This window comes from Sparus aurata, chromosome 14 (genome assembly GCF_900880675.1).
Source record: "Sparus aurata chromosome 14, fSpaAur1.1, whole genome shotgun sequence".
NCBI lineage: Eukaryota > Metazoa > Chordata > Actinopteri > Spariformes > Sparidae > Sparus > Sparus aurata.
The window spans coordinates 23688818-23822775 of NC_044200.1; the positions used below are offsets into that span (position 1 = coordinate 23688818).

The following is a 133958-nucleotide window of genomic DNA, read 5'->3' on the forward strand; positions in this document are numbered from 1 at the left end:
CTTTTTCTGCCGTTTATCCGCAGTTTTGCACAAACGCCTCACTACAGTCGCTCAGTTTCTCTGGCCGCTCTGTATCTGCGCTCGCTGCAGCTGCCTCCTCTCCCCCTCCCTCTCCTGTTGCTGCTTCAAACAAACATGACACCGGCTTTGGGACTGACCGGCTGATGATTGGCTGTTCTGCCTTTAGTCCCGCCTTTCTTGCTGGGTTAGATTTATTGTTCAGCTCGTGCTGAGGATGCGGGAACAAACGTAAAATACCAAATAATAGCCCGTTTATTTGTTTCAATCACTTAACAGACCAGGCGTTTATTTGGGACAGGCGTTTAATTCCCTCCTCACAAAACTCCTTGTTGAAAATGTCACAAACTTGGCCAGCTTCTCTGTGAATTCTCTGGCATCCTTCTGGGCACAACACGTGAAAAAGGCGAAGAAGAAAAGCGTGCAGTGTCAGTGGTCACGTCTTCTTCCTTGATGTTTTTTCAAAATAAATTGGGCTCTGCATTGGCGGTTATTTACCCAAATATACACCTCCACCCAGCGTTTAAAGGGGACCACATGATGTGTTTTCTAATGTTTTTATTCTTTACAGCTGCTAATGTACGTAACGCTGTTACTGTGATGATACATGACAGTTAAATATTGAATATGTCTATAATAACCACATCCTGACATGTAACTGTGATTTTTGATGGGTACTAATAATAACAATCATGACAAAAAATGAACAAAGACTGCAGATCACGATAAGAAGCTGTAACTGGCAGTGACCTGCTTTCTTTTCTGTTAGCAGTGAAGTGATGTACTCCATGACAGAACATTATAAAAAATGATAATGTATAAAATAATGTTAAACGGTGAAAAAAAACGTACAGTTGCAGTAGGCTTCTATTATAAATATGCAGCATATATAGTTTATTATTATTATTATGACTACTACTACTATTTTTCTGCATATTCTTGACTTTGAATGGGAGCTGCTGTAAATCATTTCTGTTTCTGATTCATATATTATGCAGTCAGTTGTCCATATTTTAAGTTAAATTAAATGAATCAAGACAGATGTCACATTTACATGTCAGGGTGTGGTTATTATAGACACAGATTCAATATTCAAGTCATTTATCATCACAGTAACAGTGTTACATACCAGCCTTAAACTGGTAAACTGGTGAGTTAAACTGTGGTCACTGTATGTTACTGCGTTGACGATTCAGGACCCTTTTTAAAATTAAGAAACTGTTCTGTGAAACTTTCTTCTGCCCATGCCCACAATATGTTGACAGAAGTTCATTAAAAATCTTTGTGGTTATCACGTATAATCACATAATTGTATTATTTAGTCAACTTTATTAACGTATTACCATGTTAAACTGTAAGTGGATTTTACTTATTATTGAATACAAATCAAACCAAGAGTGAGATCAATTAAACCTATATGCAGTGTTGGGGAGACTTAAACTACATGTAGTTGAACTACACAGCTTAACTACAATTTGCTGTAACTTGCTGGTAGTTAAACTACATTCATATTTTGTGCTGCGTCAAGTAATTCAACTACTTTTTTGTAGTTTAACCACTCAATGTACTAACTACAATTTTGGCAAATAAGACGAGTTTTTTATATATATATATATATATATATATGAATATGAGAGAGAGAGAGAGAGAGAAAGAGAGAGAGAGAGAGAGAAATAAAAGATCTATATAATATACATTTTATTTTATTTTTCTTTGAAGAAGTTCAACACTGGTGATCCAGCCAGTGCAGCATGTGAGCGGCTTTTTAGTGTTGGTAAAGATGTTTATAGTGCCAAATGGATCCGGCTGTCTGATAAAAACTTTGAGAGACTGCTCATGTGACATCTAGTTCTAGTGCCGAAGTGTTAGTGCCTCTGAAGTTCCTGTGATGTTGACCAAAAATGTCAGCTTTTGTTCTTTAAAAAATAAAAGTTGAGTTGAGAGGCATATTTGTATGTGAATTTTTTGGTAGGCTATTATATTTTGTTTCATATACATCATTTGTTGATTTATTTAACGCTAATTTAAATGAGTATAATGAGTGTAAGTAGTTGCTAAAGCTACTTTTTTTAGCAGTAGTTTTACAAACCACATTTCTCCAGAAGTAGAAATGCAGTTTGTTAAAACTGCAGCCAGGCTGAACTACATGTAGTTTTACATGCTACGCTTGCAAACTAGCTTCCCCACTGCATATACAGTGTTAATATTTAATGGGCCGTGGGCCACTCTGCACTGAAAAAATTGGGCCTTAAGGTCGAAAAGGTTAAGAACCCCTGATCTAGACAATCTAGTAATTTGTCCTGGTGTTTGGTCTGAATGCCTCCGAAGTCTTTAAATAAATGTAATGACATGTAGAAGCTGAGATGTTTAAAGCAACATGATGTAACTTTTTGAGGTTAAAGCAGCAGCTTCAGAGTCGTGTTGATGGTCAGGTGTGTTGTAACAGGTGAACGGTGTCTCTGTCACTTGTAGGATCACAGCCTCACATACGTGTTCACTTCAACACGTAACATTGTGATGATGTCATGAGTTGTGTTTGTAGTCAGCACCTATATTACGTCTGACAAACTGTTACACACCTGAGATTTGTTTTTACTACAGTGGTGTTGCACTCAGAAAGTGTGGGGGGCGCCAAATCACACAACATGAGAATTTCTCCATAATGTGGCTTTAACATGTTGAGATGTTCAGTGTGACTTGGTACAGTTTGTCTCTGACTGTCTGTCCACAGTCCAGCTGTTGTTCTGGGTCTTACCTCCACACTGGGGACAGGAGGAGTCTCCTGGTGAAGCAGACTGGTCCCAGTATGAGGTGATGCAGCGTCTGCAGAACCAGTGTCCACAGCTGGTAGAGACCGGATCCTTCAGGACGTCCTGACACCAAACACAGCAGGTGGGCTGCTTCTTCACAGAGACATGACTCCTCTTCCTCTCTCTGTGAACACATTTCTTTAGAACTACAATGATTTGATGATTGTTGTTAAAAACATCCAGATTTGGTCGACACTGTTGAGAAGCTCAGACGTTCACAGAGAAAAGTCAAAGTGTCGATACTTTTCATCTTGAATTCAGCATTTAGTGTGTCATGAAAATGATGTGTGAAGATTATCTCTCAGAACAAAACGTGTCAGTATCAGAAACTCGTGTTTGTCACAGAGATTATTTTCTGCAATAATCCAAAATCCAAGTCAAAAATCTGACAGGCTGTTTGTGGAGGGAGCCAGAGCGATGCTAACTTCAGGGTTAGCCTACAAACATACGTCATGGTTCCACCATCTATTTCATCCTGCTGAGATTTGTTAGTGTCCTCCAGGATCTGACTGAGTTCAGACATGTTAGTGTTCAGGAGACTTTCAAAGACTTTATGTTAGTGTTTCTTCAGTCCTGGAGCCTGATGTTACTCTACAGCAAAACATTACCAGCAAACACTGAATGAGTCGTGTCAGTGCTCTTACTTTGTGTCTGATGGTCCAGGTTCACTACTGAAGTCTGGATTTTCACTTTTGGACCAGTCACTCTTCATAGACGGACAGATGGATCCTGGAGGTTCTGCTCTCTGTCTGCTGGACTGAACACCCATCTTCAGATCTGAGAGGTGAAACATGAACTGTGAGCTCAGAACACAAGAGTCAGTCATGGTCATGGTCCAATGGGACATCTTAACCATAACTTCTATTTCTACAATTCCATTTTATCCAGTTATCTTCCTTCCCTCATTTGCCATCATTCATGTATGCAGCTGAACATGTTTAGGCTGAACACCATCATGAGTCACTGCATATTTGTCAGTTAGATAACGCAGATAAACCTACAAGACCGGATTTAATCTCATCTCATCTCAGAGAGAAAACTGCAGGGCCTCTCTCTGGTCTGATGTAAATTTTCCATCAACTGGTTTGTAGATTGTGATTACGGATTATTAACAACTTTAACAGGATTTTTATCCATTTAACGATGCTAACGCTACAGCACAGCGAGCTAGGAACACCAGTCACGCTTTCATAACAGAGAAACAGACGTTTGAGTTCAATTGACGTGACTGAGTCTAGTTGGAGGGGTAAACCATTAATTCTCTGATGTCTACATGCTAACACCGATTTATTTGTAGGCCAATTTTATATTGATATCAGTGTATATATTGTCAGATATGAACACCTTATATTTAAAAACTACAAATACAGAATGGAGAAAGTCTCTCCAGCAGGGTGCGTTTCAATGGGGAATAAACCAGCTGGTGTCAGGAAATGTAACAGCTTCCTCACTAATGGTTAAACTATAAACCAGCACAAAAATGAAAATGACCAACATAACATCAGCCACCATGTTCTGAACAGACACACTAAAGACACTCACAAAAAGTAACATTTAGTTTTAGAACATTAATAACAAATTTACTATAAATATTAAACTGTCAGAAAAAACTCCTCTCTGAAAAAACTTAAATATTACTGAAAATAAACATGTTGCGTCTGCTACAGGTTTTATTCCTCCACACAGCATCAAACCATGAATGTATAAAGAGAACAAGATTCATGGTGGGAACATTTCAGAAGCCTTTAGCCCTCCCGACTTTGTTGATCTGGTCATTTTTAATTTTTATACAATCTGGAATCTTCACAGGGTGTTTTATTTTGAAAACTGACTGGATGCTCGATGCCGCTACTAGTGCATGGAGAGTGATGGCAGGTTAACAATGGGAATGCTTTTTGGTCATTTTGCTGACAAGGGGGACGGCATCGCACATCATATCGCCTACTTTTTATAGAACTCTTATTTACACACACACACACACAAACACACACACACACACACCCCTCTGGGCTCCTGGTCTTTAGTTCCAGTAGTTTGAATGTGTATTATTCAGCCTATCAGGACTTTGTGTCCACAGAAGAATCAAAGTGTTGACTTTATTCTAACATGTGTTTCCTCTACAGTCCACAGAGACTAAACTGACTCACACTCTCACAGTAACATCACAAACACCTTGTTTTAACACTCACCTGCCTCACACTTTAGTCTTCCTCCTCCGTCTTCTTCTGTCTGTTCTGCTCTCAACATGGAGTCTGACGGACTGAACACTTTCACTTCCAGCCTCTCAGGTGACACTGAGCTCCTCCCCTCTCAGTTTACCTGTGTGTGTGTGTGTGTGTGTGTGTGTGTGTGTGTGTGTGAGAGAGAGAGAGAGAGAGAGTGAGAGAGTGCTGGGACACACATACACACAGTTTGCTTTGATTAAAATAATTGATTGGTTTACAGGTCCGAGATGATCAGAGAGCTGTGATTTCCTACTACAAGTGAATGCATCAGTGAGGACCCTACAAGCTGCTGTTAACTGCTGTCTGCAGTTCATTCAGGAGCAGGTTTGTGGAGTAATGGAGTACATGTAACAGATTACATCATTAGGATACAGATAAAACAGGGGAAACAGATACTGTAATCTGTAATCTGTATGAAGAAGCAGCTGCAGGAGGATGAAAAAAATAAAACATCTAACCGTTAATTAGCCTCATTAATTACTTCATATTATGCATGTAAGTAGTCTAGGAAGTGCTAAATTCAGCAGTAAATGAATCTTTGACAATTTATGGAAACAATTTTGTTTTCTTTCTTTTTTTCTCAGAACCTCGACCTGCTGCAGACCCAGGACCTCCTGCAGGACCTCAACCTGCTGCAGACCCAGGACCTCCAGCGGGACCTCAACCTGCTGCAGACTCAGGACCTCCTGCAGGACCTCAACCTGCTGAAGACCCAGGACCTCCAGCGGGACTTCGACCTGCTGCAGACCCAGGACCTCCTGCAGGACCTCAACCTGCTGCAGACCCAGGACCTCCAGCGGGACCTCAACCTGCTGCAGACTCAGGACCTCCAGCAGGACCTCGACCTGCTGCAGACCCAGGACCTCCAGCAGGACCTCGACCTGCTGCAGACCCAGGACCTCCTGCAGGCCCTCGACCTGCTGCAGACCCAGGACCTCCTGCAGGCCCTCGACCTGCTGCAGACCCAGGACCTCCAGCGGGACCTCGACCTGCTGCAGACCCAGGACCTCCAGTGGGACCTCGACCTGCTGCAGACCCAGGACCTCCTGCGGGACCTCGACCTGCTGCAGACGCAGGACCTCCTGCGGGACCTCGACCTGCTGCAGACCCAGGACCTCCTGCGGGACCTCGACCTGCTGCAGACCCAGGACCTCCTGCGGGACCTCGACCTGCTGCAGACCCAGGACCTCCTGCGGGACCTCGACCTGCTGAAGACCCAGGACCTCCAGCGGGACTTCGACCTGCTGCAGACTCAGGACCTCCTGCAGGACCTCAACCTGCTGCAGACTCAGGACCTCCAGCAGGACCTCTACCTGCTGAAGACCCAGGACCTCCAGCGGGACTTCGACCTGCTGCAGACCCAGGACCTCCTGCAGGACCTCAACCTGCTGCAGACCCAGGACCTCCAGCGGGACCTCAACCTGCTGCAGACTCAGGACCTCCTGCAGGACCTCAACCTGCTGAAGACCCAGGACCTCCAGCGGGACTTCAACCTGCTGCAGACCCAGGACCTCCTGCAGGACCTCAACCTGCTGCAGACCCAGGACCTCCTGCAGGACCTCAACCTGCTGCAGACCCAGGACCTCCAGCAGAACCAGGAGGACCAGGACTTTGTTTTGTCTCGGGGGTCTCACACCACTTGTTCCTCTGTCTCCTCAGTGAAGCCCCACCCCTCCAACCCTGAAAGCCAACCACAGCTAAGCCGACCTGTGACAGCAGCACCTGATGGACAGCAGCCCTCAGCCAATCAGGTGAGCCGAAATATAGTTATAAATCAAGTTAGTACCTCCACCACAGGTGTGTCTCTCTGTAAAATATACATTGATTAAATATTTCAGCTGAAGAACAAAACCTGCCAGATCTTATACATGTAGATCAAAACGGGTTTATCAGAAGCAGGCAGGCATTTCATAATCTGAGTTAGCTAAACATTTTACATTTTGAAGAGGGGCGTCCAATGCGGCCATTCTATCCCTGCATGCCGAGAAGGCTTTTGACAGGGTGGAGTGGCCGTATCTGTTTGAATTACTCCCAAGATTTGTCCTTGGAGAAATTAGAATTAAATGGATAAAACTGTTATACAGTAGCCGCAGCGCAGAGATTCTGACTAATACCATTACTTCAGAACCCTTTAGCCTATCCAGGGGAACACATCAGAGGAGCCTGCTATCACCCCTCCTGTTGACAATCAGATCCCACCCCCTAACTGTCACTGCTGTTCTTCTTCGTCTGTCTGCGACTCTTCAGCTGTTGGAACGTGAGTTTCCCTGTTGAGGGAAAAATAAAGTGTTATCTTCTCTTTTCTGATGTTACTGTGAGAGTGTGAGTCAGTTTAGTCTCTGTGGACTGTAGAGGAAACACATGTTACACAGCAAATTTGTGTTAATTGAACTCCCAGGGAGTTCAATTCAACACTTTGAAAGTGTCTATATTGGTCGACTCTAGATCGAGTTAAAAAAACCTTTTTGAAAGTGTAAACAGTTAACACTGTGATGAATTTACCTAATACTAGTGTGTAGTGTCAAAAGTTAACACTATCATTGTGTTGTTTTAACACTGAATATGGTTCAGATTTCATTTTAAAAATACTACTGGGAGTCAATCAATAATCCCCAATTTCACTTTGAAAAACAAAACATGCCACTTGAATTTACAAAGAAAAACACACCAAGTTCCAGTTTGAATCAACCTGTATTTCAAACAATCACACCACATAACAAACAGCACTGGCTTTGCAAAAACCACAACACAGGTCACACAATATGACAACGTGTGTGTTTTTTCACACATCTCATTAGAAAAGTGTTTGTCATACGGTCTGTAATAAATCAACTCCTTAATTGGAAAAACAGAAAATGAATCCGCTCTCTCATCGACACAGTATGCACTGAAACGATCATCAAAATAAATAGCGTCCACTCTACAATTTCCTGTTTTTCCTCAAAGAACTTCTGTCGTTTCACTCTTGTGTTCAAGGTTGAGAAAGAATTTTCTAGTTGATCAAAACACTTTTCCACCTTCTTTTCTAAATCTGTGCGTTGACTCTCTGAAGTACAGCTGAGAACTGCCTCTCTCACTTTGACCTATGAATGTGATTTACAAGCTCCTCCATGGAGCCCACCATTGCTTGGACTGTGTGTACAACAGCAGCACATGTTTAACACATGATTGTTGTCAACAGAGAGCTGGTAGTTATTGGAGAGTCTGTACTGACTGCCTGTAAAGTTGAGTGTCCACATTGTCAGCAGTATTAGTCAAAGCATCGTCTCTATGGAAATGAACAAGATGCTTCTTGAAACCTGAATAAGTGCAAAATGATAAACAACATCCCGGCTGTCCACATTTCAAACGTAATGTCTTTCCAGGATTTAGACCGTGGTGGAGTCTGAAATGCTGACAAAGCAATACAGAACTTTTGTGGTGTGCCTTCAGACATAACAAAGAAACCTATTTGCATCCAAGGATATTTATCACCTCAAGCGTTGTGCAAAAATCTTGCGCTCAGCTCCTTGACTCTGGGACTTCCCACATCAGTGTTAAAAACTGTGGTTTGGATGAACGTATAGAAGTTGTAGAGGGATTCATGGTAGCTGACACTGAAGACGAAGTGTGCTTTGAAGAGCTCATCAAAAGCTGCCGAGGATGTCTGTGCCTTACAAGGGATGGCCTTGTGATCAGTGATGACATCGTATCTTTGGATGCTGTTCTTCTTCTCACCAACACACAGGAGGAAGGGCTGTCCCGGCTCCACACCAGCAAGGAAGGTTTCAACACTGACTCCCATCTTTAACAAAATGTAAAGAAGAATCATGAGAAGATCAGGAAATCATTCAAATGACTAACTAAGACAATAAACAAATGTGCTTCAACACAAGAAGTAGGATCATGAGAATAACTGTATAGGTACATTACTATTTGCACACCTGTATATATCTCACAACATGGTCAGCAGCTTGACAGGAGCTGATTTTAGCACTCTTCTTGTGTCCTTTGGAGGTTACGGAGGAAGCAGGTGAACCAACAGTAGAATGCTCGACAGGTCAGTGTCCCAGCCTCGGGGAAAAACAGGAGACATATCAGACGCATTCACATCATAAGTTATTGAGATATTTTAAAGAGAAGAATGAGCCAACTAACCAGACCCACCTGAGTCGTGCTGCACAGACAGGAGGTCTTCAATGTGCTCGTTAGAAGTCCGTGTTTTGCAGTCTGTCAGGATCCTAGGCTTGAAAAAAGTCGGCCATTTTACCAAAAATCTGCCCGACACTTCCTCTCCAAACATCATGGTGAAGTCTTGCTCAATCTACAGAAGAACACACATTTTTATATTTATGCAACTTAAACGTGTATAACTGGAGTGACAGTTCACTTAATAAAAAGAAGTTTCCTTTCTTACCAAGCCAGTGATGTCGAGGAATCGTGGGAAGACGTCAAAGACTGTCGAGGAGCTCTGCTGATCCTGAACCAGTGTTTGGCGGTACTGAAATGTGGCCCTCATCTTCTCTTTGACTGCAGATTCATCAGCTGAATGTTTCAGTAAGGATACTGCTTCATGACAGTGCTCACCAAGCAGCTGCTCATCACTGCAGAGAACCTCCCTCTTTCTCTTTGGACTGTCTTGATAGGTTGTGCTGCTGGAGGATCTCCGGGACTGAACAGTCTTTATCCTCCAGGCCAAGTAGCCAGATCCACTCTGTGGGTCATAGAAGTGTCCCTGTAATATTAAAAACAACACATTTTAGTGTGAGTTCAAAACATATTACTACTCCATAAACTGACATACAAGCTTTTCATTTACAGACGTACATATCCATTGTCTGAGTCTGGATCTCTGAGGCTGGAAATAGAGAGATGATGCCCAAAGCATCTTTACTTCCCACAGAGACGGTGGGCTCGTCCTGAAAGATACACATGACATTACTGCTACAATTCCTTCACTGTTTAAAAGATACACATGTTACTGATGTTAGCTTCAGTCAGTTTTAGTCTCTCTCAAATTGAAGCTTAATTGGCGAAGTTTCAGGAGCAGGACCACACCTCAACAGCGCCAACTTCCGCATTTCTATAAATAACCACCTGACCCTCTCATCTGCTTCGCTCTCGTATTCTGCGCTCTCGCACCCAGAAACGAGATCACGCGACATCGCCTCGCCCGAGCACATCCAAACTTTTGTTCGAGCAACATCAGGCTCTACTCACCTCATCATGGACTTCGTATCACTATTCCCGTCGGACAATCTTTCAGACGAGATGAGGATCACCATTCATCTGAAGCCGACTACTCTCCCGTCACCTCCGTACCCGAGGACCCGATTCCAGTGGCCCAACAGCCGGCTAGGACACGAGCGGGTCCGAAGAGCACCAACTTCGTCTCATCCATGGTTCGTCTCCCGCCTGGTTCATCTCTCCTCAACATCCAAGATTATCATAGTTCGCCCGACGACTCTCCCGTGTCTCCCAGCCCACCTCCTTCCGCAGCAAAGAGAGGACGAGGAATTTCCGGAACAGAAAGTCACCGTCGCTGCAGTTCGCCACAGTTCGCCGACTCCTTCACCTCCAAGAAGCGAAGCCTCCCGCCATCGTTCCGCCAACACCGGCCGAACAACTCGCCGGTCACAACGTCTCCACGCTCCGGTGAGTTCCCCCGACCGGCTTTCATCTTCTACAGTCACCGATTGGACAGTAGCCGCTCCCCAGAAAACTTTAAACGACAAATGAATTCTGTTTAACCGAATGGACTATAAAGCCATACTTTCTCCACACGCATGTGCTTCTTCCGTCAACACCAGCTCTCTTCCGGGTGACGTCATCACGCGCACGCAACACACCGCGACGTCGACGCTCCTGTTAAAAGGGACAGTACAATTAAATACTACAGCCCAAAGACAGCAGAAAGCTCATAGACAACAGAAAGTGCAGCAGCAAAAGTGGGGACAGAGATCCTCAGCCAGATCAAATGACTCTAGAGTTTCTGCTACCACCTCTCGTCATCACTCCACTCCAAAGGGAGTGCCCAGATGGATTTCAGGACCCTCCAATCCCCATCAGGATTTTCATCATCGACACTAGCAACCTACAACATCTAGGGCAACGTCATGGTGCCCACTGCCATCCAGTTCTAGCCACCACAACAGCCAATCTTCGAAAAATAAATAAATAAACTCATGGCTGTTCGTTCCGTTAACACCAGATCGCTTCCAGGCGACGTCATCACGCACAGCCCTACAGGCAGTGACGTCTACGCTCTTGTTAAAGGGACAGTACAATCAAATGACAAAGCCCAAAGAAAACAAAGAGCAGCAGCAAAAGCAGAGACAGAGATCCTCTGCCAGATCAAACAACTCCAGAGTTTCCGCCACCACTTCTCGCATCACTACACTCCAGAGGGAGCACCCAGATAGATTCCAGGACCCTCCAACTTCTATCAGGATTATCATCATTAGCTACAGCAACCTACAACCTCAAGGGCAAACGCCACAGTGCCCACCGCCATCCAGTTCCGGCCATCACCGCAGCTAAACTTTGCGGAGGCTCCTGGCACAGGGATGCCAGTGCCCCCTACAGCCCACTGCTAACAACCACAGCAGCCTGTTTCAGCGGAGGCTCTTGGCACCGGGATGCCAGCTCCCTCTGCTTCCTGTGTCCAGCAACCACAGCAGCTCGCTTCAACCGGGGCTCCTGGCACCGAGATGCCAGCGCCCCCTGCTTCCTGTTTCCAGCAACCACAGCAGCTCGCTTCAACCAGGGCTCCTGGCACCGAGATGCCAGCGCCCTCTGCTTCCTGTGTCCAGCAACCACAGCAGCTCGCTTCAACTGGGGCCCCTGGCACTGAGACGCCAGTGCCCTCTGCTTCCTGTTTCCAGCAACCACAGCAGCTCGCTTCAACTGGGGCTCCGGTCTGTATATAAAAATTACTGTCAATTCTTGCACTACATCATGTAAATATGTACTTCGATGCTATTTTCTCCCCCTTTTTAATTATAGTGTCTACTCTATTGTCTATTCTGCTATTGCGCTGTTCTCGTAATATTCTGCCGCGACAACAAATTTCCCCGTCTGCGGGACATTAAAGGATTCTGATTCAGATTTTGACCCTGGCACCGAGATGCCAGCGCCCTCTGCTCCTGTTTCGAGCAATCACAGCAGCTCGCTTCAACCGGGGCTCCTGGCACCGAGATGCCAGCGCCGTCTGCTTCCTGTTTCCAGCAACCACAGCAGCTCGCTTCAACCGCTCCGGTCTGTATATTAAAAATTACTGTCCATTCTTGCACTACATCATGTAAATATGTATATACGTCGATTCGATTCCATTTTCTTCCCCTTTTTAATTATAGTGTCTATTCTATTATCTATTTTGCTATTGCTCTATTCTCGTAATATTCTGCTGCTGCGAGAAACAAATTCCCCCGTCTGCGGGACATTAAAGGATTCTGATTCTGATTCTGATCCTGGCACCGAGATGCCAGAGCCCTCTGCTTCCTGTTTCCAGCAACCACAGCAGCTCGCTTCAACCGGGGCTCCTGGCACCGAGATGCCAGCGCCCCCCTGCTTCCCGTTTCAAGCAACCACAGCAGCTTGATCAACCGGGGCTCCCAGCACCGAGATCACAGCACCCTCTGCTTCCCATTTCAAGCAACCACAGCAGCTTGATCAACCGGGGCTCCCGGCACCGAGATGTCAGCACCCCCTGCTTCCCGTTTCAAGCAACCACAGCAGCTCGCTTCAACTGGGGCTCCTGGCACCGAGATGCCAGCACCCCCTGCTTCCCGTTTCAAGCAACCACAGCTGCTCGCTTCAACCGGGGCTCCTGGCACCGAGATGCCAGCGCCCTCTGGCGCCTATTTCCAGCAACCACAGCAGATTGCTTCAACCAGGGCTCCTGGCACCGGGATGCCAGCGCCCTCTGCTTCCTGTTTCCATCAACAACAGCACCTCGCTTCAACCAAGTCTCCTGGCACCAAGATGCCAGTGCCCTCTGCCGCCTAATTCCAGCAACCACAGCACCTCGCTTCAACCGGGGCTCCTGGCACCGGGTGCCAGCACCCTATGCCGGGATGCAGGGAGCTTCCATCTCCCAGCTCCATCAGTCCCAGCAGCTCATGTCGGCTGGGGTCGTCAGCACCGGGATGCCGGCACCCGTTCTTCCCCCTCAACAGGCAACCACTAATTTCACTTTATACACAGCTACCCACACTGGGCCGCACAAAAACCAAACGAGAGCTTCAGCCTTCTCTCGCCTGTTGTCGGCAGCTCCACCAGCACCCATACCTCCAGAACAGATGTCATCTACCCCTTCTGTCATCTTCCCGTAATCAACGGCGTATATAAGAAAGGCAGGCCGTCATGCACCAAGGAGGTTGTTCGATTTGCAACGGCTTCAACAGTACCGGATGCACCGTGTCCCAGTGCCGCTTCCTCCACGTTTACTCCTTCTGCAGCGGGGGCCACGCCCACCCCGAATGCCCGTACAACCTACCTCGCCAAAGCTAGTTTCTCATAAAGGACTTGAAGAAGGTCTTCACCCCGGACTCCACACAATCATCTATCTCTTTTGAAATCAAAAATCTTCAGTCGACCATAACCGAGCCAGATTCAGTTGACCGCACGCTCGCTAAGGAAGTTAAGGAAGGTCCAGGAACAGACCAGTGCTCTTAAAGTCCTCCCTATTCATCCCGACTTCTGCGTTTCTTCAGCATCCATTGGCGTGGTATATATTACTTCACTGTTAGGCTCACCTTTGGTCGCAAAGCAGCCTAAACTCTTCGACACCCCACCTGAAGCCCTCAGCTGGATCCAGTCTAACAATTTCCCCCCACCACATCGGCACCCGCTTCCGGCCTGATTACCCTGACTTCAGTCTTCTCCAACCTCGGGGTCCCATCGTCGCAGAGAAAACAGAGGGCCCCTCCACATCCCTTGAGTTTCTCGGAATCATTCTTGACACTCACAAGTTTTAGACTTTATTCCCGGTCGGAAAGCTCAGCCGAACCTTCTTCTGCGCCCAGCGCCGCACCAAACGTCAACTTTTGTCCCTTCCGTCCCATCACTCTTGACCTCCATCTCCCTGGATAGCTCGAGCCTTGCTGAAATCTGTCCGTGACTCAACCCTATCACCAATTGGAACGGAATCACTTTCTTTTACGATGACCAACCAACTAACCCACATGACATCCATCTGTACAGCGATGCTGCTCCTTAGGCCGGTTTTGGGGGTTTCTACAAAGGAAGATGGCTTGCGGCAGAATCGCCCCCAAGGCTCGCTAATGAATGCCAGAAGTTCAGAAGCTTGGCACCTCACGCAGATACCTTCTCTACGCCAGTTGGGCGTCGACATTCAACTCGTAAATCCTGCGCTTATACCCCTGATAAGCGACTACCAGAGCTCCACCATCAACAGCCTATCACCCTCGACCCTCTCTTCCTACTGGACAGCTTGGAAAGCTTCCATTACTTTCATGACCAATACAACACAACCTTTCCGTCATTCGATCTCATCACCACGACTTCTTTCAGTACTTACGCCCATTCTTCATGACAAATCACGCACCACCAAGCTTACCTTAGCGGTATCAGCTTCTTTCCAAGACAATAACCGGCTGTTCGTTAACAGTTCGTTAAGCCCTCGCCGTCTTCCTCTTAATGCCAACTTGCCGTTAAACTGCCTCCACACAATCCGTTCCGGGTACGGCACTCCTCAAGTCGCCCAAACCCTGGAAGCCATGTTCTTGCTTGCCTTTTGGCTTCCTCAGATGCTCCGAATTCACCTCCTCAACCATTCACTTCGACTCAAGCCGTCATGCTTGCATTTCTGACTTGTCTCACTTTTCAGACGACACTATGGTGTTCCACTTAAAGCAAACCAAAACCAATCAATTTGGTCCGCCTACACCCGTCTTCTTCTTCAAGGTCCAATCACCACTGAATTCCTTCGAAACCCTCGCAAATTTCTTGCAATTCCGTAAATCTCACAACAACGACAGATCCTCTCTTCATCTCCGAATCCAGCCAAGTGGCTACTCGATTCTGGTTCCACCATCACTTTCGCCGGGTGCTCTCATTGTCTGGTATTTTGCCCGACAACTACTCTGGGCACTCCTTCAGAATCGGAGCTGCCACTTCAGCCTCGCGTAATGGCTTCCCAGAACACTTCATACATCTCATAGGCCGCTGGTCCTCCCAAACGTACCACCGTTACATCTGTTCAGATCTCAAAGATCTCAGATCCGCTCAATCTCTTCTCAAGTAATTGGAGGTTTTTGGGGGTCCGTCGCTGCCCGGGAGCGGCGGCGGATTCTCTTCAAGAATCCCCACAACGCACTCGAAGAACTCAAAAGAACCAAGATCTTCGACACTTCGTTTTCCTTTGTCACTAATAAATCCTTAAACGCATCTCGTTGATGGTGTGGTCCTTGCTAGTGAATTGAAGCTTAATTGGCGAAGTTTCAGGAGCAGGACCACACCTCAACAGCGCCAACTTCCGCATTTCTATAAATAACCACCTGACCCTCTCATCTGCTTCGCTCTCGTATTCTGCACCCCTCCCCCCCACCCCATTTCTCTCTGTCTGTTTCTTCTTTCTCTCCTCTCCTTCGTAGGTCCATGAGGGGGTCCGTCGCTGCCCGGGAGCGGCGGCGGATTCTCTACAAGAATCCCCACAACGCACTCGAAGAACTCAAAAGAACCAAGATCTTCGACACTTCGTTTTCCTTTGTCACTAATAAATCCTTAAACGCATCTCGTTGATGGTGTGGTCCTTGCTAGTGAATTGTTAGTTTTTGTGAAATGTTTTAGTCATTTAATATTTATTTCTGCCATAAGAGAAATTAAATAATAAATTGCTGTACTAATATGTAATGACCTAAAATGAGTGTGCCCTTTAAAAATAAAATCTATATGAAGTAAAGTACAAATATGAACATTGAAGTCTTACCCATGAATTTCAACCATGTCGGCCACAAGAAGGTTTACCAACTGTCTCCTTGTGCTTTCTGTCAATGTTGTCATTTTATCATATTCATCCAAAATAATCTGTCCACCCAGTTTAACCTGGAGAGCATCTCTCACCATCTAAAAGATAAAGAATCAGAGAGTTAGCATTGATATCATCATCATCATCATCATCATCATCATCACCATGTCCAACAACAAAACCACACTTTAACTGCATAATATCTTTGTGTGTGATATTTGATAACTTACTTCATTCGTTACAAAAAGCTGCACACCTCTTTTGCAGCTTCCCGTTCAGCGTGGGTTCTCTTCCCTCCGTTTGTCTGAACAATCACTGTTGCATCTGATGAATCCGAGGATACGAGCAGCTGACACAGATGATTGTCTGAAATGGGCGACTCCAACGAAGTCTATGATACATCATGTTGAAGCACGTTTTAAAAAATATATACACAAAGTGAGAAAATAATGAGTTCTCCACACAACTCATTACTGACGATCCACTCCTTCCCTAACAAGGCTGAGTCTCACCTGTTCTTCTCAGTTGTCACTCTAACTGTTCGGTTCCCTGCTTGCAAAAGCTCCTCAAACATCTGCATCCACTTCTGTCCCTGATTCATCTGTCAGGTGCAGCTCAGTCTCAACTGGAAGATCGAGCTTTTAATGACTGATACAAATATTAGATTTAGATAAATGTAAAAATTACAATAAGAACATCACCAGAAATGTGCTAAGATTGTTTTTCAACATTTTAGGTCAACTTCTAAAAGTACTTTTTGATTTCTTCACAGGACACAAACACAACTCCATAATATAAGACATTTAAACATCACATACATTTACACAAACATTCTGGGCTGTACGAAAAGTGATGCCAACCTTTCTGAAGAAATGTGATGAAGTCATCAAAGCATCTTCAGTCTCAGCCACTTTGACATACTTCTGTGTTTTTACATACATTGAACATTTATTACACAAGTTCACATTCAGATTTGCACATATTCACATTGTGTCGACAACTTCACATTGTCTGATGCAGGTACACAAATATGTTTTGCACCAAATATACAACAACAATAGGAGCAAAAACGTGAGTGTGTCAGTTTTTTAATCTGTGACTCGTAAAATAGGATTTGTGCACCTGTGATTAAGAATGTGTGAGTGTTGTGTTGTATTTGTGGAGAGAAAAAAAATCTACAAGTACACAACTCATAGAGTCTGTGACCACACATTTACTGATACACATACACAATCACTGTACACAACTACACATTCCACTGTTCCAGGTGCTCAAACTTTTGCACCAATAATAACTTCATAGATTACCGTAAATGTTAGTAGAATCGCGCACTGGAAAAAAAGGTGCGTCTGATTTGACCAAGCTAACATGAACCACGGCTGTCTGGACCGCAGTACAGAGATGTAGGTGTATTTTTGCAGAGGTTCGTCACATGTCGCGTCGCCAGGTGTGAAATAACCTGCTCGGCTGTTGTGACTCCACCTCTGTCCTCCGCTGACGTCAACCAGGACAGGTACTTAAACACACCATGAGAACCGTGGAGACTCAACCCAGCCTGCCGCTCACCTGAGGAGCAGGAAGCTACGTCACTTGTGTTTTCTCTCTAGAATAAAAGCATGAAACACACCTGGAGGAGGTTATAAAGTGTTAGATGGACTCGTAGTGAGAGCTGAGCAGTGTCTCTTCATGTGTCAGTCAAATAAAGCTTCTGAGCTTTTTGTGTTTTGGCTGCGAAGCCTTTAAAGCTCCTCCATCTCCCGCTGTGTGAGGCGCTGCTGCGGGAATTTTCCTTCTGTTTTCTCTCCTAAATCCTTTAAAACACATCAGAAGCCACTTAAAAGAGTTCAACAGTGAGACGAGATGTTCCTTCAGACACACCATGTAAAAACTCTCCTCTCATGTGAATATTTCCTCATGAATCATTTGGATTTCTGCAAACACACTCGGGTTGGTACAACCGCCACTGGCCCAGTCACTTCCCCAAACTTCCTGACACAGGCTGTGTCCTTTATACCACCGTTGTTTCCTGTTCATATATATTATAATCAGACTTTGATCAGAGTTATTATAATGAGAAATGTGTCAGAGAGAGATTCATCACTGCAGCTCCTCCACAGACTGACACACACAGCTCATTAAACTCATCTTGTCCGTGGACTTTTCTACAACACCAAGAAACTCTAATTCAAACAGGGTTTATAAAACACACCCAGCTGGGCCGAGGCTCAGGAAGCACCAATGAGCTTCATCCACTCAAATAACATGTGAACTGCACATGGAGGCTTTCTGCTGATATAAAGACACTCTGTAGTTTTAAAGAAGACACAAGAAGAGTTTTTCTGCCTGAACAAACTAAAGAATCAAACTCTCTTTGTGTTCATGACTGAACAAACTGAATCAACAAACTGACCTTAAAGGACCACACAGTTTATACTGCTTCACTGTGTTTACATGTGGCGGACCCTGCCACCTTTCTAGCTTCACACGGTGTTCTGGGATCTTATTTTCCTCTGAGAGCAGCTCGTTTATTCACTGATGGAGAAAATATGTATTTCTGAGTTTGTGTTATTAACTCATTAATAATCAGTGAGTTTGTGTTTCTTCTCTAAAACTACATATTGCCCCTTTAAAGTACTTTAAGTCACATTTTCACATACAAACTGGCCCAACGTATGTAGATGTGTCCCTGAAACAATGAGTCAGTTAATCACAGTCACTTTATAGACGATGAACCAGCAACTATATTAATCTTTATTATAAAAACATTTCATGGTTTTCAGCTCCACAGATGTGAAGATTTGCTGCTTCACCTTTTAGTCACAGGACACATTTTTTCTGCTCCGAGTTCTTTTATTTTGTAGACTTTAAGAACATTTCCTGATGAAACTGACAGACTTTCACTGAGGCAACATTTTCAGTGCCGGACTTTAACTTTGAAGAGGATCCTTTTTTCTCTTACAGAGCTGTATCAGTACTTTTACTGGAGTAAAGGATCTGAATACTTCCTCCATCACTGACAGCCGGCATATCTGTGATGCTGTTAACACACTCAGTTATGAGATACAACTAAATTAATGCAGTTTAACTTATAAATAAAGTTGTTAATGGAGCGGTGTAGTAACGAGTCCTAAAACCTGGAAGTCAGTTTGTGTTTTTGCACATCTGCTTCCCTCGTCTCAAAGTTGATGAGTTGTTGAGTTGGTTTTCAGTTTAAAGCCTGAAATAAGGTGTGTGGTTACCACAGGCTGAAGATATCTACACGTTCTGCTCTACCACATAAAATACATCAGTAAATGTCCCACAGTTTAACTATAAAGCGCTCACATGTCTTAAAAACACACCATCACCTCCAGTAAACTTGTGGATTTCTCTGGTTTGAACATTGTTGTGATGTAAGAACACAACTCAACAACATACAGAACAAAGGTCGAGTCGTTTTTACACATTTTAATGCAGAAATGTTACATATTACATCTTTAAATCAAGTTGAACTCATTCATGATTCCATTTAATTTGATAGCAAATGCAGTCAGAGAGAAATCCTTCACATCATGGTTCAGTTAAACCTCAGTGAGGCGACACAATGGAAACGGTGACATCTGCTGGCAGAAAGCAGCTCCAGAACATGAACGCTGGTGATAAGAACGGCTTCAACACTGACCTCAGAGGTAAAAAGCTCCACAGGTTGACTTCATGTGTGTGTTGATCACGTGATGTGTAAACCAGCAGGGTCGCACGTTAAACTGGAGTTCACTGATGTTGCAGGAAATATGATGATCAAACTGGTGTCACGTCTAAAACGTTCCCCTCAAGTTCAACGTCAGGCTGCACAAGTGACACACAGATACTGAGCTGTAACTTAATGTGTGAAAATAGTTCATTACAAATATATTTAAAGTATAAACATGTTGTAGTTGTAAATGTGTGTTTGGACTGGATGGATTTGTTTGTGTTGGTGTTAAATCCAGGGGGCAGTAGGGAGGGCAGTTAGTGGCCCCAACACATGGAGCTGGATGGTGGACTTGGTGACAGTGGAGCTGATCTCAGAGCAGTTCAGACTGCAGCACTGACAGTCATCTCCACTTGTTGTGATTGGTCCGTCAGTCACTGCTGGATGAAGCTCTCCTCTCCACTCCACCTCCCAGTAACACGGCCCAGTCAGAGCCTCTCCACCCACCAGCTGATGGTGCTGCTTCAACCTCTCTGGATCATCAGGACACAGCTGATCCTCTCAACACCTCCACCTTTCATCATCACTGATAATCCTTCCACCTGATGAGAGAATGAGAGAGAGCAGAAGTGATACATGAGTGTTTCCAGAGACTCCCTCCATCAGCTGTCAGTCAGTGATATAAAGACCAGCAGGACTTCAGTCCTGTTCAGACCACAAGTGGAGCGGCTGTGTAGCGTAGCCAGCTTCCTTTCAGCTTCATGTTAACATGTTGGAGTGAAGCTCACAGGTTTACTCTGCAGGTTTCACTCAAGTACACAGTGAAATAAACTGCAGAGAGTCCCTGAACGCATCATGGCTGCAGAAACACTTTAATGATGATTGACAGCTGTTAAAAACCAGAGTCTCAGTCACACCTGAATATTTCATCTGCTTTGAAACATTACAAATATGTAAATATGGAGTCTGTTGTAAAACATGTGGAGCAAACAAAAGACAGATGGACAGATGAATATATGATGTTAAAGCTCCTACATGTTCATACACAGACTGACAGTCAAACATCAGCTGTGGTTACTGGACTTCAGCACAGCTTCTGCTCTGTACAAACACCACATGGTTACTAAATGTAATGATGCTTCTCTGAAATCAGAGCAGTGATTTGCAGGCTTCAGTCAGACTGATCTGTACGGTGGCCCTGAAGGTCAAAACACATCAACATCTCAGATTACAGAAAAGGTGGGACAGCGTTCTTGTTTGTAATTGGACAGAACCCGAGTCCCTGTCCACAGTTTGATGTTTTGTGAAATGTTGTTGTGTTTTGACCTTCAGGGCCACCGTAGACCTGAGAGCTGTGACACAGATCAGCTGATCAGTTCTTTAGTGTTTTAGAGAGATCACATGTGATGAATGAGGACGACTGTCTCTACACATCCTGTGATGCTGTCAGCTGTAATCCAGCTTTACTTCCTGTAGACATGAACACAACAACAACAGTCGTCTTCACATCAACTCAACACCAGATCACAACAAGCTTCTGGCTCGTCTGATTGGCTGACTGTTCTCTCTCTGTCTTTCTGTCCAATCATGAAGCCTGTCACCGTTCTCCTCTCACAGCTTCACTGAGGAAAACAGGAAATACTGGATCTTCACTTTGATACTGACTGTGTTCAGAACAATACTGCTGAAACCAGCGTGGACTGACTCCAACCCTCTACTGACCTCAGAGTCTCCAGTCTACAGTGTGGACTGTCCTTCAGATCAGACAGCAGCTTCACGTCTGAATCCTGCAGGTTGTTGTAGCTCAGGTCCAGCTCTCTCAGATGGGAGGGGTTGGACTTCAGAGCTGAGGCCAGAGAATCACAGCTGATCTTTGACAAACTGCAGCGCCACAATCTGAATAAAGAATAAATGATGAAGATAAAAATCAATTAATAATCCAATCAGATGTGTTCAGGTTTAAATGTGCAGCTCAACATCACTGTGTCCTAATTAAGGTGCTCCGATTGTTATCAGACGATATTGGTTCTGAATAGTTTGATGGGTGGTCTCTAAAAGGGCCAATCAGAAGAGCCGATCAGATAAACACAGGAGACAGTTTCTCTTTAATACATGCAGCATGGAGAGAAGAGCCACAGTGTTCTCTGCAGTCTTCCACATTGTCTTGACTTGTATACAGCAGAACAGTGGTTACATACTTTATGACAGGTGTTACCCATGCCTTCCCCAAGGCAGTGACCCTCTGATGTTTGACTGGACAATAAGTGTCATCCTAGCTGCCTTCTGTTATCATCCTCATATGAACTCCTCACCTGTTCTATCCCTGACACCTCCCCACACCTCAGGTGAAGGGGAATCTCCCCTCCTCTCACATCCTGACATCTTCTCTACCATACATTGATATTTGAATCCACAACTGTTTAATTCCCACCAGTTAGAATAGTGTGTAACTAAAGTGGGCCTGTAAAGACGGACTAGTGAGTAGATGAGTCTCCGTGTTCGCTGTGAGGACGTTTAATGTCCCCGACAACCTCTGTAGTCTCATTCAGACACTTGTTAGCAACCGCTAACTGTTTTTAACACATGAAGAGCTTCAGAATTAAACTGTGGGACATTTAATGATGATTTCATGTTGGAGAACAAAACGTGTAAATATGTTCAGCCTGTGGTAACCACACACCTTATTTCACACATTTAACTGAAAACACATTCAACACACTCACAGACTTTGAGACGAGGGAACAGGATGTGCTAACATGCTAACATGCTAACAGATTTCTGGTGTTAGGACTACAGACTACACCTCTCTATAGGGAGGGGAAGCCCCGCCCCTTCAGGTGGACCTCATGGGACCTGATTTCAGTCAAGAAAGTGTCTGTTTGTGGTAAATAAAGTAAAATCTCATGTAGTTTTGTGTTAAACCGCTCAGTGAAAGACTTCGTCTCACTCAACATACGTCACCAACACCAACATGGCCGCCGCCTCCACACAGAAGAAGGTGTGGTCATACTGACAGCTGCAGTTATGTGAAAGGAGAGTTGGTCAGTTCTGTGAGCTGCTGATATTCAGGACGACTCTACAAGGTTTCAGTCAGCGTTAAACCAGACGTCACTTAATGACTGTTGGCTGTGTCGTCTTTATAATCACATATTTTCACAGTCTTACATTTTATTACTTTCATGACAAACTGAGACTTTCTTGAGAAAATATTTCTTTTAAACTGTCAAACATCATATGTGAGATTCATGACACAATTCAAACCAGAGCAGAAAATTATTTGTCTAATTTTGTCTGAAATAAGGTCCCAGGTGGTCGAGCAGAGGGGGCGTGGCTTCACTTCTATATTGTGATTTAAAATCATCAAGTGAACTTGATGATTTTAAATTACATATGAGTTCAGAGGATCTTCTGTTTACAGATGAGACCATTTACAACAAAATATAAAGATTCATTTACATTTTCTACAGTTTCTTTAAGAAACACAAGTCTTTAGTGACTGCACAATAAATTACATCAAGAAACATGAAAATATGAACAAAAGGACGTTTACAAAGTTATGTTTGAACATAAATTAGCTTCAATTGTTAATTAAACATGTAAGATGTCCAACAGTAACAGAGAGTCAGTGAACTCACCTCAGAGTCTCCAGTCGACAGTTTGGACTCTGCAGAAAATCACAAAGCAGCTTCACTCCTGAATCCTGCAGGTTGTTCCAACTCAGGTCCAGCTCTCTCAGATGGGTGTAGTTGGACTTCAGAGCTGAGATCAGAGAATCACAGCTGATCTTTGACAAACTGCAGTTCCACAAACTGAATAAAGAATAAATAAAGTGAGTTTAGAAGACAATGTTCCTGCTTGAAATCATTCAGTGTTTAAACTTCTGTTCAGAGCTGAACAAGTTCAGAATATGAAGCTCCAAACACCTGAACCCAACAGGCTGCAGGTCCAAAACTGTCAGATACACAAAGTGAAACAGAGCTCTCATTAATATTAATGACAACGTGCTGCTGCTTCAATAAAGACGTAGTGACTCCACCTCTTAAACTCTGCAGCTCCACCAGAGGCTCCATCTATACAAACTCATGTTGTGCAGCCAAACAGAAACCAACAGAAACTGACTGAAGATTTGATTCTACTGTTTCAGATCAAAATCATCCTGAGTTTAAATATTTCAGTCAGTATAAACGTCACATGTCATCATAAAGGTTCTGAACAAACATGTTTGTTATCGTCTGACAGAGAAGAAAACACTGGTTTCTGTTTTTATTCACAGAAGCACGAAGGAATCAAATGATTAAGAGGTTCAGAGAGAATCAACCAGTGATGAATGTTTAATGTTATATTAGATCTGTTTTAAATATGAAGCTGAACAAGACGCTCAGAGTCAATCAGCATCAAATCTATGAGGTCAGATCCCCTTCAGACCTGATGACATGAACACTAAGATTCACAGAGTTTGAATAATGTTGTGAAAGTGTGAACAAAGGTTTCAAATACATATTAAAATGTGATTTAAACATGTGAAAACAACATGTGTGAAATAATGGTGTCACATTTATAACTGACATCAGCAGTGTAATATCTTCAATGTTGTAAAGTTTGTCTTCAGAGTTTCAGACAGTCAACACGTGCAGTGTGTTCAATCAGAGATGACATTAAATTACATCCATGTGTCTTTTGTCCAGCGTGACTTTAACATCATCAAAGCTCCTTTTTCAAAGATTCAACACTTTCTATTGACAGATTTAAATGTGAGTGGGGCCACACCTTTCTGATGTCACATTAGGACGGTCTGTGTCCAACAGTGTCTGTCACTTTAAAACCAACAATCCAACATTAACACACACCTCACTGTGTGATTGGTCACCTGAGTGGAGGTGAGAAAGGAGGCGGGGTTTGAACTTCTCTCTCAGCTCTTTGTTCATTTGTTACACAACTATTTCTGTCACTGTTCATATGAACAGCTGAGTGAAACACTATGAACGTCTTCAGCAGAGACTGTCTGAACATGTGACACGTCTTCTCCATATTTAAACCATTGTTGTGTCTCCAGCAGCTCTTCACTCCACCTTTGGCTGTTTGGAACAGCTGTGAACACTTTGAGCTCCAGATGTGTTCAGACAACACGTCGTACCACTGAGCTTCTTTCTACAAATATCCCAGCCAACAGCTCTTAAAGAAAACCAGTTGAGTGGATTTGCAAACAGAAGTGAATCCAACATCCTGCTTCTGTACGCTGCAGGCACAGTGAGCATAAGAGCCAGGTGAACTCTGTACCTGCCTCTGGTGCACAACTGACCACAGTTACTCTAAAGAATTATTTCACAGTTCCAGCACCGATCCATCTCATTCCTACTGGCTGAGGAAATGACCTGAAGGAAACTGCAGAGGAATTATGGGATTGTTCCCAAGGAATTGTGGGAATTGTAGTTGGATGTACGGACTCTAAGCAGCCTGGGACGTCATTTTAATCACACGACAGACTTCAACCAGCAAACAGAAAAGTTCTCCACCATCGATTCACCTTCAACACAAACGAGCAGCTCTGTCTCACACACATAGAAAGCTGTAATCAAAGCACAGATCTTCATCACCACTGTCATCTCCATCAACACACAGCTGACTGACTGAGAGCTTCATCCTCCATCATCTTCATCACTGATCAGACTGAGCTGTGTGTGTGTGTGTGTGTGTGTGTGTGTGTGTGTGTGTGTGTGTGTGAACGGAAGGAAATTTAAATCTTCTGTTCTAGATTTAAATGTAATAAACAGAGAAAAAACACATGAACTGACTTCAGAGTCTCCAGTCGACAGTTTGGACTCTCCAGTCCAGAACACAGACGCTTCACTGCAGAATCATTCAGGTTGTTCTGACTCAGGTCCAGATGTGTCAGATGTGAGGGGTTGGACTTCAGAGCTGAGGCGACGACTTCACAGTGAGTCTCTGAGAGTTCACAGTAAGTCAGTCTGTGAATACAGATAATAAAACATTTAAATCAGATAAAATCTGACTCTTTACTATGAAAACAGACTCTATACATTTTGCATCACAAAGCACATGAACATGAGCAGCTGTAGCTCAGCTGGTCAGCTGTTCGGCCTGAGCTGCTCAGTCAGCGATCACAAGGTTTGTAGTTTGAAACTTGAGCTCCTCGGCTCCACATGAGCCTCCAGACTTTGACCTGCCTGAGGAGATCAGCTGGGCTGAATCAGTGGCCCATTTTAAATCCCCCTCAAAACACACCTGTATAAAACGGCTTTTAACGGCTGATTCTGATGATTTCATCTTTGTTTGATTTTGGTTTGACATATTTGTGTTTGTCTGTTTTCTTCATTCTGCTGTCTTTATCTTTATATTTGTAATTGTCCCTGTAATACTTTTCTTGTGACTTTCATTGTTGTGCTGTTTTATTTGTGTCCAACAAACTGATGTGAGTGCTTTTAAAGTGCCATATAAATAAACAGAAATACATGTTCAAGTGTCCTTGAGGGAAATAATGAAGCAGAAATGACAGTTTAGGACAAAAGTGTTGAAATAAGTGAGACGTAAACGTGTCAGATGTTAGTTTACAGGCTGCTGTGATTTATATTGGTTCAGCTTCATGTTCACATGATGATCAGTGAACTGTGAAGTCACTGTAGGTTGGAACTGCACTCGTATGTATTTACCTCACTTATGTGTTTTGTGTATTTTCTCAATCTTTGATGCATTTTATTCTGTGGCTCCATCTGCTTTTCATCTCCCATTTCATTCATTTAATGCCTCCCACTGCACAAACACAAGAATTACAACTAAACATTGTGTTATTATCATTTTATGGGTAATAATTTAGTGGAATGTTTTGGAAACAAGACGACTTCATGTCATTTCTACTCTGAGCTTGGTGATGATCATTTATTCAATCAGCAGGTTTAATACTTGTTTTGGTAAACGTGTATAGTGTTGAGGTTTTATATTATTCATGTGTGTAAAGTGTTGATCTTTAATACTGAAGGCTTCAGCTTTACCTCACTTCATAATGTTTAACACATCTGGACTTACACAGCCTTTCTACAGTTCCTCACAGCTGGAATCAGTCTCTGTCGTCCCTGTTCTGATGTGTTGTACTTCTTCAGGTCCAACTCATCCAGAACCTCCTCTGACATCTGCAGCATGTAGGCCAGAGCTGAGCAGTGGAACTCAGAGAGTTCCTTCTCTGATCTGTTCTCTGACTTCAGGAACTCTTGGATCTCCTGATGGACTGAGTGGTCGTTCATCTCCGTCAGACAGTGGAAGATGTTGATGCTTCTGTCAGGAGAGATCTTATCACTGTTCATCTTCTTCAGGTTGTTGATGGCTCTCTGGATGATTTCTGGACTGTTGTCTGTCTGACCCAGCAGGCCTGCTAAGAGTCTCTGGTTGGACTTCAGAGAGAGGCCATGAAGGAAGCGAACAAACAGGTCCAGGTGGCCATTTTTACTGTACAGGGAATTCTCCATGGTGGTGCTCAAGAAGTCATCCAGGGATAAGTAACGGGCATCAACACTTCTAACAAAAAACGTAGAAAACTTGTCAAGAAAAGACTGTTTTGAGTCCCTGTGTTTGGACTCTTTTCCTGTGAAGTCCTCCACCACCTTTGTGTTCCTGTTGGTGTGACAGTGGAACATGTAGACTGCAGCCAGAAACTCCTGAACGCTCAGATGAACAAAGCAGTAGACTGTTTTCTGGAAGATCACACTCTCTCTTCTGAAGATCTCTGTACAAACTCCTGAGTACACCGAGGCCTCTGTGACATTAAGACCACAGCGCTCCAGGTCTTCTTGGTAGAACATGATGTCTCCTGTCTCCAGATGTTCAAACGCCAGCCTCCCCAGCTTCAGAAGAACTTCCCTGTCAGCCTCCGTCAGCTCCTGTGGACTCGTCTCACGTCCCTCATGGTACTTCTGCTTCTTCCTCTTTGTCTGAACCAGCAGGAAGTGTGAGTACATGTCAGTCAGGGTCTTGGGCAGCTCTCCTCTCTGGTCTGTAGTCAACATGTGGTCCAGAACTGTAGCAGTGATCCAGCAGAAGACTGGGATCAGACACATGATGTGGAGGCTCCTGGAGGTCTTGATGTGTGAGATGATTCTGCTGGACAGATCTTCATCTCTGAACCTCCTCCTGAAGTACTCCTCCTTCTGGACGTCAGTGAAGCCTCGTACTTCTGTTACCCTGTCCACACATGAAGGAGGGATCTGATTGGCTGCTGCAGGTCTGGAAGTGATCCAGACGAGAGCCGAGGGAAGCAGCTTCCCCTGGATGAGGTTTGTCAGCAGCACGCTGACTGATGACTTCTGTGTGACATCAGACACGACCTCATGGTTGTTGAAATCCAGTGAAAGTCTGCTTTCATCCAGGCCGTCAAAGATGAAGAGAAGTTTACAGACAGCGAGCTTCTCTGCTGTCACCTTCTGTAATGTTGGATGGAAAACATGGAGCAGCCTGAGAAGACTGTACTGCTCATCTCTGATCAGGTTCAGCTCCCTGAACGACAGCAGAACCAGCAGACTGACATCTTGGTTTTCGGAGCCCTCTGCCCAGTCCAGAGTGAACTTCAGCACCGAGAAGGTTTTTCCAACTCCAGCGACGCCGTTGGTCAGAACCACTCTGATGCGTCTCTGTTGGTCAGGTGAGGCTTTAAAGATGTGGCAGCACCTGATTGGAGTTTCACTGAAGGTGTTCTTCTTGGAAGCTGTCTCAAGCTGCCTCACCTCATGTTGGGTATTAACCTCTTCACTCTGTCCCTCTGTGATGTAGAGCTCAGTGTAGATCCTGCTGAGGAGGGTTCCACTTCCTGTTCCATCACTTCCTGTTCCATCACTTCCTGTTCCATCACTTCCTGTTCCATCACTTCCTGTTCCATCACTTCCTTCAGTCACACGTTCACATCTCCTCCTCAGACTGATCTTATGTTCATCTAAAACCTCCTGCAGACCAACATTCACTGAAAAGAGAAAAATGTTGGAGAGAATTTGACAATCTGGGATTATTTTCATGATCAATAACAATCCATCAGTATCAGAATATATAAAGTTTGAGTCTCTTCGGGTCTTTTCATTGACTTTGTGTGTAATCTAGACAATCTAGTAATTTGTCCTGGTGTTTGGTCTGAATGCCTCCGAAGTCTCTAAATAAATGTAATGACATGTAGAAGCTGAGATGTTTAAAGCAACATGATGTAACTTTTGGAGGTTAAAGCAGCAGCTTCAGAGTCGTGTTGATGGTCAGGTGTGTTGTAACAGGTGAACGGTGTCTCTGTCACTTGTAGGATCACAGCCTCACATACGTGTTCACTTCAACACGTAACATTGTGATGATGTCATGAGTTGTGTTTGTAGTCAGCACCTATATTACGTCTGACAAACTGTTACACACCTGGGATTTGTTTTTACTACAGTGGTGTTGCACTCAGAAACTGTGGAGGGCGCCAAATCACACAACATGAGAATTTCTCCATAATGTGGCTTTAACATGTTGAGATGTTCAGTGTGACTTGGTACAGTTTGTCTCTGACTGTCTGTCCACAGTCCAGCTGTTGTTCTGGGTCTTACCTCCACACTGGGGACAGGAGGAGTCTCCTGGTGAAGCAGACTGGTCCCAGTATGAGGTGATGCAGCGTCTGCAGAACCAGTGTCCACAGCTGGTAGAGACCGGATCCTTCAGGACGTCCTGACACCAAACACAGCAGGTGGGCTGCTTCTTCACAGAGACATGACTCCTCTTCCTCTCTCTGTGAACACATTTCTTTAGGACTACAATGATTTGATGATTGTTGTTAAAAACATCCAGATTTGGTCGACACTGTTGAGAAGCTCAGACGCTCACAGAGAAAAGTCAAAGTGTCGATACTTTTCATCTTGAATTCAGCATTTAGTGTGTCATGAAAATGATGTGTGAAGATTATCTCTCAGAACAAAACGTGTCAGTATCAGAAACTCGTGTTTGTCACAGAGATTATTTTCTGCAATAATCCAAAATCCAAGTCAAAAATGTGACAGGCTGTTTGTGGAGGGAGCCAGAGCGATGCTAACTTCAGGGTTAGCCTACAAACATACGTCATGGTTCCACCATCTATTTCATCCTGCTGAGATTTGTTAGTGTCCTCCAGGATCTGACTGAGTTCAGACATGTTAGTGTTCAGGAGACTTTCAAAGACTTTATGTTAGTGTTTCTTCAGTCCTGGAGCCTGATGTTACTCTACAGCAAAACATTACCAGCAAACACTGAATGAGTCGTCTCAGTGCTCTTACTTTGTGTCTGATGGTCCAGGTTCACTACTGAAGTCTGGAGCTTCACCTTTGGACCAGTCACTCTTCATAGACGGACAGATGGATCCTGGAGGTTCTGCTCTCTGTCTGCTGGACTGAACTCTGCAAACACCAACATGTTTTTATTCACATCACATGAATCCTTCATCAATAAAGTGATTTAAGAAGCTCTACATACACAAACTGCTGCTGCTGTCCATAAAAAGGAGGTTTAAAAGTTTCTGTTTGTCCTCTTAGATCAGATTACAGATTTATAGCAGACACACAGAGGAACATGAGGCGGGAAAAGTCTCAACTATGGACACAAAAGACTTTTTAGTGGAAATCTGAATACATGAGCACAAAATCAACTAAACAAACATCATCATCACTGAAACATGAGTCATATAAATGAGTTAGTATCAGTCGTCTTACTTTGTGTCTGATGGTCCAGGTTCAGTACTGAAGGCTGGAGGATAATCTTTGGACCGGTCACTCTTCATAGACGGACAGATGGATCCTGGAGGTTCTGCTCGGTCCAACTCTTCCTCCACACAAACACTCATCTTCAGGTCTGAGAGGTGAAACATGAACTGTGAGCTCAGAACACAAGAATCAATAAAACAGAGAGGACCGGATCTTAATCAACAAGTCCAACAGGACTTTAAACTTTTCTGGCCTAATGGGAGCACCATCGTGCCCCAACACACCTATGTACACCTCCCAAAGGACATCTTAACATTAACTGTGACATTTCTAATTCTACAATTCCATTTTATCCAGTTATCTTCCTTCCCTCATTTGTCTTTTCATAACTGAATCACTGAGTAAATACAACTTTAAATTGTGCCAGTGGACTGAGTTTAATCAGGCAGGTTTTCTCATGTTTCTCACAATACACGACAAGCAGGGTCATTTTAAGTTACATGACCACTTGGAATTTTTTACCATCTAAATTCCTCTGGATGATGTATTGTACTTGGCTCTCTGCCAGTATCTCCACCTGGGCACACTGCATGAAGATGCAGAATGGGAATTGGATGATTAATCTTAGTGAGTGTGATGGACAGGACAGCAACACACAAAATAATGTTGTCAGGACTGAAGTCCACAAAAGAAAAGTAAGGGGCAAAAGTGAGCTGAAGTCCAAGACAAGAGCAAGATGAACCAGATAAGGCAGAGCAAAGACCAGGAAGAGAAACTCTGATTGAATACTCTTTGGCACGGCCAACATTCATGTATGCAGCTGAACAGGTTTAGGCTGAACACCATCATGAGTCACTGCATATTTGTCTGATAGAGGACGTAAATAAATCTACAAGACCGGATTTAATCTCATCTCATCTCATCTCATCTCTCAGAGAGAAAACTGCAGGGCCTCTTCCTGGTCTGATGTAAAGTTTCCATCAACTGGTTTGTAGATTGTGATTATGGATTATTAACAACTTTAACAGGATTTTTATCCATTTAACGATGCTAACGCTACAGCACAGCGAGCTAGGACACCAGTCACACTTTCATAACAGAGACACAGACGTTTGAGTTAAATTGACGTGACTGAATCAAGTCGGAGGGGTAAATCATTAATTCACTGATGTCTACATGCTAACACCGATTTATTTATAGGCCAGTTTTATATGGGTATCAGCGTATATATTGCCTGATATGAACACCTTATATTTAAAAACTACAAATACAGAATGGAGAAAGTCTCTCCAGCAGGGTGCGTTTCAATGGGGAATAAACCAGCTGGTGTCAGGAAATGTAACAGCTTCCTCACTAATGGTTAAACTATAAACCAGCACAAAAATAAAATGACCAACATAACATCAGCCACCATGTTCTGAACAGACACACTAAAGACACTCACAAAAAGTAACATTTAGTTTTAGAACATTAAGAGCAAACTTACTATAAATATTAAAACTGTCAGAAAAAACTCCTCTCTGAAAAAACTTGAATATTACTGAAAATAAACATGTTGCATCTGCTACAGGTTTATTTGCAGTAATATTCAAGTTTCCCGACTCTGTTGATCTGGTCATTTTTCGTTTTTTATACAATCTGGAATCTTCACAGGGTGTTTTATTTTGAAAACTGACTGGATGCTCGATGCCGCTACTAGTGGATGGAGAGTGATGGCAGGTTAACAATGGGGATGCTTTTTGGTCATTTTGCTGACAAGGGGGACGGCATCACCCCTCATATCGCCTACTTTTTATAGAACTCTTATTTACACACACACACACACACACACACACACACACACACACACACACACACACACACACACACCCCTCTGGGCTCCTGGTCTTTAGTTCCAGTAGTTTTATTGTGTATTATTCAGCCTATCAGGACTTTGTGTCCACAGAAGAATCAAAGTGTTGACTTTATTCTAACATGTGTTTCCTCTACAGTCCACAGAGACTAAACTGACTCACACTCTCACAGTAACATCACAAACACCTTGTTTTAACACTCACCTGCCTCACACTTTAGTCTTCCTCCTCCGTCTTCTTCTGTCTGTTCTGCTCTCAACATGGAGTCTGACGGACTGAACACTTTCACTTTCAGCCTCTCAGGTGACACTGAGCTGCTCCTCCCCTCTGAGTTTACCTGTGTGTGTGTGTGTGTGTGTGTGTGTGTGTGTGTGTGTGTGTGTGTGTGTCAGAGAGAGAGAGAGAGAGAGAGAGAGAGATTGGGACACACAAACACACAGTTTGCATTCATTAAAATAACTGAGTGGTTTAAAGGTCTGTGGTGATCAGAGAGCTGTGCTGTCCTACTACAAGTGAATGCATCAGTGAGGACCCTACAAGCTGCTGTTAACTGCTGTCTGCAGTTCATTCAGGAGCAGGTTTGTGGAGTAATGGAGTACATGTAAAAGATTACATCATTAGGATACAGATAAAACAGGGGAAACAGATACTGTAATCTGTAATCTGTATGAAGAAGCAGCTGCAGGAGGATGAAAAAAATAAAACATCTAACTGTTAATTAGCCTCATTAAGCACTTTATATCATGCAGGTAAGTAGTCTAGGAAGTGCTGAATTCAGCAGTATATGAATCTTTGACAATTTATGGAAACAATGTTTTTTTCTTTCTTTTTTCTCAGGACCTTGACCTCCTGCAGGACCAGGAGGACCAGGACTCCCACCCCTCCAACCCTGACAGCCAACCACAGCTCAGCCCACCTGTGACAGCAGCACCTGATGGACAGGACAGCAACACACAAAATGATGTTGTCAGGACTGAAGTCCACAAAAGAAAAGTAAGGGGCAAAAGTGAGCTGAAGTCCAAGACAAGAGCAAGATGAAGCAGATAAGGCAGAGCAAAGACCAGGAAGAGAAACTCTGATTGAATACTCTTTGGCACGGCCATCATTCATGTATGCAGCTGAACAGGTTTAGGCTGAACACCATCATGAGTCACTGCATATTTGTCTGATAGATGACGCAAATAAACCTACAAGACCGGATTTAATCTCATCTCATCTCATCTCATCTCTCAGAGAGAAAACTGCAGGGCCTCTTCCTGGTCTGATGTAAATTTTCCATCAACTGGTTTGTAGATTGTGATTACTGATTATTAACAACTTTAACAGCATCTTCATCCATTTAACGATGCTAACGCTACAGCACAGCAAGCTAGAACACCAGTCACGCTTTCATAACAGAGACACAGACGTTTGAGTTAAATTGACGTGACTGAGTCTAGTTGGAGGGGTAAACCATTAATTCTCTGATGTCTACATGCTAACACCGATTTATTTGTTGGCCAAATTTATAAAATTTTAATTTAAAAACTACAAATACAGAATGGAGAAAGTCTGTCCAGCAGGGTGTGTTTCAATGGGGAATAAACCAGCTGGTGTCAGGAAATGTAACAGCTACCTCACTAATGGTTAAACTATAAACCAGCACAAAAATAAAATGACCAACATAACATCAGCTACCATGTTCTGAACAGACACACTAAAAACACTCACAAAAAGTAACATTTAGTTTTAGAACATTAATAGCAAACTTACTATAAATATTAAAACTGTCAGAAAAAACTCATCTCTGAAAGAACTTGAACATTACTGAAAATAAACATGTTGCGTCTGCTACAGGTTTTATTCCTCCACACAGCATCAAACCATGAATGTATAAAGAGAACAAGATTCATGGTGGGAACGTTTCAGAAGCCTTTTGCCTGCCCGACTCTGTTGATCTGGTCATTTTTCATTTTTATACAATCTGGAATCTGCACAGGGTGTTTTATTTTGAAAACTGACTGGATGCTCGATGCCGCTACTAGTGGATGGAGAGTGATGGCAGGTTAACAATGGGGATGCTTTTTGGTCATTTTGCTGACAAGGGGGACGGCATCACCCCTCATATCGCCTACTTTTTATAGAACACACACACACACACACACACACACACACACACACACACACACACACACACACACACCTCTGGGCTCCTGCTCTTTAGTTCCAGTAGTTTGAATGTGTATTATTCAGCCTATCAGGACTTTGTGTCCACAGAAGAATCAAAGTGTTGACTTTATTCTAACATGTGTTTCCTCTACAGTCCACAGAGACTAAACTGACTCACACTCTCACAGTAACATCACAAACACCTTGTTTTAACACTCACCTGCCTCACACTTTAGTCTTCCTCCTCCGTCTTCTTCTGTCTGTTCTGCTCTCAACATGGAGTCTGACGGACTGAACACTTTCACTTCCAGCCTCTCAGGTGACACTGAGCTGCTCCTCCCCTCTGAGTTTGTGTGTGTGTGTGTGTGTGTGTGAGAGAGAGAGAGAGAGAGAGAGAGAGAGAGAGAGAGAGAGAGTGCTGAGTGCAGACCCAGGACCTCCTGCGGGACCTCGACCAGCTGCAGACCCAGGACCTCCAGCGGGACCTCGACCTGCTGCAGACCCAGGACCTCCAGCGGGACCTCGACCTGCTGCAGACCCAGGACCTCCAGCGGGACCTCGACCTGCTGCAGACCCAGGACCCCCAGCGGGACCTCGACCTGCTGCAGACCCAGGACCTCCAGCAGGACCTCGACCTGCTGCAGACCCAGGACCTCCTGCGGGACCTCGACCTGCTGCAGACCCAGGACCTCCTGCGGGACCTCGACCTGCTGCAGACCCAGGACCTCCAGCGGGACCTCGACCTGCTGCAGACCCAGGACCTCCTGCAGGACCTCGACCTGCTGCAGACCCAGGACCTCCAGCAGAACCAGGAGGACCAGGACTTTGTTTTGTCTCGGGGGTCTCACACCACTTGTTCCTCTGTCTCCTCAGTGAAGCCCCACCCCTCCAACCCTGACAGCCAACCTGTGACAGCAGCACCTGATGGACAGCAGCCCTCAGCCAATCAGGTGAGCCGAAATATAGTTATAAATCAAGACAGTACCTCCACCACAGGTGTGTCTCTCTGTAAAATATACATTGATTAAAAATATCAGCTGAAGAACAAAACCTGCCAGATCTTATACATGTAGATCAAAACGGGTTTATCAGAAGCAGGCAGGCATTTCACAATCTGAGAAGTTAGCTTAACATTTTACATTTTGAAGAGCTGTGTCCAATGCGGCCATTCTATCCCTGCATGCTGAGAAGGCTTTTGACAGGGTGGAGTGGCCGTATCTGTTTGAATTACTCCCAAGATTTGGCCTTGGAGAAATTATAATTAAATGGATAAAACTGTTATACAGTAGCCGCAGCGCAGAGGTTCTGACTAATACCATTACTTCAGAACCCTTTAGCCTATCCAGGGGAACACGTCAGGGGAGCCCGCTATCACCCCTCCTGTTGACAATCAGATCCCACCCCCTAACTGTCCCTGCTGTTCTTCTTCGTCTGTCTGCGACTCTTCAGCTGTTGGAACGTGAGTTTCCCTGTTGAAGGAATAATAAAGTGTTATCTTCTCTTTTCTGATGTAACTGTGAGAGTGTGAGTCAGTTTAGTCTCTGTGGACTGTCGAGGAAACACATGTTACACAGCAAATTTGTGTTAATTGAACTCCCAGGGAGTTAAATTCAAAACTTTGAAAGTGTCTATATTGGTCGACTCTAGATCGAGTTAAAAAAAACCTTTTGAAAGTGTAAACAGTTAACACTGTGATGAATTTACCTAATACTAGTGTGTAGTGTCAAAAGTTAACACTATAATTGTGTTTTATTTTAACACTGAATAAGGTTCAGATTTCATTTTAAAAATACAATTGGGAGTCAATTAATAATCACCAATTTCACTTCCAAAAACAAAACATGCCACTTGAATTTACAAAGAAAACCACACCAAGTTCCAGTTCATGATACATATATATGAATATATATAATGTATGTTTTTTCACACATCTCATTAGAAAACTGTTTGTCATACGGTCTGTAATAAATCAACTCCTTAATTGGAAAAACAGAAAATGAATCTGCTCTCTCATCGACACAGTATGCACTGAAACAATCATCAAAATAAAGAGCGTCCACTCTACAATTTCCTGTTTTTCCTCAAAGAACTTCTGTCGTTTGACTCTTGTGTTCAAGGTTGAGAGAGAATTTTCTAGTTGATCAAAACACTTTTCCACCTTCTTTTCCAAATCTGTGCGTTGACTCTCTGAAGTACAGCTGAGAACTGCCTCTCTCACTTTGACCTACAAGTTCCTCCATGGAGCCCACCATTGCTTGGACTGTGTGTACAACAGCAGCACATGTTTAACACATGATTGTTGTCAACAGAGAGCTGGTAGTTATTGGAGAGTCTGTACTGACTGCCTGTAAAGTTGAGTGTCCACATTGTCAGCAGTATTAGTCAAAGCATCGTCTCTATGGAAATGAACAAGATGCTTCTTGAAATCTGAATAAGTGCAAAATGATAAACAACATCCCGGCTGTCCACATTTCAAACGTGATGTCTTTCCAGGATTTACACCGTGGTGGAGTCTGAAATGCTGACAAAGCAATGCAGAACTGTTGTGGTGTGCTTTACAGACATAACAAAGAAACATATTTGCATCCAAGGATATTAATCACCTCAAGCGTTGTGCCAAAATCTTGCTCTCAGCTCCTTGACTCTGGCACTTCCCACATCAGTGTTAAAAACTGTGGTTTGGATGAACGTATAGAAGTTGTAGAGGGATTCATGGTAGCTGACACTGAAGATGAAGTGTGCTTTGAAGAGCTCATCAAAAGCTGCCGAGGATGTCTGTGCCTTACAAGGGATGGCCTTGTGATCAGTGATGACATCGTATCTTTGGATGCTGTTCTTCTCCTCACCAACACACAGGAGGAAGGGCTGTCCCGGCTCCACACCAGCAAGGAAGGTTTCAACACTGACTCCCATCTTTAACAAAATGTAAAGAAGAATCATGAGAAGATCAGGAAATCATTCAAATGACTAACTAAGACAATAAACAAATGTGCTTCAACACAAGCAGTAGGATCATGAGAATAACTGCATAGGTACATTACTATTTGCATACCTGTATAAATCTCACAACATGGTCAGCAGCTTGACAGGAGCTGATTTTAGCGCTCTTCTTGTGGCCTTTGGAGGTTACGGAGGAAGCAGTTGAACCAACAGTAGAATGCTCGACAGGTCAGTGTCCCAGCCTCGGGGAAAAACAGGAGACATATCAGACACATTCACATCATAAGTAATTGAGATATTTTAAAGAGAAGAATGAGCCGAGCTGACCAGACCCACCTGAGTCGTGCTGCACAGACAGGAGGTCTTCAATGTGCTCGTTAGAAGTCCGTGTTTTGCAGTCTGTCAGGATCCGAGGCTTGAAAAAAGTCGGCCATTTTACCAAAAATCTGCCCGACACTTCCTCTCCAAACATCATGGTGAAGTCTTGCTCAATCTACAGAAGAACACACATTTTTATACTTATGCAACTCAAAAGTGTATAACTGGAGTGACAGTTCACTTAATAAAAAGAAGTTTCCTTTCTTACCAAGCCAGTGATGTCGAGGAATCGTGGGAAGACATCAAAGACTGTCGAGGAGCTCTGCTGATCCTGAACCAGTGTTTGGCGGTACTGAAATGTGGCCCTCATCTTCTCTTTGACTGCAGATTCATCAGTTGAATGTTTCAGTAAGGATACTGCTTCATGACAGTGCTCACCAAGCAGCTGCTTATCACTGCAGAGAACCTCCCTCTTTCTCTTTGGACTGTCTTGATAGGTTGTGCTGCTGGAGGATCTCCGGGACTGAACAGTCTTTATCCTCCAGGCCAAGTAGCCAGATCCACTCTGTGGGTCATAGAAGTGTCCCTGTAATATTAAAAACAACACCTTTTAGGGTGAGTTCAAAACATATTACTACTCCATAAACTGACATACAAGCTTTTCATTTACAGACGTACATATCCATTGTCTGAGTCTGGATCTCTGAGGCTGGAAATAGAGAGATGATGCCCAAAGCATCTTTACTTCCCACAGAGACGGTGGGCTCGTCCTGAAAGATACACATGACATTACTGCTACAATTCCTTCACTGTTTAAAAGATACACATGTTACTGATGTTAGCTTCAGTCAGTTTAAGTCTCTCTCAAATTGTTAGTTTTTGTAAAATGTTTTTGCCACTTAATTTTTATTTCTGTCATAAGAGAAATTAAATATTAAATTGCTGTACTAATATGTAATGTCCTAAAATGAGTGTGCCCTTTAAAAATAAAATCTATATGAAGTAAAGTACAAATATGAACATTGAAGTCTTACCCATGAATTTCAACCATGTCGGCCACAAGAAGGTTTACCAACTGTCTCCTTGTGCTTTCTGTCAATGTTGTCATTTTATCATATTCATCCAAAATAATCTGTCCACCCAGTTTAACCTGGAGAGCATCTCTCACCATCTAAAAGATAAAGAATCAGAAAGTTAGCAATGATATCATCATCATCATCATCATCATCATCATCATGTCCAACAACAAAACCACAGTTTAACTGCATAATATCTTTGTGTGTGATATTTGATGACTTACTTCATTCGTTACAAAAAGCTGCACACCTCTTTTGCAGCTTCCCGTTCAGCGTGGGTTCTCTTCCCTCCGTTTGTCTGAACAATCACTGTTGCATCTGATGAATCCGAGGATACGAGCAGCTGACAGAGATGATTGTCTGACATGGGCGACTCCAACGAAGTCTATGATACATCATGTTGAAGCACGTTTTAAAAAATATATACACAAAGTGAGAAAATAATGAGTTCTCCACAAAACTCATTACTGCCGATCCACTCCTTCCCTAACAAGGCTGAGTCTCACCTGTTCTTCTCAGTTGTCACTCTAACTGTTCGGTTCCCTGCTTGCAAAAGCTCCTCAAACATCTGCATCCACTTCTGTCCCTGATTCATCTGTCAGGTGCAGCTCAGTCTCAAGTGGAAGATCGAGCTTTTAATGACTCATACAAATATTACATTTAGATAAATGGAAAAATTACAATAAGAACATTACCAGAAATGTGCTAATCTTGTTTTTCAACATTTTAGGTCAACTTCTAAAAGTACTTTTTGATTTCTTCACAGGACACAAACACAACTCCATAATATAAGACATTTAAACATCACATACATTTACACAAACATTCTGGGCTGTATGAAAAGTGATGACAACCTTTCTGAAGAAATGTGATGAAGTCATCAAAGCATCTTCAGTCTCAGCCACTTTGACATACTTCTGTGTTTTTACATACACTGAACATTTATTGCACAAGTTCACATTCAGATTTGCACAGATTCACATTGTGTCCACAACTTCACATTGTCTGATGCAGGTACACAAATATGTTTTGCACCAAATATACTCCAACAACAGGAGCAAAAACGTGAGTGTGTCAGTTTTTTAATCAGTGACTCGTAAAATAGGATTTGTGCTTCTGTGATTAAGAACTTGTGAATGTGTGAGTGTTGTGTTGTATTTGTGGAGAGAAAGAAAATCTACAAGTACACAACTCAGAGTCTGTGACCTCACATTTACTGATACACATACACAATCACTGTACACAACTACACATTCCACTGTTACAAGTGCTCAAACTTTTGCACCAATAATAACTTCATAGATTACCGTAAATGTTAGTGCATTCGCGCACTGGAAAAAAAGGTGCGTCTGATTTGACCAAGCTAACATGAACCACGGCTGTCTGGACCGCAGTACAGAGATGTAGGTGTATTTTTGCAGAGGTTCGTCACATGTCGCGTCGCCAGGTGTGAAATAACCTGCTCGGCTGTTGTGACTCCACCTCTGTCCTCCGCTGACGTCAACCAGGACAGGTACTTAAACGCACCATGAGAACCGTGGAGACTCAACCCAGCCTGCCGCTCACCTGAGGAGGAGGAAGCTGCGTCACTTGTGTTTTCTCTCTAGAATAAAAGCATGAAACACACCTGGAGGAGGTTATAAAGTGTTAGATGGACTCGTAGTGAGAGCTGAGCAGTGTCTCTTCATGTGTCAGTCAAATAAAGCTTCTGAGCTTTTTGTGTTTTGGCTGCGAAGCCTTTAAAGCTCCTCCATCTCCCGCTGTGTGAGGCGCTGCTGCGGGACTTTTCCTTCTGTTTTCTCTCCTAAATCCTTTAAAACACATCAGAAGCCACTTAAAAGAGTTCAACAGTGAGACGAGATGTTCCTTCAGACACACCATGTAAAAACTCTCCACTCATGTGAATATTTCCTCATGAATCATTTGGATTTCTGCAAACACACTCGGGTTGGTACAACCGCCACTGGCTCAGTCAGTTCCCCAAACTTCCTGACACAGGCTGTGTCCTTTATACCACCGTTGTTTCCTGTTCATATATATTATAATCAGACTTTGATCAGAGTTATTATAATGAGAAATGTGTCAGAGAGAGATTCATCACTGCAGCTCCTCCACAGACTGACACACACAGCTCATTAAACTCATCTTGTCCGTGGACTTTTCTACAACACCAAGAAACTCTAATTCAAACAGGGTTTATAAAACACACCCAGCTGGGCCGAGGCTCAGGAAGCACCAATGAGCTTCATCCACTCAAATAACATGTGAACTGCACATGGAGGCTTTCTGCTGATATAAAGACACTCTGTAGTTTTAAAGAAGACACAAGAAGAGTTTTTCTGCCTGAACAAACTGAAGAATCAAACTCTCTTTGTGTTCATGACTGAACAAACTGAATCAACAAACTGACCTTAAAGGACCACACAGTTTATACTGCTTCACTGTGTTTACATGTGCAGACCCTGCCACCTTTCTAGCTTCACACGGTGTTCTGGGATCTTATTTTCCTCTGAGAGCAGCTCGTTTATTCACTGATGGAGAAAATATGTATTTCTGAGTTTGTTATTAACTCATTAATAATCAGTGAGTTTGTGTTTCTTCTCTAAAACTACATATTGCCCCTTTAAAGTACTTTAAGTCACATTTTCACATAAAAATTGGCCCAACGTATGTAGACGTGTCCCTGAAACAATGAGTCAGTTAATCACAGTCACTTTACAGACGATGAACCAGCAACTATATTAATCTTTATTATAAAAACATTTCATGGTTTTCAGCTCCACAGATGTGAAGATTTGCTGCTTCACCTTTTAGTCACAGGACACATTTTTTCTGCTCCGAGTTCTTTTATTTTGTAGACTTTAAGAACATTTCCTGATTAAACTGACAGACTTTCACTGAGGCAACATTTTCAGTGCCGGACTTTAACTTTGAAGAGGATCCTTTTTTCTCTTACAGAGCTGTATCAGTACTTTTACTGGAGTAAAGGATCTGAATACTTCCTCCATCACTGACAGCCGGCATATCTGTGATGCTGTTAACACACTCAGTTATGAGATACAACTAAATTAATGCAGTTTAACTTATAAAGTTGTTAATGGAGTGGTGTAGTAACGAGTCCTAAAACCTGGAAGTCAGTTTGTGTTTTTGCACATCTGCTTCCCTCGTCTCAAAGTTGATGAGTTGTTGAGTTGGTTTTCAGTTTAAAGCCTGAAATAAGGTGTGTGGTTACCACAGGCTGAAGATATCTACACGTTCTGCTCTACCACATAAAATACATCAGCAAATGTCCCACAGTTTAACTATAAAGCGCTCACGTGTCTTAAAAACACACCATCACCTCCAGTAAACTTGTGGATTTCTCTGGTTTGAACATTGTTGTGATGTAAGAACACAACTCAACAACATACAGAACAAAGGTCGAGTCGTTTTTACACATTTTAATGCAGAAATGTTACATATTACATCTTTAAATCAAGTTGAACTCATTTATGATTCCATTTAATCTGATAGCAAATGCAGTCAGAGAGAAATCCTTCACATCATGGTTCAGTTAAACCTCAGTGAGGCGACACAATGGAAACGGTGACATCTGCTGGCAGAAAGCAGCTCCAGAACATGAACGCTGGTGATAAGAACGGCTTCAACACTGACCTCAGAGGGAAAAAGCTCCACAGGTTGACTTCATGTGTGTGTTGATCACGTGATGTGTAAACCAGCAGGGTCGCACGTTAAACTGGAGTTCACTGATGCTGCAGGAAATATGATGATCAAACTGGTGTCACGTCTAAAACGTTCCCCTCAAGTTCAACGTCAGGCTGCACAAGTGACACACAGATACTGAGCTGTAACTTAATGTGTGAAAATAGTTCATTACAAATATATTTAAAGTATAAACATGTTGTAGTTGTAAATGTGAGTTTGGACTGGATGGATTTGTTTGTGTTGTTGTTAAATCCAGGGGGCAGTAGGGAGGGCAGTTAGTGGCCCCAACACATGGAGCTGGATGGTGGACTTGGTGACAGTGGAGCTGATCTCAGAGCAGTTCAGACTGCAGCACTGACAGTCATCTCCACTTGTTGTGATTGGTCCGTCAGTCACTGCTGCATGAAGCTCTCCTCTCCACTCCACCTCCCAGTAACACGGCCCAGTCAGAGCCTCTCCACCCACCAGCTGATGGTGCTGCTTCAACCTCTCTGGATCATCAGGACACAGCTGATCCTCTCAACACCTCCACCTTTCATGGCCTCCACCTGATGAGAGAATGAGAGAGAGCAGAAGTGATACATGAGTGTTTCCAGAGACTCCCTCCATCAGCTGTCAGTCAGTGATATAAAGACCAGCAGGACTTCAGTCCTGTTCAGACCACAAGTGGAGCGGCTGTGTAGCGTAGCCAGCTTCCTTTCAGCTTCATGTTAACGTGTTGGAGTGAAGCTCACAGGTTTACTCTGCAGGTTTCACTCAAGTACACAGTGAACTAAACTAATGAGAGTCCCTGAACGCATCATGGCTGCAGAAACACTTTAATGATGATTGACAGCTGTTAAAAACCAGAGTCTCAGTCACACCTGAATATTTCATCTGCTTTGAAACATTACAAATATGTAAATATGGAGTCTGTTGTAAAACATGTGGAGCAAACAAAAGACAGATGGACAGATGAATATATGATGTTAAAGCTCCTACATGTTCATACACAGACTGACAGTCAAACATCAGCTGTGGTTACTGGACTTCAGCACAGCTTCTGCTCTGTACAAACACCACATGGTTACTAAATGTAATGATGCTTCTCTGAAATCAGAGCAGTGATTTGCAGGCTTCAGTCAGACTGATCTGTACGGTGACCCTGAAGGTCAAAACATATGTAAGCGATTGCATTTTCATTTTCTTCTTCAAGACTGCTTATTATGTAACTTAATTCAAATGATAAGGAAAAGGACATTTAAGATATAATTTTCAAAAGATGGCCCAGCAAATAGGTTCCAAAATTCAATTTGAAATGTCAAATTTGAAAATTAAAATGCATTAGCCGAAATGCTTTCTCATTTCAAAGTCAGAGCTGCATTTTTGACTCATAAATAAAAATCATAAATAAAATTAGTAATAAATCATCCAAATTGTATTTTCATTTTCTTCTTCAAAACTGCTCATTTTTTTTACACAAAGACAAAGAAAACTGCTTTTTCGTTTTGAAGCCCTCCCCCCCGCAAAAAAAGGTCCAAAATTCAATTTGAATTCGCAATCCCAAGCGGCGCAGGAGAGTGACGTCAGCGGCCTCTCTTCTTCAGTGTTGCCAACATGTCTCGCTAGACCTAGCGACTTTTCAGACCCTCTAAGCGACATTATTTCGAAAAAGCGACTAGCGACAAATTTAGCGACTTATTCAGATCATCGGGGGAAAGGCGAGAAATAGATTATATTGTAATTCACATGCTGCTCAGAGTCATCGCAGTCCCCGGCTCCTCTGCAGCAGCGCCGGGGTCTCTCCTGTCCCCTCCCGCGCGGCTGCGCAGGTGACAGGCACCGGCCTGTCACCTGTGGGGGGTGGCTGGGGCAGGCAGGAGCGTGGATCTGATATCGGATAGCTGCCGTTAACTCTGTTTTGATCTGTTAATGTTAGGTGTCTTTAGCACAGGTGAGACCCAGAAATGGACAGGAGGCTGTAGCTGGATGCATGGAGTGTTTATTGTAACACGGACAAAGTCAGAGTAGGAGGGGGTGTGCACGGGGAAGCCACGCTCCGGGGCGCCAGAGAGCTGGCAGTCCTGTCGGCACTCGGAGGAGCGCCGGGCGGGTGGAGCTGGAGCGGATTGAGTGGATTAAGCAGTGCTGCTCAGTTTGTCTTTGAAAAAAGAAAAAAAAAAGCAGAGGAGAAGACAATAGGCTACCTATGTATTTTTGATTCAATAAAAACTACATGAAATTGATTGTGTATCCATCTCTTATAGCCATAGACGGATTATCATGACCACGGGCCTACACACGCAAACTGTGCGCACGCAAAGGCTGTTACATAATTACATTTAACGTAACAATGTCCGCAAACGTAATAAACCTCCAACACCTACTAATAATACTGACCGTGCGTTCAAAATCCAGCTGCTGACCCTCCGCTCCACTGTCACACAACGGATCCCCCGTCGTGCTCCCTCTCTCTCTTATAATTGTTTGCCCGAAAAATAATTTCCATGAAGAAAACATCGCCTGACATTTAAATTTAAATTCCCATTGACAATACAAATCTCAAGAAATCTGGATGTATTGCTCATTTGTAAACACAACACTTATCAGTCTATAGGCAAGAATCTAAAGGTTTATTAATTCAATTCATTTCATATTCGCTTTATTGGCATGAATGCCACAACAACAATATTTCTCCAAGCACCAAGAACCACGAAAAGAATACCTAGCACAGTACCATTATACTTGCTGTGTGTGTGTTTATGTGAAATAATAATAATAATAATAATAACTTTGAACATTATCACAATTAAGTTATCAATCTGCGATGTGAAGAAAATGCAAACATTACAGACTTCTAACCATTTTTCTACAAGGGTCTGTATTTTAATTGAGAATAGTTTTTATATAAATTACACAAAAGGAAAATAAAATGTGATTTGTTTTACCTATTTCAGCCATAAGCGGTCATATTGTCCGCACATCATTTCGCGGGATTTCATTCATTTTCTCTCTTGTCTCTAACTTTGTTAGCGTCTCCAGCTGTGTGACTGTAACCAGGGGCGGGCTGGCCATCGGGAGGCTCGGGAGTATTCCCGAACGGCCGGTCTGTTACAGGCCGAACCGGCAGGTGGTCAGAATGTTTTTTTACTCCATCAAACGGCCGCAGGTGGCACAGAGTGGAACGCCAGACTGGGTCAATCTAATATTTTGCATATTAAGGGGGGATACGAGCGGCACCTCCCAACTTGAGCTGATCCTTGTTTCTATTGAAATGTGATTGGCTCAGCCGCTCAGTCAGTCATTAAACTGTTATGTTCCTGTCTGATAAAAGCAGGGCCGTTTCAAGGAATTTGGGGGCCCCAAGCAAAATGGACATGGAGGCCCCCCCCCAGTGTTGGGCAGTAACGTCGCTACAAGTAGCGGCGTTACTAGTTTAACTACATTTCTCAGTAGCGTGGTGGTAGCGTCGCTATTTTCTGAATGAAATAGCTTTTCAGTAGCTTAGCTCTTTTATTGACCAAGTAGCGCGGTAGCGTCTACACAAACTACATTTTTATGAACACCTCTGAAGCTCAGCGCACTGGAGCTTTCTGTTGCGATCTGAAATGAAAGGATAAGCCAGTGACGCACCGCCATACACGGCCGTGTATGTGGAGCCGACAGAAGCACTTCAGTATGACGGTGACACCACGGACTAATCCTTGCATACAACGTCTCTGCTGCACGGGAACACAGACAGGTTAGCTTCAGTGAGTTACGTTACTTGATGGAAAGATGGCGGAGGGTGAGGAGGACGGAGACGAGTTGATCCCGAGGGATGCAAAAGACAAACTTGAATAATAAACAAATACAGTAACGTTACATATAGGAGTTAAGAGGTGGGGAAATAAGGGAACAGAGAAACATTTGAAAAGTTTAGATTACTCTGAATTATTACTTTTGTCATTTTTAACCAGCACAGGATACTGCAAAAATGCAATTTCTACAAAACCAAAGTATGGTGATTAGTCAAAATGATTAGCTTAAAATGTATGTAGATATAGCTACTACTACAGAGTGGGCCTAATAAAAATACCACTTTTGAAACTGCCAGTTATATGAGACACTGGTTGATGGATAGAGTACTTTATTAATCACAAAGAGAAATTAAAGTGTTACAGCCACTTGACATAAATCAGTATACAAAAACAATGAGGTTGGTAAAAGAAACAAATACAATTAAAGGCTGAATTATATACAATAACTAAATAGACTAACTCAAATATTAAATATAAATTATAAAGCTGAAACTAGAACACAGACTAGAGAACCTTAACGAAAACTACAACTATAATATATTATTTGCTGAGTATACACTGTTTAATTATGTAAATATGCTACAGTGTAGGACACTGTCCATTAGTGTAAGTCAGGTGGATATTGCTGTGGTAGCAAGGTGAATGACTGTCCATGGATGTTAGAATTAAGTGTGCATTGATAGTTGAATAATACAAAATACACAATAGTGAGAGCACAGATTATTGTTTAATAAACAGTTTAATGTAACATTTTGCCTGCTTATCTGTCTGATTGATAGTTTTATTGATCAATGAGATAGCTTTGACTTGGAATGAAGTTGTTCCAGTATATATAAAAAAAAAATTGCTTTGATGTAGTTAAGCTACTTTTGCCATTTTGCTGTAGCTTAGCTTGCTACATTTCTCTGGGGAGTAGCTTCGGTGTAGTGAAGCTTAATTTAATGTAGAGTAACTTGTAGCTTAGCTCACCACACTTTGAAGTAGCTTGCCCAACACTGGCTGGCTGCTGTCAGCGACTACTGAGAGGGGCCCCCTTGAGGGGGATCCCGATAACAGTGTCATTGCATTTTACTGCATTGACTATCAAAGGGGCGCTCACACAGTTTGTCATTGCATTTTATTCATAACCAGTCGTTGTCGTGGGGCCCCAGGCCAGCTCGGGGGCCCCAAGCAATTGCTTGGTTTGCTTGCCTTCTCGCGAGGGGCCTGGATAAAAGAACAGTAAGAAAGAGGAGCGGGATAAATTCAAATTAGCAAACATGTTAAAAAGAAATAAGCCGTAGAAAGAGATGGGTGGAGCAGAAAAATTAAGGGCAAAAAAGAAGAAACGGTTAATACAGGATGCAGCCTAATTCTCCATATCAACAGACCTTTTAGTGGTGGAGGGGTGAAGGTCAGCGCGGCTACAGTCCGCCAGGCCAGTGAAGACACGGGATCTAGCAGCAGACCCAATGCCGGTATGTTGGGCTGCGATGGGTCGGGTTGTCATTTTCAGGCCCGTTAAGGACTCTAGTTTGTGTTTTCGGATGTGTTCATGGCACACAGAACTAGGCTGTCCGCTGATCGGATCGGCCAATATTTTGCATTTGGAGCAATTTGTGAGATCAGCGTAATGTCTTAATTCACCGATCCGATCAATGACGTCATTGTTGTGTTGAAACTGTTTGCAGATGCTCCCGTTGCATAGATTGCAGATGGCTTGTGTTTTATCTGTCTCATTTACTCCGAAGAAGTTCCACAGCACCGACATGTTTGTTTGCTAGTGATGACATTGCTAGCTAATGATTCAAGAATAAAAAAACTTTATTGTCCGTCACATAGTGACGAGGCTCAAAACATAAACGCCACAAAAACATAAAACATTAATTTAAACCAATGAGACGTGTTTGTTTTGCTTTTAACAAACAAACAAAGCAAAACAAACACGTCTCATTGGTTTAAATGTGTTTTCTGTTGAACACCTGTTACACCTGCTTAAATCATTAATCTGCTTTATCAATTAAAAATAAAATTGCTAAAAGTTGCTGTCGGAATGGAGGGGTTTCCCCAATAGACTTTTCGGAATAGCGGGGTCTTTGAAAAAAAGAGAAACCCCGCCATTACGATGAATTGAAGTCTATGTTCGGAACAGCAGGGTTTTGGAAAGGCGGGGCTCCAGGCTATAAAGCGGCCGGTGATTTTGTGACCCGCTGCAGGTGCATGGGTGTGGGAGCGAGAGAGACATTAGCTTATAGCACTTTGTAGAAGAAGCTTTATAAAGTTCACTCCATTGGCTTGTATTAGGGCTGAGCTGCCACATCCAATATGGGGGCGACGTCGACGTACGGTCCAGCTGATACCTTCAGTTTATTACCGGAAATACTGACTGTAAAGTACCGTGTGTGTTTCATGGGTCTGACTGTGAGTCTGCAGTCTGACCCACAGTCACTGCCAGCAGCTCTTCAGAGCAGCTTCATTACGATCACCGTAAATGTTAGAGAATTTCGCACTGGAAAAAAAATGCGCGGCTGATTTAACCAAGCAAACACGAACCATGGCTGGCTTGACCGCAGTACAGAACTGGACATGGTGGTGATTTCCCTGCTGTTTCTGAAAACATGTACCACAGTCTATGCTACCAACACAGCCTTCACACTCTCCTCTTGTCCCTTCTCTTGCTCCAGTGTCGAATAAGCACCCCGCCGCCCCCTAACGTAGATGCGTAGCACGGTCGGTCAGACTGGGGGCTGCAGAAGAAGATAGGCCGCTGACATCACTCTCCTGCGCCGCTTGGGATTGCGAATTCAAATTGAATTTTGGACCTTTTTTTGCGGGGGGAGGGCTTCAAAACGAAAAAGCAGTTTTCTTTGTCTTTGCTTAACAAAATGAGCAGTTTTGAAGAAGAAAATGAAAATGCAATCTGGATGATTTATTACTAATTTTATTTATGAGTTAAAAATGCAGCTCTGACTTTGAAATGAGAAAGCATTTCTGCTAATGCATTTTAATTTTCAAATTTGACATTTCAAATTGAATTTTGGTACCTATTTGCTGGGCCATCTTTTGAATATTAAATCTTAAATGTCCTTTTCTTTATCATTTGAATTAAGTTACATAATACGCAGTCTTGAAGAAGAAAATGAAAATGCAATTTGGATGATTTATTACTAATTTTATTTATGAGTCAAAAAATGCAGCTCTGACTTTGAAATGAAAAAGCATTTCTGCTAATGCATTTTAATTTTCAAATTTGACATTTCAAATTGAATTTTGGTACCTATTTGCTGGGCCATCTTTTGAATATTAAATCTTAAATGTCCTTTTCTTTATCATTTGAATTAAGTTACAAAATGAGCAGTCTTGAAGAGGAAAATGAAAATGTCAAAAAATGTCGCTACATTCCTAAAATGAAAAAGCATTTCTGTAAATGCATTTTAATTTGAATTATGGTACAAATTCGCTTCCATAGGCGATCAGTGCAAGACCTTAAGGTAATTAATGAAGCAGTTCAACATCCAGCCCCAACTGTACCAAATGTTACAACAATGATGTCACAGGTTCCAGCCAATTCATGTTGGTTCACTGTCATTGATTTAGCAAATGCATATTTTAGTATTCCTGTTCATCCTGACTCACAGTTCTGGTTTCCTTTCACTTTCAATGGAAAAAGATATACTTGGACACGAATACCACAGGGTTTTTCCTCCAGTCCCACTCTTTTTGCTGCGGCTGTAGCTGAATACCTGTCGCATTGGCGACCACCGTGTGGCAGTACACTGGTACAGTATTTTGACGACCTTTTAATCTGTTCTCTAACACAAAAAGATTGTCAAACTGACACAGTGTCTCTGCTCTGCTTCCTAGCACAAAATGGTCATAAGGTATCAAAAGACAAGCTGCAGCTTGTTACACAATCAATGCGCTACCTTGGCCATATCATAACACCAGAAGGTCGAAAATTAGGTCCAGATCGCATCCTGGCCATTTTGGATGTGCCAAAACAACTAACGAAAAAACAAATGATGTCTTTTTTGGGCTTAGCTGGCTATTGCCGTCCTTGGATTCGTGATTTTGCGGAGATCTCCCAACCCCTATATAACATCACGCATGAGGGTAAACATTTGGCCATGACTGACTTTTTGACTTGGACTCCTGATGCAGAGAAAGCTTTTACTGACTTAAAACAAGCTTTATCGAGCTCCCCTGCCTTGGACTGCCAGACACTACAAAAGCATTTAATCTTTTTGTCTCTGAACGTAATGGGTTTATGACAGCAGTTCTTACTCAGTTACATGGAGACAAACAACGCACAGTAGGATATTTTTCAAAAAGGATTTCTACAACAGAGAGAGGTATGGTCGCATGCCTCAGGGCTGTCGCTGCGGCTACTGAGGCAGTTCTGGCTACAGTTGACATTGTTGCTATGTGCCCTCTTACAGTAAATGTTCCCCATGCTGTCCATTCTTTGATCTTACAGCCAAAAACTGCCCATTTAACCCCAGCTAGACTCTTACACTGGCAAAATGTCTTGCTGACAATGGCTCATGTAAGTTTGAAACGCTGTACTGTACTTAACCCATCCACATTGCTCCCGACAGCTCAAGATGGAGAACCACACGTCTGTCTAGAAGTTGTTGACACAGTGTCAAAACCAAGAGATGCACTCTTTGACACCCCCCTAATTAACCCTGACTATGGTTTCTTTGTAGATGGCTCTGCTATGAGAAACCCCACAGATGGATCCCCTTGTGTCTCATATGCAGTATGTACTAACCATGCCATAGTCGAAAGTGCTAAACTTCCAAATAATCTGTCTGCTCAGGCAGCAGAACTATTTGCAATAACTCGTGCTTTCATTCTAGGAACCGGGAAACATATCACAGTACATACTGACTCGCAATACGCTTTCAATGTATGTCATGATTTCCATGCATTATGGAACAATCGAGGTTTTCTTACATCTACAGGAAAACCTATTTCTCACAGAAGTCTAATCATTAAGCTTTTGTCTGCATTACTCCTGCCTGCGTAAGTAGCAGTATGCAAATGTAAAGCTCATACAGGTGCTAATGACCTACTGTCACTAGGAAATGCAGCTGCGGATGCAGCTGCTAAAACAGCTGCTCTTTCACCTGTCTCCCCCACTCTACAAATGCCTTTGTCTGTCCAAAATGATATTTTTTCCCTTAATGATGTCTCTCTGCTTCAAACAGGAGCTGATGCTGGAGAAAAAACTCTATGGAAAAAGAAAAAGTGTATTGAACTTTCATCTGGCCTCTGGGTTGGCGAAAACGGCCTCCCAGTACTGCCAAAAGCCATATTCCCTTTTCTGGCAAAGTTGACACATGGTCCTGACCATGTGTCAAAAGGGGGGATGTTGGATATTGTGAATAGATTGTGGCATGCGCCAGGGTTTTCAAGTTTTGCTGAAAATGTTTGTAAAAATTGTGTGATTTGTGCAACTTACAATGTCGGCAGAGGTGCAGCAATGCCTTTGTCAGCCCATCCTAAACCTGAAGATCCTTTTGAGCATTTAATGATGGACTTTATTGAACTCACTCCATGTAGGGAGTATAAATACTGTCTTGTTATTGTGGACATGTTTTCAAAATGGATTGAATGCTTTCCATGTAAACATGCAACAGCTATCTCAGTGGCAAAATCACTGTTGAGGGAAATAATTCCCTGTTGGGGTCTTCCTTCAAAATTGACAAGTGATAATGGATCACATTTTGTAAATAATGTTATTCAAGACATCTCCGAAAGCCTACAAATAAACCTGAAAACACATTGTGCCTACCATCCAGCTAGTGGCGGTGCAGTGGAATGAGCAAACCAGACCCTAAAAACAAAACTAACTAAATTGATAGCAGAAACAGATATGTCATGGATTTAGTTTTTACCTTGCATTGATTTTATGAGAGATTGCCCACATAAGATGACTAGACTGTCTCCTTATGAGATAATCACTGGCTGTCCTTTGAAAATAATTAACATCCTGTTTTCCTCCAAACAAGTTAACCCTCACCGGATTAGATGCTGATAGTTTTAAGATAGTGTTGTGCATTTAACCATGTTCTTTGAAGATAATCTTCCCTACGTGAAAGCAGTCCTTCTGGAGCCTACGTTGGTGCAAACTCCACAATATGCAGCCAGGAGACTGGACAGTGATAAAAGAACCTGAGGAGGAAGCACTGGAGTCAACCACGGTGGACAGGAGCACATCAGATGCTGCTAAAAATGCCCACTGCAGTCTAGATAGCTGAGAGGGACACCTGGATCCATGTATCCCAGTGCAAGCCTTTTCCGAGCCATGCCACCAAAGGAAGGACGACCTAACTTGCAGAGTGCTGAGAGGAGACGCCGTTGGACGATTATGGCTGGATTCCATCATTGGGTTGGTCACCACAATGGCCATTACCCAATCCTATTTTTCAACGGAGCAAAACCACCAACTGATTCACCTGCAGCTATCATCATCCATACTGATACTCAGACACCCCATCAACTACAGAAGGGTAAAAATGGACTGTCTGCGAGAACAGAAGAAGACACAGAAGAACCGATGCAGGATCAAACAATCCTGAAAGGACATAAACTAAACCTTACCAACGAGAAAAGAACAGTTTTGAGAAAGAAAATGAGTGGAAGCCCTGGGGTTTTTGATGCTAATGAACTCTATGATGAAATGGGCTCCAGGAAACCCATGTGATGATTTAAGTGAGGAGTTGATATAATTCCGTTCTTTAATACTAATTGTTTTGATGGGTTTTTTTGTGTGTTTTATTTTGTTTTTTGTTTTTGTTATTTACAGTAGAAACTGTCAGCTGTAAACATTTTGTAGCTGTTAAAATTTTCCCTTCCTATTTGAAACTTTCAATGTAATTTCTCAAAATGTTGTGTTGACACTTTTGTGTCAAAAGGGAGGAATGTGAGAAATTTACATAGGCTTCCTTCTCTTTATGAAGTGTACTGTAAGGTCAGGAGGGGGAGAGAGATTGTCACACTGCCTCAGGTGTCACATGAGCCACAGGAGGGGGCACATCCCCACAAGGAAAGATACACAAGTTTAGATAAGATAACATTTTCATGTCCCATCTGTTACATCAAAGTGTCACTGTCCTGGGAAGACAGATACACCAAAATATCAAAGAGACTTATTCTGTAAAGAAGATGTTTTATGACTGTTGTAAATGAAGGTAACCTCCTCTCTGTTCTATACGTGAGGGATAACAATTTAGAGTTTGTCAGAGAATGCGTTTACGCCTTCTACTCCACGCAGCGTGTTATTGAATGACATCTGATTCAAACGATGAAGTCTGAAGTTCTTCGGAGACTTAGCAACTCTCTACCTCACAAAGGAGAATTTCCACAACACTCGTCTGATTGGCTGACTGTTCTCTCTCTGTCTTTCTGTCCAATCATGAAGCCTGTCACCGTTCTCCTCTCACAGCCTCACTGAGTAAAACAGGAAATACTGGATCTTCACTTTGATACTGACTGTGTTCAGAACAATACTGCTGAAACCAGCGTGAACTGACTCCAACCCTCTACTGACCTCAGAGTCTCCAGTCTACAGTGTGGACTGTCCTTCAGATCACACAGCAGCTTCACGTCTGAATGCTTCAAGTTGTTGTAGCTCAGGTTCAGCTCTCTCAGATGGGAGGGGTTGGACTTCAGAGCTGAGGCCAGAGAATCACAGCTGATCTTTGACAAACTGCAGTCCCACAGTCTGAATAAAGAATAAATGATGAAGATAAAAATCAATTGATAATCCAATCAGATGTGTTCAGGTTTAAATGTGCAGCTCAACATCACTGTGTCCTAATTAAGGTGCTCCGATTATTATCAGACGATATTGGTTGTGAATAGTTTGATGGGTGGTCTCTAAAAGGGCCAATCAGAAGAGCCGATCAGATAAACACAGGAGACAGTTTCTCTTTAATACATGCAGCATGGAGAGAAGAGCCACAGTGTTCTCTGCAGTCTTCCACATTGTCTTGACTTGTATACAGCAGAACAGTGGTTACATACTTTATGACAGGTGTTACCCATGCCTTCCCCAAGGCAGTGACCCTCTGATGTTTGACTGGACAATAAGTGTCATCCTAGCTGCCTTCTGTTATCATCCTCATATGAACTCCTCATCTGTTCTATCCCTGACACCTCCCCACACCTCAGGTGAAGGGGAATCTCCCCTCCTCTCACATCCTGACATCTTCTCTACCATACATTGATATTTGAATCCACAACTGTTTAATTCCCACCAGTTAGAATAGTGTGTAACTAAAGTGGGCCTGTAAAGACGGACTAGTGAGTAGATGAGTCTCCGTGTTCGCTGTGAGGACGTTTAATGTCCCCGACAACCTCTGTAGTCTCATTCAGACACTCGTTAGCAACCGCTAACTGTTTTTAACACATGAAGAGCTTCAGAATTAAACTGTGGGACATTTAATGATGGATTTTATGTTTGAGAACAAAACGTGTAAATATGTTCAGCCTGTGGTAACCACACACCTTATTTCACACATTTAACTGAAAACACATTCAACACACTCACAGACTTTGAGACGAGGGAACAGGATGTGCTAACATGCTAACATGCTAACAGATTTCTGGTGTTAGGACTACAGACTACACCTCTCTATAGGGAGGGGAAGCCCCGCCCCTTCAGGTGGACCTCATGGGACCTGATTTCAGTCAAGAAAGTGTCTGTTTGTGGTAAATAAAGTAAAATCTCATGTAGTTTTGTTTTAAACCGCTCAGTGAACTACTTCGTCTCACTCAACATACGTCACCAACAGCAACATGGCCGCCGCCTCCACACAGAAGAAGGTGTGGTCATACTGACAGCTGCAGTTATGTGAAAGGAGAGTTGGTCAGTTCTGTGAGCTGCTGATATTCAGGACGACTCTACAAGGTTTCAGTCAGCGTTAAAACCAGACGTCACTTAACGACTGTTGGCTGTGTCGTCTTTATAATCACATATTTTCACAGTCTTAGATTTTATTAGTTTTATGACAAACTGAGACTTTCTTGAGAAAATGTCTCATTTAAACTGACAAACATCATATGTGAGATTCATGACACAATTCAAACCAGAGCAGAACATTGTTTGTCTCATATTGAGATCATTTACAAAAAACAAAGATTCATTTACATTTTCTACAGTTTCTTCAAGAAACACAAGTCTTTAGTGACTGCACAATAAATTACATCAAGAAACATGAAAACATGATCAAAAGGACGTTTACAAAGTTATGTTTGAATATAAATTAGCTTCAATTATTAATTGAACATTTAAGATGTCCAACAGTAACAGAGAGTCAGTGAACTCACCTCAGAGTCTCCAGTCGACAGTTTGGACTCTGCAGAAAATCACACTGCAGCTTCACTCCTGAATCCTGCAGGTTGTTTCCACTCAGGTCCAGCTCTCTCAGATGGGAGGGGTTGGACTTCAGAGCTGAGGCCAGAGAATCACAGCTGATCTCTGACAAACTGCATCTCATCAATCTGAATAAAGAATAAATGAAGTGAGTTTAGAAGACAATGTTCCTGCTTGAAATCATTCAGTGTTTAAATCATCTGTTCAGAGCTGAATCAAGTTCAGAATATGAAGCTCAAAAACACCCGAACCCAACAGGCTGCAGGTCCAAAACTGTCAGATACACAAAGTGAAACAGAGCTCTCATTAATATTAATGACACCGTGCTGCTGCTTCAATAAAGACGTAGTGACTCCACCTCTTAAACTCTGCAGCTCCACCAGAGGCTCCATCTATACAAACTCATGTTGTGCAGCCAAACAGAAACCAACAGAAACTGACTGAAGATTTGATTCTACTGTTTCAGATCAAAATCATCCTGAGTTGAAATATTTCAGTCAGTATAAACGTCACATGTCATTATAAAGGTTCTGAACAAACATGTTTGTTATCGTCTGACAGAGAAGAAAACACTGGTTTCTGTTTTTATTCACAGAAGCACGAAGGAATCAAATGATTAAGAGGTTCAGAGAGAATCAATCAGTGATGAATGTTTAATGTTATATCAGATCTACTTTAAATATGAAGCTGAACAAGACGCTCAGAGTCAGTCAGCATCAAATCTATGAGGTCAGATCCCCTTCAGACCTGATGACATGAACACTAAGATTCACAGAGTTTGAATAATGTTGTGAAAGTGTGAACAAAGGTTTCAAATACATATTAAAATGTGATTTAAACATGTGAAAACAACATGTGTGAAATAATGGTGTCACATTTATAACTGACATCAGCAGTGTAATATCTTCAATGTTGTAAAGTTTGTCTTCAGAGTTTCAGACAGTCAACACGTGCAGTGTGTTCAATCAGAGATGACATCAAATTACATCCATGTGTCTTTTGTCCAGCGTGACTTTAACATCATCAAAGCTCCTTTTTCAAAGATTCAACACTTTCTATTGACAGATTTAAATGTGAGTGGGGCCACACCTTTCTGATGTCACATTAGGACGGTCTGTGTCCAACAGTGTCTGTCACTTTAAAACCAACAATCCAACATTAACACACACCTCACTGTGTGATTGGTCACCTGAGTGGAGGTGAGAAAGGAGGCGGGGTTTGAACTTCTCTCTCAGCTCTTTGTTCATTTGTTACACAACTATTTCTGTCACTGTTCATATGAACAGCTGAGTGAAACACTATGAACGTCTTCAGCAGAGACTGTCTGAACATGTGACACGTCTTCTCCATATTTAAACCATTGTTGTGTCTCCAGCAGCTCTTCACTCCACCTTTGGCTGTTTGGAACAGCTGTGAACACTTTGAGCTCCAGATGTGTTCAGACAACACGTCGTACCACTGAGCTTCTTTCTACAAATATCCCAGCCAACAGCTCTTAAAGAAAACCAGTTGAGTGGATTTGCAAACAGAAGTGAATCCAACATCCTGCTTCTGTACGCTGCAGGCACAGTGAGCATAAGAGCCAGGTGAACTCTGAACCTGCCTCTGGTGCACAACTGACCACAGTTACTCTAAAGAATTATTTCACATCTCATTCCTACTGGCTGAGGAAATGACCTGAAGGAAACTGCAGAGGAATTATGGGATTGTTCACAAGGAATTGTGGGAATTGTTGTTGGATGTACGGACTCTAAGCAGCCTGGGACGTCATTTTAATCACACGACAGACTTCAACCAGCAAACAGAAAAGTTGTACACCATCGATTCACCTTCAACACAAACGAGCAGCTCTGTCTCACACGCATAGAAAGCTGTAATCAAAGCACAGATCTTCATCACCACTGTCATCTCCATCAACACACAGCTGACTGACTGAGAGCTTCATCCTCCATCATCTTCATCACTGATCAGACTGAGCTGTGTGTGTGTGTGTGTGTGTGTGTGTGAATGGAAGGAAATTTAAAACTTCTGCTCTAGATTTGAATTTAATAAACAGAGAAATAACACATGAACTGACTTCAGAGTCTCCAGTCGACAGTTTGGACTCTCCAGTCCTGAACACAGACGCTTCACTGCAGAATCATTCAGGTTATTGTTAGTCAGGTCCAGATGTGTCAGATGTGAGGGGTTGGACTTCAGAGTTGAGGCGACGACTTCACAGTGAGTCTCTGAGAGTCGACAGTTCACCAGTCTGTGAATACAGATAATAAAACATTTAAATCAGATAAAATCTGACTCTTTACTATGAAAACAGACTCTATACATTTTGCATCACAAAGCACATGAACATGAGCAGCTGTAGCTCAGCTGGTCAGCTGTTCGGCCTGAGCTGCTCAGTCAGCGATCACAAGGTTTGTAGTTTGAAACTTGAGCTCCTCGGCTCCACATGAGCCTCCAGACTTTGACCTGCCTGAGGAGATCAGCTGGGCTGAATCAGTGGCCCATTTTAAATCCCCCTCAAAACACACCTGTATAAAACGCCTTTTAACGGCTGATTCTGATGATTTCATCTTTGTTTGATTTTGGTTTGACATATTTGTGTTTGTCCGTTTTCTTCATTCTGCTGTCTTTATATTTATATTTGTAATTGTCCCTGTAATACTTTTCTTGTGACTCTTTCATTGTTGTGCTGTTTTATTTGTGTCCAACAAACTGATGTGAGAGCTTTTAAAGTGCCATATAAATAAACAGAAATACATGTTGAAGTGTCCTTGAGGGAAATAATGAAGCAGAAATGACAGTTGAGGACAAAAGTGTTGAAATAAGTGAGACGTAAACGTGTCAGATGTTAGTTTACAGGCTGCTGTGATTTATATTGGTTCAGCTTCATGTTCACATGATGATCAGTGAACTGTGAAGTCACTGTAGGTTGGAACTGCACTCGTATGTATTTACCTCACTTATGTGTTTGTGTGTATTTTCTCAATCTTTGATGCATTTTATTCTGTGGCTCCATCTGCTTTTCATCTCCCATTTCATTAATTTAATGCCTCCCACTGCACAAACACAAGAATTACAACTAAACATTGTGTTATTATCATTTTATGGGTAATAATTTAGTGGAATGTTTGGAAACAAGACGACTTCATGTCATTTCTACTCTGAGCTTGGTGATGATCATTTATTCAAATGATTTTTTTGGTAAACGTGTATAGTGTTGAGGTTTTATATTATTCATGTGTGTAAAGTGTTGATCTTTAATACTGAAGGCTTCAGCTTTACCTCACTTCATAATGTTTAACACATCTGGACTTACACAGCCTTTCTACAGTTCCTCACAGCTGGAATCAGTCTCTGTCGTCCCTGTTCTGATGTGTTGTACTTCTTCAGGTCCAACTCATCCAGAACCTCCTCTGACATCTGCAGCATGTAGGCCAGAGCTGAGCAGTGGATCTCAGAGAGTTTCTTCTCTGATCTGTTCTCTGACTTCAGGAACTCTTGGATCTCCTGATGGACTGAGTGGTCGTTCATCTCCGTCAGACAGTGGAAGATGTTGATGCTTCTGTCAGGAGAGATCTTAGAACTGTTCATCTCCTTCAGGTTGTTGATGGCTCTCTGGATGATTTCTGGACTGTTGTCTGTCTGACCCAGCAGGCCTGCTAAGAGTCTCTGGTTGGACTTCAGAGAGAGGCCATGAAGGAAGCGAACAAACAGGTCCAGGTGGCCATTTTTACTGTCCAGGGATTTCTCCATGGCGCTCCTCAGGAAGACATCCAGGGATGAGTAACTGTTATACCTCCAATCCATCAGGAAGTCCTTCACCACCTCTGAGTTCCTGTTGGTGTGACAGTGGAACATGTAGACTGCAGCCAGAAACTCCTGAACGCTCAGATGAACAAAGCAGTAGACTGTTTTCTGGAAGATCACACTCTCTCTTCTGAAGATCTCTGTACAAACTCCTGAGTACACCGAGGCCTCTGTGACATTAAGACCACAGCGCTCCAGGTCTTCTTGGTAGAACATGATGTTTCCTGTCTCCAGATGTTCAAACGCCAGCCTCCCCAGCTTCAGAAGAACTTCCCTGTCAGCCTCCGTCAGCTCCTGTGGACTCGTCTCACGTCCCTCATGGTACTTCTGCTTCTTCCTCTTTGTCTGAACCAGCAGGAAGTGTGAGTACATGGCAGTCAGGGTCTTGGGCAGCTCTCCTCTCTGGTCTGTAGTCAACATGTGGTCCAGAACTGTAGCAGTGATCCAGCAGAAGACTGGGATCAGACACATGATGTGGAGGCTCCTGGAGGTCTTGATGTGTGAGATGATTCTGCTGGACAGATCTTCATCACTGAACCTCCTCCTGAAGTACTCCTCCTTCTGGACGTCAGTGAAGCCTCGTACTTCTGTTACCCTGTCCACACATGAAGGAGGGATCTGATTGGCCGCTGCAGGTCGGGAAGTGATCCAGACGAGAGCCGAGGGAAGCAGCTTCCCCTGGATGAGGTTTGTCAGCAGCACGCTGACTGATGACTTCTGTGTGACATCAGACACGACCTCATGGTTGTTGAAATCCAGTGAAAGTCTGCTTTCATCCAGGCCGTCAAAGATGAAGAGAAGTTTACAGACAGCGAGCTTCTCTGCTGTCACCTTCTGTAATGTTGGATGGAAAACATGGAGCAGCCTGAGAAGACTGTACTGCTCATCTCTGATCAGGTTCAGCTCCCTGAACGACAGCAGAACCAGCAGACTGACATCTTGGTTTTCGGAGCCCTCTGCCCAGTCCAGAGTGAACTTCAGCACCGAGAAGGTTTTTCCAACTCCAGCGACGCCGTTGGTCAGAACCACTCTGATGCGTCTCTGTTGGTCAGGTGAGGCTTTAAAGATGTCGCAGCACCTGATTGGAGTTTCACTGAAGGTCTTCTTCTTGGAAGCTGTCTCAAGCTGCCTCACCTCATGTTGGGTATTAACCTCTTCACTCTGTCCCTCTGTGATGTAGAGCTCAGTGTAGATCCTGTTGAGGAGGGTTCCACTTCCTGTTCCATCACTTCCTGTTCCATCACTTCCTGTTCCATCACTTCCTGTTCCATCACTTCCTTCAGTCACACGTTCACATCTCCTCCTCAGACTGATCTTATGTTCATCTAAAACCTCCTGCAGACCAACATTCACTGAAAAGAGAAAAATGTTGGAGAGAATTTGACAATCTGGGATTATTTTCATGATCAATAACAATCGATCAGTATCAGAATATATAAAGTTTGAGTCTCTTCAGGTCTTTTCATTGACTTTGTGTGTAATCTAGACAATCTAGTAATTTGTCCTGGTGTTTGGTCTGAATGCCTCCGAATTCTCTAAATAAATGTAATGACATGTAGAAGCTGAGATGTTTAAAGCAACATGATGTAACTTTTGGAGGTTAAAGCAGCAGCTTCAGAGTCGTGTTGATGGTCAGGTGTGTTGTAACAGGTGAACGGTGTCTCTGTCACTTGTAGGATCACAGCCTCACATACGTGTTCACTTCAACACGTAACATTGTGATGATGTCATGAGTTGTGTTTGTAGTCAGCACCTATATTACGTCTGACAAACTGTTACACACCTGGGATTTGTTTTTACTACAGTGGTGTTGCACTCAGAAACTGTGGGGGCGCCAAATCACACAACATGAGAATTTCTCCATAATGTGGCTTTAACATGTTGAGATGTTCAGTGTGACTTGGTACAGTTTGTCTCTGACTGTCTGTCCACAGTCCAGCTGTTGTTCTGGGTCTTACCTCCACACTGGGGACAGGAGGAGTCTCCTGGTGAAGCAGACTGGTCCCAGTATGAGGTGATGCAGCGTCTGCAGAACCAGTGTCCACAGCTGGTAGAGACCGGATCCTTCAGGACGTCCTGACACCAAACACAGCAGGTGGGCTGCTTCTTCACAGAGACATGACTCCTCTTCCTCTCTCTGTGAACACATTTCTTTACAACTACAATGATTTGATGATTGTTGTTAAAAACATCCAGATTTGGTCGACACTGTTAAGAAGCTCAGACGCTCACAGAGAAAAGTCAAAGTGTCGATACTTTTCATCTTGAATTCAGCATTTAGTGTGTCATGAAAATGATGTGTGAAGATTATCTCTCAGAACAAAACGTGTCAGTATCAGAAACTCGTGTTTGTCACAGAGATTATTTTCTGCAATAATCCAAAATCCAAGTCAAAAATCTGACAGGCTGTTTGTGGAGGGAGCCAGAGCGATGCTAACTTCAGGGTTAGCCTACAAACATAAGTCATGGTTCCACCATCTATTTCATCCTGCTGAGATTTGTTAGTGTCCTCCAGGATCTGACTGAGTTCAGACATGTTAGTGTTCAGGAGACTTTCAAAGACTTTATGTTAGTGTTTCTTCAGTCCTGGAGCCTGATGTTACTCTACAGCAAAACATTACCAGCAAACACTGAATGAGTCGTCTCAGTGCTCTTACTTTGTGTCTGATGGTCCAGGTTCACTACTGAAGACTGGATTTTCATGTTTGGACCAGTGACTCTTCACAGACAGACAGATGGATCCTGGAGGTTCTGCTCGGTCCAGCTGTTCCTCCACACAAACACTCATCTTCAGGTCTGAGAGGTGAAACATGAACCGTGAGCTCAGAACACAAGAATCAGTGAAACAGAGAGGACCGGATCTTCATCAACAAGTCCAACAGGTCTTTAAACATTTCTGACAGAATCTGTTTGGATTCCCATAAATCTCTAAAAACCTCTGAGGGATACTTTAAGAAAAGTGTTTGGTTCTGTCAGAATTTCCTTGCTGCTGCTGAAATCTGTTTTCATTCTACCGTTTTCACATCTCTAGAACTCCTATACGAATTCTGTACGAACAGGTCAGGTCTGGTTCTGGAGAGGTGCTGAGAAGCAGCATAATAACAACCGTCTTGCAGTTGTCAACGTAAACCTTTAAAAATGACTCACAAAACGAAATTTGCTGTAAAACATTTATCTAAAGTTTGAAGAATCCTGCAGAGAAGAATAAAAGGAGATTCAGCTGGAATCTGAGCACGCTGATGAAACATGATGATGGAGATTGTGAGTCTGCACACAGAATTTATCGACCACAACGGTGAAAGGAGAATGAAGACACACCTCCACTAAGAACTCATTATCAAGAGTCTGAACTACAGACAGAACCAGCAGCTGAAGTGCAGCTGAAGTTTATTATAAAGACCAACTCGTTTGACTCAGATGTGTCTGCAGACATTCACAAGAAACAGAGGACGTATGATGGAAGAGCGACAACGGCTACATGATGAGGATCAGCAGACAGAGAATCATCTTTCCTTCACAGCTTCTTCTCACACAGGGAGAAATCCACACTGTCTGACAGCAGGAAGGACTGAATAAAGAGGAAAGGTGGAGCCACAGGTTGAAAACCTGGCTTAGCCTCAAGAGTCAGGATTTACAAAATGTAACACAAGGTAACAGATCAGCCTTTTTCTGTTTCCTGTTAGCTTGAGCAGCAGTCGTCTTCACAGTGAGTCTCATGCCGTACCTGCTGCCTGTCACAGCTTTGTGTTTGTTACTGACTGTTAGCAGATTGGGACGAGCCAGCATCAATCTATAGACTGGACAAAGCTGGCAGCCATTGTTACTTTGACAGACTCTGAACTAAGTTGACAGGAGAGAGAAGGCTGGCCTTCCAGCACCTGCTAGTTCCTCACAGGTGTGTGGACCGACCCACTTCATACAAGCAGTGAACAGCTGAGGGGGAGGGGCCAATCCACTACAGGTACAGGGAGGATTTCATGGGATTCTGATCCATGTTAACTGTATGAGTGACTTCTATTTCTGTGGTTTCTTTCTGATCTTCATGTTTTGCTCCTGCTTCTCGATGCTTCCTGAACGTGCTGCAGGAGAAGTGTTCTGTCACAACCTGCCACCTGTAAAGTCGGATGTCTGAGACCGGACAGGTGAAATCTCTTACGTGGAATTGTCTTAAAGTTAAACAGGTAATGGACAGAATCAAACAGCTGCAGGCAAAAGTAGTTTTGTTAGAGGAAACTAATCTGATGGCAGGAGATCAAGTGAGGACACAGAGGAGACGGCAGCTCAGGTGTTCTCTAGTTGCTGTACTTCAAATGCAGCAGATGATTCTAACTCATTCCTCCTTGAACCGGCACCTTATCGTGGTGGAGGGGTTTGAGCACCCAAATGATCCTAGGAGCTATGTTGTCCGGGGCTTAATGCCCCTGGTAGGGTCTCCCAAGGCAAACAGGTCCTAGGTGATGGGTCAGACTAAGATCAGTTCAAAAGCCCCTAATGACAGACAGAACACAGAGGACGTTTATGTTGCCTGGATTGGGGTCACCGGGGCCCCACCCTGGAGCCAGGCCTGGGGTTGGGGCTCGCTACGGACGCCTGGTGGCCGGGGCAGCCCGTAGGAGCAACGTGGGCCCGCCCTACCGGGGTCTCACCACTCGCAGGAGGGTTCAGAAGGGGTTGGTGCAATGTGATTTGGGTGGCAGTCATGGGCGGGGGCCATGGCGACGCAATCCCCGGACGATGACTCTAGTCATGGGGACATGGAATGTCACCTCACTGGGGGGGAAAGAGCCTGAGCTGGTGCATGAGGTTGAGCATTACCGGCTAGAAATAGTCGGGCTCACCTCCACGCACAGTCTGGGCTCTGGAACCCAACTCCTTGAGAGAGGCTGGACTCTCTTCTACTCCGGAGTTGCCCGTGGTGAGATGCGGCAAGCTGGTGTGGGCTTGCTTATAGCTCCTCAGCTCAGCCGCCCCGAGGGTGGATGAGATCCGCCCTGAGTATTTCAAGTCTCTGGATGTTGTGGGGCTGTCTTGGTTGACATGTCTCTGCAGCATCACGTGGCAGTCGGGGACAGTGCCTCTGGACTGGCAGACCAGGGTGGTGGTCCCCCTATTCCAAAAGGGGGACCGGAGGGTGTGTTCCAACTATCGGGGGATCACACTCCTCAGCCTCCCTGAGAAAGTCTGTTCCAGGGTACTGGAGAGGAGAATTCGGCCGATAGTCGAACCTCGGATTCAGGAGGAACAATGCGGTTTGCGTCCGGGCCGCGGAACACTGGACCAGCTCTACACCCTCCGCAGGGTGCTCGAGGGTTCATAGGAGTTTGACCACCCAGTCCACATGTGTTTTGTGGACGTGGAGAAAGCATTCGACCGTGTCCCTCGTGGCATGCTGTGGGAGGTGCTCCGGGAGTATGGGGTGGGAGGCCCTTGAGGGCTGTACGGCCCTTGTATGACCGGAGCAGGAGCTTGGTTCACATTGCCGACAGTAAGTCAGACCTGTTCCCAGTGCTTGTTGGACTCAGGCAGGGCTGCCCTTTGTCACCAGTTCTGTTCATTATTTTATGGACAGAATTTCTAGGCGCAGTCGGGGCCGGAGGGGGTCTGGTTCAGGAGCTACTTGATTTCATTTCTGCTTTTCGCGGATGACGTGGTCTTGTTGGCTCCTTCGAGCCAGGACCTCCAGCATGTCCTGGGGCGGTTTGCAGCCGAGTCTGATGCGGCTGGGATGAGAATCAGCACCTCCAAATCCGAGGCCATGGTTCTCGACTGGAAAAAGGTGGCTTGCTCCCTCCAGGTTGGGGGAGAGTTCCTGCCTCAAGTGGAGGAGTTTAAGTATCTTGGGGTCTTGTTCACGAGTGAGGGAAGAATGGAACGGGAGATTGACAGGCAGATCGATGCAGCGGCCGCAGTAATGTGGTCGTTGTATCGGTCTGTCGTGGTGAAGCGAGAGCTGAGTCGAAAGGCGAAGTTCTCGATTTACCGGTCAATCTACCTTCCTACCCTCACCTATGGCCATGAACTTTGGGTCATGACCGAAAGAATAAGATCCCGGATACAAGCGGCTGAAATGAGTTTCCTCTGTAGGGTGGCAGGGTGCTCCCTTAGAGATAGGGTGAGAAGCTCTGTCACCCAGGAGGAGCTCGGCGTAGAGCCGCTGCTCCTCCACATCAAGAGGAGCCAGCTGAGGTGGCTCGGGCATCTGTTTTGGATGCGGGACTCCTCGGGAGGTGTTCCTGGCATGTCCTGCCGGGAGGAGACCCCGAGGAAGACCCAGGACACACTGGTGTGACTATGTCACTCCGCTGGCCTGGGAACGCCTTGGGATCCTCCCGGAAGAGCTGGAGGAAGTGTCGGGGGAGAGGGAAGTCTGGGTGTCCCTGCTCAGGCAGCTGCCCCTGCGACCGGGCCCCGGATAAGCGGACGAAAATGGATGGATGGATGGATAGATGGTTGGATGGATGGATGGATTCTAACTCATGAATCCATTTATATACAGGTGGACTAGATAACTACGGACCCAGCAGGTAGATTCATTACTGTTCAAGGATCTGTAAATGATTACATTAACATTTACGGTCCTAACGATAAGAATCAGATTTCTACAATGCTTTCTTAGTGTTAATCTGTAAGCTGTCAGGGCAACACTTTATAGCAGCTGATATGAAACTCCAATCACACTTTGGACCCAGTGAAAGACGTTCAACAGGCTCTGACGATACACAGGCCACATCAAGAAAACTGATCCAACACTTGATGAAAGATGGAAATGTGTTGGATATTTGGAGACATCTTAATCCTGACATGTTGGAAGGATGTGAAGTGTATGAGAGATAAAATCCTGAGTATCAACATGCCATCATCTGCAGAAACATTTCTATTACACTTCTATCCTCTAAACACTGAAGAGAAAGAAATCTACATTCATAGACACGTTTCTGTTACAAGCAAAGCGTCTTATTGCTTTACAACGGTGGAGACGACGCACCGATAGTTGATTTACAAGTTGTGTCAGAACTAATATGATGTGACGAGAAGCTTTTAGACACGTTTGATTGATTTCTCTCTGTATTATTGTTATTCTTTATTTGAACGTCTGGGCTCCTGCTCTTTAGTTCCAGTAGTTTGAATGTGTATTATTCAGCCTATCAGGACTTTGTGTCCACAGAAGAATCAAAGTGTTGACTTTATTCTAACATGTGTTTCCTCTACAGTCCACAGAGACTAAACTGACTCACACTCTCACAGTAACATCACAAACACCTTGTTTTAACACTCACCTGCCTCACACTTTAGTCTTCCTTCTTCCTTCTCCGTCCAATCAAAATGGAGTCTGAACTTGAAGACTTCACACTTCACTTAGGTTCCCTCCCTGTTTATGATCCTGGACCACATGATACGAGCTCCGCCCTCTACACAGACAGAAGTCATGTGTGTGTGTGTGTGTGTGTGTGTGTGTGTGTGTGTGTCCTCCTTTGGTCATATCTGTCAGTAAAAGGTAAATAGTGTTTATAGTGTTTCTAGTCTTATTATTTATGATTGACTTTATATTCTTGTATTTTTGTCTTGCTTTGTTCTGCGTTGACACTTTTCTCTATAACTCTGTCGCTGCTGTTCTTCTTCGTCTGTCTGCGACTCTTCAGCTGTTGGAACGTGAGTTTCCCTGTTGAGGGAATAATAAAGTGTTATCTTCTCTTTTCTGATGTCACTGTGAGAGTGTGAGTCAGTTTAGTCTCTGTGGACTGTAGAGGAAACACATGTTAGAATAAAGTCAACACTTTGATTCTTCTGTGGACATAAAGTCCTGATAGGCTGAATAATACACATTAAAACTACTGGAACTAAAGAGCAGGAGCCCAGAGGTGAAGACAACAACACTGAGCAGCTTTGTTATTATGACCCGTCACTAAAGTCTCCACGGTTGCAGACGGGTTTGTTCTGATCCGTGCAGAAATGACTAAATGTCCACTGTTCACCAAATAAAGGCCATTAACTTCTTACAGCTGGTCGACTGTTGAATACAACAGAGAAGCACTTTCTGTGTGACGAGTCATTTGTTCATCATCCACTAAAGAAAACAATGGTTTTATTTGCGATCACTGCAGCGAGGTCAGAAACTGTCCCACCTGTTCAGAGAGCACGAGTCATCATTTCATCATCAGCAGTTACTTTACAGATTACATGCTGCATCATCATCAAAGTACAACATTTAGAAACTCTTTCATTTTATCAGCAAACTCATTTTTATAAGAAAAGATTTGTATCATCAGAAAAAAGCTGAATATCAAACAATAATCAGACTGAAACTGTCAGAATCTAAAGTACATTAATAAAATGATCAATAATAAGTTAATGTGACATTAAATGCAACAATAATGAAACTTTAAATAAATATAGACATGAACTCATTTACATAATGTGACATGAAACTATATTTATTTTTAATTGTTATCATTTAACTATTTTTATGGACTTTTAAATGTATTTTAACATTTTATTTTTTCCTTTTTCACATTCCTTCATGTGTGGCTTCTAACAGCCTCCCCTGGGTGTGTCCACTGTCACACAATGAATCCATTTAATGATATTAATGGACAGAGGAAACATCTACAGGCTGTTAAACATCAGTGTGTTTTACACCCTTGATCACGCTACTAAACAGTTAAGGGGATGAATAATTATGGGATGTAAACGGGTCAGAGAGCCGTGTGTCGGGTGTGTGTGCTGCTTGCAGCCAGCGACACCGCGGAACAATATGCCGTGTGTGTGTGTGTGTGTGTGTGTGTGTGTGTGTGTGTGTGTGTGTGTGTGTGCGCATGCGCTGCCCACAGTCAGTGACGGAGCTGCTAGAGGAGAGTGCCAGCTGTTAGAAATGCTGTACCTGTGTGCCTCATGTGCAACCAAACTGTCGCTGTCGCTAAAGAATCCAATCTGAGGCGTCACCACTGTCACATCCTGACAGAGACCGTCAGAGAAAAACTGCTGCTTTGAAATCTCAGTACTCCCATGATGCCAGCGGAATTATTAACCCAACCTCAAGTGAACAAGAGAGGGCAACAAATGCGTCTGTGCAGGCTGCCTGGGTACTCTCCAAGCAGAACAAGCCATTCACCCATGCTGAGCTTTTTAAGGAGTGCATGGTGGCTGTTCTGCAGGAACTTGCCACTGACAAATCTATGGACAGGATCATTGCGTCTGTTAAGCAGATACCTCTGTCTGCTAAAACTGCTGTTGGCCGTGTCCATGTTCTGGCAGAGGATGTCCAGCGACTTGTAATTGATGAGATCAAAGAAGACAGATTCCTCTCGCTGGTTATTGACGAGTCCACCGACAATACTGACATTTCCCAAATGTGGGTTTTCCTCAGATACTTTGATGGCAAAGATTTCAAAGAGGAGCTGCTGGCCTTGATTCCACTGGAGGGCCTGACCACTGGAGCTGTTATCTTTGGTAAGCTGGAGGAACTATTTCAGAAGCATGGACTGTCATTTGAAGAAGTCAGCCTGGTTGTCACAGATGGTGCTCCTGCCATGATTGGCAGAAACAGAGGACTAGTGAACAGAATGAAGGCTGTCGCTCCCAGCATTAACGCACTTCACTGTCTCATTCACCAGAGCGTGCTGTGAGCAAAGTGAAGTGGTAAACTTAAAGAGGTTCTGGACAAAAAAATGAAAATAATTCACTTCATCAGGGGGAATTCAAGCACACAGCACCGTTTAGTCCCAAAACTTGTGCAGGAATCTGAAGCCTCTCACGATGACCTCTTACTCCACAACGATGTGCGCATGCTCAGTAAGGGCAGAGCTCTGCAGCGTTTCCTTCAACTCAGGGATCAAGTTGTGGATTTTTTAAAGCAAAGTCCATCAAAAGCGGCAGCTGACCACCTGCGCATCATGCAAGACGCAGAATACATGTGCAACGTTGCATTTTTAACGGACAGATTTTCCCATTTGAACGCACTAAATCTACAACTACAGGGGAAAGAAAAGCCTGTGGTGAATATGGTGGAAACACTTGATGCCTTTGGAAACAAACTTGTGTTGTGTGTTTTCCACAAAGACTTGTTGTCGGGGAGGCTGCTACACTTTAGCACACTTAAGACAGCGGCTCACAGCAGGGCCACAGAGAACATGAAGACATTTATCACACAGCTGAGGGAACATTTCTCTGACAGATTTGATGTCTTTGCCATTTCCAGGGATGTCATTGGATTCGTGCGTGAGCCGTTCACTATCAGCCCAGGTGGAGAATTCTCCGCTAACGTGAGGAAGGTGATGCCGCTGGACGAGGCGGCTGTTCACAGTGAACTGATTGACATCCAGGCCGCTGGTGACATGAAGCTGCTCTCCGTGCTGCTGAAAGCTTGAGCGCCTTTTGGGGGGCTTGTCCCCAAGAGGATGACACACTGAAGACATTGGCCATGTATGTGCTCACCATGTTCGGATCAACATACACCTGTGAAGCTGCGTTCTCAAAGAGAATGAGAGGAACCGACTGTCAAACCAGTCTTTGGAGGACTGCTTGCAGAAGCCTGACAGCTGTCAAGCCCGATGTTAAAAAGATCGTGTTGAAGGGGAAATGGAACTTCTCCCATTAAGCAAACGGGAGTATTTAAGTCTTGGGATTTTCTTGGATTGACTTTATTTGTATTGATGTTTATGGATCACAGGCAGGGCCGCCTTAACCTAATGTTAGGCCCCGGGGCTGAGAGGGTTTGTAGGCCCCCCACCCTCCATTTATAGAGTCTAATTTTAAAAAAGTGTCATATCTCGGTCATCTACATCACAAAATGCATTAGTTTCTTTGGAGACATACAACAATGAGTTTTCCATCTTTGAGCCAGAAAACACCATAATATTGTTATTAACATATCACTGAGCCCACTGAGCAGAAACACAATACACTTTATTTAACAACCACACACAGCAACTTATGGTGAGAATAAAACCAACATGTGTGAAAGTATGATTTCAAACGATATCATGAAAAACATCAGCAACCATCAGCTGTCTGCACAAACACTGATAATAACTAATAACAGCATAAGCAAAGAACAGCAACAGATCAAAGTAGGAGCCTCTTCTCTGGCCTCAGCGGGCCTGTCAACCAATCACATGCACCTGCACAGACACACAAACACACTCCATTCAGCAACATGGATAGCAATATGGCCTATTGCCAGGTACCAAAAAGATGAAACTGAGCAACATTTATAGAAGGTTTGCAGTATAATCCAGACAAACATCTGAGCAAATGTGCATTTCTGTTAAAACAATGCACAACCACAACAATTTCAAAACTGCACAAGCTATAAATACAGCACTTTCTTACCTTTTGAGAAGTGCTTTCGTCTGGACTTCTTTAAAGAAAACACCCTTATTATGTCCTTAAAATCCAAATGAGGAAGGATGTCATGCTCAGTAGACATCAGTGTGAGATGACTGACTCGGTCTTGCTGCTTGATCGCAGTCTATTTTTCACCAAGCCCAGTTTGGAGAAGACAAAACAAAACACACGAGCTGCTGATGGTGAATAACAGAGCCATTCTCCGGCCACACACTGAGTTTGCGTATGAAATGCATTTTTGAGAAAAATAAACTCTGCTGTTTATTTTGGCGTTCCGATGCCGACATGTTAGCATCTTTACTTTGACAGGACTGCGGTCCCATTTTCGCCCAATAAGCGGCACTTTTGCGTCAACTTAGTTTCCCCAGCGGCCCAGGTCACTGTTATACGGGTCATCTGACTGCTTTGCAGCCTGGTCCTCTCTCTGGGGCCCGTGTGCTCCCCCCTCCTCCTCCCCTCCACTGCTGTTCCTCTCCAGCTACATCCACCTGCGCGGCCTGCGCCTCCTCCGCTCCCTCCGGTGTGTGAGATAGCAAGCTTCCCCTGGTGCTGGCTCCATCTTCAGCAGCAGCTGGTTTAAAAAACCTGGTGAGATTTGGGATGCTCTTCAATAATTATTTTTTGCACAAGTTTTCTTCTTTTCTGGGCACCACTCTCAAACGTCCTCCCCGACATTTTAAACTTAATGTCACTCAATCATTGAGGGACACACCCCAAAACTAACTACAGACATTCTGATAGGTCAGCCCACAGGCCATAGGCCTTTTATTTGTCATTAGAACTATTTGCTGATATGCAATAAGGCTTGCAATTACCGTTCTCTTCTCTGTTATGTTGATGGTTGTTATTGAGACACCGCAATTGTGCGCAAAGCCCAAGCAAGGACAATTTTCCCACGTTCCTTGGGTCGTTCCTGAGCAGTTTTTGCAGTGTTGCAAGTGTGTTGTCCTGCTTGGGGGGCACTGCCATCAAGGAGTGCTGCTGCCATGAGGGGGTGTACTCGGTCTGCAGCTGTGTTTGGGTGACTGCTGTTTGTCAAAGAGACATCCACATGAATGCTAGGACTCATGGTTTCACAGCCGAACCTGGCATTGGAAGACAATGATCCATGTTATTTATTACACCTGTCACTGGTTCTGATGTTGTGGCTCTCAGTGTGTACACATGTTGAATGGTTTTACAGATACATGCAAAACCTCCACAATGACACACAAATTCACTAAAAACCTCCACAAATACACAAAAAACCTCCACAAATTTGCTAAAAACCTCCACAAATACACAAAAAACTTGCACAAATTCGCTAAAAACTTCCACAAATTCGCTACAAACTTCCACAGATACACAAAAAACTTCCACAAATTTGCTAAAAACTTCCACAAATACACAAAAAACTTCAATCCACAAATTCAATATGGTTTCCTCCTCATTCTCTCTTTGCTATATGATTAGACCTTAGCATATGATAGAGACAGACACCAACTCTGATCATGGAATGTGCCCCAGGGATACCTCGACAACGGGCAGCGTGACTTCATCGATCCAAGTTCCTGTTGCCGCAGTCATTGGATTGAAGTGGGGGAATATGTAGGAACACATGCCCTTTTGTCTTCATCACAAGGGTCTGCTTCCTTTCCCCATCCTCTGACCTCTCACCTCTCAACCACATGACAAGATTAACTTAACAAACAAAACCTATGTGTTTTGAATGAATATTCGCTTCTTCCCCACCCCCTCCAAAGAAGATGAACTCCTTTTTCCTCAGGTAAAACAGGTCAAGCACAAGTCTTCTCTCCACAGAGTGGGAAGATGTTTTCTACGTGCTATAAACAGATCACCAGAGACCTTCTGTTATTAATTTTAACGACTAAGCACAACAGAGTCTTCTCTCTCTCCACATCAGAAAACAGGGAAGAAGATTGGGTAAAGACGACCCAGTCCCCCCCACCCTCATGGGTCAAACCGTTTCTATGACTCTGTCTGTGACATTCCAATCTTACTGCAGTCTCTATCCTCATCCAAATTCCGATACGTTCTGAATAACTTTAAAACTACAATTTAATCTTCTTAATTTTAGCAGATTCCCAAATAGCCTAAGAAGGTCATACAATAGATCTTTCCAATGTTATTGTCAAGCCCAAATGAAGTTTATTACTTAATGAGTTTGAGGTCTGGGAGAAACCAGCCCCTCCCCTTGGTGATGGGGACAGATCCTTATTCTTCTTAGTGTAATACTTGTGTTATTTACCAGTTAAATGTCTGATATGTTTTGTTAAGATAGAACTACAAGGAATATGTATAAGTCCTTGGTCCTACTGTGTATTGTATACTTTATTGTTTAGGTTGTATACTTTATGGTTTTATGCCTTAATCATGTTTTAATTTTTTTTGAACGATTAGTGATCATAATCATGTTGCATCTTTTCATGTAGACAAAAATTCGACTTTTAAGATGGTGAAGTTTTTGGGAAGGTTAAACATGATATGGAACATTAAAACAATGGTTTAGTTAGATTAAACTTTCGTGAGTCTAAACTCAGATCACAGGAGATGTGACACTGTCAGCCCCCCCCCCCTTTTCAGTCTGCCTGCTGCAGCTCATAAAACAGAGAGAAATGCTCTCTGCTCCTCTCTGCTCCTCTCTCTCTTCACTCTCGCTTCTCTTCACTTCTGTCTGGTTCTGACTTCTATCTTATGAACTTAGGAGAATCAAGATTAGGGTCTCGTTGGTATTAAAAATTACTCCCGTAATATTGAATATTTAAAAACCAGACCCTTTAACTTTACCATCTGCCGACGGTCACATAATTTTATTACTTTCTAATTGCAGTCTTTACCTTTTCGGTTGTCTGTTGTTGTGCGTCTAAAATTGTCATTTCATTTATTTTACCCCAAATTATTTAGTCAATAAACATATATAATCATTTGTCTTCGTCTGGAACTTAATTTTAATGTGGAGAACCGATGGATACGTGCAAAGAAGTCACTGCTTCAGAATATGAGATTGAATAAATTGATTTGAAATTGATACTCTAGCTGTCCAAGTCAAACTTGTACAGTTAGATGTTTGGAATAGTTCCCTCCGGCCTATTTCAGTAAATCAAACAACGAAGGCGGTGCCCCATCTATGAGTGTATTATTAATCGCCAGTGATTAATTACCCTTATAATCAAATATCAGTGTATCTCCTATACATTACACCTTACATATTTTATGGTGCAGTCCATGTGAGTCCCATATACTTCCCTACAACAAATATACAAAAAACTTCCACAAATTCGCTAAAAACGTCCACAAATACACAAAAAACTTCCACAAATTAGCTAAAAACCTCCACAAATACACAAAATCTTTCACAAATTCATTAAAAACTTCCACAAATGAACTAAAAACCGCCACAAATACGCAAAATCTTCCACAAATTCACTAAAAACCTCCACAAATACACAAAATCTTCAACAAATTCACTATAAACTTGTACAAATTCACCAAAAACTTTGACAAATACACAAAATCTTCCACAAATTCACTAAAAACCGCCACAAATACACAAAATGTTCCACAAATTCACTAAAAACCTCCACAAATACACAAAATCTTCAACAAATTCACTAAAAACTTGTACAAATTCACCCAAAACTTTTACAAATACACAAAATCTTCCACAAATTCACTAAAAACCGCCACAAATACACAAAATCTTCCAAAAATTCACTAAAAACCTCCACAAATACACAAAATCTTCCACAAATTCCCTTAAAACTTCCACAAATACACAAGAAACTTCCACAAATTCGTTTAAAACCTCCACAAATACACAAAAACTGCACAAAGAGATGTGAAACTACCACTGCTCTTCTTTCTCATCTTGCAGGTGACGGACGGTTGAAAGGACGAATCACCGAGACCAACAAGACGATCCAAACAATGGAGACGAGCCGCCACAGGAGCCTGAAGGGAAAGTGTGAGTATCTTTCACCTGGACTTTACGAGGGGGATCAAACATGGCTGATATATCTGCAGAGTGCTGATGGTCACTGTTGGTTTCTCCAGAACCAGAGCAGCCAGGAGCTGAAAGTGTGGGCAGAGGAACAGGCTGCTTAGGACAAGCTCGATGATGGTTTCCTGAACTGAATCCTGATTTCCTGTCATCAAGTTTTGTGGACTGACATGTTGTCTGGTTGGTGCTCGGCCCAGGACAGAAAGGCTCTGCAGCGGGTGATCCATCCATCCACAGAGCATCAGTGACAGAGGAGAGGTGAGGTGTCTGCTCAGAGCTCAAAGAATACTGAACAGACTAACAGAACCAGAAGGCACCGCTGACGTAGCTTCTGTCCTCAGGCTGTGAGACTCCTGAACATCCTCAACAACATAGACTGCTTTGGTTTCTGTCCGTCTGTGATGAAGCATTAAATGAGTCAAACTGATTCTACAAGCCTGGTGTTGTCAAATGTTTTCTATCAGATCAGTAGGAAATGTTGTGCTGCTCAAACAGACTCACACTCTCGGCTGTATAGACTTCAGACACAAGAGCTCCACCAACCATCAGAAGCTCCGTGTTCACTTCCAAACTTAATGTCTGCAGGAGAACAAACAGAACCTGTTTTCTGAACTCGCTGTCGTTCCTCCATCGTTCCCGATCCACATCAGTTCATTCAGAATCTCCTGTCGCTCACAAACATTTTGGCAATAAGAGGTTTGGTGTTTTTAATACAAGCAGGCGGTTTTTTCTTTAATAAAGCAAACTCACAAACATTCTTTTATTCATCGAGGCAGAAACTCCTCAAATATTAATGTTCCCCTCTTTGTTTTTGATAAATGTTTTGTATTTAATGAGTACAACTGAGGGTCAGTCTGATGTCCATGGCTGTTGGCCATTTTGTTCCTCTGTCTCTCTTACAGACAGACCACAAGTTTCACGGAAAATAGCAATGAAGCATTTAACTGATAAATAAATTAGTTAATAACTGATAAATTGTTTATTAGTCTAAAATAAAATTACAAAGTTTTTAATATCATAATTTAAGGATTTGGGCGAAATACTCGAAAAAGTCAATGTCATTATTTGAGGATTTTCCCAAAGTATTACTCAAAATACACAGTAAAAGTACTTCATATTATTAATGTAAGTAGTCTAGGAAGTACTAAGTTCAGCAGTATATGAATGTTGGACTACATCTGCTTCCCTCATCTCAAAGTTGATGAGTTGTTGAGTTGGTTTTCAGTTTAAAGCCTGAAATAAGGTGTGTGGTTACCACAGGCTGAAGATATCTACACGTTCTGCTCTACCACATAAAATACATCAGTAAATGTCCCACAGTTTAACTATAAAGCGCTCACGTGTCTTAAAAACACACCATCACCTCCAGTAAACTTGTGGATTTCTCTGGTTTGAACATTGTTGTGATGTAAGAACACAACTCAACAACATACAGAACAAAGGTCGAGTCGTTTTTAGACATTTTAATGCAGAAATGTTACATATTACACCTTTAAATCAAGTTGAACTCATTAATGATTCCATTTAATTTGATAGCAAATGCAGTCAGAGAGAAATCCTTCACATCATGATTCAGTTAAACCTCAGTGAGGCGACACAATGGAAACGGTGACATCTGCTGGCAGAAAGCAGCTCCAGAACATGAACGCTGGTGATAAGAACGGCTTCAACACTGAGCTCAGAGGGAAAAAGCTCCACAGGTTGACTTCATGTGTGTGTTGATCACGTGATGTGTAAACCAGCAGGGTCGCACGTTAAACTGGAGTTCACTGATGCTGCAGGAAATATGATGATCAAACTGGTGTCACGTCTAAAACGTTCCCCTCAAGTTCAACGTCAGGCTGCACAAGTGACACACAGATACTGAGCTGTAACTTAATGTGTGAAAATAGTTCATTACAAATATATTTAAAGTATAAACATGTTGTAGTTGTAAATGTGTGTTTGGACTGGATGGATTTGTTTGTGTTGTTGTTAAATCCAGGGGGCAGTAGGGAGGGCAGTTAGTGGCCCCAACACATGGAGCTGGATGGTGGACTTGGTGACAGTGGAGCTGATCTCAGAGCAGTTCAGACTGCAGCACTGACAGTCATCTCCACTTGTTGTGATTGGTCCGTCAGTCACTGCTGGATGAAGCTCTCCTCTCCACTCCACCTCCCAGTAACAAGGCCCAGTCAGAGCCTCTCCACCCACCAGCTGATGGTGCTGCTTCAACCTCTCTGGATCATCAGGACACAGTTGATCCTCTCAACACCTCCACCTTTCATCACAACCACCTGATGAGAGAATGAGAGAGAGCAGAAGTGATACATGAGTGTTTCCAGAGACTCCCTCCATCAGCTGTGTAGGAACACAAGCCTTTGTCTCTTCATCTTAAAGTGGTCTCATTTCAGCCATGATTACCTTTAACCCGAGTTGACTCCTTTTTCCAGCATACGGGACTGAAAGCCCCCCCATATACTGGCCTGGCAAATCCTGTCCTCTTCACAAAGTGAGAGAATGTTGTTTATCTTGCTATAAACAGATCACCAGAGATCTACTTTTAGTAATTTACAACAACTAAGCACATCTGGTCTGTTCCTCTTCCTCCAAAGAAGATGAACCCCTGTTCCTTAGGTCAAACAAGGTCAACCCCATGGAGTTTTCTTTGGTCACACCAAAAGGAAGAAGGACTGGTTTCTAACATAGATGTGGTGATTTAAGATGTTTTACTAATCTACGTTTCTCTCCCTCTGGAACATTCTCCAGTAGGGGAAGGCTTAATGGGAAACCTAATCTGTGTGTTCTTCTCCTCACATGTCCAACTGGTATTTACGACCGTTGTTGTTCCTGGGTCTGACATTCCAATTCCTGTCTTATATTCTCAGCCAAATTCAAGTACGTCCTAAATAATTGATAAACTACAATCCCAACTTCTTAATTTTAGCAGATTCCAAAAATAACATAAGAAGGTCATTCAACAGATCTTTCTTATGTTATTGTGAAGCCTAAATGAAATTTATTACTCAATAAGTTTGAGGTCAACAGAAACCCCCTCTCCTTTGTCGATGGAGGAGAGATTTGAAGATCATCATTCCTTGTGTAATACTTGTATTATTTACCAGTTAAATGTCTGATATGTTTTGTTAAAGATAGAACTACAAGGAATATGTATAAGTCCTTGGTTCTACTGTGTATTGTATACTTTATTGTTATACGTTGTATACCTTGGTGCTTCATGTCTTAATCAGGTTATAATTCTCTTGAATGACAAATGATCATTATCATGTTGCATCTTTTCACGAAGGCAAAAATCCGACTTTTAAGATGGTGAAGTTTTGGGAAGGTTAAAACACGATTTCAAAATGTTAAATACAATAGTATAGTTAGATTAACTTTTGGGAGCCTAAACGCAGATCACAGGAGGTGTGAGTGTCAGCCGGCCCCCCCGTTCAGTCTGCCTTCTGCAGGTCATAAAACAGACACTCTCCCTTCTCTCACTTTCTTCTTCTCCGGGCACTCTTCTCTCCCTGTTCTCTTCTCCCACTACTTCTTCTCCTTCTTCACTCTCCTCTTCTTTGTTTTCATTTTTATTTTATTTTTATTTTTAAAGTAATCTTTACTTTTATTTGTGCAACAAGCTCTAAGACAAGCGAATTGAATCCCTACTTTAAGTATTTTACTTTTATTAAAGTTTTTAATAGAACAAATTCTTTTCTTTTTGATTTTATACTGTTAAAGTATCACCGCCTGATTCAGAAGAAGTTGAATTAGTTTCAGAATCAGAACTTGAGTACCACTATTTGAAACCACCAAGAAAAGTCTTTTTCAAGACTGTGATCATCTGATGAAGAACGTTGCAAGCCTTGCAAGGAGTCTCCAACGAAAGAGACTTTGTGTGCTCTCAGCCGAGACCAACTCTGCCCCCAGCGCTCCCAAGGCGGAAACCCCGCTGGGCCTTCGGACCAAGAGTTCCTCAACAGAGTACCGGCCTTCCCTCTGGCTACTGGACCGACGCGCCGTGCCGTAGTCCAACCCAGAACTCTCAAGAACACCAAACTCCAGTGCCTCCTGACTCCCAGACAAAACCAGCTGAACGTCTTCATGCAGCTGGATCCACACACGTGAGAATGAGTGGTGCCTAAAGTTCTGACTTCTGTCTAAAGTTCTGACTTCTGTCTAAGTTCTAACTTCTATCTTATGAACTTAAGAGAATTAAGATTAGGGTCTCATAGTATTAAAAATTATTCCCGTAATATTTAATATATATACAACCCGACCCTTTAACTTTACCATCTACCGACGGTCACACGACGTTATTACTTTCCTAATTACAGTCTTTACATTTTCTGTTATCTGTTGTTTGTCTAAAATTGTCATGTCTTTTATTTTACCCAAATTATTTAGTCAATAAACATATATAATCGTTTGTCTTTGTCTGGAACTTAATTTTGATGTGGAAAACCGATGGATACGTGCAAAGAAGTCACTACTTCAGAATATTGAGACTGAATAATTGATTTTGAATGGACTCTAACTGTCCAAGCCAACTTGTACAGTTAGGTGTTTGGAATAATGTCCTACGGATTATTCCAATAACTAAACACGGAGGTGGTGCCCCATTTTACGTGTGTAATATTAATTTCCAGTGATTAATTATCATATATATATCAAAGTAGTGTGTGAGCAGTGTCTCCTACATTATATATTTATGGTGCTGCCCATGCCAGGACCGCATACTATCCTACAGCTGTCAGTCATTGATTTAAAGACCAGCAGGACTTCAGTCCTGTTCAGACCACAAGTGGAGCGGCTGTGTAGCGTAGCCAGCTTCCTTTCAGCTTCATGTTAACGTGTTGGAGTGAAGCTCACAGGTTTACTCTGCAGGTTTCACTCAAGTACACAGTGAAATAAACTGCATGGAGTCCCTGAACGCATCATCACTGCAGAAACACTTTAATGATGATTGACAGCTGTTAAAAACCAGAGTCTCAGTCACAACTGAATATTTCATCTGCTTTGAAACATTACAAATATGTAAATATGGAGTCTGTTGAAAAACATGTGGAGCAAACAAAAGACAGATGGACAGATGAATATATGATGTTAAAGCTCCTACATGTTCATACACAGACTGACAGTCAAACATCAGCTGTGGTTACTGGACTTCAGCACAGCTTCTGCTCTGTACAAACACCACATGGTTACTAAATGTAATGATGCTTCTCTGAAATCAGAGCAGTGATTTGCAGGCTTCAGTCAGACTGATCTGTACGGTGGCCCTGAAGGTCAAAAACACATCAACATCTCAGATTACAGAAAAGGTGGGACAGCATTCTTGTTTGTAATTGGACAGAACCCGAGTCCCTGTCCACAGTTTGATGTTTTGTGAAATGTTGTTGTGTTTTGAGCTTCAGGGCCACCGTAGACCTGAGAGCTGTGACACAGATCAGCTGATCAGTTCTTTAGTGCTTTAGAGAGATTGCATGTGATGAATGAGGACGACTGTCTCTACACATCCTGTGATGCTGTCAGCTGTAATACAGCTTTACTTCCTGTAGACATGAACACAACAACAGTCGTCTCCACATCAACTCAACACCAGATCACAACAAGCTTCTGGCTCGTCTGATTGGCTGACTGTTCTCTCTCTGTCTTTCTGTCCAATCATGAAGCCTGTCACCGTTCTCCTCTCACAGCTTCACCGAGGAAAACAGGAAATACTGGATCTTCACTTTGATACTGACTGTGTTCAGAACAATACTGCTGAAACCAGCGTGGACTCACTCCAACCCTCTACTGACCTCAGATACTGCAGACTACAGTGTGGACTGTCCTTCAGATCAGACAGCAGCTTCACGTCTGAATCCTTCAGGTCGTAGTTTTCTCTCAGGTCCAGCTCTCTCAGATGGGAGGGGTTGGACTTCAGAGCTGAGGCCAGAGAATCACAGCTGATCTTTGACAATCTGCAGCTCCTCAATCTGAGTAAAGAATAAATGATGAAGATAAAAATCAATTTATAATCCAATCAGATGTGTTCAGGTTTAAATGTGCAGCTCAACATCACTGTGTCCTAATTAAGGTGCTCCGATTGTTATCAGACGATATTGGTTCTGAATAGTTTGATGGGTGGTCTCTAAAAGGGCCAATCAGAAGAGCCGATCAGATAAACACAGGCGACAGTTTCTATTTAATACATGCAGGATGGAGAGAAGAGCCACAGTGTTCTCTGCAGTCTTCCACATTGTCTTGACTTGTATACAGCAGAACAGTGGTTACATACTTTATGACAGGTGTTACCCATGCCTTCCCCAAGGCAGTGACCCTCTGATGTTTGACTGGACAATAAGTGTCATCCCAGCTGCCTTCTGTTGTCATCCTCATATGAACTCCTCACCTGTTCTATCCCTGACACCTCCCCACACCTCAGGTGGAGGGGAATCTCCCCTCCTCTCACATCCTGACATCTTCTCTACCATACATTGATATTTGAATCCAGAACTGTTTAATTCCCACCAGTTAGAATAGTGTGTAACTAAAGTGGGCCTGTAAAGACGGACTAGTGAGTAGATGAGTCTCCGTGTTCGCTGTGAGGACGTTTAATGTCCCCGACAACCTCTGTAGTCTCATTCAGACACTTGTTAGCAACTGCTTACTGTTTTAACACATGAAGAGCTTCAGAATTAAACAATGGGACATTTAATGATGAATTTTATGTTGGAGAACAAAACGTGTAAATATGTTCAGCCTGTGGTAACCACACACCTTATTTCACACAGGGAACAGGATCTGCTAACACGCTAACATGCTAACAGATTTCTGGTGTTAGGACTACAGACTACACCTCTCTATAGGGAGGGGAAGTCCCGCCCCTTCAGGTGGACCTCATGGGACCTGATTTCAGTCAAGAAAGTGTCTGTTTGTGGTTAATAAAATAAAATCTCATGTAGTTTTGTGTTAAACTGCTCAGTGGACTACTTTGTCAATTAACGACTGTTGGCTGTGTCGTCTTCATAATCACATATTTTCAGTCTTATATTTTATTAGTTTTATGACAAACTGAGACTTTCTTTCTTCAACACACATCAGACAGTGAAGTGAACTTGATGATTTTAAATTGAAAATAAGTTCACAGGATCTTCCGTTTCTAAAAAAATATAAACATTAATTTACATTTTCTACAGTTTCTTTAAGAAACACAAGTCTTTAGTGACTGCACACTAAATTAAATCACAAAACACGAAAATATGAACAAAAGGACGTCTACAACGTTATTTTTGAACATAAATTACCTTTAATTGTTAATTAAACATTTAAGATGTCCAACAGTAACAGAGAGTCAGTGAACTCACCTCAGAGTCTCCAGTCGACAGTTTGGACTCTGCAGAAAATCACACAGCAGCTTCACTCCTGAATCCTGCAGGTTGTAGTTGTGACTCAGGTCCAGCTCTCTCAGATGGTTGTAGTTGGACTTCAGAGCTGAGATCAGAGAATCACGACTGATCTTTGACAAACTGCACCAACTCAATCTGAATAAAGAATAAATTAAGTGAGTTCATAAGACAATGTTTCTGCTTGAAATCATTCAGTGTTTAAACTTCTGTTCAGAGCTGAACAAGTTCAGAATATGAAGCTTGTAGCACCCTATAATGTAATAATTTCCTGAAAATGTAATAACGACTGAAAATTTAATAAAATTTGCACATAACTCAATCGAAAATGCAATAAAACCCAATAATGTAATAATTCCAGCTCAGATAAGCGTTTGAGCTGCACTGGAGACCCCAGGTAACTCTTTCCTAAACATACCTCTTCACTTCACAGATTTCCAACAAATCGCTACCTCATGAAAACAACCACAAACCAACAAAACAACTTCTAGTAACACTTCATTTGAAGCATTATATTATTATTATTAATGTAATAACGCCTGAAAATGTATTAAAATTTGCACATAACTCAATCGAAAAAGGAATAAAACCCAATAATGTAATAACTTCAAAAATGTAATAAAATATCCTGACTGATATCGTTATAACATTTTTACCCATACTGTAATACCTCATTACATTATTGGGAATTTATTACACTTTCAGGGGGGTCTTTTTTTCCAAAACTGATAATAATGTAATATATATGTTAATTTTCAGTCCAGTTCTACATTTTGTGTTTTAAGAATCTAAGAATGTCATATTCACTGGATTTGAAACAACAGAATGACTTTTGGGTTAAATTGCAGACCTTGAGTACCGTACAACCAGTAGGTGATTTGTTCATTTTTAACAGGGGAGATGGTACAATGGGAGAACTGCCCTGCCCTGACACACATATGTACCTCCCAAACAACCTTAACTATAACTGTGACATTTCTAATCCTACAATTCCATTTAATCCAGTTATCTTCCTTCTCTCCCTACTACAATTGTAGCAGCTGTAACTGCAATTACTGTATTAAAGTAATGAGTAAATACACCTTTAACTTGTAGCAGTGGACTGAGTTTATTCAGGCAGGTTTTCTCATGTTTCTCACAATACACTACAAGCAGGGTAATTTTAAGTTATACGACCCCTTGGAAGTTTTTAACCATCTTATTTCCTTGACAGACACACAATGAACATTGTTCAAAATAATAGAGCCCGACCGACGTATCGGTATTTGCCTTTATTGATTTAACGGCTGATTCATAAGGTTTTAAAACCTTTTATTTAAAAAGTATAATGCAGAAAAACATGCTTGGGGTAATAAAAAATTGGTGTAATGACACAGTTTGCCCAGCAGAGTGCGCTTCGATGGGGGATAAAACAGCTGGTATCAGGAAATGTAACAGCTACCTCACTAACTATAAACAAGCACAAAAATGACAATTGGCAACATAACGTAAGCCACCATGTTCTGAACAAACATACTTAGAAATGCAACACTAACCCAAACCCTACATACACATTACATGACATCTGACATATATTATAGGCCTACATATCCACTCATAAATGGTTATTATATAACTTTCAATGTCAAATTAACATCTTACTCTATGTCAAGTGACATAGTGGTCAGTTGACATACTGTCATACTGATAGTATATTATGAGTTTTACCTAAAAAATATAGCTTTTAACCCTTAGGAGTCGATGATCACGCTGGCGTGATCAAATCACATGACTAATTTATGATGATGTAGTAGTGAGACGAAGCCTCAGTGGGTCTCGGTACTGGCATATATGTTGGAGCAGCCTTCATAATATATACCAGTTTTTAAAATTTTGTGTTTTTAAATCACAAAATTATATGGCAAAACGCGTGATTTGGTTGCTGAGGAAGGGGGGACGTTGTAGGAGGGACGGCGGCAAAAGAGTGACAGCAGCAGTGACGGTGATAGAGAGCGATAGAGATGGCGGTCTTTGAGAGTTGAGAGATTTGTGACATTTAGCGTGTTTGGAGTGTATAGTTAGTGTGTTATGTAGTGTTTGGTGTAGTGTGTTTAGTGTGTAGTGGAGTTGTTTTTTTGTTTAATGAGTCAAAACAATGAGGAGACTGCTGAATGAGCATTGCCTGCATTTAAATGTAAATAGTTACATATAACTTTGTACATTTTTAAAATGTATGTACATATTTAGCAAAACACAATTTATATTTGCATTATAAGTAATAAAAAATGGTTTGTTAAAGATATTTGTGGTTTTCACAGTAAAAAAAATCTAACTTTTGCTACTCGGATTTTATGTTGATTTTAGGTCCATTGTGTACAGTATGTCAAAAAAAAAAAAATAACTGTACAGTCACACATGTGAGGTTGTGCTGAAAATAATGACACCAAGTTAATAGTTTTTAAGGTGAAATGTAATGGCAAAATCAAAAATAGTCAAAAACAGCCAATTATACCCTGGAATATCAGATTTCACAACAAACCTAAATATCGCTAACGTCCCACCTTCAAACACAGCATCATTTGGCCATCCATAAAAAAGCTACTTAACCTCCCACTTTTCTATAGGAATACACTTTTCTTACGGGCACTGCACTAGTGTCAATAAAACGGGATTTAAATGGATATAAGACCTTTAGAAAATTACTTTCACCACTTAAAAATTGTACTATCATAGAAACGACATACAACCTCCCTGTATAAACCCCAAAAAGGAGTTTGAAAAATAACCACGTCAGTTGTCATCAAGTTTTGTCATTTTGATGCTGACTTTTTTGTTTAACCTTTATTTATACAGCTAAATCTCATAATATACTATCAGTATGACAGTATGTCAGCTGACCACTATGTCACTTGACATAGAGTGAGACGTCAATTTGACATTGAAAGTGGTATAATAATCATTTATGAGTGGATATGTAGGCCTATGTTTATGTCAGGTGTCATGTAATGTGTATGCAGGTGTTATGAAATAAGTGTTACTGAAAGTTGTTTTGTTGGTTTGTGGTTGTTTTCATGAGGTAGTGATTTGTTGGAAATCTGTGAAGTGAAGAGGTACGTTTAGGGAAGATTTAACTCAATAGTCATTCTGTTCTTTCAAATCCAGTGTATATAACATTCTTAGATTCTCATAACACGATCGAGTTAATTGCAAATTTTATTACATTTTCAGGAAATGATTACATTATAGGGTGCCACAAAGTAGAGGGCTGCATTGGGAACCCAGCGGGACCCAACCCAAATCTCACGGCAGCGGGCGGTTTGAAATTTACTGCGGGCGGAAATGGGCGGCTAAAACAAACACTGCGGGAGCGACAGGATGACGGAGTCAACAAATGAAATAGAAAAAAAGCTAAAACAAGGTCTCTACAACAGAAAAAATAAGCAAGGCAAGTCTGACATTTGGAAAAGCTTCTCAATTGTTTGTGACAAAGATGGAAATGAACGGGACTTTGTTAGTTGTGACAAATGTGCAAAAATACTAGTCTTCAAATAAAATACAGAGGAGGAGAATAGAATATGAAACAGCCTTTATTTCATTAAAAACTAAATGAAAACAACGAAATAGGAGCGCTATTCCTGGCCAGTGCGTCAAAAGACATGCAGCCCAGGGAAAGGAAACAAACAACCCCATGAGTCTCTTTATTAATAGCCTATAAAATGACGTGTTTTCTCCTGCAGGACAGGAGAAGACACAAAACCAATGCATCTCTATTATTGTGCGGGCATAAATTCTCAGAGTTTTGCAGATGCGGGCAGGAGTGGACATACACATTGCGGGAGCGGGCGGGAGTGTAACACACACGGTGCGGGTGCGGGCGCGGGCTGTAATGGTCAGCTGTGCAGCCAAACAGAAACCAACAGAAACTGACTGAAGATTTGATTCCACTGTTTCAGATCAAAATCATCTTGAGTTTAAATATTTCAGTCAGTATAAACGTTACATGTCATCATAAAGGTTCTGAACAAACATGTTTGTTATTGTCTGACAGAGAAGAAAACACTGATGCCCGAGCCACCTCAGCTGGCTCCTCTCGATGTGGAGGAGTAGCGGCTCTACTCCCCTCCCTCTCGGGTGACAGAGCTCCCCACCCTATCTCTAAGGGAGTGCCCCGCCACCCTGCGGAGGAAACTGATTTCAGCTGCTTGTATCCAGGATCTTATTCTTTCGGTCATGACCCAAAGTTCATGACCATAGGTGAGGGTAGGAACGTAGATTGACCGGTAAATCGAGAGCTTCGCCTTTCGACTCAGCTCTCTCTTCACCACGACGGACCGATACAAACGACCGCATTACTGCGGCCGCTGTACCAATTCGCCTGTCAATCTCACGCTCCATCCTTCCCTCACTCGTGAATAAGACCCCAAGATACTTAAACCCCTCCACTTGAGGCAGGAGCTCTCCCCCAACCCGGAGGGAGCAAGCCACCTTTTTCCGGTCGAGAGCCATGGCCTCGGACTTGGAGGTGCTGATTAGGGCTGCCCCGAAATAGTCGACCAAGCTCTGATCGACCAAAAACTCATTAGCCGACCAAAATTTCATTGGTCGTTTGGTTGCAGGAAAAAGAACAAAAAAACATTTGGAGCCGTGTGTTGTCAAAATTAAGTCAAATCTATGTGACTGGCGGCTGGCCTGTGTATAAAAGGCTGGAGGGCGTTTAATTTGAAGGGCCAGATACAGGAAGTCGTGACACTCACTCACTGGTAGTGGATTTTTTTTAACACGGCAGGTCCCTTTTGACAATGCAGTTAGACAGTTAACAATTAATAGCCAACCATGTAGGTAAAGACGTCTAAAATATGGGATCATTTTGAAAAGAAGAAGGATGACCCCAAGAAGGTGACATGCAAACTTTGTAAGAAAAACTTCCCCTATCACTCCTCCACGACAAACATGATGTACCACCTTAAACATGTAAGTAGCCTAGCTACCTGCCCATGGCGGCCCGAACGTTTGAAAGCAGAGATAAATACATTTAATTATTGTTATATGCGCTAGTATTAGACTATTCGTGTGTACTGGGGAAGCTAAATTATCCAGCTCACTGTGTTCATAAGCTGTGTGATGTGTTTAAATAAATATTCTGAATGTTCCGACAGTCAGTCTCCTTGCTGATTTCTTCTGACACATTCAGAATTAGAATCTGAAACAATTTGCCGGTGTCATTAGCAGGTGGCAGACTTATAGCACGCGGCTGTGCGCACCAGAGCATGTGAGCAGAGCTGAGCGGCGAGAATTTCTGCTCCCCGCTTACGTGGGTGTTCGCTCCTTTGCTCCATCGCTCCATCGCTCAAAGTGAAACCAGACCGCTCCGCTCAAAGACCGCTCTCCGCTCACCTAAAATTTTATTCAGCTCCGGTGAAATCACTCCACGCTCGCTCAAATTTAAAAGAGGGAGCAATTCCTGACGTTATGACCTGTCTGCTTGCTTTTCGAAATATTTTACAAACTCCATCTCTCAACAAATGACCTCCTTGAAGGCACACACATATATATATATATATATATATGTATGTGTGTGTGCACACATACATATCGATTAGTCGACTAGTTGACTAATCGCTCTAAATGATGACCACTGGTCGACCAAGAAAATCCTAGGTCAGGGGCAGCCCTAGTGTGGATTCTCATCCCAGCTGCTTCACACTCGGCTGCAAACCGCCCCAGGACATGCTGGAGGTTCTGGCTCGAAGGAGCCAACAAGACCACATCATCCGCGAAAAGCAGAGATGAAATCCAGTGGCTCCCCAACCAGACCCCCTTCGGCCCGTGGCTGCGCCTAGAAATTTTGTCCATAAAAATAATGAACAGAACCGGTGACAAAGGGCAGCCCTGCCGAGTACAACATGCACTGGGAAAAGGTCTGACTTGGTGCCGGAAAAGCGAACCAAGCTCCTGCTCCGGTCGTACAGGGACCGTACAACCCTTAACAATTAAAGATTCAAGACAATCACATTTTTCCAAACTGATAGTTGATAACCGGAACAACCTCAAAATCCTATTCACAACAATCGACCATCTTATTAACCCTGTTTTTATGAAGTCTTGCAGTGAGTCGTCTATTTCTAAATGTGAAGATTTTGCAGATCACTTCAGAAGTAAAATTGATGATATTAGAACACTTTTATCCAAAGATCAGAATATCAATTTTATTACTACAGAACCTTTATTTTTACATGAGGACACACTAGAGAAGTTTGTCCTGGTTGATGCTGAGATGCTTGCCAAAGTATCTTCCCAACTAAAACCAGCAAACTGCATTTTAGATCCCATTCCCACTTCCTTTTTTAAAACATTTTATAGCTCTTTTAAAGACGATTTACTTAATATTGTAAATTACTCTCTTCAGATGGGTGTCTTTCCCACAGCACTTAAGACTGCCGCAGTCAAACCCCTTCTGAAGAGAAACAATTTAGATCCCTCCATACTTAATAATTACAGACCAGTATCCAATCTACCTATTTAAGCAAAATCTTAGAGAAACTTGTTTTTAATCAGTTAAATGATTTTATGATCACCCACACAATCTATGACATTTACCAATCAGGTTTTAGGACAAACCATAGTACTGAGACCACCACCCCGGTCTGCCAGTCCACTAGTAAAAATTGTAAATGATCTCAGGATGAATTTGGACAGGAAAAAAACATCTATTCTAGTACTACTGGATTTAAGCGCAGCCTTTGACACAGTAGACCACTCAATTCTTTTAGACAGACTTCACAATGAGATTGGAATCTCTGGTTCTGTTTTTAACTGGTTTAAGTCTTATCTTAGTGACAGAAAAATGTTTGTGAGTATGAAGGGATACTCATCAAAGAGCTATAAAATTACCTGTGGTGTCCCTCAAGGCTCAATTTTAGGTCCCACACTTTTTAATCTATATATGCTTCCACTTGGGAGCGTCATCAGGAAGCAGTGTTCCATGGCCCGGACGAAAACCGCATTGTTCCTCCTGAATCCGAGGTTCGACTATCGGCCGAATTCTCCCCTCCAGTACCGTGGAATAGACTTTCCCAGGGAGGCTGAGGAGTGTGATCCCCCGATAGTTGGAACACACCCTCCGGTCCCCCTTTTTGAATAGGGGGACCATCACCCCGGTCTGCCAGACCAGAGGCACTGTCCCCAACTGCCACGCGATGCTGCAGAGACTTGTCAACCAAGACAGCCCCACAACATCCATAGACTTGAGGTTCTCTGGGCGGATCTCATCCACCCCCGGTGCTTTGCCACCGAGGAGCTTCCGGACTACCTCAGTGACTTCGGCTTGGGTGATGAATGGGTCAACCTCTGAGTCCCCAGCCTCTGCTTCCTCTATGGAAGGCGTGTCAGTGGGATTGAGGAGATCCTCGAAGTATTCCTTCCACTGCCCGACAATGTCCCCAGTCGAGGTCAACACCTCCACCACCGGGTTCGGGGATTGCCGCCATGACAGGCACTGGAGACCTTACGGCCACAGCTCCGGGCAGCCGCGTCAACAATGGAAGTGGAGAACACGGTCCATTCCATTCGGACTCAATGTCCCTAGCCTCCCTCGGGATCTGGTCAAAGCTCTCCTGGAGGTGGGAGTTAAAGACCTCCCTGACAGAGGGTTCCACCAGAGGTTCCCAGCAGACACTCACAATACGTTTGGGTCTGCCAGGTCTGTCCAGCTTCCTCCCCTGCCAGCGGATCTGACTCACCACCAGGTGGTGATCAGTTGACAGCTCAGCCCCTCTCTTCACCCGAGTGTGTCCAAGACCAGAGGTGAGATGACATGACCACAAAGTAGATCATTGACCTCCGGCCTAGGGTGTCCAGGTGCCACGTGCACATATGGACACCCTTATGCTTGAACATGGTGTTCGTTATGGACAAACAGTGACTAGCACATAAGTCCAGTAACAAAGCACCACTCGGATTTAGATCGGGGAGGCCGTTCCTCCCAATCACACCCCTCCAGGTAACACTGTCGCTGCCCACATGAGCGTTGAAGTCCCCCAGTAGAAAAATGGAGTCCCCGGTTGGAGCACTCTCCAGTACCCCTCCCAGGGACTCCAAGAAGGCCGGGTACTCTGCACTGCTGTTCCGCCCATAAGCCGAGACAACAGTGAGAGACCTATCCCTGATCCGAAGGCGCAGGTAAGCGACCCTCTCGTTCACCAGGGTAAACTCCAACGCATGGGCGGCTGAGCTGAGGAGCTAAAAGCAAGCCCACTCCAGCTCGCCGCCTCTCACCGCGGGCAACTCCAGAGTAGAAGAGAGTCCGGCCTCTCTCAAGGAGTTGGGTTCCAGAGCCCAGACTGTGCGTGGAGGTGAGCCCTCCTATCTCTAGCCGGTACCGCTCAACCTCCTGCACCAGCTCAAACTTTAAAATACATATGAAAATGTGATTTAAACATGTGAAAACAACAACATGTGTGAAATAATGGTGTCACATTTATAACTGACATCAGCAGTGTAATATCTTCAATGTTCTAAAGTTTGTCTTCAGAGTTTCAGACAGTCAACACGTGCAGTGTGTTCAATCATAAATGACATTAAATTACATCCATGTGTCTTTTGTCCAGCGTGACTTTAACATCATCAAAGCTCCTTTTTCAAAGATTCAACACTTTCTATTGACAGATTTAGATTTTTACACCTTTCTGATGTCACATCAGGACGGTCTGTGTCCAACATTAACACACACACCTCACTGTGTGATTGGTCACCTGAGTGGAGGTGAGAAAGGAGGCGGGGTTTGAACTTCTCTCTCAGCTCTTTGTTCATTTGTTACACAACTATTTCTGTCACTGTTCATATGAACAGCTGAGTGAAACACTATGAACGTCTTCAGCAGAGACTGTCTGAACATGTGACACGTCTTCTCCATATTTAAACCATTGTTGTGTCTCCAGCAGCTCTTCACTCCACCTTTGGCTGTTTAGAACAGCTGTGAACACTTTGAGCTCCAGATGTGTTCAGACAACACGTCGTACCACTGAGCTTCTTTCTACAAATATCAGAGCCAACAGCTCTTAAAGAAAACCAGTTGAGTGGATTTGCAAACAGAAGTGAATCCAACATCCTGCTTCTGTACGCTGCAGGCACAGTGAGCATAAGAGCCAGGTGAACTCTGAACCTGCCTCTTGGTGCACAACGGACCACAGTTACTCTAAAGAATCATTTCAGAGTTCCAGCACCGATCCATCTCATTCCTACTGGCTGAGGACATGACCTGAAGGAAACTGCAGAAGAATTATGGGATTGTTCCCAAGGAATTGTGGGAATTGTTGTTGGATGTACGGACTCTAAGCAGCCTGGGACGTCATTTTAATCACACACCAGACTTCAACCACCAAACAGAAAAGTTCTGCACCATCAATTCACCTTCAACACAAATGAGGAGCTCTGTCTCACATACATAGAAAGCTGTAATCAAAGCACAGATCTTCATCACCACTGTCATCTCCATCAACACACAGCTGACTGATTGTGAGCTTCATCCTCCATCATCATCATCACTGATCATACTGAGCTGTGTGTGTGTGTGTGTGTGTGTGTGTGTTTGAATGGAGGGAAATCTAAATCTTATGTTCTAGATTTGAATTTAATAAACACAGAGAAAAAAAACTAAACTGACCTCAGAGTCTCCAGTCGACAGTTTGGACTCTCCACTCCAGAACACAGCAGCTTCACTCCTGAATCATTCAGGTCGTTCTGACTCAGGTCCAGATGTGTCAGATGTGAGGGGTTGGACTTCAGAGCTGAGGCGACGACTTCACACTGAGGCTCTGAGAGTTGACAGCGAGTCAGTCTGTAAATACAGATAATAAAACATTTAAATCAGATAAAATCTGACTCTTTACTATGAAAACAGACTCTACATATTTTGCATCACAAAGCACATGAACATGAGCAGCTGTAGCTCAGCTGGTCAGCTGTTCGGCCTGAGCTGCTCAGTCAGCGATCACAAGGTTTGTAGTTTGAAACTTTTTAAATCCCCCTCCAAACACACCTGTATAAAACGTCTTTTAACGGCTGATTCTGATGATTTAATCTTTGTTTTATTTTGGTTTGACATATTTGTGTTTGTCCGTTTTCTTCATTCTGCTGTCTTTATATTTATATTTGTAATTGTCCCTGTAATACTTTTCTTGTGACTCTTTCATTGTTGTGCTGTTTTATTTGTGTCCGATAAACTGATGTGAGTGCTTTTAAAGTGCCATATAAATAAACAGAAATACATGTTGAAGTGTCCTTGAGGGAAATAATAAAGAAGAAATGACAGTTTAGGACAAAAGTGTTGAAATAAGTGAGACGTAAACGTGTCAAGTGTTAGTTTACAGGCTGCTGTGATTTATATTGGTTCAGCTTCATGTTCACATGATGATCAGTGAACTGTGAAGTCACTGTAGGTTGGAACTGCACTCGTATGTATTTACCTCACTTATGTGTTTGTGCAATCTTTGATGCATTTTATTCTGTCGCTCCATCTGCTTTTCATCTCCCATTTCATCCATTTAATGCCTCCCACTGCACAAACACAAGAATTACAACTAAACATTGTGTTATTATCATTTTATGGGTAATAATTTAGAGTAATGTTTTGGAAACAAGACGACTTCATGTCATTTCTACTCTGAGCTTGGTGATGATCATTTATTCAATCAGCAGATTTAATACTTGTTTTGGTAAACTTGTATAGTGTTGAGGTTTTATATTATTCATGTGTGTAAAGTGTTGATCTTTAATACTGAAGGCTTCAGCTTTACCTCACTTCATCATGTTTAAAACATCTGGACTTACACAGCCTTTCTACAGTTCCTCACAGCTGGAATCAGTCTCCATCGTCCCTGGTCTGATGTGTTGTATATCTTCAGGTCCAACTCATCCAGAACCTCCTCTGACATCTGCAGCATGTAGGCCAGAGCTGAGCAGTGGATCACAGAGAGTTCCTTCTCTGATCTGTTCTCTGACTTCAGGAACTCTTGGATCTCCTGATGGACTGAGTGGTCGTTCATCTCTGTCAGACAGTGAAAGATGTTGATGCTTCTGTCAGGAGAGATCTTATCACTGTTTATCCACTTCAGGTTGTTGATGGCTGTCTGGATGATTTCTGGACTGTTGTCTGTCTGACCCAGCAGACCAGCTAAGAGTCTCTGGTTGGACTTCAGAGAGAGGCCATGAAGGAAGCGAACAAACAGGTCCAGGTGGCCATTTTTACTGTCCAGGGATTTCTCCATGGCTCTTTCCAGGAAGTCATCCAGGGACGAGTCACTTTCATACCTCCAACATCTCAGGAAGTCCTTCACCACCTCTGTGTTCCTGTTGGTGTGACAGTGGAACATGTAGACTGCAGCCAGAAACTCCTGAACGCTCAGATGAACAAAGCAGTAGACTGTTTTCTGGAAGATCACACTCTCTCTTCTGAAGATCTCTGTACAAACTCCTGAGTACACCGAGGCCTCTGTGACATTAAGACCACAGCACTCCAGGTCTTCTTGGTAGAACATGATGTTTCCTGTCTCCAGATGTTCAAACGCCAGCCTCCCCAGCTTCAGAAGAACTTCCCTGTCAGCCTCCGTCAGCTCCTGTGGACTCGTCTCACGTCCCTCATGGTACTTCTGCTTCTTCCTCTTTGTCTGAACCAGCAGGAAGTGTGAGTACATGTCAGTCAGGGTCTTGGGCAGCTCTCCTCTCTGGTCTGTAGTCAACATGTGGTCCAGAACTGTAGCAGTGATCCAGCAGAAGACTGGGATCAGACACATGATGTGGAGGCTCCTGGAGGTCTTGATGTGTGAGATGATTCTGCTGGACAGATCTTCATCACTGAACCTCCTCCTGAAGTACTCCTCCTTCTGGACGTCAGTAAAGCCTCGTACTTCTGTTACCCTGTTGACACATGAAGGAGGGATCTGATTGGCCGCTGCAGGTCGGGAAGTGATCCAGACGAGAGCCGAAGGGAAGCAGCTTCCCCTGGATGAGGTTTGTCAGCAGCAAGCTGACTGATGACTTCTGTGTGACATCAGACACGACCTCATGGTTGTTGAAATCCAGTGAAAGTCTGCTTTCATCCAGGCCGTCAAGGATGAAGAGAAGTTTACAGACAGCGAGCTTCTCTGCTGTCACCTTCTGTAATGTTGGATGGAAAACATGGAGCAGCCTGAGAAGACTGTACTGCTCATCTCTGATCAGGTTCAGCTCCCTGAACGACAGCAGAACCAGCAGACTGACATCTTGGTTTTCGGAGCCCTCTGCCCAGTCCAGAGTGAACTTCTGCACCGAGAAGGTTTTTCCAACTCCAGCGACGCCGTTGGTCAGAACGACTCTGATGCGTCTCTGTTGGTCAGGTGAGGCTTTAAAGATGTCGCAACACTTGATTGAAGTTTCACTGAAGGTCTTCTTCTTGGAAGCTGTCTCAAGCTGCCTCACCTCATGTTGGGCATTAACCTCTTCACTCTGTCCCTCTGTGATGTAGAGCTCAGTGTAGATCCTGTTGAGGAGGGTTCCACTTCCTGTTCCATCACTTCCTGTTCCATCACTTCCTTCAGTCACACTTTCACATCTCCTCCTCAGACTGATCTTATGTTCATCTAAAACCTCCTGCAGACCAACATTCACTGAAAAGAGAAAAATGTTGGAGAGAATTTGACAATCTGGGATTATTTTCATGATCAATAACAATCCATCAGTATCAGAATATATAAAGTTTGAGTCTCTTCGGGTCTTTTCATTGACTTTGTGTGTAATCTAGACAATCTAGTAATTTGTCCTGGTGTTTGGTCTGAATGCCTCCGAAGTCTCTAAATAAATGTAATGACATGTAGAAGCTGAGATGTTTAAAGCAACATGATGTAACTTTTGGAGGTTAAAGCAGCAGCTTCAGAGTCGTGTTGATGGTCAGGTGTGTTGTAACAGGTGAACGGTGTCTCTGTCACTTGTAGGATCACAGCCTCACATACGTGTTCACTTCAACACGTAACATTGTGATGATGTCATGAGTTGTGTTTGTAGTCAGCACCTATATTACGTCTGACAAACTGTTACACACCTGGGATTTGTTTTTACTACACTGGTGTTGCACTCAGAAACTGTGGGGGGCACCAAATCACACAACATGAGAATTTCTCCATAATGTGGCTTTAACATGTTGAGATGTTCAGTGTGACTTGGTACAGTTTGTCTCTGACTGTCTGTCCACAGTCCAGCTGTTGTTCTGGGTCTTACCTCCACACTGGGGACAGGAGGAGTCTCCTGGTGAAGCAGACTGGTCCCAGTATGAGGTGATGCAGCGTCTGCAGAACCAGTGTCCACAGCTGGTAGAGACCGGATCCTTCAGGACGTCCTGACACCAAACACAGCAGGTGGGCTGCTTCTTCACAGAGACATGATTCCTCTTCCTCTTTCTGTGAACACATTTCTTTAGAACTACAATGATTTGATGATTGTTGTTAAAAACATCCAGATTTGGTCGACACTGTTGAGAAGCTCAGACGCTCACAGAGAAAAGTCAAAGTGTCGATACTTTTCATCTTGAATTCAGCATTTAGTGTGTCATGAAAATGATGTGTGAAGCAGGCCCGGTTCTAGACTGCCTTGATTGGGGGGGCAGTAAGAAATGTTGATGGGTCACCAACTGCTACTGTTTTGAGTGCCATAGAGATAACGTTTTTTTTGTATGCCTACCAGTCTATGATGCCAACCCAGAAGTAAGCATCGCAGACTCGCCATGATTCCATTGGCAAAGCTCTAACGGGAATTCTTTTTCTGGATTGACGAAGAAAACAAATTCTGTGGCCAAGAAATTATTGATGTCAGTCTACTAACATATTTTCTATTTCAATTTGAAGCTACAATGTAATTGGCATTTTACATGTTAAGCCCACCTCCACCTCCCCGATGTAGGACAACTTTATCAATGCCCAATTATAATTAGTTATCTAATATTAAATGGAATCTAAACCTAAATATTGCGCAACTGGCAGATAGAACTTTTGACGCACGGAAAGAACACACACTTTTGAGCCCCAGTGATGCTATAAACAACTGCACCAAAACATGGACACATCAATGCACAACCCCAATGCATAAAAAAACTAAGTCATCAGAGCCAGCCGTTCCATAATAAAAATGTCTTGCCATCATTCGTTATCCATGTTTACCTCTTCTACATGAAACTGCACTTGATTTTAAAAACAAATCAGTCGGTTTGCAGCATTTTTCACCGTCAGCCTACAGTGCTCTCAGATTTCTCTCTCTCTCTTTTCTCCGCTCACCCCTTGTGTCGCTTGATGCCTCCATTAATTTTTTTGCTCGCTTAATCTCAGTCAGCTTCCAGTTTTCAATCTCCAACTTCAAACAACCACGCAGACGCGGTCCACTCGATTCAGTCTTGAAATTCCAAGAAGGCATTGCTTCATTTTTAACTTTTGCAAACAAATAATCAAATAAAAAAATGGAGGTAGATTCGTATTATTTCAAACCATGCACGTTTTTGAACATCTGAATAAGAAATTCGCTACAAAAGAATGCAGACTGATGTAAAAGTTCGTGACTGTAGAGGGTAACCATGACTGTGATATAGGGAGTTATATGTGGTTTATAAATAGTGATCAGATTGTTGCTATAGCAGATGTGGAGGACTTGAAGAGACTAAATTGTCATTTAGCTTTTGAATTACACTAGACAGGGAACAGAGTGATTAGTCAGCTGGCCCATAAGGGCTTGTGGTTCCTCTGGCATCTGCCAATGTTTAAGATTGTCAGTCTGTCAAATACATTTTTGCCCCACCACCAAATTTCCCAAACCTCCCGTCATATCTACCACAATGAATTTGGGAAATTTGGGAAAAGTTTCTTTATAGTCTGTGACAAAGCAATTTTGTAAACAGCGCTATAAAACTAAATAAATAAATCTTGTCTGATTGGTTGATGCTATATTATTGTGAACCACTTTCTCGTGCTTTGGAAAGTCGTGTGATCCTGCCTGGGTTCCCTGTTTCTCCCTGCCAGATGCCAGCAGCCTCAGATTAGCCGCTGTCGGAGGCTCTGGCCCCAGGAAGTAACGTTAAACAGTGGCCGGCGGCGCTAACCTGAATTTACAGGTTATGGAGTCTCCTCTCACTAACGTGTGTTGTTTAATCCTGTCGGCGGGGGTGGGTGAGGCTCGTGGGCCAACAGGACTAACAGCAGGGCTGGCAAGGGTTGAAAGTTGAAACCCGCTTCACAACCGGTGCGTAGCCTGCCCGTGTGACGCTTCCCAAGGTACGGGGGGACAGAGACAAACTCGGCAGCAGCCGCCGATGGGACGAGGCTACTACTAGCAGTTGCTAGCCGACATGCTAACAACTAACAAGCCTGGAGTGCCCGTAGTGTGATGCTAACTGAGAGAAGCTGCTACTGACTGTATGCACGGTACAAGAGAGAGAGAGAGACACCGGCTCTGTTGGCAGAAGAGCCGTGGACTGTGATCACTCTGAGCAGCATTTATGGGAATACGTAACAATATTATTTATTTGAATATACTTTTTTTTTTTTTTTCGGAATGAAGCGGGGTCGGTTTGGTGGGGCAGCCGAAGCATTTGGGGGGGAATTACCAGCAAACACTGAATGAGTCGTCTCAGTGCTCTTACTTTGTGTCTGATGGTCCAGGTTCACTACTGAAGTCTAGAGGTTCATCTTTGGACCGGTCACTCTTCATAGACGGACAGATGGATCCTGGAGGTTCTGCTCGGTCCAACTCTTCCTCCACACAAACACTCATCTTCAGGTCTGAGAGGTGAAACATGAACTGTGAGCTCAAAACACAAGAATCATGAAAACAGAGAGAACCGGATCTTCATCAACACGTCCAACAGGACTTTAAACTTTTCTGACAGAATCTGCTTGGATTCCCATAAATCTCTAAAAATCTGTGAGCACCCTGATGAAACATTATGATGAAGATTGTGAGTCTGACAAAGACGTTGACTTCAACCTTTGTGATGCAGATGTCATGAACACAATCAAAGCGAAGGAAAAATGAGTCTCAAATAAACTAGACGGCGTATTTTCATTAATTAAAGAAGTTACAGACAGAGTGAAGGAAGCAGAGGAACGTATATCAGGACAGAAGACGACATCGTTCAACTTCAGGCTCGTACAAACACTTTGGAAACTCAAGTGAAGCTGCTGACAGAGAAAGCCGACGACATGGAGAACTGAAGTGGGAGGAATAATCTGAGGATAGTGGGTTTGTCAGAGAATGAGGAAGGGCGAGATGCATGTGAGGTTTTTCTAGAAATGGAGGCTCGTGCTCGTCTGGCTTTGGAGCGTGCACACAGAATTTATCCACTACAACAATGAAAGGAGAACGAAGACACATCTTCACCAAGAACTCTCATTATCAAGAGTCTGAACTACAGACAGAACCAGCAGCTGAAGTGAAGCTGCAGTTTATTATAAAGACCGACTCGTTTGACTCAGATGTGTCTGTAGAAATTCACCAGAAACAGAGGATGTATGATGTAAACATACATCACAGTGCAGCAGCATGACGTGAGGCGGGTTCTCAGATCAGTGAACCCAAGAAAGGCTACCGGTCCAGACCCAGTACCTGGAAAAGTACTCAAAGAATGTGCTGACCAGCTTGTCGCGGTGTTCACCAATATCTTCAACCTGTCTCTTGCCCAAGCTGCCATTCCTTCCTGCCTGAAAACATCCACCATCATCCCGATCCCAGAAAGCCCTCCCCCTGCAGTCTGAATGACTACAGACCTGTGGCACTCACCTCTATAGTTATGAAGTGCTTTGAGAGGCTGGTATTAAAGCACATCAAAACCAGTCTCCCACTGGACCTAGACCCACATCAGTTCACCTACAATGCAAAGAGTTCGATGGATGATGTCATCACCATAGCCTTTCACACAGCCCTAAACCATCTGGAGCACAGTGGGACATATGTGAGGATGCTCTTCATCGGTTACAGCCATGACTGCATCCCCTCCCCCCCCAGCAACACAATCATAAAGTTCACCACCGACACCACACTAGTTGGATTTATCTCAGGAGGAGATGAGTCGGCCTACAGAGCAGAGGTCCACGGACTGGTCACATGGTGCAAAGAACACAATCTTACTCCAAACACAGCAAAAACTAAAGAGCTCATCATAGACTTCAGGAAGCGTGGGGCCGACCCCCTCCCTCTGCACATCAATGAGGACTCTGTTCACAACTTCAAATTCTTGGGAACCCTCATCTGGGACTGGCTCACATGGACTGACAACATCACGGTGGTGGTGAAGAAAGCACGACAGCGCCTGCACTTTCTCAGACTTCTTAAAAAAACCAACCTGTGTGAGAAGCTGCTGGTGCTCTTCTACCGCTCCACTATAGAGAGCATCTTGATGTACTGTGTGACTGTGTGCTACGCTGGATGCTCGGCAGCAGACAAAAGCTCAGTACAGAGAGTCATCAACACAGCACAGAAGATCGTTGGCTGTCCTTTTCCCTCTTTAGAGGAAATCACAGAAACAAGACTGCTCTCAAAAGCCACCAAGATCATAAAGGACTGTTCTCACTCTGTCACTCACTGTTTGAACTCTCGCCCTCAGGAAACGCTACGATGTCTAAAAACAAGGACGAGTAGATTCAGGAACAGCTTCTTTCTAACACAATAACAGTTTTAAATGAAGCTAAACTTATTTTTTAATGATGCAGTTTGCACTGACTGACACTCAGCACTTTACATTATCTACATTTTTTTTATGTTTTTTTATCTCTGTGTAGGTGTTGGTGTGTGTGTGTGTGTGTGAATGTTTTGCATTGAACGAAGTGTGGAATGAGTTTTTATGATTAATGAGGCACCTTACTGGAGCAGCTCTCCAATTTCATTCTACTTAGATTCACTATGTTGTGCTTAAATGCAATGACAATTAAAGTATTCTATTCTATTCTATTCTATGATGAAGAGTGACAGCAGCTGCATGATGAGGATCAGCAGACAGAGAATCATCTTTCCTTCACAGCTTCTTCTCACACAGGGAGAAATCCACACTGTCTGACAGCAGGAAGGACTGAATAAAGAGGAAAGGTGGAGCCACAGGTGGAAAACCTGGCTCACCTTCGTCTCTGCCAAACACAGTCCAGGTATTAGGATTGACTGTTTTCTCATAATGAAGCTCAAGAGTCAGGATTTACAAAATGTAACACAAGGCAACAGATCAGCCTTTTTCTGTTTCCTGTTAGCTTGAGCAGCAGTCGTCTTCACAGTGAGTCTCATGCCATACCTGCTGCCTGTCACAGCTTTGTAGATTCATTACTGTTCAAGGATCTGTAAATGATTACATTAACGTTTACGGTCCTAACGATAAGAATCAGATTTCTACAATGCTTTCTTAGTGTTAATCTGTAAGCTGTCAGGGCAACACTTTATAGCAGCTGATATGAAACTCCAATCACACTTTGGACCCAGTGAAAGACGTTCAACAGGCTCTGACGATACACAGGCCACATCAAGAAAACTGATCCAACACTTGATGAAAGATGGAAATGTGTTGGATATTTGGAGACATCTTAATCCTGACATGTTGGAAGGATGTGAAGTGTATGAGAGATAAAATCCTGAATATCAACATGCCATCATCTGCAGAAACATTTCTATTACACTTCTATCCTCTAAACACTGAAGAGGAAGAAATCTACATTCATAGACACGTTTCTGTTACAAGCAAAGCGTCTTATTGCTTTACAATGGAAGAACATAAAGGCAGCAAGTAGAAATAAGTGGCTGAAAGAAAGCACAATAAACTGGTCTGTGGAAGAAGAAAGTGATATTGTGAAAGGTAAATTTAGGAGGTTTGAGGAAATCTGGAGTCCTTTCTTCTCCTTTCTTGAACACGGTGGAGACGACGCACCGATAGTTGATTCACAAGTTGTGTCAGAACTAATATGATGTGACGAGAAGCTTTTAGATACGTTTGATTGATTTCTCTCTGTATTATTGTTATTCTTTATTTGAACGTCTGGGCTCCTGCTCTTTAGTTCCAGTAGTTTGAATGTGTATTATTCAGCCTATCAGGACTTTGTGTCCATAGAAGAATCAAAGTGTTGACTTTATTCTAACATGTGTTTCCTCTACAGTCCACAGAGACTAAACTGACTCACACTCTCACAGTAACATCACAAACACCTTGTTTTAACACTCACCTGCCTCACACTTTAGTCTTCCTTCTTCCTTCTCCGTCCAATCAAAATGGAGTCTGAACTTGAAGACTTCACACTTCACTTAGGTTCCCTCCCTGTTTATGATCCTGGACCACATGATACGAGCTCCGCCCTCTACACTGACAGGAAGTCAGGTGTGTGTGTGTGTGTGTGTGTGTGTGTGTGTGTGTGTGTGTGTGTGTGTGTGTGTGTGTCCTCCTTTGGTCATATCTGTCAGTAAAAGGTAAATAGTGTTCATAGTGTTTATAGTCTTATTATTTATGATTGACTTTATATTCTTGTATTTTTGTCTTGCTTTGTTCTGCGTTGACACTTTTCTCTTTAACTCTGTCGCTGCTGTTCTTCTTCGTCTGTCTGCGACTCTTCAGCTGTTGGAACGTGAGTTTCCCTGTTGAGGAAATAATAAAGTGTTATCTTCTCTTTTCTGATGTTACTGTGAGAGTGTGAGTCAGTTTAGTCTCTGTGGACTGTAGAGGAAACACATGTTAGAATAAAGTCAACACTTTGATTCATCTGTGGACACAAAGTCCTGATAGGCTGAATAATACACATTCAAACTACTGGAACTAAAGAGCAGGAGGTGAAGACAACAACACTGAGCAGCTTTGTTATTATGACCCGTCACTAAAGTCTCCACGGTTGCAGATGGTTTTGTTCTGATCTGTGCAGAAATGACTAAATGTCCACTGTTCACCAAATAAAGGCCATTAACTTCTTACAGCTGGTCGGCTGTTGAATACAACAGAGAAGCACTTTCTGTGTGACGAGTCATTTGTTCATCATCCACTAAAGAAAACAATGGTTTTATTTGCGATCACTGCAGCGAGGTCAGAAACTGTCCCACCTGTTCAGAGAGCACGAGTCATCATTTCATCATCAGCAGTTACTTTACAGATTACATGCTGCATCATCATCAAAGTACAACATTTAGAAACTCTTTCATTTTATCAGCAAACTCATTTTTATAAGAAAAGATTTGTATCATCAGAAAAAAGCTGAATATCAAACAATAATCAGACTGAAACTGTCAGAATCTAAAGTACATTAATAAAATGATCAATAATAAGTTAATGTGACATTAAATGCAACAATTATGAAACTTTAAATAAATATAGACATGAACTAATTTACATAATGTGACATGAAACTATATTTATTTGTAATTGTTATTATTGAACTATTTTTATGGACTTTTAAATTTATTCAAACATTTTATTTTTTCATTGTTCACATTCCTTCATGTGTGTCTTCTAACAGCCTCCCCTGGGTGTGTCCACTGTCACACAATGAATCCATTTAATGATATTAATGGACAGAGGAAACATCTACAGGCTGTTAAACATCAGTGTGTTTTACACCCTTGATCACGCTGCTAAACAGTTAAGGGGATGAATAATTATGGGATGTAAACGGGTCAGAGAGCCGTGTGTCGGGTGTGTGTGTGCTGCTTGCAGCCAGCGACACCGCGGAACAATATGCCGGGTGTGTGTGTGTGTGTGTGTGTGTGTGTGTGTGTGTGTGTGTGTGCATGCGCTGCCCACAGTCAGTGACGGAGCTGCTAGAGGAGAGTGCCAGCTGTTAGAAATGCTGTACCTGTGTGCCTCATGTGCAACCAAACTGTCGCTGTCGCTAAAGAATCCAATCTGAGGCGTCACCACTGTCACATCCTGACAGAGACCGACAGAGAAAAACTGCTGCTTTGAAATCTCAGTACTCCCATGATGCCAGCGGAATTATTAACCCAACCTCAAGTGAACAAGAGAGGGCAACAAATGCGTCTCTGCGGGCTGCCTGGGTACTCTCCAAGCAGAACAAGCCATTCACCCATGCTGAGCTTTTTAAGGAGTGCATGGTGGCTGTTCTGCAGGAACTTGCCACTGACAAATCTATGGACAGGATCATTGCGTCTGTTAAGCAGATACCTCTGTCTGCTAAAACTGCTGTTGGCCGTGTCCATGTTCTGGCAGAGGATGTCCAGCGACTTGTAATTGATGAGATCAAAGAAGACAGATTCCTCTCGCTGGTTATTGACGAGTCCACCGACAATACTGACATTTCCCAAATGTGCGTTTTCCTCAGATATTTTGATGGCAAAGATTTCAAAGAGGAGCTGCTGGCCTTGATTCCACTGGAGGGCCTGACCACTGGAGCTGTTATCTTTGGTAAGCTGGAGGAACTATTTCAGAAGCATGGACTGTCATTTGAAGAAGTCAGCCTGGTTGTCACAGATGATGCTCCTGCCATGATTGGCAGAAACAGAGGACTAGTGAACAGAATGAAGGCTGTCGCTCCCAGCATTAACACACTTCACTGTCTCATTCACCAGAGCGTGCTGTGTGCAAAGTGAAGTGGCGATCTTAAAGAGGTTCTGGACAAAACAATGAAAATAATTCACTTCATCAGGGGGAATTCCAGCACACAGCACCGTTTAGTCCCAAAACTTGTGCAGGAATCTGAAGCCTCTCACGATGACCTCTTACTCCACAACGACGTGCGCATGCTCAGTAAGGGCAGAGCTCTGCAGCGTTTCCTTCAACTCAGGGATCAAGTTGTGGATTTTTTAAAGCAAAGTCCATCAAAAGCGGCAGCTGACCACCTGCGCATCATGCAAGACGCAGAATACATGTGCAACGTTGCATTTTTAACGGACAGATTTTCCCATTTGAACGCACTAAATCTACAACTACAGGGGAAAGAAAAGCCTGTGGTGAATATGGTGGAAACACTTGATGCCTTTGGAAACAAACTTGATGTTTTCCACAAAGACTTGTTGTCGGGGAGGCTGCTACACTTTAGCACACTTAAGACAGCGGGTCACAGCAGGGCCACAGAGAACATGAAGACATTTATCACACAGCTGAGGGAACATTTCTCTGACAGATTTGATGTCTTTGCCATTTCCAGGGATGTCATTGGATTTGTGCGTGAGCCGTTCACTATCAGCCCAGGTGGAGAATTCTCCGCTAACGTGAGGAAGGTGATGCCGCTGGACGAGGCGGCTGTTCACAGTGAACTGATTGACATCCAGGCCGCTGGTGACATGAAGCTGCTCTCCGTGCTGCTGAAAGCTTGAGCGCCTTTTGGGGGGCTTGTCCCCAAGAGGATGACACACTGAAGACATTGGCCATGTATGTGCTCACCATGTTCTGATCAACATACACCTGTGAAGCTGCGTTCTCAAAAATGAACTCTATAAAAACGCATGAGAGGAACCGACTGTCAAACCAGTCTTTGGAGGACTGCTTGCAGAAGCCTGACAGCTGTCAAGCCCGATGTTAAAAAGATCGTGTCGAAGGGGAAATGGAACTTCTCCCATTAAGCAAACGGGAGTATTTAAGTCTTGGGATTTTCTTGGATTGACTTTATTTGTATTGATGTTTATGGATCACAGGCAGGGCCGCCTTAACCTGATGTTAGGCCCCGGGGCTGAGAGGGTCTGTAGGCCCCCCACCCTCCATTTATAGAGTCTCATTTTAAAAAAGTGTCATATCTCGGTCATCTACATCACAAAATGCATTAGTTTCTTTGGAGACATACAACAGTGAGTTTTCCCTCTTTGAGCCAGAAAACACCATAATATTGTTATTAACATATCACTGAGCCCACTGAGCAGAAACACAATACACTTTATTTAACAACCACACAGCAACTTATGGTGAGAATAAAACCAACATGTGTGAAAGTATGATTTCAAACGATATCATGAAAAACATCAGCAACCATCAGCTGTCTGCACAAACACTGATAATAACTAATAACAGCATAAGCAAAGAACAGCAACAGATCAAAGTAGGAGCCTCTTCTCTGGCCTCAGCGGGCCTGTCAACCAATCACATGCACCTGCACAGACACACAAACACACTCCATTCAGCACCATGACAGCAACATGGCCTAATGCCAGGTACCAAAAAGATGAAACTGAGCAACATTTATAGAAGGTTTGCAGTATAATACAGACAAACATCTGAGCAAATGTGCATTTCTGTTAAAACAATGCACAACCACAACAATTTCAAACCTGCACAAGCTATAAATACAGCACTTTCTTACCTTTTTAGAAGTGCTTTCGTCTGGTCTTCTTTGAAGTAAACGCCCTAATTATGTCCTTAAAATCCAAATGATGAAGGATGTCATGCTCAGTAGACATCAGTGTGAGATGACTGACTCGGTCTTGCTGCTTGATCGCAGTCTATTTTTCACCAAGCCCAGTTTGGAGAAGACAAAACAAAACACAGGAGCTGCTGATGGTGAATAACAGAGCCATTCTCTGGACACACACTGAGTTTGTGTTTGAAATGCATTTTTGAGAAAAATCTTCTCTGCTGTTTATTTTGGGGTTCCGATGCCGACATGTTAGCATCTTTACTTTGACAGGACTGCGGTCCCATTTTCGCCCAATAAGCGGCACTTTTGCATCAACATTGTTTCCCCAGCGGCCCGGGTCACTGTTATACGGGTCATCTGACTGCTTTGCAGCCTGGTCCTCTCTCTGGGGCCCGGGTCACTGTTTTACGGGTCATCTGACTGCTTTGCAGCCTGGTCCTCTCTCTGGGGCCCGGGTCACTGTTTTACGGGTCATCTGACTGCTTTGCAGCCTGGTCCTCTCTCTGGGGCCCGGGTCACTGTTATACGGGTCATCTGACTGCTTTGCAGCCTGCACTCTGACAAATTATGTGCTGGCTCAACGTAAAAAATGTATGTAACAATTTGCATGGATATTTTTAAGTTGTTTCAGTAGCCTCAGCCAGTACTGAGTACATGCCACAAAACTTCTTTGGTTAGGCCAACCCAATTACTTAAGTACAAGCGTCATGATTTGCCTTGTCCTCTACAAGCTTATTTAAGTTGAACCAACTTAATTTTAATTGTGTTAGAATTACTCCTTTTAGTCATTCTAACTTATTTCTTTTCATTTCATTCTACTCAGAAATGTCCATGCAAATTGTTGCCTTAATTTTTTTTAGAACAAGAACTTATTTATCTAAGTCAGAATAAATCACACATAGAAAATCCAGTTTTATGATCTAACTGTTTATTCAAACACCAGTCAGCATCTCACTTACAGTAACAGAGTGTTTATTGAAATTTTAACAGTACACAAAAATGTAGCCATCATAAAACAAGTCAGGAAACTTACAACATAAAATAGCAATAGTCTCAGAAAGATTGAACACTTTTACAGTCATTAACTTCAGCATCTTCACTCACTGCACCCTCACAGGATTGTTCCCTCTTCAGAAGCTCAGGGCTGAAGTCATCAATAGTGTGAGGAGTGTGTTTCCGGCTCCTATGAGAAGCAAATGTTCCATAAATGTTTGTTTTGAAAGGACAATTTTCAAAAGCACAACAAATAGTTTCCTGTTTCTTTAAATGTCCAATATGCTCAGAGTATTCTCTTGCTGTGGAGATAGTGTTTAAGGGGCAACATGGACACTTAAATGACAGAACAGTGGACAATGTCACTGTATCACAGGTGGAGTGACAGGCGGGTTCACAGGCTGCCACATGTTTTAAATGAGCAACAGCACTCCCAATAAAGACAAGGGTGAGATTCTCCACCATGACCATGTCAAAGTCTATAATGCTTTAACAGATCTGTCTGTCTTGGTGTTTCAAATCTGCAAATTTCACAGGCCCACTTTTTTTTAAAAACTAGCGGTTCTGTTTAAATTACTTGAAATTAGGTCATTCAGAAGGCTGTGGTGCCTACAATTTGTATATAACTATACTTTTTTTTTTTTTTTTTACTATTTCTGACGATTCAAGATAAAACAAAAACAAGAGAGAATTTATACAAAACTGCTGCAAAGAAACAGGCAGTGGGCAATTGCACACTCCTGCTGTTATACCAACTAGCTTCATTATGGTATGACCACTCCTGTGGCGTCTCAACAATATTTGCTTTGTCAAGGCGGTTTGTAGACTGCACTTGCTGCTGCAATGGCTGACTAACAAACCAAATGTGTGCTCAGTCACCTACAACGGCCTAGCCATGAAGCTATTGCTGCTCAAACATTCAACACAACTACAAATTCTACAAAATTTTAAATACATTTGAAGTGCCAATTAACACCTGCCACCATAAAACAAAACTTAACAAACACTAACGTTAAGGCCAAATTACTACCATTACTGCTAGCTCACACATTACCACTGCTGACTGAGAAAAAGCATCTAGTGTTGTGTAACGATTTCTTGTACTGTCTGCTGATGCAGTTATTAGCTGTTGTGAATAAACGAGTCAAAATTGTACTCACCAAGCCGTAAAGTTTGCAAACCGCATTTTTCCAACTTTGTGCTCTGCTCAGTCGTGTCTTCCAACCTTATGCTTCCAACAGGCATGCCGCATGGTTTGTTCGCGCTAAACATGTCCGAGCAGGTCAGCATTGTACTCAGCTTTTAACAAACACTGACACAGATTTTTAAGTTGTGTTAACTGAATACACCTCTGTGTTAAGTGAAAGCAGACATGTCTGTTGAAAATTCATGTATCATTGAGTTAAGACTATTTCATTTATATCAATTTAGACCAACTTATCAAATTAAGTTATAAACTCATTCTAATGTATACACATAACAAACTTGTTTTTTTATGCAGAAAAAGCTCTTGATTTTGAGCTATACTTACTAACCCTATGAATCACTTCTTAGAGTGTGGTCCTCTCTCCTCCTCCCCTCCACTGCTGTGGGCGGTCCCCCCCAGAGGAAAATGTTACTGCTCAAAGCTTGCTCCTTTATGGCTATGGAGCCGTAAAGGAGCTCAATGAGAGTTCTCATTTCAGTCTCGTTGTTGTCTTTTTTGGTCTCAAACATTTCTCATTTGTTTCTCCTAAAATTCCTTGGGAGCAATAGGTGAGACTTGAGACTTTACCGCTTGAACCTTGCTCCTTTCCAGCACTGGAGAGAAACTTCATTGAGAGCTTGATGAGATCTCCTTTGAAACTTACAGGGAGCCCAAGTTGAGATTTTCTGCACCTGTTTCTCAGGAGAAACAGTTGAGAAACAGGAGAAATCAGCCACAGCCTCACTTTGGTCTCACATAGATCTCATAGTTGTCTAGGAGAAATGAATGAGACACTACTGAGATCTCTTTTCCAATTTTCGTTTCCTCTGGGCCTGCTCCTCTCCAGCTACATCCACCTGCGTGGCCTGCGCCTCCTCCGCTCCCTCCGGTGTGTGAGATAGCAGCTTCCCCTGGTGCTGGCTCCATCTTCAGCAGCAGCTGGTTTAAAGAACCCGCTGAGTTTTGGGATGCTCTTCAGTCATGAGTTTTCAAACAAGTTTTCTTCTTTTCTGGGCACCACTCTCAAACGTCCTCCCCGACATTTTCCACTTAATGTCACTCAATCATAGAGAGACACGCCCCAAAACTAACTACAGAGATTCTGATAGGTCAGCCCACGGGCCATAGGCTGTGGGGCCACGTGGGTCACTCCTAATGTGGATCAATCAGCAGCCACGTAACGTGCGATTAGAGTGATTGACAGAAAACCTGACAAGTTACAAAACAATCTGATGTTTTCAGCTCATCATGAAGCTGAACATGGGAGGCCCCTGGACTTCAGCCCAGGTAAGCCCGTGCATTAAAGCAGCCTTTAATTTGATGTAAAGAGTAACATTTCTAATAACTGAGTCGCTTTTATTTGTCATTAGAACTATTTGCTGATGTGCAAGGCTTGCAGTTACCGTTCTCTTCTCTGTTATGTTGATGGTTGTTATTGAGACGCTGCAATTGTGAAAAAGCCCAAGCAAGGACAATTTTCCCACGTTCCTCGGGTCGTTCCTGAGCAGTTTCTGCAGTGTTGCAGGTGTGTTGTCCTGCTGGGGGGGCACTGCCATCAAGGAGTGCTGCTGCCATGAGGGGGTGTACTCGGTCTGCAGCTGTGTTTGGGTGACTGGTGTTTGTCAAAGAGACATCCACATGAATGCTAGGACTCATGGTTTCACAACAGAACATGGCATTGGAACACTATGATCCATGTTATTTATTTCACCTGTCACTGGTTCTAATGTTGTGGCTCTCAGTGTATACACATGTTCAATACTTTTACAGATACACTCAAAACCTCCACAATGACTCACAAATTCACTAAAAACCTCAACAAAAAAGACTAAAAATGTTCACACTGACATACAAAATAACCATAAATACACACAAAACCTCCACAAATAGACAAAAATTCACTTAAAACTTCCACAATTACACAAAAATCTTCCACAAATTCACTAAAAACTTCCACAAATTTGCTAAAAACCTCCACAAATACACAAAATCTTCTGCAAATTTACTAAATACTTCCACAAAAACGCAGAAAACCTCCACAAATACACAAAATCTTCTGCAAATTTACTAAATACTTCCACAAAAACGCAGAAAACTTTCACAAATACACAAAAAACTTCCACAAATACACAAAACTCTTCCAGAAATTCGCTTAAAACTTCCACAAATTCACCAAACCTGCACAAAGAGACGTGAAACTACCACTGCTCTTCTTTCTCATCTTGCAGGTGACGGACGGTTGAAAGGACGAATCACCGAGACGAACAAGACGATCCAAACAATGGAGACGAGCCGCCACAGGAGCCTGAAGGGAAAGTGTGAGTATCTTTCACCTGGACTTTACGAGGGGGATCAAACATGGCTGATATATCTGCAGAGTGCTGATGGTCACTGTTGGTTTCTCCAGAACCAGAGCAGCCAGGAGTTGAAAGTGTGGGCAGAGGAACAGGCTGCTGAGGACGAGCTGGACGACGGTTTCCTGAACTGAATCCTGATTTCCTGTCATCAAGTTTTGTGGACTGACATGTTGTCTGGTTGGTGCTCGGCCCAGGACAGGAAGGCTCTGCAGCGGGTGATCCATCCATCCACAGAGCATCAGTGACAGAGGAGAGGTGAGGTGTCTGCTCAGAGCTCAAAGAATACTGAACAGACTAACAGAACCAGAAGGAACCGCTGACGTAGCTTCTGTCCTCAGGCTGTGAGACTCCTGAACATCCTCAACAACATAGACTGCTTTGGTTTCTGTCCGTCTGTGATGAAGCATTAAATGAGTCAAACTGATTCTACAAGCCTGGTGTTGTCAAATGTTTTCTATCAGATCAGTAGGAAATGTTGTGCTGCTCAAACAGACTCACACTCTCGGCTGTATAGACTTCAGACACAAGAGCTCCACCGACCATCAGAAGCTCCGTGTTCACTTCCAAACTTAATGTCTGCAGGAGAACAAACAGAACCAGTTTTCTGAACTCGCTGTCGTTCCTCCATCGTTCCCGATCCACATCAGTTCATTCAGAATCTCCTGTCGCTCACAATGGAACATTTTGGCAACAAGAGTTTTGGTATTCCAATATTAATGTTCCCCTCTTTGTTTTTAATAAGTATTTTGTAGTTAATGAGTACGACTGAGGGTCAGTCTGATGTCCATGGCTGTCGGCCATTTTGTCCCTCTCTCTCTCACAGACAGACCACAAGTGTCACAGAAAATAGTAATCAAGCATTTAATTAATTGTTCAATAAATATCAGCATCAATAAATTATTTATTTGTCTAAAATGGATTAAACTACAAAGTTTTCAACATCATTATTTCAGGAATTGACAAGGTATTACTCAAAAAGTACACATCAAAAATACTTCATATTATTCATGTAAGTATTCTAAGAAGTACTAAGTTCAGCAGTATTTGAATGTTGGACTACATCTGCTTCCCTCGTCTCAAAGTTGATGAGTTGTTGAGTTGGTTTTCAGTTTAAAGCCTGAAATAAGGTGTGTGGTTACCACAGGCTGAAGATATCTACACGTTCTGCTCTACCACATAAAATACATCAGTAAATGTCCCACAGTTTAACTATAAAGCGCTCACGTGTCTTAAAAACACACCATCACCTCCAGTAAACTTGTGGATTTCTCTGGTTTGAACATTGTTGTGATGTAAGAACACAACTCAACAACATACAGAACAAAGGTCGAGTCGTTTTTACACATTTTAATGCAGAAATGTTACATATTACATCTTTAAATCAAGTTGAACTCATTCATGATTCCATTTAATTTGATAGCAAATGCAGTCAGAGAGAAATCCTTCACATCATGGTTCAGTTAAACCTCAGTGAGGCGACACAATGGAAACGGTGACATCTGCTGGCAGAAAGCAGCTCCAGAACATGAACGCTGGTGATAAGAACGGCTTCAACACTGACCTCAGAGGGAAAAAGCTCCACAGGTTGACTTCATGTGTGTGTTGATCACGTGATGTGTAAACCAGCAGGGTCGCACGTTAAACTGGAGTTCACTGATGCTGCAGGAAATATGATGATCAAACTGGTGTCACGTCTAAAACGTTCCCCTCAAGTTCAACGTCAGGCTGCACAAGTGACACACAGATACTGAGCTGTAACTTAATGTGTGAAAATAGTTGATTACAAATATATTTAAAGTATAAACATGTTGTAGTTGTAAATGTGTGTTTGGAATGGATGGATTTGTTTGTGTTGTTGTTAAATCCAGGGGGCAGTAGGGAGGGCAGTTAGTGGCCCCAACACATGGAGCTGGATGGTGGACTTGGTGACAGTGGAGCTGATCTCAGAGCAGTTCAGACTGCAGCACTGACAGTGTTCTCCACTTGTTGTGATTGGTCCGTCAGTCACTGCTGGATGAAGCTCTCCTCTCCACTCCACCTCCCAGTAACACGGCCCAGTCAGAGCCTCTCCACCCACCAGCTGATGGTGCTGCTTCAACCTCTCTGGATCATCAGGACACAGCTGATCCTCTCAACTCCTCCACCTTTCATAACCACCAGCTGGTGAGAGAATGAGAGAGAGCAGAAGTGATACATGAGTGTTTCCAGAGACTCCCTCCATCAGCTGTCAGTCAGTGATATAAAGACCAGCAGGACTTCAGTCCTGTTCAGACCACAAGTGGAGCGGCTGTGTAGCGTAGCCAGCTTCCTTTCAGCTTCATGTTAACGTGTTGGAGTGAAGCTCACAGGTTTACTCTGCAGGTTTCACTCAAGTACACAGTGAAATAAACTGCAGAGAGTCCCTGAACGCATCATGGCTGCAGAAACACTTTAATGATGATTGACAGCTGTTAAAAACCAGAGTCTCAGTCACACCTGAATATTTCATCTGCTTTGAAACATTACAAATATGTAAATATGGAGTCTGTTGTAAAACATGTGAAGCAAACAAAAGACAGATGGACAGATGAATATATGATGTTAAAGCTCCTACATGTTCATACACAGACTGACAGTCAAACATCAGCTGTGGTTACTGGACTTCAGCACAGCTTCTGCTCTGTACAAACACCACATGGTTACTAAATGTAATGATGCTTCTCTGAAATCAGAGCAGTGATTTGCAGGCTTCAGTCAGACTGATCTGTACGGTGGCCCTGAAGGTCAAAACACATCAACATCTCAGATTACAGAAAAGGTGGGACAGTGTTCTTGTTTGTAATTGGACAGAACCCGAGTCCCTGTCCACAGTTTGATGTTTTGTGAAATGTTGTTGTGTTTTGACCTTCAGGGCCACCGTAGACCTGAGAGCTGTGACACAGATCAGCTGATCAGTTCTTTAGTGTTTTAGAGAGATCACTGCTGTGTTCCAATTCAGGGTCTGCACACTTCGAGGACCCGCCCTTTGCAGTCTCACTGAAGGAGTGTACTTCGGTGCGCCCTGGAGGCCGCGTCAGCCGTTGTTAAATGGGACGGTCTAATCTTCGGAGCATTTCCTGGTTGCGTTACCAGATGTTACTGCCCCTACCTGTACGTCACTATTTCTGCAGCCCAGGTCCGTGAAACTGACAAGAAGAGTTTGACTGTCAGATCTGTTTGAGCTTCAGGAATTCCTGATTTCCTTTTTAATCCTCCTCCATGTGGAGGAAGAGGAGAAGCGGCTCTGGTTTATCTCCGGCTGAGAGGACCGTGGAGAGGTAAACCTGTTATTGAACCCACAGTAATGTTATCAACATTATCATTATTAGCTAGCTAACAGTTTGGGGTAATTAACTTACCCATACATTACGTTAATGCTGACATATAAACTGCTGATCGCCACATATGGTTTTATTTTAATTTTAAAGGCATTATTCCTATTTAAAGTGTTTGGTAGACAGTTTTGTTTGTTGTAATGATTTATTATAATTATTATAATTGAAATTGCCTCTTTCTTAAAACATTCTTAATGACACTGCAGCCGTGGATTGAGTCAGAACTGAAGACCCAGCTGATGGAGGATGTGGTGGACAGAGGAGACTGGACCCCCAAACACCCTGAGTACCGACCCAGATGATGTCCCACTGACACCATCCAGCCCAGCAGCACTGCAGGGACTCCTGCTCAGCCTGTTACTGTACATCATCTGTAGCTGTTTTAATATTGTTTTTTATAATAATTGTTCTTGTTAATAGTTAATAATAATCTGTAAATAGTTATTCATGCTGTCATTTTGTAAATAGTTGTAAATGTTAAGACCTTAATAATAAAAGAAAACATTCAATTTGTTGTCCCTGAAAAATAGCACTTGATGCTGTTTACTGTTATAAATTGTACTTAAGCTGTAAATACTGATTGGAATAGACACCATGTAACAATAAAACAATATTTTATTTCATGAATTATATAAAATGAGCAATTATGGAAAAAATAATTTAAAAAGAACTCATAAATTAACTAAATAACAACAGCTATAATGTAAGGATTGTCCTCTGGAGCAGAGAAGAGCCTCTCCATCCTCTCTGCAGCCTCATGTCCTCCTTCATCCTCCTCCTCCTCTTCCTCCTCGGCCCTGGCTGGCTCTCCTCCTCCTCATTGTCGTCATCCTCCTCCTCCTAGTCACTTGGCCCTGGTGTGTCCTCAGGGATTGAGGCAGTTAGGACAGGGGGGGCAGTGGAAGGCCTCTGTCCTAACATCTCATCCATGAGGACAAACCAGGACCCAGTAGCAGCACTGCACCTCCCCCTGCAGGCCCATTGTTTCCAGAACTGTTCTGAACACTGAGAGAAGCAAGAGAAAAGGTCAACACAAGATCACATGAACACAGGGATGCAAAGATTTGTGACATCAGGAATGACACATGGGCTATTTATTATTTATTATTTATTATGTATTACTGCCTTACTTCCATCCAGCTGTGGCGGAATGTTTCTCCCTGTGAATAAATGTTGTTCTGACCTCGGACAGTGATGAAGCTCTGTTTGCTCCCTAAAACAAAATGAAATGTAAAAGAAGTTTTGTGTTATGTCAACAGACAAAAGGGTTCTAACACAGCAAAAAAAACATAATCATCGTGAGGATAATCTAAACTTAGCGCTTTATTCAAACATTTAACTAGACTTTACGGTGTTACAGTCTGGAAATAAAGCAGCGATCACAGCCTGATCTAAATCTGTTCATCTTGGTTCATTTATGTAAAACGAGTCTATCACATCTCCACAGTCACAATGAGATATAAGATATAAGTCAACCTCTGAACGTCTAACGTTTGAAATTATTGTAATTATTATTTTCCAAAGGCATCAAGCTGAGCATTACCAACGTAGTTTACCTTGAAGTTTAACATCTGACGTTGGATGTTCAAAGGAGTAAAAACCGAGAATAGACCGAATACTTACATTTAAATACGAGATCTGCGCCACTTGAGGTTATTCATTTATTTCTTCTCTCCGGGTGCGCAATGAATCTTGGGATACGTGAGACCATGAAGGGCAGCAGCAGTGCCGCCTCCAAAAAAAGGTAAAAGCAGGGCGCATTTGGAGAACACTTTGAATTGGGACCCCCTTTGCGCGGCATGGTGATGTAATTGCACTTCAAATGCGCACTCGAAGTGTGCAGACCCTGAATTGGGACACAGCTCACATGTGATGAATGAGGACAACTGTCTCTACACATCCTGTGATGCTGTCAGCTGTAATCCAGCTTTACTTCCTGTAGACATGAACACAACAACAACAGTCGTCTTCACATCAACTCAACACCAGATCACAACAAGCTTCTGGCTCGTCTGATTGGCTGACTGTTCTCTCTCTGTCTTTCTGTCCAATCATGAAGCCTGTCACCGTTCTCCTCTCACAGCTTCACTGAGGAAAACAGGAAATACTGGATCTTCACTTTGATACTGACTGTGTTCAGAACAATACTGTTGAAACCAGCGTGGACTGACTCCAACCCTCTACTGACCTCAGAGTCTCCAGTCTACAGTGTGGACTGTCCTTCAGATCAGACAGCAGCTTCACGTCTGAATCCTGCAGGTTGTTGAAGCTCAGGTCCAGCTCTCTCAGATGGGAGGGGTTGGACTTCAGAGCTGAGGCCAGAGAATCACAGCTGATCTTTGACAAACTGCAGCCAAACAATCTGAAAAAAGAATAAATTATGTAGATAAAAGTCAATGAATAATTCAATCAGATGTGTTCAGGTTTAAATGTGCAGCTCAACATCACTGTGTCCTAATTGTACTGTCTTTGAGGGTTCAAAAGTTAAAATGTTAAGCTAAAGTTCATAAGTTAATAAGTAAGCAGGTCTAAAAAAAAAGTATATGTGCTTTGGTTCAAAGAAACCACGTCAAAGTGAGTGGTCTTCTCTTTGGTTCAGAGAAACCGCGTCAGAGTGAGCGCTCGGCTCGTCAAGTCCAGCTATGCTGTGTTTTTTCTGTTGCATGCTCAGTTCTCATGCTTGGGTGTAAAAGTGAGCACAGACGGCTAAACAGACTGCTAAATAATATTGTTGGACGCTTTTTGCCTTGGAGAATATTTATCTGTGAGTATAATACGTGAATAGTGTTACATGATTGTGTATTTTTGTAATTAAGACATGATTAGTTTTTGGTAAATATACCTTGCTAGCTTTCAGTCTATGCTAACTCTTTTCATTTTGTTAATCTATGGATGCTAATTGAAATGTGTTCATACTATGCTACTGTAAGTACTGTAAGTAAATTGTGTTTCTATCTGTGATAATTTCAGTTTTACGGAGGAGAAATAGAAGACTCCATTAAAGGACAAGAAAAGATCAAGCCTTGTGGTTTTTTGGGGAACTTCTATCCGTTGACTGACTGTCTAGCTTTGTATCGGCACACGCACTGCGAGGGCAGTACAGTAAAAAGATATTACACGGCGGGCTCAGGCATTAAAACACAATATTCAGCAAACATGAGTCTACACTCTGGAAAAAATTATCTTAAAGAAGATACCACTAAACTGCTAGAAGAAGCTAATGGAGAACAGCAAACAGAGGTTGTAGATCAAGCAACAAAGAAGAAGGTGACTCATCAAGCACGTGATGCTAAGTCCCAGTCATCCAAAACATCCACTAGATACTCACCATCATCCTCTTCAGCCACAAAAGTCTACGCTAAGGCGAAAGCTGCAAAGGCTAAATTAGCTTTCGCTGAACGAGGGGCTGAGACGATGAGGCAGAAAGCTGAACTGGAAGCAAACATGCTGAAGCAAAAGGCTAGCTTCGACGCTGATCTCCATCTCCTACAGTGTTAAAGAGCTGCTGCTGCAGCTGAAGCTGAGGCTACAGCCTTTCAGGAGGCAGGAGGTTGAAAGCGGGAGGCGCAGCCAGCTTCCAGATGTCGAAGAAGAGCCCCTCAGTACAGTTCAACGTACTAGTGAGTACGTCCAACGACACTCTGACATGTTCATTCAGGAACAGCCTTTGGAACCCGTAGTCGTGGAGACACATGAAAGAAAAATGGATAAACAGGAAACACTGGACACTAAGCATAGAGTTTCTCATGACATCCAAAGAAACACACAGCCAGTCTACAGAGATATGAAAAAAGAGCCAACAAGAAATGTAGGTCTGTTTGACACTTACCCTTATGGTACTCAGCACGCAGTTAACCATGAAAGAGAGTACTTACCTGAGTCTAAGGGCGCACAAGACTTCGCGAGATATCTCATCAGGAGAGAGATGGTTAGTGCTGGTCTTTTGCAATTTGATGACAAACCAGAAAATTATTGGTCATGGAAGGCTTCTTTTCTGAGTTCCACGAAAGACTTGAATCTTTCAGCCAGAGAAGAACTGGACCTGTTAATCAAATGGCTGGGAGCTGAATCATCGGAGCAGGCAAAGAGAATCCGTGCAGTGTACGTCCTCAATCCCGCTACAGGCGCTGCCATGGTTTGGCAACGTCTCGAAGAGTGTTATGGGACTCCCGAGGTCATTGAAGACGCACTGCTCAAAAAGATTGAGAACTTTCCGAGGCTTACCAATAGAGATACTGTTAAGCTGAGAGAGCTAAGTGACATTCTCCGTGAACTGGAGTGCGCTAAGCAAGATGGTGCACTGTCTGGGCTCTCATATTTGGATACAGCTCGAGGGGTGAAACAAATAGTGGAAAAGCTCCCTTAAAACCTCCAAGAGAAATGGATCAGCTTTGGAAGCAAGTATAAGGAGGATTACAGAGTGGCTTTTCCTCCCTTCTCTGTCTTCTCAAAGTTCGTTGAACAACAGGCAAAGATAAAAAACGATCCAAGCTTCACTATAACCCCGAACAGCAGTCATGTCACTTCCAGGGTCGAAAAGCCTACAAGGTACAGTGGCAAAGGGTCTGTGGCTGTACATAAAACTGACATCCCTGCAGAGCCATCAAGCATCCAAGCCAGTTCTGCATTGAAGAAAATGGAAGAACCAGATCGTCAGTGTCCAATACATAGAAAGCCCCACCCACTGAAAAAGTGCAAGCTCTTTAGAAACAAAACTCTAGAAGAGCACAAATCATACCTCAGAGCGAATCACATCTGTTATAGATGTTGTGGGTCTACTCAACACATGGCAAAAGAGTGTAAAATGGCTGTCAAGTGTTTTGAGTGTAACAGTGACAAATACATCGCAGCTCTGCACCCGGGTCCTCCTCTTCTGACCACACAGAGTGCGGTGGACAACAGAGATGAAAGCGGGGAGCAAAATGAAAGCCCACCATCTTCAGTCACCTCCAAATGCACAGAGGTTTGTGGAAGTGCAGACGGTGCAAGATCTTGTTCCAAGATCTGTTTGGTGAAAGCATATCCTGAAGGGAAGAAGGAGAAGGCAATCAAGATGTATGCAGTGTTAGACGAACAAAGTAATAAGTCTCTTGCCAAGACAAAGTTTTTCAGTCTTTTTGAAGTGAAAACTAGCTCCGCCCCTTACACCCTGAAAACCTGTGCTGGGAAACTAGAGACTTCCGGTAGGAGAGCTGCTAATTTCACCATTGAGTCCATGGATGGGAAAGTAAAGCTTGCGTTACCCCCCTTGATAGAGTGCGACATGGTGCCAGATGATAGGACAGAAATCCCTTCCCCAGAGGTTGCACACCATCACCCCCACCTACAGTCAGTTGCTAGTAAAATTCCACCTGTGGACCAAGACGCAACAATCCTTCTGCTCTTAGGAAGAGACATCCTAAGGGTGCACAAAGTACGTGAGCAAATCAACGGGCCCAACAACGCGCCTTATGCACAGCGGTTAGACCTAGGCTGGGTCATTGTGGGAGATATGTGCTTGGGCACAGTTCATAAGCCATCAGAAGTGAACGTTTACAAAGCAAACGTTTTGAACAACGGCTGTGTATCCTTCCTGAGGCCATGTCCAAACAGCATCCACGTGAAGGAAGACTATGGTGGATTGACACAGCATCACAGTGCAACCTTCCCTGCATGTGACATGAACATAAGTCTCCATGTGAGTACAGACAACCTAGGGTGTTTTGTGTTTGACAGGTCTAAGGATGACAACAAACTAGCACTGTCCATTGAAGACAAAGCCTTCCTAGCTCTCATGGATTCAGAAGTCTACCAAAATGAGGAGAACAGCTGGGTGGCTCCTTTACCTTTTCGGGTTCCTAGACGACGCCTTCCAAGCAACAGGGAGCAAGCTTTGAAACGCCTCTGCTCACTTCGGAGAACCCTGGAGAAAAAGCCAGAAATGAGAGAACATTATATCAAGTTCATGCAGAAGATGTTGGACAGTGACCAAGCTGAGCTTGCTCCATCTTTGGACAAAGGGAAAGAGCACTGGTATTTGCCAACCTTCGGTGTGTATCACCCGAAAAACCCAACCAGATACGTGTTGTTTTCGACTCGAGTGCTGAATGTGATGGAACCTCACTCAATGATGTCCTCCTTAGTGGACCGGATTTGAATAACACTCTGCTGGGAGTTCTTTTGCGGTTCTGTAAAGAACCCGTCGCTCTTACAGCAGACGTGGAGCAAATGTTTTATTGTTTTGTCGTCCGAGAAGAGGACAGGGATTATCTTCGGTACCTCTGGTATGAGGATAATGACATAAGCAAGAATGTGACTGAGTACAGGATGAAGGTCCATGTTTTTGGAAACAGCCCTTCACCTTCTGTGGCCATCTACTGCATGAGACGAGCAGCACAAAAAGGGGAACAAGAACATGGTTCGGATGCAAGACAGTTCGTCGAGAGGCAGTTTTACGTAAACGACGGTCTCACCTCAGTCGCCACACCTGAAGAGGCAATAGATCTCCTCTCACGAACCAAAGAAATGTTGGCAGAATCCAACCTGCGACTGCACAAGGTGGCATCAAACAGTAGTCAGGTAATGGAAGCGTTTCCAGTAGAGGACCGTGCCAAAGATGTGAAGGATCTAGACCTCAGAGTGGATCCCCTCCCCCTTCAGAGGAGTCTGGGTCTCTCCTGGAATTTGGAAACAGACAGCTTTACTTACCTGGTGTCCTCTGAAGAAAGGCCGTACACACGGAGAGGTGTGTTGTCAACGGTTAACAGTTTGTACGACCCCTTGGGCTTTGTTGCTCCTATAACAATGCAAGGGAAAGCACTTCTGCGGGAGTTGTCTTCTGAACAGAGCGAGTGGGATGCTCCTTTCCTCCCACAAAAGCAGGCAGAATGGAACTCATGGAGAGACTCTTTAAAGGGTCTGGAAGACTTGCCTATAAGGAGGTGCTACATACCAGTTTCGCTGTCCTCAACACAGACAAAAGGACTGTGTATCTTCTCAGATGCTTCCACAGTTGCGATAGGAGCAGTGGCCTACCTGAGAGCTGCAGACACTGAGGGACAGTATCATGTCGGATTTGTCATGGGGAAGTCAAAATTAGCTCCTCGCCCCGCTCACACCATTCCGCGTTTGGAGCTCTGTGCAGCGGTGCTGGCTGTTGAGCTATACGAGTTGATCAGCGATGAGATGGACATCGAGATAGCCACTGTGAAGTTCTTCACTGACAGTAAGATCGCCCTTGGCTACATTCATAACTCTACAAGAAGGTTTTACCTCTATGTCTCCAACCGAGTAACTCGGATCAGACGATCTACACACCCTAACCAGTGGTACTATGTGCCGACAGATCTGAATTCCGCTGATTATGCGAACAGGTTTATGCCAGCATGCCAACTCCAACACAGCAGATGGTTGTCGGGTCCAGCTTTTCTTTATCAGGACAACGCAGTGGAGATATCCAATTCTAATATCTTCGCCCTTATTGAGCCTGAAGCAGATGATGAGATTCGTCCAGAGGCTACTACCCTGGCAACCAAGGCATCAGAGTCTCAGTTGGGCTCCCAACATGTCGAGCGATGTTCAAGCTGGAGAGCACTCTATCACACCATAGCCAAACTCATTCACGTTGCGGCATCTTTCAAAGGAAAGTTGGACAAGGCTGAAAAGAAAGGTTGGAAGTGTTTCGGAGATGCATCCAGCATATGTGAGCTTTTGAAAGCCAAAGCCGTGATCATCCGCTCTTTGCAACACAGTGCCGTTAAGGAGGAATTTAAATGTCTTGAAGGTGGACAGACCTTCCTCAAGCAAAGCACACTCAAAAAGCTCAAACCGATTGTGGATGAAGATGGTCTGCTTCGTGTCGGAGGTCGTCTTTCTCGTGCCGATCTGAAAAAAGAGGAAAAACATCCACTGATCATTCCACACACACATCACATTGCTACACTACTTGTGAGACACTTCCACGAACAAGTAGCTCACCAAGGGCGACACATTACAGAAGGAGCCATCAGATCAGCTGGATACTGGATAATTGGGAGCAAGCGTCTGGTGTCTTCTGTCATTCACAAGTGTGTTACCTGCCGCCGACTGCAAGGAAGGTTGGAGGACCAGAAGATGGCTGACCTTCCGGCTGACCGACTCACTCCTGAGCCTCCGTTCACCACTGTCAGCCTTGATGTCTTTGGGCCGTGGTCTGTCATGACATGTCGGACAAGAGGAGGATATGCAGACAGCAAACGCTGGGCTGTGTTGTTTACGTGCATGTCAACTAGAGCAGTGCATATCGAGCTGATAGAAACCATGTCAACAGACAGCTTTATCAACGCTCTCCGAGGTTTTTTGCGGTTCGTGGTCCAGCCAAACTTTTACGGTCAGACAGAGGAACCAATTGTGTGGGAGCTTGTAAAGAATTGAATATGAACACAGAAGACACAACAGTCAGGAAGTACCTCCAGGAGAAAGGTTGCTCCTGGTTGTTTAATCCCCCTCACGCTTCCCACATGGGTGGCTCCTGGGAAAGGCTCATCGGAGTTGCCAGGCGCATCCTGGATGCAATGTTGCTTCAGACGGGATCGGCACGTCTCACACACAAAGTCCTCAGCACTTTCATGGCGGAAGTCATGGCAACTATGAACACGAGACCTCTCGTGACCATATCCACTGACCCAGATATGCCTATGGTGCTCACCCCAGCGATGCTCCTTACTCAAAAGATGAGCACAGTTTCAGCCCCTTGTGGAAACTTTGACACAGCTCAGTTGTATGGCAAGCAGTGGAAGCAAGTCCAGTGTCTTGCTGACACGTTTTGGAAGAGATGGAAGAGAGAGTATCTGTCTACGCTACAGAGCCGCAGGAAGTGGACAAAAGACAAACCAAATGTCAAAGAAGGAGATGTCGTCTTAATGAAGGACAGCCAAGCCCACAGGAATGAGTGGCCGATGGGGCTGGTTGTTAAGACTTTCCCAAGCAGTGACAACAGAGTCCGCAAAGTAGAGGTGCGGATTGTAAAGGATGGGACAACTAAGGTGTTCTTAAGGCCGGTCTCAGAGATCGTAGTCCTTCTTTCAGAGACTTAATGTGTATTGTTTCCAGAAGGCATTCCCCTTTAATTTCGTTTGTATCTGGAGTGATATAATGTAATCATATCAAGCGGGGAGTGTGCTGTCTTTGAAGGTTCAAAAGTTAAAATGTTAAGCTAAAGTTCATAAGTTAATAAGTAAGCAGGTCTAAAAAAAAGTATATGTGCTTTGGTTCAAAGAAACCGCGTCAGAGTGAGTGGTCTTCTCTTTGGTTCAGAGAAACCGCGTCGGAGTGAGCACTCGGCTCGTCAAGTCCAGCTATGCTGTGTTTTTTCTGTTGCATGCTCAGTTCTCATGCTTGGGTGTAAAAGTGAGCACAGACGGCTAAACAGACTGCTAAATAATATTGTTGGACGCTTTTTGCCTTGGAGAATATTTATCTGTGAGTATAATACGTGAATAGTGTTACATGATTGTGTATTTTTGTAATTAAGACATGATTAGTTATGTTTTCGGTAAAAATACCTTGCTAGCTTTCAGTCTAAGCTAACTCTTTTCATTTTGTTAATCTATGGATGCTAATTGAAATGTGTTCATACTATGCTACTGTAAGTACTGTAAGTAAATTGTGTTTCTATCTGTGATAATTTCAGTTTTACGGAGGAGAAATAGAAGACTCCATTAAAGGACAAGAAAAGATCAAGCCTTGTGGTTTCTTGGGGAACTTCTATCCGTTGACTGACTGTCTAGCTTTGTATCGGCACACGCACTGCGAGGGCAGTACACTAATTAAGGTGCTCCGATTGTTATCAGACGATATTGGTTCTGAATAGTTTGATGGGTGGTCTCTAAAAGGGCCAATCAGAAGAGCCGATCAGATAAACACAGGAGACAGTTTCTCTTTAATACATGCAGCATGGAGAGAAGAGCCACAGTGTTCTCTGCAGTCTTCCACATTGTCTTGACTTGTATACAGCAGAACAGTGGTTACATACTTTATGACAGGTGTTACCCATGCCTTCCCCAAGGCAGTGACCCTCTGATGTTTGACTGGACAATAAGTGTCATCCTAGCTGCCTTCTGTTATCATCCTCATGTGAACTCCTCACCTGTTCTATCCCTGACACCTCCCCACACCTCAGGTGAAGGGGAATCTCCCCTCCTCTCACATCCTGACATCTTCTCTACCATACATTGATATTTGAATCCACAACTGTTTAATTCCAGCCAGTTAGAATAGTGTGTAACTAAAGTGGGCCTGTAAAGACGGACTAGTGAGTAGATGAGTCTCCGTGTTCGCTGTGAGGACGTTTAATGTCCCCGACAACCTCTGTAGTCTCATTCAGACACTTGTTAGCAACCGCTAACTGTTTTTAACACATGAAGAGCTTCAGAATTAAACTGTGGGACATTTAATGATGGATTTTATGTTGGAGAACAAAATGTGTAAATATGTTCAGCCTGTGGTAACCACACACCTTATTTCACACATTTAACTGAAAACACATTCAACACACTCACAGACTTTGAGACGAGGCAACAGGATATGCTAACATGCTAACATGCTAACAGATTTCTGTTCGGACTACAGACTACACCTCTCTATAGGGAGGGGAAGCCCCGCCCCTTCAGGTGGACCTCATGGGACCTGATTTCAGTCAAGAAAGTGTCTGTTTGTGGTAAATAAAGTAAAATCTCATGTAGTTTTGTGTTAAACCTCTCAGTCAACTACTTCGTCTCACTCAACATACGTCACCAACACCAACATGGCCGCCGCCTCCACACAGAAGAAGGTGTGGTCATACTGACAGCTGCAGTTATGTGAAAGGAGAGTTGGTCAGTTCTGTGAGCTGCTGATATTCAGGACGACTCTACAAGGTTTCAGTCAGCCTTAAACCAGACGTCACTTAACGACTGTTGGCTGTGTCGTCTTTATAATCACATATTTTCACAGTCTTAGATTTTATTAGTTTTATGACAAACTGAGACTTTCTTGAGAAAATGTTTCTTTTAAACTGTCAAACATAATATGTGAGATTTATGACACAATTCAAACCCGAACAGAAAATTATTTGTGTCATTTTTTCTGAAATAAGGTCCCAGGTGGTCGAGCATAAAGGTCATCATAAAGGTTCTGAACAAACATGTTTGTTATCGTCTGACAGAGAAGAAAACACTGGTTTCTGTTTTTATTCACAGAAGCACGAAGGAATCAAATGATTAAGAGGTTCAGAGAGAATCAACCAGTGATGAATGTTTAATGTTATATTAGATCTGTTTTAAATATGAAGCTGAACAAGACGCTCAGAGTCAATCAGCATCAAATCTATGAGGTCAGATCCCCTTCAGACCTGATGACATGAACACTAAGATTCACAGAGTTTGAATAATGTTGTGAAAGTGTGAACAAAGGTTTCAAATACATATTAAAATGTGATTTAAACATGTGAAAACAACATGTGTGAAATAATGGTGTCACATTTATAACTGACATCAGTAGTGTAATATCTTCAATGTTGTAAAGTTTGTCTTCAGAGTTTCAGACAGTCAACACGTGCAGTGTGTTCAATCAGAGATGACATTAAATTACATCCATGTGTCTTTTGTCCAGCGTGACTTTAACATCATCAAAGCTCCTTTTTCAAAGATTCAACACTTTCTATTGACAGATTTAAATGTGAGTGGTGCCACACCTTTCTGATGTTCATATGTACAGCTGAGTGAAACACTATGAACGTCTTCAGCAGAGACTGTCTGAACATGTGACACGTCTTCTCCATATTTAAACCATTGTTGTGTCACCAGCAGCTCTTCACTCCACCTTTGGCTGTTTGGAACAGCTGTGAACACTTTGAGCTCCAGATGTGTTCAGACAACACGTCGTACCACTGAGCTTCTTTCTACAAATATCCCAGCCAACAGCTCTTAAAGAAAACCAGTTGAGTGGATTTGCAAACAGAAGTGAATCCAACATCCTGCTTCTGTATGCTGCAGGCACAGTGAGCATAAGAGCCAGGTGAACTCTGAACCTGCCTCTGGTGCACAACTGACCACAGTTACTCTAAAGAATTATTTCACAGTTCCAGCACCGATCCATCTCATTCCTACTGGCTGAGGAAATGACCTGAAGTAAACTGCAAAGACATTATGGGATTGTTCCCAAGGAATTGTGGGAATTGTAGTTGGATGTACGGACTCTAAGCAGCCTGGGACGTCATTTTAATCACATGACAGACTTCAACCAGCAAAAAGAAAAGTTCTACACCATCGATTCACCTTCAACACAAACAAGCAGCTCTGTCTCACACACATAGAAAGCTGTAATCAAAGCACAGATCTTCATCACCACTGTCATCTCCATCAACACACAGCTGACTGACTGAGAGCTTCATGCTCCATCATCTTCATCACTGATCAGACTGAGCAGTGTGTCTGTGTGTGTGTGTGTGTGTGAACGGAAGGAAATCTAAAACTTCTGTTCTAGATTTAAATTTAATAAACGCAGAAAAAAAAAACATGAACTGACCTCAGAGTCTCCAGTCGACAGTTTGGACTCTCCAGTCCCGAACACAGCAGCTTCACTCCTGAATTATTCAGGTAGTTGTAAGTCAGGTCCAGATGTGTCAGATGTGAGGGGTTGGACTTCAGAGCTGAGGAGATGATTTCACAGTGAGTCTCTGAGAGTTCGCAGCTCTTCAGTCTGTGAAAACAGATAATAAAACATTTAAATCATATAAAATCTGACTCTTTACTATGAAAACAGACTCTATACATTTTGCATCACAAAGCACATGAACATGAGCAGCTGTAGCTCAGCTGGTCAGCTGTTCTGCCTGAGCTGCTCAGTCACCGATCACAAGGTTTGTAGTTTGAAACTTGAGCTCCTCGGCTCCACATGAGCCTCCAGACTTTGACCTGCCTGAGGAGATCAGCTGGGCTGAATCAGTGGCCCATTTTAAATCCCCCTCAAAACACACCTGTATAAAACGGCTTTTAACGGCTGATTCTGATGATTTCATCTTTGTTTGATTTTGGTTTGACATATTTGTGTTTGTCTGTTTCCTTCATTCTGCTGTCTTTATATTTATATTTGTAATTGTCCCTGTAATACGTTTCTTGTGACTCTTTCATTGTTGTGCTGTTTTATTTGTGTCCAACAAACTGATGTGAGTGCTTTTAAAGTGCCATATAAATAAACAGAAATACATGTTGAAGTGTCCTTGAGGGAAATAATGAAGCAGAAATGACAGGTAGGACAAAAGTGTTGAAATAAGTGAGACGTAAACGTGTCAGATGTTAGTTTACAGGCTGCTGTGATTTATATTGGTTCAGCTTCATGTTCACATGATGATCAGTAAACTGTGAAGTCACTGTAGGTTGGAACTGCACTCGTATGTATTTACCTCACTTATGTGTTTGTGTGTATTTTCTCAATCTTTGATGCATTTTATTCTGTGGCTCCATCTGCTTTTCATCTCCCATTTCATTCATTTAATGCCTCCCACTGCACAAACACAAGAATTACAACTAAACATTGTGTTATTATCATTTTATGGGTAATAATTTAGTGGAATGTTTTGGAAACAAGACGACTTCATGTCATTTCTACTCTGAGCTTGGTGATGATCATTTATTCAATCAGCAGGTTTAATACTTGTTTTGGTAAACGTGTATAGTGTTGAGGTTTTATATTATTCATGTGTGTAAAGTGTTGATCTTTAATACTGAAGGCTTCAGCTTTACCTCACTTCATAATGTTGAACACATCTGGACTTACACAGCCTTTCTACAGTTCCTCACAGCTGGAATCAGTCTCAGTCGTCCCTGTTCTGATGTGTTGTACTTATCCAAGTCCAACTCATCCAGAACCTCCTCTGACATCTGCAGCATGTAGGCCAGAGCTGAGCAGTGGATCTCAGATAGTCTCTTCTCTGATCTATTTTCTGACTTCAGGAACTCTTGGATCTCCTGATGGACTGAGTGGTCGTTCATCTCCGTCAGACAGTGGAAGATGTTGATGCTTCTGTCAGGAGAGATCTCATCACTGTTCATCTTCTTCAGGTTGTTGATGACTCGCTGGATGGTTTTTGGCCTGTTGTCTGTCTGACCCAGCAGGCCTGCTAAGAGTCTCTGGTTGGACTTCAGAGAGAGGCCATGAAGGAAGCGAACAAACAGGTCCAGTTGGCCATTTTCACTGTCCAGGGATTTCATCATGGCCTTCCTCAGTAAGTCAACCGGGGATAAGTAACAGTAAATACTCCAACCTCCAAGGAAGTCATTCTCCTCATATCCTCTCAGGAAGTCCTTCACCACCTTTGTGTTCCTGCTGGTGTGACAGTGGAACATGTAGACTGCAGCCAGAAACTCCTGAACGCTCAGATGAACAAAGCAGTAGACTGTTTTCTGGAAGATCACACTCTCTCTTCTGAAGATCTCTGTACAAACTCCTGAGTACATCGAGGCCTCTGTGACATTAAGACCACAGCGCTCCAGGTCTTCTTGGTAGAACATGATGTTTCCTGTCTCCAGATGTTCAAACGCCAGCCTCCCCAGCTTCAGAAGAACTTCCCTGTCAGCCTTTGTGAGCTTCTGTGGACTCATCTCACGTCCCTCATCGTACTTCTGCTTCTTCCTCTTTGTCTGAACCAGCAGGAAGTGTGAGTACATGTCAGTCAGGGTCTTGGGCAGCTCTCCTCTCTGGTCTGTAGTCAACATGTAGTCCAGAACTGTAGCAGTGATCCAGCAGAAGACTGGGATCAGACACATGATGTGGAGGCTCCTGGAGGTCTTGATGTGTGAGATGATTCTGCTGGACAGATCTTCATCACTGAACCTCCTCCTGAAGTACTCCTCCTTCTGAACGTCAGTGAAGCCTCGTACTTCTGTTACCCTGTCCACACATGAAGGAGGGATCTGATTGGCCGCTGCAGGTCGGGAAGTGATCCAGACGAGAGCCGAGGGAAGCAGCTTCCCCTGGATGAGGTTTGTCAGCAGCACGCTGACTGATGACTTCTGTGTGACATCAGACACGACCTCATGGTTGTTGAAATCCAGTGAAAGTCTGCTTTCATCCAGGCCGTCAAAGATGAAGAGAAGTTTACAGACAGCGAGCTTCTCTGCTGTCACCTTCTGTAATGTTGGATGGAAAACATGGAGCAGCCTGAGAAGACTGTACTGCTCATCTCTGATCAGGTTCAGCTCCCTGAACGACAGCAGAACCAGCAGACTGACATCTTGGTTTTCGGAGCCCTCTGCCCAGTCCAGAGTGAGCTTCTGCACCGAGAAGGTTTTTCCAACTCCAGCGACGCCGTTGGTCATAACGACTCTGATGCATCTCTGTTGGTCAGGTGAGGCTTTAAAGATGTCGCAGCACCTGATTGGAGTTTCACTGAAGGTCTTCTTCTTGGAAGCTGTCTCAAGCTGCCTCACCTCATGTTGGGTATTAACCTCTTCACTCTGTCCCTCTGTGATGTAGAGCTCAGTGTAGATCCTGCTGAGGAGGGTTCCACTTCCTGTTCCATCACTTCCTGTTCCATCACTTCCTGTTCCATCACTTCCTTCAGTCACACGTTCACATCTCCTCCTCAGACTGATCTTATGTTCATCTAAAACCTCCTGCAGACCAACATTCACTGAAAAGAGAAAAATGTTCGAGAGAATTTGACAATCCGGGATTATTTTCATGATCAATAACAATCCATCAGTATCAGAATATATAAAGTTTGAGTCTCTTCAGGTCTTTTCATTGACTTTGTGTGTAATCTAGGCAATCTAATAATTTGTCCTGGTGTTTGGTCTGAATGCCTCCGAAGTCTCTAAATAAATGTAATGACATGTAGAAGCAGAAGCAACATGATGTAACTTTTTGAGGTTAAAGCAGCAGCTTCAGAGTCGTGTTGATGGTCAGGTTTGTTGTAACAGGTCAACGGTGTCTCTTTCACTTGTAGGATCACAGCCTCACATACGTGTTCACTTCAACACGTAACATTGTGATGATGTCATGAGTTGTGTTTGTAGTCAGCACCTATATTACGTCTGACAAACTGTTACACACCTGGGATTTGTTTTTACTACAGTGGTGTTGCACTCAGAAACTGTGGGGGGCGCCAAATCACACAACACGAGAATTTCTCCATAATGTGGCTTTAACATGTTGAGATGTTCAGTGTGACTTGGTACAGTTTGTCTCTGACTGTCTGTCCACAGTCCAGCTGTTGTTCTGGGTCTTACCTCCACACTGGGGACAGGAGGAGTCTCCTGGTGAAGCAGACTGGTCCCAGTATGAGGTGATGCAGCGTCTGCAGAACCAGTGTCCACAGCTGGTAGAGACCGGATCCTTCAGGACATCCTGACACCAAACACAGCAGGTGGGCTGCTTCTTCACAGAGACATGACTCCTCTTCCTCTCTCTGTGAACACATTTCTTTACAACTACAATGATTTGATGATTGTTGTTAAAAACATCCAGATTTGGTCGACACTGTTGAGAAGCTCAGACGCTCACAGAGAAAAGTCAAAGTGTCGATACTTTTCATCTTGAATTCAGCATTTAGTGTGTCATGAAAATGATGTATGAAGATTATCTCTCAGAACAAAACGTGTCAGTATCAGAAACTCGTGTTTGTCACAGAGATTATTTTCTGCAATAATCCAAAATCCAAGTCAAAAATCGGACAGGCTGTTTGTGGAGGGAGCCAGAGCGATGCTAACTTCAGGGTTAGCCTACAAACATACGTCATGGTTCCACCATCTATTTCATCCTGCTGAGATTTGTTAGTGTCCTCCAGGATCTGACTGAGTTCAGACATGTTAGTGTTCAGGAGACTTTCAAAGACTTTATGTTAGTGTTTCTTCAGTCCTCGAGCCTGATGTTACTCTACAGCAAAACATTACCAGCAAACACTGAATGAGTCGTCTCAGTGCTCTTACTTTGTGTCTGATGGTCCAGGTTCACTACTGAAGTCTGGAGGTTGATGATTGGACCAGTCACTCTTCATAGATGGACAGATGGATCCTGGAGGTTCTGCTCCCTGTCTGCTGGACTGAACTCTGCAAACACCAACATGTTTTTATTCACATCACATGAATCCTTCATCAATAAAGTGATTTAAGAAGCTCTACATACACAAACTGCTGCTGCTGTCCATAAAAAGGAGGTTTAAAAGTTTCTGTTTGTCCTAGCATCCCCATTATTAACCCTTAGTGACATCACGCCATGGGACCAATCAGCAGCACCCAATTTTTGGCGGGAATAATGGAGAGACCATGTTTGATCAGACGCCCTGTTCAGGTAAAAGTAGGGCAAGTGACAAAATGTCCATTTTAGACATACGCCGTATGCGTGTAGTTAGACATACTGAGTATTTTTACGTAGGACAATAAAACTCAATTGTGTATTGGATATTGCCACAGGTTTGTTTAACATTATACAGTGACGCAATGAGAATTTGTATCCATTTATAGAAATCTTAGCTATAAATAGTGAACTATGTGTGATTTTGGTCTTGTTAATTTTTACTGTAAGCCTCATTACTGCTAAAATTGATTTAGTTATTCAATATTTGTGATTAATTTTGTTCTTCTGATAGAATTACAAAAAATAAACTTATAATGTTATTTTTCAATTATTTCGTATTTACAATTTTTATGTAAAAATTATTTGGTTTAAGTAGATCTGCACTTCACTGTTATTGTTTTCCTTCACAAGTAACTTTACTTGAGCACAACATTGTCTCAGAAACTCTCTGTTCTTCAGCGGCTTTCTGCTCGGGTCTTTTATGGAAACTGTTGTGCCAGCTGACCCGCCATCAGTGATGATGAGGACTCTGAGGAGGAAAACGATGATGTGGCAGACCTGGACTTTGTCCCACCCACCCACAATGGGGACTCTCCAGGCCTGAGTGATATTGGCCTCTCTACCAAGAGGAGGAGGTGTGTGTGGCCTGCAGTGGAGTTGATCGAGGAGGAGGAAGACCAGGGCCAGTGCCACAAGCCAAGAAAACCACCAAAAATACTGCTTTATTGACCACCATGAGTCAGCTGCAGAAATGATTGGACTGGAGTGCACTTTGATCCATATTATATTTGTTAGTAAAGTTACATTATATTAGTTCTCAATGCCATCACTCTCCATCGACAACCCAGACCTGGGCGGCAGAGGCTGACTCTGGGGACGTGGAATGTCACCTCTCTTGGGGGGAAGGAGCCGGAGCTGGTGCAGGAGGTTGAGCGTTACCAGTTGGATCTGGTGGGGCTTGCCTCCATGCACAGCATTGGCTCTGGATCCAAACTCCTGGAAAGGGGCTGGACACTATTCTTCTCCGGAGTTGCCAAAGGTGTGAGGCACCGGGTGGGTGTGGGGATACTCACAATTACCTGGCTGAGCGCCGCCGTGTTGGAAGTTTACCCCGGTGGATGAGAGGGTTGCCTCCCTATGCCTAAAGGCTGGGGGGAAAACTCTGACTGTTGTCTGTGCATACGCACCGAACAGCAGTTCGGAGTATGCGGCCTTCTTGGAGGTCCTGGCTGGGGCCCTGCAAGGGGCAATGACGGAGATACCTGGAGGGACGTGATTGGGAGGAACGGCCTCCCCGATGTGAACCCGAGTGGTGTTCTATCATTAGACTTCTGTGCTAGTCACAGTGTGTCTATAATGAACACCTTGTTCGAACACAAGGATAAGTGTACAAAATAAGTGTAAGTGTCATAAGTGTATGTGGTACCAGAGCACCCTAGGTCAAAGGTCAATGATCGATTTTGTGATCGTATCATCTGATCTTCGACCGTGTGTTTTGGACACTCAGGTGAAGAGAGGTGCAGAGCTGTCAATTGATCACCACCTGGTGGTGAGTTGGGTTCGGTGGCAGGGGAAATCCCTGGACAGACCTGGTAAGCCCAAACGAGTAGTGCGGGTAAGCTGGGAACGTCTGGGGGAGGCCCCTGTCCGAGAAGCCTTCAACTCCCACCTCCGAAGGAGCTTCTCTAGCATCCCTGTGGAGGCTGCGGATATCGAACATGAATGGACGATGTTCAAAGCTTCCACTGTTGAAGCTGCAGCTGTGTCCTGTGGTCATAGGGTCTTAGGTGCCTCAAGGGGCGGCAACCCTCGGTGGACACCGGTGGTCAGGGAAGCCGTCCGACTGAAGAAGGAGTATTTCAGGGACAGGAGGGACTCCTGAGGCAGTTTTGGGGTACCGACGGGCCCAAAGGGCAGCAGCCACAGCTGTGGCAGAGGCAAAGCAGCGGGTGTGGGAGGAGTTCGGCGAGGCCATGGAGAAGGACTTTCGGGCAGCGCCAAAGCGCTTTTGAAAAACTGTCCGCCACCTCAGGAGGGGGAAACAGGGAACCATCCAAACTGTGTACATCAAGGATGGGTCCTTGTTGACTTCGACTGAGGAGGTCATAGGGCGGTGGAAGGAGTACATTGGTGACCTCCTGAATCCCACTCAGCCACCCTCTGTAATCGAGACATAGCTGGAGGATGATGGGGTATCATCGCCGATTTCCCTGGGTGAAGTCGTCGTCAAGTAGTCAAACGACTCCACAGTGGCAAAGCCCCAGGGATCGATGAGATACCACCAGAAATGCTGAAGGCTCTGGGTGTTGAGGGGCTGTCTTGGTTGACACGCCTCTTCAACATTGCGTGGGGGTCTGGGTCGGTGCCGAAGGAGTGGCAAACAGGTGTGGTGGTCCCTCTCTTTAAGAAGGGGGACCAGAGGTTGTGTGCCAATTACAGAGGTATCACACTACTCAGCCTGCCTGCGAAAGTCTACTTCTAGGTGCTGGGAAGCAGGGTCCGGCCAATTGTCGAACCTCAGATTGAAGAGGAACAATGCGGATTCCGTCCTGGTCGTGGAACAACGGACTAGCTCTTTACTCTGGCAGGGGTCTTGGAGGGGGCCTGGGAGTACAATCTCCCAGTCCACATGTGTGTTGTGGATCTGGAGAAGGCGTACGACTGGGTCCCCCGGGATGTTCTGTGGGAGGTGCTGCAGGAGTATGGGGTGAGGGGGTCCCTTCTCAGGGCCATCCAATTCCTATATTCTCTAAGCATGAGCTGCGTGCATATACTCGGAAGTAAGTCGGACTTGTTCAAAGTGGGTGTTGGCCTCTGCCAGGGCTGTGCCTTGTCCCCAATCCTGTTTGTGATATACATGGACAGGATTTCCAGGTGCAGTCGTGGAGTGGAGGGGTTGCAGGTCGGTGACCTTAAGATCACATCGCTGCTTTTTGCAGATGATGTGGTCTTGATGGCATCATCGGCTGTAGATCTACAACGCTCACTGGATCAGTTCGCAACTGAGTGTGAAGCGGCAGGGATGAGGATCAGCACCTCTAAATCTGAGGCCATGGTTCTCAGTAGGAAACCGGTGGATTGCCTACTCCAGGTGGGGAATGTGTCCTTGCCCCAAGTGAAGGAGTTCAAGTACCTCGGGGGTTTGTTCACAAGTGAGGTGATGATGGAGAGTCGGAGCAGCGGGTGCGGTGTTGCATGCGCTTCACCGCACGGTTGTGACGAAAAGGGAGCTGAGCCGGAAGGCAAAGCTCTCGATCTACCGGTCAATCTTTGTCCCTACCCTCACCTATGGTCATGAGCGATGGGTCATGACCGAAAGAATGAGATCGCGGGTACAGGCAGCCGAAATGGGTTTTCTTCGCAGGGTGGCTGGGATCTCCCTTAG

At 43.3% G+C, this 133958-nt stretch overlaps 1 long non-coding RNA gene and 1 pseudogene across 1 annotated transcript; one reads left to right on the forward strand and one right to left on the reverse strand.

The window, feature by feature from the left end:
• Window positions 1–18752: 18752 nt before the first annotated feature.
• Window positions 18753–101389, reverse strand: LOC115595759 (NACHT, LRR and PYD domains-containing protein 12-like; annotated as a pseudogene).
• Window positions 101390–109731: 8342 nt separating this feature from the next.
• LOC115595832 (uncharacterized) lies at window positions 109732–110354 on the forward strand. Its single transcript, XR_003986798.1, has 2 exons — window positions 109732–109889; window positions 109979–110354. It is a non-coding gene; the product is annotated as an uncharacterized LOC115595832 (long non-coding RNA).
• Window positions 110355–133958: the final 23604 nt, after the last annotated feature.